The 132,780-nt window shown below is 52.9% G+C and overlaps 2 protein-coding genes across 11 annotated transcripts; both read right to left on the reverse strand.

Moving 5' to 3' along the window:
* Positions 1–978: 978 nt before the first annotated feature.
* ADGRB2 (adhesion G protein-coupled receptor B2) lies at positions 979–36,906 on the reverse strand. 10 transcript variants are annotated; one of them, XM_045859802.1, is made up of 31 exons: positions 36,485–36,906; positions 29,051–29,864; positions 18,484–18,567; positions 18,066–18,230; positions 16,781–16,945; positions 16,030–16,194; positions 15,782–15,949; positions 15,606–15,707; positions 15,347–15,453; positions 14,355–14,549; positions 14,104–14,172; positions 13,916–14,024; positions 13,225–13,555; positions 12,746–12,851; positions 12,522–12,565; positions 12,164–12,290; positions 11,634–11,737; positions 11,431–11,533; positions 10,544–10,694; positions 10,297–10,366; positions 9,822–9,888; positions 9,593–9,678; positions 9,204–9,302; positions 7,028–7,199; positions 6,404–6,499; positions 5,995–6,034; positions 4,759–5,378; positions 2,379–2,414; positions 1,977–2,072; positions 1,823–1,879; positions 979–1,440 (listed from the first exon to the last, which is right to left on the reverse strand). In XM_045859802.1, the coding sequence occupies exons 2-31, from the start codon at positions 29,847–29,849 to the stop codon at positions 1,255–1,257; spliced, it is 4,719 nt and encodes a 1,572-aa protein (XP_045715758.1). In that variant the 5' UTR covers positions 29,850–29,864; positions 36,485–36,906; the 3' UTR covers positions 979–1,254. The 10 variants fall into 10 exon arrangements, with proteins under 10 accessions (XP_045715758.1, XP_045715757.1, XP_045715763.1 ...); XM_045859801.1 differs by having other exon boundaries at positions 1,977–2,075; XM_045859807.1 differs by lacking the exon at positions 18,066–18,230 and having other exon boundaries at positions 1,977–2,075.
* A 23,951-nt stretch (positions 36,907–60,857) lies between these two features.
* Positions 60,858–87,689, reverse strand: SPOCD1 (SPOC domain containing 1). The gene is made up of 17 exons (XM_045859478.1): positions 87,627–87,689; positions 80,621–82,003; positions 71,829–71,870; positions 70,640–70,816; positions 70,197–70,238; positions 69,980–70,040; positions 69,575–69,665; positions 68,659–68,818; positions 68,421–68,537; positions 66,721–66,846; positions 64,300–64,359; positions 64,122–64,173; positions 63,789–63,940; positions 63,366–63,515; positions 62,722–62,811; positions 62,252–62,438; positions 60,858–61,495 (listed from the first exon to the last, which is right to left on the reverse strand). Exons 2-17 carry the CDS (start codon positions 81,962–81,964, stop codon positions 60,858–60,860), a joined length of 3,489 nt encoding a protein of 1,162 aa, XP_045715434.1. The 5' UTR covers positions 81,965–82,003; positions 87,627–87,689.
* Between the last annotated feature and the right edge of the window lie 45,091 nt (positions 87,690–132,780).

Here is a 132,780-nt window from a genome sequence, read left to right on the forward strand (position 1 = left end):
CTTGACCATGGCTGTGGTGAGTCTCAAAGCCTAGAGGAGCCTCTGCTGCAGCTGTGGTTGCTATTTCAGCAGTATCAACATGGTACATGCCAAACTTCCTTCTCAAACCAGATGCAAAGCAAGAAAGTACAGGAGGAGAGGGGAATACACTTTGCAGCTAAACTCCACAGAGATCCTAACTGTGGCCAGTGGAGCCCAGGGTTGGGAAGGAAGGGGACAGGAACACAGATACCCAGAAGGCTCTAGGTGGTGGCCCAGATAGAGGCCTAGCCCAGGATGTGGGGTGGGGTCTGCTGTCAGAAGGTCAGAGACAGGGGCTTTGTTCCTGTGAGTCTATCACCCACTTCTTGGAACCTACAACCTCTCCTCCCCTGAGGTTCCCAAAGGCCAATCCCAGTGCCCCACCCCTGTCCGGAGCCAATCAGAGCCCTTCCTGGGGGGGGGGGGCGGTTGCTGAGTGGAATCCAAGAGAAGGTCTCCTTCCCTCTGGGGGCAAAGGTACGTGATGAGAGCTGGGAGATGGGAGCCTGGTGGGCTGAGGGGAGTAAGGAAGCTTGCCTAAAAGAACGGAGCTGCCAGAAAGCATCTGGGATTGAACATCTGCCGGCAGAGTGACCCTGGGTCCCATCGTCCGAGGCCCACCACGCCCACCTGGCGAAAGGCAGCTCCGACCATCGCAGCCGCCGAGGAAGGCCAGCTGCACGGAAGGCCGCCCCACATCCCAGTCTGTTTACCCGAGGCATCCACCGGGAAAGAGGTGTGTCCAATACCACCCAGGGACTCAAGGGCAAAGATGGGGTCAGAGCCTAGGTGCCCCCTCCCAGCCAGGGCTGGCCTGACCCCATCACACGCAGTGTAATGAGACCAAATGAGGGGAACCAAGGAGGTGAACAAGGCTGGGGCCCCAGGGCTAGGCCTTCACCCGGGAGAAGCGAACAGCTCAGCAGCAAAGTCCACAGAGTGAAGTTTATTCCCAACAAAGGTCCCCTCCCCCCTCCCCGGCCCAGGACAGGAACAGACAGGCTGGGGCGAAGACAGGCTCCAGTGGCTGAGGGGCCTCTCAGAAACAGGAAAGGTCCCTGGCCCCCCCAGCCGCGCTGTGTCCGGCTCCTGCAGCCCCGCGGAGTCCACTGCGCCTCCCTGCCCAGCCCTCGGGAGAGGGGAGGGGGCGCTGGCTCCTGGGTGGTTCCAAAGTGGAGTGTGAAAATAGAGAGATATATATATTTATACGCAGTGGGCAGTCCAGCGTGGCACTCACACCTCTGTCTGGAAGTCACCATCTGGAGGTTCTGTGGGCTCCCAGGCGGCTGCCCGGTGCAGGGCCAGCCGTTCTCGGGGCTTGGGGGGCAGTGAGCCCAGTGTCATGGACTTGAAGGTGCTCCAACTCTGATGTCGCCGCTGTTGGGACAAGCTAGGGCGTTCCCCCGGACTGGGCTTCTCCTGTGGAGGGAGCAGGAAGGGCCATGGGGACCGGGACACCAGCCTCTCACCCACGGTACAGAGAGCACACCGAAGCCGCCCAGGGAGAGCCAGTGACGCTCCAAATCACCAAGCAACCAGGTGCCAAAGTCAGGTTCAGATCCAGATGTGCCTGGTTTCAGACTTGGGGTCCTGACCCCTGGGACCACAGCCCCTGAGTCTGCCTATACTCCTCAAGACCCTGATGGACGCCCCCTCCTCAACACTCCCCATCCCCACAACCCCAGAAGTGCTGCTTGTGCCGCGGGTACAAGGCAGGCCATTGGCCAAGGCAAGAAAGTGGACAGGGAGGGAATGAGTCCCTCAAAGCCCCCTCACCCCCACCCAGTCCAGGGACACTTACGCCGGACAGGTTCCGCTCAGTCGCCCCACCCGAGGACACACTCCACCGCTTCTCCCTCTGTAACGGGGGCCACGGGTCAGGGTCTGACCCAGAGGCCACTGCGCCAGGCTGGGCCCTGAGCTTCGGGCCGAGCGGCCACGGGAGGGACCCTCACCTTGGCTGTGGACTGGCTTCGGTAGCGGTCGAAAGTGTGGAACTTCTGGTTAAGCTCGTGGTAGAGTTCCGAGTGCCGTTTCCGGGTGTGCATCACCTTCTGGGAGCCAAGGGCGTCAGAGGAGGGGCTCCCCCGTGGGGCAGCGCCGAGAGCCAGCCCCCCACTCAGGGCACTCCGCATCCCAGTCCCCACATTCCTGCCTGTCGCTGGGCCCTCTAGGACAAGGCCTGGCGCTCTCTCCACCCCAGAGCTACAGGAGTGGGCGGGGGGTGTTGGGAAGATCCCACAGAAACCACAGACTTGCGGGATTGGGCTCTGCAGCGGGGCTTAGACTAGTATTAGGAGTGGAGCCGCCAGGGACAATCCCCGCCCCTTCAACACATACATACGCACAGCACCTACCTCAAAGTCCAGGTCTGAATACCGTAACTTCTTTCTCTGGGAAGGAGCAGCAAGGAGGCAGTGAAGAAGAGCTTTTTTACCACATTCAGGGACTGTAGAGCCCAGAAACCTGGTGCCCCAGAGCCTGACCCCTGCCCAGGCCCAGGAGTTCAGAATCCTTAAAGGGCAGACCCTCGGGTTGTGGGAAGGGGGACTGGGCCTGGGGGATGAGTAGCGAGAAACCACCCCGCCATGGGCTGCAGCGCAGACCCCGGGCCCACACTCACTGCCACCCCTGCAATGCACACATACAGGCGGGTGCTCACAGGAGGGACACACACTGGCACATGTGCAGACACACAACTGCACATGATCCAAACATCCCAGTGCAGACTCACGACGTGGCAGGGACATGGATTCGCACACGGGATCACAGAGCAGACGCTCCTTCATCTGTGGCCTGAATTCTACCCCTTTGCCCCCTCGTGCCTCTTTCTCATTGCCAGCCACGGGCTCCCCTGTCCCTAGAACCTTCCACTTGTCCTGCAAACACAAGGACTCAAGCTTTTGACCCCCTCTTGCTCCTTTTCCTAAAAAGCCAGGCCCTGCCTCCCTGGCCTCCCCAGCCCCTCCCTGGCCTCTCTGGCCCTCACTTGCCTGAGGTCACCTCTGAGGTCCTAACAACGTACTCAGTGTCCCGTGCCACTCAGGGAGGATACCTTCCAGCCTTAGAATGCTGGCATGAAACCAGGGCCAACGATCCCAGGTTACACTGGGGAAACTGAGGTCCAGGAACGGAAAGGGACTTGCCCCAAGGTCCTCAAGGATGATGCTGAAACCACCATCTAGATCTCCCAAGTCCCAGGCCCGGGAGACATGCTCACCACCACTGGCCTTCACGATGCCACTCCCCGGTCCTCCTCCCACTACCCTGCCTGCTCTCTCTCCACCAGCCCCCCACCCCCGCCAGCTTCCCCAACACCAGGCTCTGCAAGCTCTGCCCCGGGCCTGCTCCTGCCCTTCTCCTGCTCCTGCTCCGGGGGACACACACCGTGCACATGTGTGTCCCCCGTTCACAGCCACACCTCTGTGTCTGGGGGCAGCACACCTCTCCTGGTCTCTATACCCGTGGCTGTGCCCAAATGAATAAACTCAGAGCCCCCCCACCCTCCGCCTCACTCCCACTCCACCACCTCCGCACCACCAGTTTTCCACACCAGAATTCAGGATGTCACCCTTGATCCCTACAGATGCTGCCACATTTATGGCCGCCTCCCACACAAGGAGCCCAGCACTGGCTCCTCCTCTGTGGTCCGAGAACAGCAGGTGTCCACAGACCGAAACCATGATGCTGAGTGCCCCCTACCCCCAACCGATGCTGGTGTCAAGTTTTGTCTTTGTTACGCCTTCCTGTTTTTGCCATCTGCAACAGGAGCAGGCACCAAATGTTCAAAAGCATTTTGGGAGGAAAAATCTCAACTTGCGAACCTCCTAGATGCTAACTTAATTTCCTTCGTGCGGAGGATGGGGAGCAGGATTCCGAGGCTGAACACGAGTGGCCAACAGTGTCTGAGCTCTGACTCTTGCGCTCTTCCCTATCCACATCCTCCTCACCCTTCCAACTACAGTTCTAGAATGTTCCAGAGTTCTAGAGTGGGTCACTACCCCCTGCCTGTTCCCAGGGATTCTGTGCAAGGAGCAGGTATGAGGGACGCCAGAGGGAGAGCGGGGCAGAGAAAGGGGCTTGCATTTTCTCAGAAAGGGGAGGGTGCGTCACCACTGGCCTGTGGGCGGTGCTGATGCTGATTTGGGGATGGTAACAGCAGCAATTCCCAATCATCTAGCACCTTCTAGATGCCCCCACAGAGATAAGTGTTTTGTGTGACTCAGTTAGTGCTCGCAACAACCCTACAAGGAAGCTGCTCTGTTAGCTCCACTTCACAAATGAGGAAACTGAGAGAGACAAACTGAGGCCTGGAGAGAGATTCTGTTCCAGAGCTCACCGCCGACCAGCAGCGGCCTGATCAGAACCCAGGTAGGTCTGTGTGACCAGGGGGCCCAGGCTCTCAGCACCTGGCCTGAGCCAGAGGCCCCTCAAAGGAAGATCCATCCTAACCATTCACCCCAAGTATAAACGCATCAAGCAGGGCACCCTCAGTGCGTGAAGTCCAAGCCCCCTAAGGAGTTCAGAGGAGCCAGGATATCCTTGGACTTGCTGTGGGCACTAAGAGAAGGAGGGGTGCACAGCGCATGCACCCCCAGCGACTGGGTACGAAGATGCTGCCGCTCGGGGGTGGTTGCTGGCTGTCCCTTCCTGGCTGCTGCCTGGGACTCAGACCCAGTCTCAGGCATATATGGGGGCCGGCCTCCCACACCCACTTCGTGCCCTGGAGCCCCTCACCTCCAGGGAGCCCAGCTTCATGGTGGAGCCAGGCACAGTGCGGGGCATGGTCCGGCTGCGCTCCCCCGGCTCGGGCACTTGGCGGGCGCTGGGTGTCGGTGGTGGCGGTTGGAAGGTCATCCCGTAGGGGTTCTGGAGAGACCCATAGGCAGGGCCCAGCCCCAGCCCCGAATGGTCCACAGACAAGAAGCTAGGGTAGCCTTCAGCATGGGCCAGTGCCTTGGCAGCCCGACGGGGAGTGCCCTCCGGCCGGGTCCTTGGGGGATCCTCACCACCTCCACCCCCACCGCCAGGCTGCAGGCTAAGAGTCCTTCGCGGCAGCACCATGTAGTCCCCCTCAGAGCTGGGCTCGGCCGGCCGTAGCCATGTGAGATCCAGCGGCCGCAGGCTGCCCTCCCCACACATGTACACGGGGTTGGCCTCCTGGGGGGGCGGCGGCTCCCCCAGCCCTGGCGAGGCTGCCATGGGCATCAGGATATTCCCAGGCAGCGGGGAGAAGCTCAGGCCCCCCTCAGGACCCACGAGGCAGGACTTGGGCTCCTCGTCCTCATCCAGGGACAGGCGGGACAGGGTGCCTGTGATGGTGGACGGGTTGCAAGTGTTGACCTCCTTGAACAGAACTGGGGGTGGGAGTGGGAGGGAGGTAAGTTCTGGGGAGGAGGACCCCCCACGTGCCCTTGTGCAAGCTGGGCAGGTACCAACCCCCAGGCTCAGACGGGAGGAAACTGAGCCCTAGAAAGACGGCGGGGTGACTGGCACTCTCCCCCACACCAGAGGGGTTAGGAAGACAACTGGCCCACGGACCCGAAGAAGGCAGGGCAAGGAACAGAGGCCCAGCTCCTATAGGTCAGCTCCTGACCTCTGACCCCACAGCCCCCAGACTATCGAAAGGGCCTTGCTCCTCCCCCTCCCTGGGCAACTCGCCAGGGGACTGAACTGGGAAGAGATTCTGGTAAGAATCATGGAAATGATACAATACTGTGACAGCCGCCATGTTTCAAGCACCTTGCTAGGCACCTGATGTCCCCTAACTCATTTACAGCTCAGAGAAGTAGGCTGTTTGCCCAAAGTCACACAGTAGGTGTGTTCACAGCCTTGAATCCACTAAGGGCTATCTGACCCCAAAGCTAAACTCCACAGTCAGACCCCAGTCAGGGCCCCCCCACAGAGGGGCTGGGGATCTCCCCGCCTGACCTCCCCTGGGGACCGTTCCCAGCTCTGCACCAGCAGACTCACCTGTCTGACACGCCAGATCCACATCCTTTTCAAAGTCTGACTATAGGCAGAGAGGGACAGAGGAGGTGGGCGGAGAGAGGATCAATGTATCAGGGGGAGGGGGGCTCAGTCCCCTCCCTGCCCGCCCAGAGGTGCCACCCACAGCACACTGCCCAACAGAACCTACCGCCTGGGGCCCCAGACATGGCTCCTCCCAGCCCCCACCCCGTTCAGTCCTGACAGGCGGGAAAACTGAATGAGGGAAAGACTTGCCCAACGGCACCCAGTGACCAGTGGCTGAGGCTGAATCAAACCTGATCTCTGTTCCCCACCCCCACGGATGGGGGAAATGGAGAGGCACGGGGCAAGGTGATGGGGGTGGGGGGATGCCCAGAACCCACCGGCATCCCGCCCAGGCCTCCTCACTCACCAGGATCTGCAGCTGCCCGTTCTTACAGGAGTCCGGGGAGTCTTCGCTCTCGTCCGCCCGGCACACGCCCATCTGACACTTCACCACGTCCTGGACCTGGGGACGGCGGGTGCCTGCTGGCCTGAGGCCGCCCAAGGGCCTCTGGCCACAGCTGGCTGAGCCTCCCACCCCTGGCCCCCAGGAGGGCTTGGGAGGACAGAAGCACACTGGGCACTGGTGGGAAACACAAGGCCCACAGGCCGAATCCGGCCCTCCACCTTGTTTTATCCCGCCCGGCACCTTGTCTCTACCCGGCGGCAGTGCCGAGCTCTCGCTTAACTGTTAAAGGGTAGTTACATTTATACAGTCCTAAAGTTACATTTGGCCCTCTGAAGGCAACCGAGAGGCTGATGTGGCCCCTGGTGAAAATGAGTTTGACACCCCTGCCATAGGGCCTAGGGGGAGGCTGAGGGCAGCAGGAGCCCCAGCAGCCCAGGAGGCCAGGCCCTTAGCTCCCACGCCCAGGGCTGCCTGGCTGGGGGCCTGGCCGGGGCCTCAATCCTCCCCGTCTCCCCTTGGGGCGGGGAGAGGTGAGAGGACCGCCCGGAGAGGTGGGTGCGGAGGGACAGCAGAGGCCAGCCCCACCTCTCGGCGCAGGAAACAGTGCACGGCCGTGATGACGAAGCCTTGCGCAGAGTTGAAGACAGCGAAGAGGGCCTGGAAGAGGACGGAGCGGCGGTCCGTCATGGCCAGGACGGCGGACATCCAGGTGAGCGCCAGCAGGGGCAGCACCACGCAGGAGCTCCAGAGGGAGGCCCTGAAGACACAGCGGGGGGCTCATCAGGCTGGCACCCCAGGGGGCAGGGCGGGCTAGGCCCAGGGCCTGAGCTGAGCCTGGGGCCCTTAAGCTGACCAAGGCTGGCGGGGCCCCAAGCCCCAAGACCTCGGTGACGTCCCAAAGCAGAGACAGCTCGAGAAGCCAGAGTCAGAGAAACAGAGAACAGAGACCGAAATGGAGAACTACGGAGCCAGAGCAGGGGCCACAGAGGTGGAAGGGACGGACACAGGACCCAAGGGGGCTGGGCCACAGCCAGAGGCAGCATCAGGGGACAGAGGTGGAGAGGGCAGAACAAGACACTGAGGGAGAAGAGGAGAAGGGAGACACATCCAGGTGCTGTGACTTTCAGCTCCAATTTGCACAAAATCACAGGCCTGGGCCACCCCGCCAGAGACTCTGGGAGAAGAGGGACAGTGAGAGAGGGTGCAGTGAGAGAATGAGACAGGCACAGACGCAGAGACAGGAAGACTGAACAGGCAGAGCCCACAGAGGATGTCACAGGGCACAGGTCTTTGGGGGACAGATGGGGCCAGGGCCACTGCAGCAGCGGCTCATCCCCTTCCATTCCCCAAGGAGGGGCGCCAGGCCCCCAGAGGCTGCTCAGAGCCCTGGGCAAAAGGATCATGGTTGGGGCTGGGGGTGAAAGCCCGGATCAGGGCCAAACCCATGCATACCCCACCTCCTTCACAGGAGGGCAGGGAAAAAGGTGGGCAGGCCCTGCACCCAGCCACCAGTGCCAGCCCACCATCACTGGCTGCAGCCCACGTGGGCACAGGAGGGCAGCCTTACACTACTGGGCTAGGCGCCACACCCCGCCCACGCCACCTCATGAACACCCCAGGTAGCAGAGTCAGGCAGGGGTGGGCACCGCTCCCAACAAGGCAGAGAGATGGGCAGGGGGTCAAGACCTGTCCTACGAGGAGGGGTTGAGGCCTGCTCCACGTGGCAGGGGCAGGCACAGTGGTCCCCCCAGGCCCTGGGGGGCAAAGCCAACACGAAGAGAGGGCCTAATCACAGTCATAAGAGCTACCCTTGATTAACCGCTAATTTTCTGCCAGCCCCTACACTGAACACTTTACATACATTAGTTCACATTGTGATCAAAACAACTTCAATAAACAGGCATGGTGGGGGTTATTATCCCAATTTACAGATGAAGAAACTGGAGTGCGCCCAGCTGGGCAGAGAGAGCCCAAGCTGGGATGCAAATCCAGTTTGGCTGCCTCCAAAGCCCAAGCTTTTAACTGCTCATTCTGACAGACTGGGTCAGAGAGGCAGCTGGCAGCCCAGGGACAGTGAGCTTTCTACTCCACAGAGACGGTGCCAGCCACCCCGGAGACAAGGCGCAGCCTGGCCCTAGAGGTGCGCAGGATAAAGCCAGACTCCACTGCGCAGGGAGGCGGAGATGCGTTTCTGGCCCTGGTGGAGGCGGGGCCTGAGGCCCCTGAAGTTTTAAAATTCTCAGCTGCCAGGGACAGGGGTGTCTCAATGACATGATTTTCTACCTCCGAGATTCTCTGTCTCCCAACTGGTTGAGATCCAACGCCTCTAAAATTCTAACTTCCAGATTCCTTGACAGATTCCTTGACTTTATGATTCACATTCTAACACTCTCAGCTTCCGATTGTCTTATTCTAAGATTCTACCATTCTAATTCTGAGGTTCTATAGACTCAAAACTTCTAAGGACCTGAGCTTCTATGAACTCCTGTAAGTCGAGGTGTAAGGAGGGGTCTTTAGCTGTGCCTAAACGTAAGCGGGCAGTGAGGGCAGGGGCAGGAACAAAGGGGCGGGCACAGAACCCGGAATTTTCCGGGAAGCACAGACATTCACTCCCGATGCCCCCTGTCACCTTGACACCAGGCCCTTGGCAGGATGAGCTTTCCAGGGCACTGGGCTGATATCCCTCCCCCCACCCACCACGGATACTGCCCCCCATTCTTTTGTCCCCCCCTACCCCCCACCCCCCGGGGGCACAACTAACATGGCGTTCCTGGCCGAGGCTGAGCTGAGCAGGGGGCTGGGGACCGCTCCACACGCTGAGCAGGGGAGGAGCAGCCTGGCCCAGGGGCACCGCTCCGACCTCGGGGGCGGCACAGACACGGGAGAAGGGGGGAAACACATGGGAAGCAGGAGGAGAGGGGCAGCATGAGCCCCGAGCAGGGTGGGAGGGGGAGGGCAGGTGAGAGAGAGAGAGGTGGGTTAGGGTGGGCGCGGGGCCGCAGCTGAGCACTCCGAGTGCCCGCCTGCCTGCACCCTTGAGGCACCAGGGTCAGGGAGCCCCAGGCAGAGCCCTGCCTCCGGGAACAGCCACAGCCCTCCCTCCCTACACCACTGCCCACACGGCCAAGTCACAGAGATCCCCACCCTTACCCGGCCCTCTGTTTCTTGGACTTGTCCGAGATGCCGTCCCGAGCCATGAGCTTGTTGAAGACGATGATCCCGATGAGCATGTTCACCTAGGGGCCCGGGGGAGCAGGGTGAGGGAGACAGGGTCACTGGGCGCCCTCCTGGCAGGGGGAGCCCCAGCGGAGAGCTGGAGTGCAGGGAGGGCTAGACCCCCTGGGCCACACCCCTCCCAGGACACTGAAGGGACACGTACCAGGACAATGACGGCCGCAGGGCCCACAAAGGCATAGAGCAGGCCACCCTCAAGAGAGAGCCAGCAGCTGGGGGGTGGGGGAGAGGGAGCATTAGACACTCAGGCAGGCTCTGCCCCACCCTCGAATACCATCCCTCAGAGCCCCCTGGGCTGCCAGGCCCACACCAGCGATGAGGCCGAGCCCCCAGCAGGCTCAGAGGGAGCCACTGGCTCCTGGTGAGCCTCGGTCTCCCCTCTAACAGAAGTGCAGACCCTCAGGCCCAGCCCCATGGGAGTCAAACAAGGCTGACCCCTGAGATAAATGGTTCTTACAGATTACCCAATCCCAGAACAGTCAGGGAAACTGAGGCTCTGAGATAGGGAAGGGTCTGCCCAAAGCCCCGCAGCAGGCGTGGGCCAGAGGCACAGCCCATAAAGGCCCGAGGCCCAGGCTGGGGCCCTGCCAGGTTCGGTAACCCCACGGGAGGCCACGTACTAGCTGGATGTGCCGTATCCTTTGGTGCGGGTAAAGCCAACAGACACGGCCACCACCAGGGCAGGCAGACCTGGGGGAGTGGGGGAGCCAGAATGAGATGGCTAGTCCTCGGGGTCCTCTCATCCTCCCAGACCCCAGCCCAGGTGACCCCGGTGCCCACGAAGGGGGGCCAGGGCCGAACCTGAACCTGTCTTGCTGCCCCTGCCCCCAAAGCCCCTTGGCAGAGTCCGGCACGGGCCCTGCTCACCCCAGCCCAGGCAGAGGAAGCGCTTGCGAACGAGGCGGGTGCGCATCCGTCCGATGACAGCCAGGTAGGACTGCCAAGCCTCGGTGAGCACCCAGCAAAAGGAGGAAAGGAAAAAGAAGTGCAGGAAGGCGGCTGTCATGGTGCATACGCCCTGTAAGGAGAGGAGAAGGAGGGAGTGGCCCTCAGCAGCCGCTGGGGCAGGAGGCGCCAGGCTTCCCACACCCGCTGCTGGGTGCTGCCACAGCCACCCACCCAAGCTCCGCCCCCCACAGAGCCCTGCCAGGCACCCCCGTCTTCCTGCACCCACACACAGCACGACACAGGCCGGGTGACATGCACACAGCATTCAGCATCCGAGAGGCAGGCGGGCAGGCTGCCCACACACGGACTAGGATGGCGGGGGGCGGGGTGGGGCAGACAGGAGCACCTGCCATGTCATGGCCGGGCAGGCCCCACATCTGGCACTCACAGTGCTGGCGCTGTGCAGAAAAGGCTGAGGGGGCACAAGGAACAGCCAGCACAGGTCATCCACAGGCAGATGGCACGAGCGGCCTCGCTGAGGCGCCTGCACATCCACAGACATGAGAAGGCCCCGGCTCCACACACGCCGCCTGCCCTCACATGTGCATGCAGGCGCTCAGCTCACGTGGACTCTCACAGATGTGCACACTTACCGCTCAAGCACACACACCCCTCCTCTCTGATGCCTTCACATATATTCACACACAATTATGCACACCCTCGCCTACCACACGGCCGGAGCATGTGCAAATACCCGTCACTTAGGTACAAACATACACACACAGGCACCGCCACCTGCGAGCACCCTCCACCTTCACCCCTCCACGCCACTCTCACTCCCTGGCACCCCGGGAGCCTGCACCTGCCTTGCTCAGCACCCGAGACTGGCCCACGAGGATCAGGATGTTAGACGCCAGGATGGACAGGCAGAAATTGAGCAAGATGATGGAGCGTTCAGATTTTATAAACCTGAGAGGGCACAGTGGGCAGAGACAGGGGAGCTGGCTGCCCAGGCCCAGCCTGGGATGACTGGTCAGCTCCCACCCAGCCTTCCCAGTGTCCCACCTACCTCCAGAAGGCGGCGTAGATGGCGAGCAGGGTGAGCAGCGCCATGCAGGAAACAGCACAGCCAATCACAAGGGGCACCGAGGGAGAGCCCGCCAGCTCCAGAGTCTGGGGGAGATGAGCAGACGTTCAGACGGGTCGCTAGGGGAGGGCAGGTGAAGGGGTGCCCTCAGCCTCCCTGCTTCCTGTTTAGTAAAGACTGGCACCTGCACCTCTGTCACAGCCACACACACAGAGGGCTCAGCACTATCCGCACAGGTGCACAGAGCCGACCACGTGGAGGCATGTTTATGCTCATCACCCACACTCTTGCACATATAACCAGAGAGGTGCATGAGTGTACACACACAAATGCCCACTGCCACCCCACCCCCCAGGCACGTCTCCAGGGGACAGGCTTCCATGTGCAATCCCGGAAGTGCTGCTGCTCACACACACACGTGGGATCACCAGCTTCCTGCTGCCACTGGCAGAGATGGCCGCTGGCAGCCCAGGTGCCTCCTTCCAGCCCAGCCTGGGCACCTTCCCACTCACCAGGTCCTTGGGCGGCTGGGCCAGCACGGCAAAGGTGGATGGGCGCTGGCACTGGCAGCGGGTGTGGGCCGCCTGGGTCTCCAGGGTCTGGCAGCTCTCAGTGTCCCAGTCCCCTGAGCTGGCGTCCCTTGGGTGGGGGAAGAGGTGGAGTAAGACCCAGCCCAGCGCCACGGCCCCACCCTCAGCGCTGGCCACTGCCCAAGAACAGGTGAATCCAAGGCGAGGCCACAGCCAAGAGGCAGGCAGTTGGGACCCCCCGGATTTGCCCTTCGTCCTGGCCTTCCAGGCAGGAGATCCCCCTGAGGAGAGGGGTCCTAGGGCTGCACTGTTCCCCACACAGAGCCCCCACCCCACTCACGCTCTGGAGTAGTCCCAGCTGGCACAGTGGGGATCTGTGGTGCCCTGGGGAGCAGAAGACATGAGCGCAGTGTGGGCTGGGGACCCTACCTTCCAACCCACCATGCAGGACCCACACAGGTCAGAGGGTCAGCCCGCCATTGGGCACACCACCTCCCCATCAGACAGGCCTGTGGCCGTCCACATCGGGATATTCCCAAGGTCCCTGCCTGGGCCCCCACTCACATTAATGATGTAGGAGAGCTCCACTGTGATGAGGGGCTCAGCTGGTGGCTGGGTAGGGGGCCGCACGGTCACTGTCATCACTCGGGATGTGACGGCCAGTGGGGGCCTGTGGACAGGTTCTGAGGTCAGCTCCTGCCAGCAGGTGCCCAGACCCAGTCAGGAACCCTGAAGGTGCTCCAGAGGGGGTTAGGGGGCTACCAGGGGTCAAGTTCTGGGAGAGGCCTAGAGCTCAGTGGGGCGCAGAACTTCAGGTGAGGTCTAGAACTCAGTTCAACGCTCCCTGGACCTGGGCGAAGCCTCCTGGACATCTTTGGGATGCGCCTGTACACAGAGCCAGGCGAGGGGTCCCCGATGCTGCAGGAGGATGCAGCTGGATCTCTTGGTGGCCAGCACGGGCTCAGTCCTCCTCCTCTCACCTGGAACTCCCCAGACCCTCTGAAGCCCACCTGGCCCCCCCCCCCCCGCCGCCAAGCACTCACCTGGGGGGTGGCAGGATCAGGCCCAGGGTGCGGTAGAGCACAGCACCAATCACAAAGTAGGAGGAGGAATCCTCAGGGTCCGCTGGGAGGAGGCGCTGATGGGAGTAGCCTGGACCGGGAGGAACCGTTCCTGGGCCCTTCCCCCTGCCAGAACTGCCTGACGCCTCAGAGGCAGCCCCCTTCCCTGGGGTGGAGAGGCTGAGCACCTCCTTGGGCAGGAAGAGGCGGTCCTCCGAGTGCCGCACCCAGTCCTTCATGCCCCGGCGGCCCCGCATGGGGAACGTGATGTCGCTGGACACGGCGGAGACTGGCTCTCGCTGAATGCTGATCACTGCAGGGGGACCGGGGGTGGCGGGCCACACCGGAGACAGACAGACGCACACAGAGGACACACACAAGGGAAGAGAGAAATGTGGGGGGACAGACAGCAGGAAGGCAGATGCAGACACACCGAGGGTGGTGCCAGCCCAGAGGCACATACAGAGACACACGACACACGGTGGGAGAGGGGGAGGAACACGGAGAGAAAGATAAAAAATAAGGAGTTAAACAGGAAAATGCAGGGCCCCAAGAAAGAGAGAGAGAAGTAGAAACAGCCTCGGAAAGCATCCCTCTCCAGTGAGGGCCTGGGCTCCACATGCTGCTCTACCCCGCACCCCCCACCCCGCCCACCGTCGGCCTCCTCCTGTACCCAAGTTGTCCGTGACAATCAAAGAGCTCTGAAAGGCCTTGAGGGCATCGCCCACCAGGTGAATGAAGTCCTCCACGACCCGGAGCAGGTGCACAGAGCCAGGGGACACCTGGGGACAGAGGATGCGTTTAGGAGTCCAATACGGAGGCGGGTCATAGGGGAGGAAACCTAGAAGCCTAGCCCCTCACCTGCTGAGCATCATCCCACTTGTCCTTGTTTTCTGCGTCCACCATGAAGCTCACCACCTGGAAGAAGCGCTGGGGAGAGAGTGCTGCCTATCAGGAAGTCTCAGCCCCAGGGACGAAAGCTTCCCCAACTCAGCCACACTTGCCACCCCCTGCAGACTCTGCCACAGGGACCCAGAGGCCAACCCCACCCCACTCAGTCTGGAGCTTCTGCACCCTCAGCCCTCCCTCCCCTCAGCAGGGCAGGGAAGTACCTGCACGTCATCAGCTGAGGGCACATAGGTGGCCCTCTTGAAGGTGTCGGTCACGTTCCTCAGAATGTCCACAGAGAAGAGCAGGTCTCCGCTGTAGTAGGTGCGCCGGGCCAGCAGCTCCTGCAGGCTGCGCACCACTTGTGACATGCCCTCGCCCGCCAGCATGCGCTGCCCCTTGGCCAGGTGCTCCCGGAGCTGCCGTCAACAAGGAGGCTGCTGTCATCACAGTGTCAGGAGCTGGCACCAGCCCCTGGCCCACCCCACTCCAGTCCACCCACTGCTGGCGTCGGGAGAAAGAGGGGGAAAGGCAGAGATGCTCAAAGGGACTCATGGGGAGACAGAGTTCAAGAAAGAGACCCATAGAGAGAAACTCTAAAGATATTTTTAAAAACCTGAAACAGAAATAGCTGGAGAAGGAAGGTGCTCAGATGCACGTACAAAGATGGTAAGCACGGTGCAGGGACGGGGCACTCGCCTGTCCTGCAAGGGCCATGCACACTCTGGAGTGTAACTCACCCATTTTCATATTCTGTCTCTCAAACACAAGCTCCAAAGGCAAACACACAACTAATGCCAATTACAGTCAGACAAACAAGTACACACAGGCCACATTAGCTCATAACATTCTAAGCTGGGTGAGGGGGACACAAAAATTAATTCAACTTTGTTTCTGGGCATCGGGGAGCGCCCAGTCGGACAGGCAGGACACAGACATTTTGAAGAGCACTCATTATACTTAATGACTGAAAAGCTCAGGGGGCCATAGGAATACAGAGGTAGGCACTACGGATAAGGAAATGCCCTTCAAAGTCAGGCCTTGTGGTATGATTAGGAGTTTGACAGACAAGGAGAGAGAGGCACAGCCAGGCAGGAGTGGGCACATATGTATACACCAAGGCACACGGGCCTGAGTGAGAATCGAGCTCCCTTCACCCCCTACCGGCGCCTGGAGCGGACCTTGTGTTGCCCCAGCCCCCACAGGGCACACTCACTGACAGATACAGGTAGCGGTACTCGTGGGAGATGCAGCGGGCGAAGCTGGGCAGCCCCCAGTACGCCACGCCCTGGGCACTGAGGAGACAGCGGCGGCTGGCAGACCCTGCAGGGGACAGAACAGGGGGTTGGGTGTGGGGGCTAAGCTCTCACCCACTTCATTGCACACCTCGAGCTGGGAGATTGAAGAGCCTGGAAACCAAGGGAACAGCGAGAGTGACAGGGGTGGGGGCCTGGGGAGAGAGTCCCGCCCCTCACCTGAGGCATTGGGAGGACACTTGTTGTAGATGATCTCGCCAGCCGCCGCCTTCTTCCACGTCATCAACATCACGTACTCATCCCTGCACATCTCATGGAAAGCTGTGGGTACAACGAAGGGACTCAGCCAGGCCCATGTGCTTGTCCCCTCACCCCCAGGGGCCTTTGAGCAATACCTGGACACCTCTTCTCACTGCAGGGCTTCACCTCCTCCCCGGTGCCCTCACAGGGGTAGCCCTGTGTGCCTGTGGCCTGGCACATGCGGAAGCGACGCTGCCAGCCTGTGTCACACGTCTTGGAGCACAGGCTCCATGAGTTCCACGGTCCCCACTTGCCATCTGGGGCTACAGGAGAGGGTGGGCATGAGTGACCCCAGGTACCCCCAGGGCCAGGACGGTCACCTGCCACCCTTGTAAGCACTCACCCGGGCACTCAAGGTTGCCGCACTCTCGGGTGTCAGTGAGGGCACCCACACATGTGGCCCAGGCTGGACCCGCCACGCTGCACTTCCGGCTGCGCTGCTGGGTCCCATTGGCACAGGAGGTGGAGCACGGGCCCCAGGGACCCCACTCTAGCCACTGGCCTTCCACTGCATGGGGAGACACAAGCAGGGGTGGCTGTTGAGCAAGGGGTGTGGGAACTGGCAGGGGCAGAGCCTGCTAAGCATTGAGACTTGAGCCAGGCCAGGCTCACTAGAGAGGGATTGATGGAGAGGAAGGGGACTGGAGTGAGCAGGTGGTGCCTGGGCTGGGTCCTGCCTGCTTGTCACCAGCTCCAGAAACACAGGGCACCTCTCCACTCAGCATGGAGGCACACATTCTTTTTTGGCTAGGGAAATGGGTCACCGTCTGATTAATCTTGGTCTACACGTATGCCTAGATTTGTGTGCCCTCACAACCCGGCTGGCCATGAGCACCAAAGTGCTATGAACAGAAAGGGTAGCCCAGGGCTTAGGGAAAGGGGCACTGGCGAGCAGCACCCACTGGATGGGGTCACAATGTGGCAATTCCAACTCCGCTGGGCCAGGTCACCTCCCACACTGACAGTCTCCCCATGCTTGGTCAAAGTTTAGGGGCCCCCAGGGGCAGGGCACTGGACCTGACGGTCTCCTCTACATCTCCCGACCCCCACCCGGCTGGGCAGCGCCCGCCTGGAAGCCCACGGGCGCTACTGACCCGGGCAAGCAGCCATACTGCAGAGCTTAGTCTGCAGCTCGGGACCCTCGCAGGCCTTGCCGCCGTGCTGGGGGGGCACGCAGGTCCGCATCCGGCTCCGAGACCCCCGCCCGCAGCTGCGGGAGCACAGGCTCCAGGAGCCCCACTCCTCCCACACGCCGTGCACTGCAAGGAAGCACGTGGCCTGTGGCTGGGCCGCACCTTGGCCCCGCCCACTGCCCATCCACCCGCCAATCAGGAGCTCCGGCAGTTCTGCGACCACTCCTCATTGGCTCGGTCCTGGGCCCCAGGACTCCACCCTTTGGGGGAACGTGGATAACACGGGTTCACAGTACAAACTCACACAGGACACCCGGACAGGGAGACTAGAGTCAACCCAGAAGGGGAGCCACCAGCCCTCCTCTCCTGGGAGCACAGAAAAGCCCAGGAAAGAACTCAAGATCTACCCCCACCCTACCCAACCTTTTCCCTCCCCACCCCTCCCCACCCCCAGACGCAGAGCAGGAAGCCAACACAGCAGGCCTGGAGCAAGAGAGGTTCCCCTCTGCCCCCAAGTGCACAGACACACAGTGAACAAGAACCTCTACATGGACACTGACACAGAGCTCACACTCCAGAACACAGCTTTGCCCTGGCACTGCGCAAGCTCCTGCCACGCCCCCTCACTGCCAAGGCCCCTTCCCAGGTAGCCCTACTTTAATTCCACAGCCAGGAGCTAGCCAGCCCCAGGCACCACTGCACTCCCTCAGGGCATGAGGAGCAAGACTGGCAGAAGCTGCCCCCCGTCAGACCCGGGTCCCAGGCAAGCACATGCACATTCTCAACTCCATGCTGCACTGAGGAAGGCCTCAGGGTCCACGGGAGGCTTCCTGGGGAATGGGATGGCGAGTCAGAGGAGGCCGGGGATTGGTCAGGGGAGGTTTCATTTTTAAAAAAGCATCATTGTCTTAGATCCTGAAGGTCAGGCTGAATTTTGATAGCCCAGGTGTAGGGGGTCGGGGGGTAGGACTAGAATGAGGAAATGCAGGGGGTGGGAAAATGCAAGGGGTGCTGATGTAGCCAGAGCACAGGGAACACGGAGGGCAAGAAGGGTAAAAAGATGAGCCTGACTACCAGGCCCAAGAAATCTGTGTCCCAGGGCCCTGGGTGGGGCTGGGCACAGTAGTATGGGGGGCAGTCGAGTTTGCTGAACGACAGAGGGCAACCATCTCTGGCGGATTAACTTGCCCAAGTCCCAGGCAGGACGCAACCTGGCAGGCAGACCAGTCGGGGAGGACGGGCATACCTGGGCAAGTGGCTGAATTGTTGCAGGGTCGGGTCTCCCGCAGGGGCCCGCTGCACAGGGTCCCATAGGGGGAGGACACGCAGGAGCGGGTCCGCACCTGCAGACCCTGCCCACACGTCAGGGAACACACGCTCCACGGGGACCACTCCTCAGCCGCCGGGTCACCTACAAGAGAGGGACAGTGTCGGCGGCAGGGGGCACCTTGCAAGCACTCGGTTTCGTGGGGATCCTCCTACCCTGACCCCAAGTGACAGGCCCTTCAGGAGGCAACCCAGCCCTGCTCACAGGCCTCACAGAGCAGAGCGATGCGACTGAGCTCCAGGACGCAGACACAGACGGGCACACGCCAAGCACACATGCCACCAGACGCCACACAGTCGGGCTCCCGCCACAGAGGAGGGAGGCGGGCCCGAGTTACCTGTCTGTGCCAGGTATACCCCAGGCTCATCTGCAGACCTTGGCCACTGGGTTTTCACCTTTGGTTCCTCTTCCGGCTCCTCACCTGGAACACGGAGGTGGCAGCAGGCGCTTAGCCAAGGCCAGCTCTGTCCTGCCGGAGTGGCGCAGAGGAGGCGGCCCTGCTGGACCTCAGCCTGAGGGTCTAGAACCAACTGCAGACGATGCCGAGAGCGCATCGAGTCCTGCCCCCTGCCCCACCACCATTTCACAGAGAAGGAAACTGAGGCACAGAAGGCCACACAGGACTGGCCCAGAGCCTTGCAGCTATCTTCTCCTCCTCTTGCCTCAGGTGTTCAGATTGGGGAGGAGTGGCCACGGACATTCGTGAGCTGTGGCAGACTTCTGTGCCAAGTGCTGTCCACACTATCCCCTTTAATCCTCCCCTGGGAAGCAGGGACCCCACCTCTATGTGAAGGGGACTAGCGAGGGAAAGTGACTTGGCTGAGACCACACAGCTCGTCCAGTTCTCTCCCTTCAGAGGGCTCATTCCTAGGGCTGACAAACACCCAGGCTGGGCAGCTGTGACACCCCGCCCCCGGCCCCGCCCAGCCTGCCTCTAGGACATGATTCATGCCAAGCCAGGGGCTGGGTCTTGGGCCTAGAACTGGCTCCCCAAGCAGCACCAGACTGTGACCTGCAGGCACAGGTCAGAAGGCTGTTCCTCTGAGACCCAAGGGCTTAGAGGGTCTACACCCAGCAGACCCTTCTTCCCACTGCCCCTTTGCCCAGGAGAGTGGCAGTCCTCCAGGAGGCTGACGCTGCCTCAGGCCCAGCCTCACAGGGCCCTGGGCTCCCCTGATTTATGTGTCTGGTCCAGGCCTTGGAAGCACCACCAGTGCTGGAGGAGGGGCTGGGAGCTCCCATTCTCCAAAGCCAGGCCCTGCTGCTGTTCAGATATGAACTCATCCAGGCCCGACCCCCACAGGCTGGGTAGTAGGAATGGGGGCGGACAAGAATGCAGAGGGGAGAGACCCAGCCCACATAGAGGCTTCTGGGCAGGTGGGACTGGAACAGCATTTGGGGACCGGGCTCAGCCCATGCTATGCCCAGACTGGAAGGTACTCCTCTCCCCAACCCCCAGGCCCTCTCCTATTTCTAAAAGCCACATCGGCACATAACAGGCACTCTGTGTTTGAAAGAACCCAAGAGGGCTACACTCTTCCCCGCCCCTGCTGCGAGGCCCAGGCTCTGAATCAGAGAAAAAGCTCTGAGGGAACCTGCTGTGCAGGGGGCCTCCAGCTGCCACTCAGCCCAGCTCTGGTCTCCGTGCTGCGGCCCCTCCTGCCACTTCAGCCACCAGCCTTAAGGCCCGCTCTACATCATCCCCAGCACTTCTCCACTGCCTCCGAAACCTGGGCCTCTGGGACATCTCTGGAGTCAGGCAACCCTGGGTCCCAGCTGGGGCGTGGACACTGACCAGCTGTGTGACCTTGGGCAAATGTCGCTGCCTCTCTGCCGCTATGTTTACCCCTGAAACAACACTCGAACACTCCCTGACAGTGGGCCTCAAAGCCCCTAGCGCGCTGCTTGGCCTGTGGCAGATGTTCAGGAGCAGGAACTGTCTGGCTCAAGGTGGCCATCTCCCCTCCCCTCCCAACCTCCACCCCTTCTGCACCCTCACGGGCCACCCTTCTGCCTGCCCCAGAGCCCGTGACAAGCCACCTTCTCCACGACCACCCCCAGGCTGCCGAGGAAATCCACAGCTGTGCCAACTGGCACCACGACAGATTCAGGGCTGCACATCCGCTGGGCGTCCAGGCAGCTCAGCAGCCCCTCTCGGCTCCCTCATGCCCCAGCTTGCCAGCTGCACCAGACCTTGACCTCTCTCCTCCAGCCCATCTCCACCTGCCCCCTCAGCAACCAGCTCTGTTACAGAGAAAGCAGAAGCCATGACACAGGAGCCTCCCCCCAGTCTTATCCCACCCCTCATGAAGGCCCCTCAGCCTGGGCCTGCACCCCACCCCTCCTGCCTTCTCAGGGGGCTCCATCCATTACCCACTCTCTCATCGCCATCCCATCAGCATTTTCTCCTCATTGAAGCCCACGAACGTGTCCGGGCCGCCTCCATTCCAGGGGAACCCTTCAATGACCCTCCTTCTCCCTCCTGCTACTGCCCTCTGGCTTCCCTTGGCCATCCATGAGTGGTTCACAGCTGGCACTCCAGTTTCTCACCTGCCACTCATGTCCTTGCTCAAATGTCACCTCGCCTGGTAATCCACTGCAGTCTAGCCTCTGACCACATCTTTGCACAGAAACCGTTCTTGACAAAGTCCTCACCGCCCTCCTGGCTGCAGTGCCCTGCGGACACTGTGGCGGCCTCATCCCACTTGAGCCCTCGGCGCACTGGACCCTGGTGCCTCTCCCTACCTTGAAACACTCCCTTCCCTGACTTCCTGCCTCCCTGGCTCCTCCGTCCCGGTCTCCCTACTGGTCTATCTTCCTGTTGCTTCGAGCACTCCCACTGCACACCCCGCATCCTTCTCCAGGCTTAATGAACCCCTCTGCGTGGCTGTGCCGAGTCATTATCCCCAGAGCCCCCGCGCCCCGACTCCTGTCTAGTCTCCTGCCTCCTGAACAGGTCTCCCGATGGGGGACCCTCAAACTCAGCAGGTCCAAAGTAGGATCATCATCTCCTCTCAAACTTCTACCTGCTTGTTCCCTACCCTCTTTGCCTGAAAAACTCCTATTCAACCCTCAAAACCCACCTCAAATGACCTCTCGTCTGAGAAGTCTTCCTTATCCCCACTCCCCAGGTGGAACTGGCTGCCCCCTCTTCTCTGTGTTCTCTCATCACAGATAATTCCACCTTCTGATGGTCCAAACTTCCCCCCACCCATGAGCCTTTGAAGAAAGGCTGCCTGTGAGCCACCTCCCCGACTGCAGTGACCGTCCACACAGAACCCCACAGAATCCGGCCCAGGGCAGTATCAGCAAACAGACTCCTCCCCATTTCCTCTCCCCACCCCCACCTCAGGGCGGGGGACAGGTCACTGGAAACAGTCATTTATAATCTTCAGTATCAGCTCTGCCCAGCAGCCCTCCACCCATTTATGAATAAACATTCTGGAGATGCCTTCGACCTATTGCAAACCCAGCCGAGAGTCCCCTTATCCAGCTCTTGTTTTGGTGTCTTGACCATCGTTGTGTTCGTAACAAGCTCCCCACCAGCCTGGCATCCAGGAAAACCGCCAAGCAGGAACATGTGACCGGCCAGGCTGACCTGCTTGTCGTGAATTCATGCTACTCCAGTCCTTTACCCACTGCTTGCCAGCTGCCGCAGGCCAGCCCCACGACATAACCAGAGGTGATGTTGGTGGCTGCTGGAATCCACCCTAACTGAAAATCGGAACATGCCCTAGGTGCAACTTGAGTCCCCCCCCTAGCCTCCTGGGCCGGGCCAGACAGGGGAAGGAACAAGTCCAAGGCCACATGGCTGGGGCCCGCATTGACTGCACTCCCCTCCACCCCTGTCGCCCTCCCTCGGAGGGGCGGCAGGCAATTTACTTCCCCACACATACAAGCCAGCTCTCCCTGAAGGCGGAAGGGGACAGAGGTCAAAGGTGTCGGAATAAACAAACGTTTATTCATCATCTACCATGCACAGGTCCCAGTCACCCAGGGTGCAGAATAGGGGGCACCTGGGAGGCAGCTGAGCCAAGAGGATAAGGAGGGGTCCAGGGAGGGGTGTGAGCGCCCCTAGAACTCCCCAGTGTCCCGCCCAGTGAGCTCAAGGCCTTGCTGGACCAGGGACTCTGAAGCTCGCGGGCCTGCAATCTATCGTTTTCCCACCTGGCTGCCTGACGTGAGCACAGAGACCTGCTGCCCAGGACAGGCTCCCCGGGGCGACCCCTGAATGGTTCTGTTTTGTTTCTAACAAGGTGACATTTGCTGCACCACTGCTACGTGCCAGTCACCACGCACCCTACATCACGTCGCTTCATCCTCATTAGGACACGTTCCCCTATCTGCTAGTAAGGAACAAGGCTCCCGCACACTGGAGAGAGGCTGACGGGGATTCGAACCCAGGCCTGTCTGGCTCTGGAGGCCGGGCTCACTCCACTGAACTGCACTGGCTCTGACAAAGCGCAGCTCGACTCGGACCCCCTCAGAGATGCCATCCCTCATTCCCATGGGCCCCCGAGCCACTCCCTTGCCCCACCAAAGCCCCTCAGATGTGCCTCTATTACCCTGTTTTCACACCACTTTCCAGCTGTTCCTTTGCACACCTACCCCCACCCCTGAGGTGAGCCTGCTTGTCCTCTGTGGCCTCCGAAGTGACTGTCTAGGAGTCTGGCCCCAGACACACTCCCTGCTGAGGAGCCTTCAGTGGCTCCCCACGGCTACCACCACCGAGTCGACCTCTGAGCCTGGCGTGCTCCAGCCCCCACTGGCCTCCCAGTCCTCCCCTCCCCTCCCCTCCCCACCAGGCAGCCAAGCACACGGGGGACCATGGAAAGAGTGGGAAGAACACAGATTCAGGAGCCCGATTCCCGACTCTGCCACAGTCTCGCTGTGTGCCCTTGGGCAAGCTGTCTCGCCTCTCTGAACTTAAAGATCTTCAACTGAAAGTAAAGATGATGCTTCCCACCACAGGTTCATTGAGAGAATTAATGAAAGCAAGAGACGTGGACCGCCTGGAGCATGAGAACCTCCCGATGCCAAGGAGAGGCCACCCCCTCTTGTTTTCCCTTGAATATACAAATGTTCCCCCCGCCCCGTACCTGCATCTGCTAATGGTGTTTCCTTCCCCTTGGAATTCCCTTCTTCCACATCAATATGCCAACATCTTCTACATGTCAAATGTCACCCCTTCCAGGAAGCCTTCCTAGGCTGACCGCATAGGGGTTTGGGTAAGCTGGTCCCTTCTCCTGTGGCTTAGACTCCAGGCTGCCTCCTGCTGCAACTCTCATGGGCCCTGAGGGAGGGTCTCAATCTGCCTCTCCCCTCTTGCACAGAGGGCCTAGCTCAGGGCAGCCAGACACACAAGAGAGGCATTCAGCAAACATGGGCCAGATATCCCTGAGAGCTCCTCCACCCGACCACACAGGGGCCATTCTTGTCTCACCCCTGGCACTGGCAGGCAGAGGGGGCACAGGCTCTGCCATTTGAGCAAGACTGCAGACCCCGTCTCCCCCCAAACTCCACACAGTCCAACCCCCTCGGCCCCTTTTGTGGGGAACTTGTTAAAAATAATCATGATAATCATCACTTTCACAGAGTGAGCCGTGCGACTTACAAAACAGTCCCCAGCCTCTCTGCTTCCTCCCTGAGGCTGGCCCCAGAGCCCTAGGCACCAACTGATCCCCTTGGCACGTGGCTCCCCGGCCCCAGCAATGCCTCTTGTTCCCCATAGTGCACCAGAGTCCCAGGGGTGCAGGGACAGAGGGAGGTCGCCTCTGCTTGGAACTTCCGGGCCCCACCTCTGCAGTTCAGTACAACAGTGTGTCGCTGTGAGACCCGAAACCCAGCCAGGATGCCAGTGCCCCTCCGTGACTTCCTCCCCAAGCTGCTGGCCTGTCTGCCCAGCCTCCCACTGAAGCTGGCTGGGTCCCTGTCGCCACCCCCACAAAGCCAGAGCTCCTCGAGAGCAGGGACCAAGTCTGACTCACCCTGTCTCCCCCATCTCCCTCACAACATCCATCTTCTTGCTGCTCTACTTAAAGCCCGTGGCCACACGGGTAAGGTAAGGTCCCAGTGTTTTCGAATGCCAGTCAGAGCTCTGACCCCATCTCCCTCCCCTGGGGGGTACCGCCACCCAGTAGTGCCATTCTGTGTACCTCCCTGTACCTGGCTCGTCCCCACCTCTCCACCCTTGCGCAGGCTGCTCCCTCCACCTCGGAAGCCCTTTCTCCTACGGGGTTTCCCGAAGCATGCAAAAGGCGATGATGACTGGGGGTGGCTCACAGAGGCACCATTAAACAACCGCGGATCACGGATGGGGAAACTTATCCCCTTTCCAAGTCTCTTTTAATTAGGGTGACGACTTGCCAATCTGCCTGGGATAGTCCAGGCTGCACTGTCGCCCTGGTGTAATTAACAGTACCCCCTACTCCCTTTATAACCTCATAAAAGTCCCAGTTTGGATGATGAATTACACGGCACCTAACTTTTCATCCTTCCAAATGCATGAAAGATGAAGTCCCTGGGCCTCCCAGACGTTAACACCTCCCTGGGCACATGCTGGTTTCTCTAACGAACTGGAGAACAGGCGCTAGAATTTGCTAATATCGCTTTGTTTTCACTGTGGTTGTTTTCTTGGTTATCTTCTGTTTCAGATAAGTGTTACAGGTGTTCCATTTATGATACTGAATTTCTTTTCAGTAAAACGAATTTAAAAAGCAAAGTCAATTTGAGGGAAAATTTCAGAGGCTAGCGAATTCCTATTCACCCCTCAAAACCCAACTCAGATTCAGCTTCCCTAGGTTGCCTTCTCCCCTCTTCGGTCTGACCCCCCCGACTCGCCCTCCTCCCTGGACAGTGAGGCCTGCACTGCGTCACGCCTGTTACACTAAACTATGATGGCAGGCAACTATTCATTACAGATTAACCATGCGCCAGGCACTGTGCTAAGCACTTACCCACTTTCTCTTGCTTAGTCCTCACTATTATTCTGTGAATAGCTCTCCCATCCCCATTCTGTGGGTAAGAAATGGGGGCAAAGAGACTTACCCACGGTCACACAGTTCATCAGTGGTGGGGTCGGGCACTGAAGCTGGGGCTGGGCGACTTCAGCCCGTGGCCTTGACCACTGTACACTAGTGGCCACTCTCCCCCACCAAAGGGCAGAGGGGGCGCCTGGTCCACCTCGGATCCCACTCACTCTGAGGTGGCCCGAGGCCTAGCACAAACTCCACTCCAATAGAGACACGAAGGTGCGTGTGATGGATGAGCTGGGCGCAGCGCCTGCCGAGACGTCTGGGGGAGCCTGTGGTCCACTCTCTGTCCCATGAGAGAGCATGGAGCTCCAGCAGACAGCTCTGGGCTGGAAGGATGGATCTCCCAGGAAACACGCTGCGCATGCTAGGTCTTCCTCCACCCCACCCAGAGAGAGGCCCCGCCTCCCTGGTGTCTGAGCCCTACCTACACAAGCAGGTAAAGCCCCACTCCCTGCCACCGGACCAGGCTGGCCAAAGGCAGGGCCTGCGTGCTAAGAGGAGAAAGGGCAATCTAGGACCAGGCTGGACAGGTGAGAGGCAGCTTCCTGGAGGAGACAGGGCTTGAGCTGGCTTAGAAGGATGCAGAAGTTCTGGATAACCAAGGACAAAGGGCATTCCAGGTGAGGGAAACAGCCCAAGAAAAGGCAGGGAGGCTAGAAAGCAAGTTCAGGGGCCAGTGAGGAGCCCTGGCTGAAAAGGGGTAGGGGAGAATTAGAGGGAGGGCTAGAAAGCACGTGGGACTAGAATGCCAGGCTGAGGAGTTTGGGCCGCAATGAGGAGTCACTTCGGGCTGTATCAGGGAAGTGACGCGTAGAGAAACGGGGGCCCTGAGGTCCCGATGGGCAGCATCTTGTCCAAGTCACACAGCAGCAATGGCAGAATGGGGATTTGAACCAGCTCTTGCCTCCCAGGCCCAACACTCACGGGACCCCAGGCTCACCTGATGGCCATGACTCAGGAATAGAACCCAGATGGTAGGATGGGCTAGCAGCAACCAGCCGAGGGTGGGACAGGTCCCCAGGGGGGCAGCAAGGAGCATGGCAGAGGAGGAAGAGGGACTGCAAGAGTGAAAGATGCTTCCTCCCAAGTGTCACTTTGCGCAGCCATCCCCATTGGCTGATGCGCCCTCAGGACGGGAGGGTCAGTGGGCAGGAACTGCAGGTCTGCAGCACCAACCCCCAGGAGCTGGGCTGTGCAGCTGGCACCACCTCTAGAACCCGCCTTCCCGCCCCGGCCTCCGTACCCGGCCTCCACTGGGCTCCTTCCTGCCTGCCGTCTTCCCTTTCTTCCTCTTCCCCACTTAACAGATTGCGGCAGCAAGATGGCACAAATTTATGGCTCAACTCACCAAAAATAACAAGAGATCTATCAAACGCAGTTTGCGTGAAATTAACAGGCGCCTGTACACTCTTGTCAAATGCGTTCAGCTCTGAGGCGAGCCCAGCCACTCTGCTGGCCACTACCCACCAGTTCCCAGGCTCAGCGCTCGCTCTTCCACTGCCCACCAGCCCCGCCCCACCTGACCTTGCCATTGGTCCGACTTGGGGTGTCCTAGAGGAGGTGAGCACAGCTCCCTGCCTCAGTACCTGGCAAAGGAGCCAGGAAGGTCCTGGTCTTCCCGTTCACCACTGTCCCTACCAATCTTGTTCTCAATCTGGCAGCTCTGTGTGCCAGCCAGTTCTCCTACAGTCTGTACATGTGTCCAGCTGGCCCAATGGAGAGAGGGCGAAGAGAAGCGTGGAGACGAGGCCAAGGGCTTGGCAAAGGTGGCACTGCCACCCGGCACAGAGCGCCCTGGGCCCTGACGATGCCACTGGCCCTCAGACAATCCCTGCCACATGGAACAAACGAAGTCTTGCCCCAAAGAGATTGGGCAAAAGGGAGGAGGTGGCAGAGAGGAAGAAGAGTCTCTTGCTTACCAGGAGAGAGGAAGAGGCTGTGCCAGCCCAGCTGTGAACCCCAATGTGAGCCCACTTATGATGGCTGATGCCCCATCGCACCCTGCAGCTGCCCACAGGACCCTCCTGTAGGCACACCCATGGAGCAGCCTGGAAACGTGCCCAGCAGGACAAGGGGCATGAACAGAGGTCAGGCCCAGGAATAGCTGGGAAGTGCAGGGGCACATCACCCCTGCAACTCCCCCCAGGGCTCCCTGCTCAGAAATGATACCGGGCCTCCTGCCCAGGGACATTCACCGTCTAACTTCACCCATCCTCAGTCACAGAGGCTGGCACAAAGTCCTGGATGACCATAGGGACAATGGTGCCCTTCCCATAACCAGTTCTCTCTGATCCCCAAAGACACCCAAGCTACCAACCAACCTGTTTCCGGCTTCAACCAAGCCCAGCTGGCAGCTTCTGGCTCTGTGCTTCGCGTGGCAGCCTGCCCAGATGGAGCCTGCCCAGGAGGGCAGAGCCCTGCTCCGTCCACTACGGACTGCTGGGCTGACAGACTACGGGGAAAGCCAGCAGAAGAACCCACCCTCTGCTGAACAGGACGGAAGCCCCGCAGAGTGACAGGCAGTGGCAGCCAGGCCGGAAGAGCCATAAAGCTCCTGAATTATGCCTGACACTCTCCTCAGATGTTCGACAAAGAGGCGAAATTCAATTTCTTCCTGCAGGCACTAAATCCCAGGCCAGCCTCCAGGGCCTGTAACCTGCCCGTGGCCTCATTGTCGCTGGGACGGCTTCATTGACAACTGATGAGAGGCCAACCTGGCCTAGGACAGAGGCCAGAGCAAGGTCACTGGGCACTCGTCATGGCTGCGCATGATGCCAGATGTCTCACAGAGGCTGAGAAGCCCCTCCCCCAAATCACTGACGCCTCACCCGAGACCCTCTGCCTCCTTGTAATACTCTCAGTCATCATCCAGATGCCCCTCTGACTTCCATCCCTGCATGACATCCTCATAAGAGCCGGCCAGCACCTGTCACCCCAAATGGGAAAACTGAGGCCCACAGAGGGGAGGGGACCTTCTGTTAGTACCAGGGCTGAGAACCAGATCCCAGATCTGCCTCCCTCCCACCCCACTGCCTGCCAGGCCCCCCGACCAGTCCCTGGCCAGTGGTGTTCAGCAGGCACACAGCTGAGGAGCTTGGGGCCTCGAAGCAGCAGGGAGGAGGGCTGGCAGGAGGGAGCTGGGGTGGGAGCAGGAGCAGGCAGGACTCAAGGGCTCAGGGAGCTTTTGCCCAGTCAGCAGGAAGCTCTAGCAGCTGGCGGCCTCAGTCCCAGAAGACATGGGCCCAGAGCGGGGGGACAGTGGATGCTGGGAGCTGAGCCAGCCCAGCCCTCCAAGGCAGGCTCGGAGCTCAGGCCCCTTCACCCAGGCACATTCTTCTGCGCCTCCTTGTGCCCTGACCCTGGGGCCACTGCCAAAACTGAGTGACCCATGTGGCAGGAACACAGTCCCGCTCCCTGCCTACTCCAGCCTCTAGGCAAACTTGTCAACGTGCAGTACCAGGGCCTCCCACAGCCACTACCAGTTTGGGCCTCTGCACACTCGGCTCGCTCTGCCTAGAAGGCCCTCACCACCCCTTTGGCTTGGCTCACTTCCACCTGCCCTTCAGATTCTTGCTCCTGGAGTTCCACTTCCTTCAGGAAGCCTTCCCTGACTACCTGATTAGGCAGTCCCCTCCCTGGGTTGATCACAATGTGCTGTCTAATCTGTGCCCCATTCATCCACCTAGACTGCAAACTCTTCAAGAGGGAGGTGTGACCTTAATCCATTTTGGTGACCCCAACATCTAGACAAGGCTGGACACAGAGAGAAGGGACACGGGTGGAGGGCCCCAGAACATGCCCAGATGAGCACCAGCAGGCACCATCAGCCCCTGGACACAGATAACCCACCCAGGCCCGGCTTAGACTCACCATATCTCATCTCAGTTGTAAACAGGTCATTGCTGCTCCCTGAGTGCAAATCAGCCTCAGCAGATGGGGCTGGGCCCCCGGGCACCAGGGCATTGGACAGGGTGTGGGCAGCAGGGGGACCTGGAGGTGTGGTAGTGGCAGGGCTGGCCCCCACCTCACCAGGGCAGCTGCAGCCCGGCTGGGCAAAGCCACAGGCCCTGCCGGCAGCACGGCCACACTCCTCACTCCAGCGGCAGAGCACGCCACAGGTGAACTGGCTGGAGTTGTTGTTGTTGATGAGCAAGACCTCGACGAAGCGGAAGGCCAGGGCCGTGGGCGCCAGTAGGCGCCGAGCCTCCGAGGGCTCCGCCGACAGGCACAGCTGCACGAAGTTCTTGTCGAAGTGCAGGAAGGTGAAAGGGCCCGAGCCACCGCACAGCTCTAACCCGGCTGCTGCTGCCTCCTCCTCCTCCAGCCGCCCCGCCTCCGGCCCCACGCGGGCTGCCACCTCCTCCAGGCCAGGCCGCAGGCAGGTGAAGTTGACCAGGTAGTGGTCCAGGGGCAGCAGGCGGGGCGCAAAGTGGGCGCACACCTCCTCCTGGCGGTTGAAGCGCAGGTACAGGGAGTACTTGGTGGGGTCGGGGTTCTCCAGAGTCCAGGAGCAGCCTGAGGCAATGGTGGGAAAGAGGTCCTGCAGCGAGAAGGCCCCGTAGAGCACACCAGAGGCCAGGGCGGAGCAGGCGCTGGGGTCGGGGTCGAAGGCGGCGGCCAGGCGCAGGGACAGAATCACAGATAGTAAGAGGGGACAGGCTGGGGTCATCCTATGTCCCTTGCCCTGTGGAGAGAGACAGCGTCAGTGGCCCCAGGCACAGCCAGCATGGGCTCTGTATCTCTTGTGGCCAGCTCTAGGGAGTGGGCCTCGTGCTTAAGACCACCTGTATGATCTTAGGCAAGGGAGCCTCGGTTTCCTTACCTGTCAACGGAGACACCTGGGAGAGTACCTGGAATCTTGCAAACACTTCAGAAACAAACATTTGTCGTCATTCTCACTGTTATCCCGTGGCCCTTGGTCAGTCCTATCAACCACGAGCATCTCCGCCTGACAGTCAGCCCCGCCACCAGCCCACCAGCCCACCTGGGCTCCCCAGAGCCTCGCTCACAGTCACAGTGTGTCGTGATCAGCTGTGGGGCGTGCCACGCGTAACCTAGCAGTAATTGTCAAAGCAGCAGTGTTTGACAACGACTTGCTTTTTTATAAATCAGAGCGATTCAAGGTTATTCCCGGAACAATGTCATTCTCACTCACTTGCTCTACTGAGTGGGAGAGAAAGGGGAGGCGTTATCACCAGTGTGCCGGGGACTGCGCACAACCCGAGCCATGCGCGAGGGAGGGCAGCGCGAGCACGCACGTCAGGGGTGCTGCCGCGATGGATTTCCTGGGGGACACACCCAGGAGAGGCACCTGCAAAATGGGTGCAGTGATCACTCTCGAACCCTTCTTCCCCTCCAGCCATGGGTTACCTTCCAAGACCTGGCTCAGGGCCTGCTACTCCCGGTGAGGCCACCGGGCCGTCTCCCTGCTCTTAGTTCCCACAGCTTTGGCCTGAAAGTCTGCACCATCCATTCATGACCTCTGACCCTTGCTGTTTCCCCAGAGCCGCCTCACACATCCCATGAGTCTTCAGGCTCCTAAGAGTGGAAACCAGAGTTCACTGATTTCCACCTTCCCCCCTCCCCAAAAGTGATGCCCTAAACTGAGCTCCCGGCAGGTGTGAATGTCCTCCAGGTGTGGGAGGGCAGTAGGGCCCCAGCCCAACGGTGACAGGCATACCAGGCAGTCAGGCCACCAGCCAGGACACAGCCACTACCCCCAGCCTGCTCAGCCCCACTTGCAGCCCTGCCCCCGAAGCGATCTGCACTGCCTCCTCCTCCATGTCCAGAGCATAGCTTACAGCACTGGATGGGCCCCTAGGGCCTGCTTGTTCCACATTAGAGGGAAAAAGATGAGGCTCAGAGAGAGGAGGCAACCTCCTCAAGATCACACACGAGTAGCCGAGTAGCCGAGCTGGGACTGGAGTCCAGGACCTGCGGCCCCAGCGTGGGTTTCTCTCTCATCCACCAATAGCCTCTTGCTTCGCCCGCTTCCTGCCTCAGGCCTCAGGCCCCACGGACCAGCCATTATCAGCTCTGGGAACTAAATCACAAACGTGGGAAAATGCACAGGTGTGGCTAGAGTTTTCCAAGACAAAGCTGCTCCCCAGGGACACATATCCTCTCAGCTGTTCAGGAGTCTACATAGTGGCCAGAGGTGGGGGGGGGGCAGGAATAAGAACCCCAGAATGCCCCTCCCTGTGCAGCACCCACAGAGCTCCTCACTGCCCCAGACCCCACATGCTACAATTCTGAGCCAGGCCCAAGGCCTAGCCACAAAGAAGCACTCGCCCCTCCCCAGCCAAACACTAGTCAGTCCCACTTACCGGGGAGGAGCCACCCCACCCTCCTCCAAAGACCCGGCTGGAGTTTTTCAGCAAAAGCCAGAGAGGCTATGTCCCCACTGTCACCCCAGTGCTGAAAAATGAACCAGACCCTGGTCTTCCTCACCCCACATCATGCCTGTCCTAAACTGTTCAGCCTGCCCAGCCTGCTGTGGCACCAGCAAAGCCAGCGGCCGATGATGAGTGACATCCAAGCCCCCCACTGCCCCCAATTATTTTTAAGCAGGCTGCAAAATTCAGGCCATGGCTGGGGCTCAGCAGACGATAGGTGGGAGCTCATTATAACTGGCCTCGCCTCCCCCACTTGAAGCAGGTAGGGAATCTCCACGCACAGATATCAACACCACACACGAGCCTGGACACCCCTGTGCCCTGCAGCGTGCAAAGAAGAGCACGTCTGCATAGATGCACCCTTGAACAGGCGATTACAGGCATTCTGCATGTGAAGAGATGTACACACACATAGGTGAGGGCGGACCACCGATACGTGAGTTCACATGCACACAGGGCTGCGCACACTCACATGTAGGAGGGTGTAAAGAGCCAAATGCTTGTTCACATGTGCAGAGATGCAAAGGTGCTCTCTGGTGTGCACACACACAGGTGCTTGGCTCTCTGAGGCTCAGCAGAGGACAGCTAAACGTCAGGCAGGACCTGACCTGCCTGCTCCTGTCCCTTTGTGCTCCTGGACCCTCTCGGGCCTCTGCGGCTCCCTGTTCATAGCCCTGACCCACTGAGAAGCACTGGGGCCGCAATCGCAGTGCCACAGCCTGGCTTCTCTAGCACCGAGCCCCTCCTAACCCCGCCTGAGCCCCTCCTCCCCTCGTCTCCTTCAGACACCCCCTTCACATCAATTCTAGAATTTCTAGAATTGCACCCTGAGTAGGTATAACCTTCACTGTTCCTGCTGTGACAGAAGACTTTTTAGGGGCCCTTCTCTATATCACTCCCCGCCCACAAAATAAGGCAAGGAGCCCAAGGCCAAGCTCAATCAGCGAGACCCTCCCCTGGGAGGGGACCTAGAAGAATCCTTGCCTCACAGGCAGCCCGAGTAGGTTATTAGCCATGACTAACCCCTCTGAGCCTCAGTTTCCCGCCCTGTGGAAGGGATTCCTGCCCTCAGGATTGCATGCACCCTCTCATTCGGCCTCACTGGGGCGAGCCCGGAGAGGGCTTCCTTCCCCTCTTCTCGGAAATACACAAACTCCCCTTTCCTGCTGAGGTCAACTGCCGCCTCTGGGAAGGCTCTTTGGGTTGAACCACAGGAGTGGCTTTGCCACCTACAAGCCACAAACCCCTCCTTGCACAAGAGCTAAACAGGAGAGACCTGAAGGTCAGCCCTGAGGAAGCACTTCCTGGGTCAGGAGGTTAAGGAGAGAATAATGAAAAGACCCCCTCCCTCAGGCCCTCACAGGGCGGAGATGGGGGAGTTGCTGGATGGAGTAATCTCAGTCTCCTCAGGCTACCTTCACCTCGCGTCTGCCCAGCAAACCTGGGAGTCCCACCCCTGCCCAAGCACACTCAGACCCCCTTGTTCCCAGGTCCACAGGCTTGCTCAGACTCTGGCTTCCCTCCCTTCTGCGCCAATGAGGGAATCAGAGGCTTTTGAAGCAGCTGGAAGGGCCAAGACAAGACTGCTGCTGGGGGACGAGGGGAGGTAGCAGAGCGGCGGGGTGGGGCACTGCAAGCCAAGGGCTGGGTCTCCGGGGTTCCCGGAACCGACCCCGATCCGCCCACCGGGCTAGGAGCAGGGAAGCTGGGCTGTAGGGAGCAGAAGCCCGGCTTCGGTCAGGGGATAAGCGGCAAATGGGGGAGGGGGCGCGGCGGTTTATCCACCTGGCAGCTTCAATTTGCCAGCCTGTCACTCACCCTCCACCTCCCTGGAGCTTGCTGCGGGCTGGACCCAGGGAGACGCGGGCAGAGACCCCGGGTCAGAGCCTCTGAGTCTCCTGCCCACGCACCTGCGGGGATGGGGGTGGGAGCGAGGTCCTCAAGGACTCATCTCCCGGAGCTCTATCATCCAGGAAGGGGCACACCCTCCACCCAGCCTCTGAGCTGCTGGACAGGATCAAAGGGAGGGGGCGACCCCCACCCAGGGCGGCCCCTCCCTGCAGACTGGCCTAGAAAATCGCTCCACCTCTTTCACTCGAGGGTCTCTGTGTCCCGGGAGGGGGGCTCAGGGAGCCTCCCGCACACCATAAGGAGGGGGATGAGGGGTGGCCCCCGGCCCCCGGCCCCCCGGGGCGGGTGCCGTGTGGGCGGCGGGGGAGGGGGCGGTGACTCAGCCGCCCTCCGCCCGCCTCCCCGGAACTTTGCAGCAGCTGGAGCCCGCCGTTGCTACAGGAACGGAAAGCTTTTGTTCCCCAATGTCTGGGCTGCCAGGGCAAGAGGGAGGCTGCCACTCCCAGGTGAGATACAGGCCTGGCCACATTGCCCACAGACTTCCAGCCCAACAGAACGTCACGGATTCGAGCCCCCTGACCCCGCCCTTCACTCATGCCAAAGCCAGGCTTCTTCAGACCCCTGGGGCCCTGAGGGCAGGCCCTCCCCTCACTCTGATATGGAGCACTAACTCCCGGGGAAAGTTCCTGATGGCATCTGATCTCCTGAGTGGGGGAGGTGCAGATGTCTGTGCCCTATGTGCTCCTCTGTGACCGATTTCCCACGTGGGCCCTCCCTAACAGGTGGCCTACCTTGGAGGGCCTGGGCTTGGGTTTCTTCTCTGGACTTGTCTCACCTGCAGCCTCTGCACCTGAACAAGGACCTCAGGGACCCTGAGCAGAGCTGACCCCACGGTGGTGCAGTGGGACGCTAAAGGATGGGGGGGGGGGGGACCAGCAGTCACGGGCTCCCTCTCCCCACTACGTGAGGTGAGGTATTTACTGGCTTTATGATCCTGGGAGTTGTAGTGAAGCCACTAGAACCTGTTCTGCATTTCTCTTCTGAAATTAGGTGCAGTAGAGAGAGGCCTGACCTTGGTCTTGAAGCAAAACAACCCAACACACCTACTATTGTTGAGCATTATTAGGTGCCACACACTCTATACAATCTAATGTCATTCTTCCAGCAACTATGAGGCAGCTACCATTGACCCATTTTACAGAGGACCGACTGAGACTCAGAAAGGTGATGTAGCTTGCCCAAGTCACACGCCTTTTGAACCCAGATCATCTGACTAAAAGCTGAGTACCGAACAACTACTTACTCACTTCCACTCCCAGGGGGTTGGGAGGGAGGAGAGGGTGCAGAGACAAGCTAGGACGTCACTTTGGTGCTTACCTACATCTATTCCTTTCTAAAGAATTGGGGGGTGGGGAGAGGGCAGAAAAGCGGAAGAGAAGAGGGGGAAATCTCTGCCAATTTGGTCCAGGGAAGGCCTTCTCCCATGCCTACACCATCACCAGGCATACCCTGCACTGAGTCCGCACTGACCCTCTCGCCACCACGGTGGCAGCATGGTGGACACTCCCCAGGTGCCTGCTCGGTTCCGGAGCCAGGTGGATTCCCCCACTGCCTACTCCACGCCCAAGCCAGGCAGAGCCCACCTCCGCCCCCACCTCCCACCTCATGGGGTGCTCTGGGGTAGACAGACAGAAGCTCCCTAGAGACACCTGCCCGAGCCCAGACAAGCCCAACCAGACCATCTCAAATCTAGTGGTCTGTGCTTGCTGGTCTGTGCCTGACGGATCAAAGGGCTCCGGAACTGCTGCTAGGATGCGCCCCCCACCCCCCACCCCCCACCCCCCACCCCCAAAGTGTACGGCCTGACGACCAGTGCTGTTCCGGCAGGGCTGGCAGGGCTAGCGCAAGAGGGCACCCTGCTTCGCCCACCAACCTCTCCGCAGGGACTTCCCAGCGCTAGTCCCGCAGCCACCAATGCTACTCGGGCTGCGGAAACCTGGGGCTGTCCGCTGAAGAAAAAGGGGCAGCGGGTCCAGGGCGGGCGGGCAGGGGGCGCCAGAGGACACTGAGGGGCCCGGCCAGCAGCTGGCAAGGCGCGGAGGTAGGCAGCTCTCACGGCTCGGGAGCCCCTCCCCCCTGACGGCACTAGACCCTCCGCCCGCTCGGCACCCTCCGCGGCGCGGAGGACTTCCCTCGGACCCAGCCGACCTCCCAAGTGGCCGCCAACTCCACACCCTACAACTCCCTCCCCCGCCTATCATGCCAGCCCCCAGGGCTGCGGGAGGGCGGGTTCCGTGCCTGGCTCTATGCCCTAGGGTGGGAGGAGAGGGATGAGGGTGGGCAGATAGACTCTGGCAAAAGATGGACACGGGAGCCAGGGATGCAGGACCAGTGGAGATGCCGGCTGGAGAGGAGGGGGCTCCGAGCAGACGTGAGGGACACGGCTCCAAATCCAGGCTGAGGGGGAGGGGACTTGCAGGAGAGATTGGCGAGAGATAGCGAGACTCCGGACAGATATGGGGGAGGGGGCAAGTCGGGCAGAAATAAGAGGGGAAGCGTGGTCGGGATACCCGCGCTGGGAAAGGCAGTAACTACGGGCAGAGATGAAGTGGTGGAGAGGAACAGGGTCCCCGCATCCAGACGAGGAGGAGGGATTAAAGGGAGCTACATGATCGAGCTGTAGGTTGAAGAGAGGTTCTAATGAAGGTGGGGGGCGCGCTGCCCGGATCCCAGCTAAAATAGGGAGAGACTGGAGACTGCGATGGGGGTAAGGGTTGGATCAGGAGTGGGCAGGACTCGTGGGGGCGCTTTAGCAAAAATGGGTAAGGGGAGGGGACAGAAAAGGGACTCACCAGAGATAAAGAGGACCTCGGCCCCAGGCTTGCAAGTTCCCAAAGACATGAGAGTGGGTAGGCGCCGAACGAAGTCAGTTCGGGCAGGGGAGAATTCAGCAGAGATAGATAGGGGAGCACCCGAGTGCGGGCTGGTGCGGAAACTCCGGACCGCGCGGTGAGGGCTCGGTTCGGGGCCGGATCAGGGTCTGGGGCCGAGCACTCACCTGGGCGCCGTCAGCAGCAGGAGCGGGGGCCGGCGCTGGCGGAGGCGACCAAAGGGCGCAAGTTTGCCATCCCTAAGGAGGGGGCCTGGCCGAGCGCGGGGTAGCTCGTAGCAGCCACGCGGAGGGCCAAGGCTCCCGATCCACAGAGCGGCGGGTGCAGAAAAGGCGCCGCGGAGCAGCGCGGGGCGGGCGGGCGCCGGGCCAGGCGCGGGCTCCTGCCGCCGCCCCCCACCCCGCTCCCCCGCCCGGATCACCGTCCGCGTCTCGCACCGCCTCCTATTCGTGGGCGGCGGCCGCAGCCCCGGACTCCAGGAGCCCGCGCCGCATCCTCCTCGGTCTCTAAGCGTCGCCGCCGCTGTCGCTGCCACCGCCTCCTTCGTCGCCGAACCGGATTCCTCGGGCCGCTCGGGCCGCTGACCGCAGCGCGCGCGGAGCCGAGTGACGGCCGAGGCTGGACGCGGCGCCTGCGCGGGCCGGGCCCGAGAGGGGGCGCGCGCCGGGCTCGGCGAGAGGAGCTGCCGGAGAAGGGGCGGGGGGGCGGGGGCGACGCGCGCAGCCTCCTGTTAAAGGGGGAGCAGCGCCAGCCGAGCCAAGCGCGCCCTCCCCTCCCCGCCCTGGGCCCCAGGCGCCGGCGCGGGAGAAGCCCCGGGTAAGCCCCCTCCCAGTCCGCGGCCTCCGGGACCGCAGAATGAGGCGATCCACGACGCTCCTCCAACGACACCCTAGGCGCGAGGCATCTCATTCAGCCAGGGTCTCAGGGGCCCTGGGGACTGAAGCATCTGCCCACACCCCTTCCCCCATGCACATTGCAAATTGCATATCCCTGTGCATGCAGGTGCTACTTTTGTGCGGTGAACTTTGCTTATGCTTATGCATACAAGTGCCTCATGTGTGCACTGCAATGTTGACTGGCTCTATGCATGCAACTGCTACACACATGCACAGTATGTTCACACGTGCTCAGGTCCTGAATGCATGTTGCTCGTTCCTGTAGATAGGGGTGCTATTTGTGTGCAGGCTTACAAGTGCCACGTATGTGCTGAGTGCTGTGAATCACTTGTATGTAGGAGCCACATATGTACACTGCAGTGTAGTATGCTTGGTGCAGACTCTGGTGTAAACTCTGCAATGTTGCATGTCCCTAGGCACGGGGATGCTGCACGTGTGCAGTGTGTTACATGTGTTCCTGAGTGCCTGTCTAATCCCACAAGTGCCTTTCCCTGTGCCAGGGGCGCCCCCGTATTGCATCTGCTTGTGTAGAAGCAGCAGACCTGCCCCCTCCCCATCCTGGCATGGTGCCCAGGGACACTGGGGTTGGGCCAGAGACCACATGGTGAAGGCAGTGCCCAGGGAGACGCCCATGGCTCCGGGCCCTGGTTGGGTGGTTTGTGGCCTGGGCATGTTGCCACCAGGAAGATGGGCAGACCAGGGACACACCACTTTGGCCAAAGACAAGTAGGTTAATCAGACGGCCCTGGTCAGAGGACAGGCCAGCATGGGGGCAGCCTTGCAGTGAGGGTGAGATGGTTTCAGGAACCCTGCTTTTTGAAGGTTCTCTGGCCAGGGAAGGGCCAGACAGGGGAGGAAGGAAGTCCCTGACCCACCCAACCCTGACCCCAGTTCTCCATTGAAGCCCCTGGTGGTGCGTCACCCCAGATACGGGGACAAGATGAGAGGACTTCTCTTCCTAGGGCAGGGCCAGGAGGCAGAAAGAAAAGCCCCTGTCCCCTCCCTCTGTCCCTTCCCCCTCCAGTAGTCTCAGTGACATTTGTTGTGAGTGATTGTGAGAGATTATCGACTTTAATGGAAGGAGGTAATAAGGGGCGATGAAGGAATCTCGCCCGTCATCTTAAGGAAATTTATGAGGCTGTACCAGGCAAGGAGGAGGGTTGGCACCTTTCCTTTCCCAGCAGGAGCCCAAGGGGGCCTGTGCCTTGGGTCTAGCACTGGCAGGCAGGGCTCCTGGGGTCTTCCAGGCACTTTCAAACACACCCTCTGGTCTCTGGGTTTGGAGGCTCAGCCCATACTACAAAAGCCAAACCAGACAGCCTGCCATCTGCATGGTGTATTGAGAGCCACCCCAAGGGCAGTGGGAGGAGATCCCAGGCCTCCTTTCTTGGGCATTGTGAGGAGCACTGGGGTTGCTGGGGTTGAGGCCTTAAGGAGGTGGACAGAGGTGGGGAGAGTGAACAGGACATGGGGTACCCAGGAGGAGGTAAGGGCAGGCCCTCTGAAGCCTCCAGGAGGACCTTGTCCTACAGAGCTCCAGCCCCTTCCACTCCCACAGAGAGCTGCCTCCCTCTTTATGAATATTCATGACATTAGCATACTAGAGACCCAGAGCCCAGAGAAACTCCCAGCAGGTCTCTTACAGATGTGATGCAGCTGCATCCCTGAGGCCTTCCCCTCCCCTGAAGAATCCAGCTGGGTGCTGGGCAATGGCAGGGGCTGGCTCCAGAGAGAGAGCAGCATTCTGTCTGTTTCTCAGTCCCTCGTTAGCCCTCTGACTCCTTGACCCTATTCTTTCAGCCACAAAAATGCATGCCCTCAGAAAGACAGGTGGTCAGACAGAGTGAGGGACTGACAGATACAGTACCCCATACCAGGGGCTCATGGTGGCAGAGTGAGGAGATGGGCAAGACAGGATGGCTATGGGAACTGGGTGGACAGAGCAGGACCTCCTAAGGGTCGTGCAGAAGCAGGCTCCATGAGGGCAGATCTCTGGAAGCCTCTCCTAAAGGTGCCCCCTGCATCGGGGCTTCCCCACCTCCTTTCCCGGAAGCCTCTGCCCTTCCAGACTCACCCTGGTGATAATGCTGCCCGGGAGGACTCGGAGCAATTACAAATCATTTCCATAGTCAAATCCAGCTGGTGGAAGAGAAATTACTTCTCCCACAGCCTAGGAGGGGCTGAGAAGAGCAAGTCTTAGCCCCAGGAGGGGCTTCCAGGGAGCCGGGAGCAGGGACTGGACGGGGGAAGAGGCACCAGTCAGAGGCTGAGCACAAAGGGCTTGGGCAGTGTGGAGGGACACCCCCAGCCCTTCCTCCACAGACTGAGCAAAGCACTCCAGCCCTGTCGCCCCACCGTGGCCCCTCCAGGAACCTCTGATGGGATGGAGGGGTCTGATCCCTCAAGGGCAAGTAGAAGCCAGGCTCCTAGCTCTCACACCGCCATGCCAGCCAACCTTGAGAAAGTCCCTTCAGCCTCTGTTTCCTTACCTGTGAAATGGCACAAAGGATCTCACCTGGGTGTAAACAATGGCTCCAGGAAGAGAAAAGATGTGGATTAGTAGGAGTTATTGCTCGGAAAGAGACCTTTTAAAATCATTTTTTGTTACTAATTAATTTGTATTTTTGTTAGTAGTAACAGCCACCAGTGGCCCAGTGTGGGGGCAGCACAGACTTCCTGCGGCAGCTCAGGGGCGGAGCGCGGGTCACGACACAGAGTGACACTGGCCTCGGCCCTGCTTCCTGCTGCGCTGGCCACCGCCATGCTTCGTTGCCCTTTAAACGAATGAGAACATGTTCTTCCTCCCTTCTCAGTGATTTACTTGGCCCAAAGCCTGAGCAAGTTTCCTTCTAGCTGGTGGGACCCAGGAGCGCCCCTCCTCAGGCCCCGCCCTCTACTACCCCTCAGCCAGACACCCATAGCCACCCAAAGTTCTGGGTACAAAGGTCTCCTTTCAGTCCTCCGCCGCCACCCCAGGCACCTCTCAGGAGCTTCTAACATGTCCCCAAAGTCACCCAAATCCATGCAATGGTCTTCTACCATGGTCTGCCCCAGAGCTCATGCGGCGAACCCCCACTGCTCTGGATGTCGTGGATTCTAGAGGGGCGTCCTGGAAAGGGCAACTGTCCTTCTCTGCCTGGGGAAGTTCTCCGTATCCAGCTTCCATCCTTCCTGCTGCAGAAGCCAAATGGGTAAGCAGCCTGGGGCAACCCAGGCTGGGTGTTTGCCATTTTCTTGGTGATGTAGATTAGGGACAGAAGGGAGGGCTACTTGCTCCCTTGCGGAATCTTCCTGGGAGGCCAGCACCTGCCTTCTCTGGCTCCTGGCTGTGAGGGCGGAGGGAGGAAAAGACCTTTAAGGTCCTGGGCGATCTTCATACACATGTCTCATCCTGGAGGGTAGGCGCGGGAGCCTGGCACTAAAAAGGTGCTTTCAGTCCCTCACACGTGCTCTCAAAGCCTTGGTTTTCTCTTCCGCAAAACAGAAATAATGACCCTGACCCAGCAGAGCTGACTGAGTCACACGAGATGGTAACAATTCAGTTCCTTTCACAGTGCCAGGCCCAGGGAGGTGTCACCTGCATGCATGTGGGCCCCCTTTCAGACTTACTCAGGGCTGAAGGCTGCTCCAGATGCTAGAGTGATGCAGATGACTCACAATGGACCCCGACCTTAAGGCCTTCCCGGGGCGCCCACCCGCCCGGCACCCTCCCCCAGAGAGACACAGCGGCAGGAGCTATCCGCTGAGATCATTGCAGCGAAGGCAGCAGCGGGAGCCACTGTGTAACCTGGACGGAGTGTGCGTGTGATCCCTGCAGAGAAACTGAATCTGGACCCACTTCTCTGCAGTGCCTCCTCCCCTATCTGGGAGCCGTCTTCCCCTCTGCCTTCCTGGCCTGTGCAAACACACATGTGCACTTGCATGGGTGCATGTACACACAAACCCGTACCGCACACTTATACAGTGGCTGGCCCACAGATGTGCACACCTGACCAGGGTGCACGGGTTTACTAATAACCACACGCACACACAGCCCCAGGACTCAGCCGCCCTCCGTGTTTCCGCTCCAATGAAACAGAGGCCAGGCTCCCTCCCTCAGCCGTAGAGTAGAGAGCTCATGCTGGGGGAGGGGGCCGGGCCTCCACCCCGCTGCCAAGCCTGTCTGGCTTCTCTATCAGCCCTGTCCCCTCCTGCTGCAGGCTGAGGTCAGACACAGCCCCTCCATGTCGACAGGAGTCAGCCCAGGCATCCCCCCCTCCCCCCAGTTAATCCTCCTTGAGATTCAGCCCCACACTCCCCCGCTGCAGGCTTTAAGGGCGAGGAGCCCTGGCCGCCAGCACTCCTGACACCCAGAAATGAAAGCACCGTGCCGTGCCCGGCATCCACATCCCAGGCCGGTGGACATGTCAGGGGTGCCTGGGAAGAGCTGCTCCCAGCTTCCTGCCCGGTCGAGGAGGAACAGGAGTCCCTCAGAGAGGGCCCGGGACATTTGGCAGGCTGGGGCGCACTGGCAGTGGTGGGCCTGTGTGTCCCCACCATTTGGGATGCCTCAGGTTCTCTCCCCTGGGTTCTGTGCCACCTGGATTCTGCTGGACTGGGCTTGTGCCCAGCGGGACACAAGGAACAGAAAAGGCAGGGGTAGGGGTGACCCTGAGGTCTAGAGGGACCAGCTCATCCTCTTGAGCCTCCCCGTGGGCCTGACACTGTGCCAGCTGCTTTTAACTTATTGTCACAATTAGCCCTCGGAACAACCACTTAAAGTGATCTGGTCACCCTCCCCGCCCCTCCGCCCCCATTTCACAGATGAGAAAACTGTGGCTTAGAGAGAAACAGAGCCAGAAGCCATGTCTCTCTGCCTTAGTCCTGACTCTTCCTTGTCCTCTTTGCCACCCCTGGAGGACAGACCAAGCACCAACCATGGAAAAGACATTACTTCAGAACTAGAGCTGATCTTCCGCAGACCGGCTCCCTCGGAGTGAGAGATTTGAGAGGGTCTGACTCCCAGGCCCTGGCTCCTGACAGGAGAGGCTGGGGCTGGACGCCCAGATTTGGGGGCGGCAACCAGAATTGCTGAGAGTGCTGGGAAGGAATCACACTAGGATCGCTGACACCCACACGCGTCCCTGGCAGGCACAGCCACTTGCTGACACCACTGCATGCTGACACACCCCGGGAGGTCATCCCTCTCACCTGAACACCCTCTGCCTCGTGCTGGGTGAGGGGCAGGGCCTCCGTCTCCCCACCAACCCTGGCACACCCCGACCTCTGGGGGTCCTGGCTTGGGGGCAAGGCCTGTGGGTGGGGCAGGGGTTGGGGGGAGAAGGCTCCTGAGTGTGGTGGTTGGAAGGGAGAAGCCCCGGGTGCATCACCAAGTCCACGCTCCGCGTGTCAGCGTGGGAGTGAGCAGGGCTGAGCTCGGGGACGGGTGTGGGTGGCTGTGTGCGTCAGTGTGTGGGGGAAGAGTCTGTGTGGGGTGTATGGCATGCCTGCGCACAGGTTTTGCGTGTGTCTGCCCAGGCCTTGCACGTCAGAAGCTTGGGCCTGGCTCTGGGGAATCTCTGCCCTGCATGTGTGTGAATGTGTCTTTTTACGCAGGGTGTCTGCCTTTTTCACACATGTGTTCTTCTGGGTGTGTCTGTGTACGGTGCAGAGAGCAGAAGTGCGTGTGACGCCGGGTGTGTACATCCACTCAGTGTCTGGGCGCATATGGGGCCGTATTCGCCTGCTGTGGGAATTTGTGTGCGACCAGAGTGCGTGGTGTTTCCTTGTGTTGAGTGTGTGCTTGAGCCTGTATGTGACATGTGTATCTGTGTGTGTAGGGGGAGTGTTTTCAGGCCTGCGTGTGTCTGTGCCTTGGTGGGGGTGTGAATCGGGGTGTATGGCATTCGCAGGGTATGTGTGACCGTGTCCCTGTGTGTCAGTGTTTGGTGTGTATCTGTGCCAGCCTGTGGTGCGTGTCCCTGTGTGTGCTCAGGGATGCTCGCAGGCCCTCAGGTTCAGGATGTGTGTGTGTGTGTGTGTGTGTGTGTGTGTGTGTGTGTGTGTGAGAGAGAGAGAGAGAGATACTATTTGGGGTATGTCTGTGGATAGTCGTGAGCCTGGGTGTCATACACACACACACACACACACACACACATGCTTACACAAGGAGTGTGGATTAGTGTGCTGGGTTTATCTGCAGATCTGTCCATGTGGCATTGTGATTCTTGTTTATGGGGACTTTTTCAACTGTTTTCCAGGTCACACCGCACCCCTTCCCCAGGTTGAGACCTTGGACATGATCTCTACTCCCAACCAGCTTGGTCAGCTCTGCACCTGCCTTGACCTGGAAGGGCAAGGAACTGCTGGCCACCAGGTCAAGGTCACATAGCAGAAGGCACAGAGGCTCCTTCTCCTGCAGTGCCCCGCATGGCCCCCATCTCACACAGGGCCCTACCACTGAGGCTGCTATGCGCCCTGTGTCCTGCCCAGGTCTCCCCTGAAATGCATTTTAATTTCCGTTAGGGGAGGTGGCCATAATGCATCCCCGGAGCCAGAAGTGGCTGGACAGAGGGGCTGGGGCCCACAGGCTACAGGGGGAGGCAGAGCAGCAGGAGGGATTGTGGATTTGAATTTCAAAGCGCGCTGTCTGTGCCGTGTGACGGTGTGCGTGCAGTTCTCGGTGTCTGCTCCTGTGCACCTGCGGGTGTGGCGTGTGTCTGGGTGACCATATCTTGCGACTGTGCCTCTGCGAGGCTCTGGTGCAGGCTGTGCGTGTGAGTGTCAGTGAACAGGCGTTCAGGGTCTGTCGCTGTGACGGTCCATGAGCATGTGGGCGTGTCTGTGCGTGCTCGTTTGCATCTGCGAGTGTGTATTTTTAGGACGAGTCTGTATGAGCTTGTCTGTGTCTGAGTTGTGTTCAGGCCCTGCCTGTGTCTGTGAGTGTCAGTGTGTTTGGGTGCCCACTGTCCGTGTCACTGAGTGGACGTGTGCAGGGGTGTGTCACTGTGTCTGTGCACACATGTGGACAGGCGTTCGTGCCCGTGCATCTGTGTGACCATATGTTTGCAGGAATGAGCTGTCTCTGTGTGTCTGGTTCACGGCCCCTGCGTAGGTCTTAAAGGGGGTCAGTGCACCTGTGGGCTCGAGTGTCTGTGTTATTGTGTTTCTGCGTGTTTGGGTGTGTTTGTGTGAGTGTGCACCTGTGGGATGGGTGTGAGTGAGAAAGCGGTGGGGGCACAGAGCACAGGAGTGCGAGGTGTGGTCAGGCTAAGCACTCTGGCACCCCAGCTGCCCACCCCCCACCCCCATCCTCCACTGTATGTCAACATGGCTGCCACTGTCCTCTCTGGGCTCCTGTATGGAGACGATTGAATTGCCTCTCCTCACAGGGACCCCAAGTTGCAGCCAACCCTGGGCACACCCCACTCCTCCCCCGGCAGCCGGGCTTGCCACCCACAGACACTCAATGGGCTCTCAGGCAATGGCCCGAGAGGATGGGCTGTTGGCCAGTGGGGTGGAGCCGCGCCGGTTCACATTCCGCTGTCCCGAGGGTGTGGGGGCAGTTCGTGCGGCATGGGCGGCGGGTCTGCGTGGCTGTGAGACCGTCCTAGTCCAGTGGCTGTGAGGGAGGCTCAAGTTAGAGCACAGGAAGGACCGCCGGGTCCCTCGCAGTACCGTCTCCTAACAGGCACTTACACACACCAGCCCTAACTTAGACACACCTGGGCACGTTCCCAAACTCCTGTAACGCACACAGGAGTGTGGGACAGGCTCCTGACTCGAGGCTGGCTCTGGGGACAGGCCCACTGGTGCCTACCCAGGAATGCACATGCATGAACACACGCTAATCCAGAAATACAGGCAAGTTCATGTGCACATGTCACACTGGAACAACCTCACCCTTCCCTGAACTGTGGGTCCTTTGGTGTGAAGTGGGCTGAGGCTCAGAAGTCTCAGTGAAAAGGGGCGGTCTGAGTCACTCGATGTCCCTTCTATTCTGCCAGGCCCCGGGATGGACCCTGGAGACCTAGAAGAGGCTTTCTCTGTCCCAGAAGCTCTAGGGTAGTGGGTGGGAGGAGCGAGCCTCCAAACCCAGTTGTTCCCAGTCACTCCCATAATGTGCCATTGCACAGCCAGAGGCAGGCAAGAGCCAGGTGCTGCCTCCTCCCGGGGGTCCCGGAGGCCTGGCTGGGCACAGGGAGGTGATGCCAGAATAAAAGAGGAACTAGGGATGGAGTAGTGGTTTAAGGCCCTCTTTCCCCGCCAGATTGGGAGCGTTTTGAGAAGGGATGGGGGCCGACTCTTCCCAGTAAGGCTTGGCCAAGTGCCCGGCATCAAGGGGCTGCTCCAAAAACACTCACTGACTGCACGAGGGAAGGAAACAAATGAGTCAGCGGAGGCAGAGGACCACCTGAGGGCTGCGGGCGTGCCACGCAGAGATGGGAAGAGCACATCCCGGCTCCTTGCAGGCCCCTGTGTTTGGGGGGGGGGTGACATTTGGGGGAGGAGATGTGAAGCCAGAGGTTAGACTGGAACTACACCGTTGAGTGTTTAGTAAACTAAACCAGAGGTGGATTTTATTCTGAAAGCAACGGAGATCTGTAAGGGTTTGGGGTGGGAAAGAATCATGGTCAAGTTTGTTTAAGGAAAACACAGCTGGGGCAACCGGAGGGTGGGTGTGAGGAGTCAGGACTGGAGAAGGCGGCTGGTTAGAAGCTCGTTCATTCATTCATTCAACAAATGTTTACTAAGGGCTTAGTGTCTGGCACTCAGGGAGTAAAACAGATACAATCCGGGACCCTGAGGAACTTCTAGAATTTGACCGTGTAACTGCTGTGCTTATGTGGAGTTCACCTTCTTCTTGGGGACAGGAGGTGCACACAAACACATAAATACATAAAGTGTTAGCATTAATAAGTACAAAGAAGGAGATAGCATGAGGTAAGGGGGCAGGAGAGAGAGAGGGGAGCAGGGGCTATTTTAGGTCGGATGAGCGGGGGAGATGGCTCTGAGAAGGTGACATTTGAGCAGGGACCGGAAGGGGGTGAGGGCTGTTTAGAGGAAGAGCTGTCCAAACAGGGGAAGCTGCCAGTGCAAAGGCCCTGAGGGGAATCGTACCATTTGCTCAGATGGGGAAAGACTTGCGGGAAGTCAATGATTTCTATTTTGGACGTGCTGCATTGAGGTGCCTTCAGGACAGCCAGGGATGGGGACCAGAAAACAAGATCGATCTGGGCAAAGATAGGGATTAGAGAGAATGGAACCCTGGGAACAGGCGCCGGAGGATGGAGAGGAGGGGTTGGGGACCACATGACTGTAATGGCACCCCCAGAATGGCCCCGGGTCTAGCTGCCCCTCCTCCAGACCCTGCCTGGGCCCACAGCCTCTCCCCACTTGCCAAACTACCCTGCTGCCTGCGAGAGAGTCCGGGAAACAGGCTAGGTTTCTCCATGAGCCCCTGTAGTCCCCGGGGCTCCCCCTGCCCCCCTCCTGGTCATCAGAGCCGACTTGTCCACCTTGAGTGCTTCCTTCCTCTGGCTTGAGGCCAAATCCCCAAGAAACTCTATGGTCCCCTCTGCTAGTACCAGTCCTGGGGAGTGGGGGAGCCTGGACTGAGGGCCTGGAGGGCCACAAACTTCCTAGGTGGCTTCTGAGCCACAGTCTCCCCCTTGTGCTGGGATTTGGGCATCTCCGAAGGACGTTCCGGCCCTAACACGAGCAGAGTCTCTGGGGCCCTCTCATCGGGTGGTTCCGGTGCGCGCGGAGAGCTGTTCAACAACCGGCTCCAGTAGGGAGTGGGGAGCGGTAGCCTTGATTTGTGGCATCTGCCAATCTCCAGGGTGTAAATCCTCCCCTGATGGCCAATCTAAACTTCCAAGGTGAAGTCAACCGGCTGGCAGAAACCCTAAACATTTAACAAGCAGCTCTCGCAAGCGGGCGTGAGCCGACTCTAGCACCTGTGCCAGAGAGATGGAGAGGCACAGAGCCTGGGATGGGGCAGGGGGGTACAAGGAGGGACAAAAGCTGGACTTTGTAGCCTCTCCACCTTTTTCCTCTCAGCACCCCAGTCCTTCCCCAGGGAGGGGCACCTCTGACCTGAACAACTCGTCATCCTTCCCGGGCCCTCTACCCACTGTACTTCCTACTCAAAGGCGCGCTGGTCCCCACAGCCACCCCCGCTTTTCCTGCCTACCCCCAAAGGGGCTCCTTTACTTGGAAACAGAGGGCAGACAGCCACGGGCCACAGCGTCCTGACCCACAGCGAGACCACAGTTGTGGTCCCCGTAGACCAGGGCCCTGGGTGTCGGGCCTACCTCTGCCACCAGCTCCCAGGAGCTCCCTTCCTCTCCTGTCCTCCACTTCCCCCTCTCTACGACAGAAGGCACAGGCTAGTCTCTCCAAAGGCCCCTTCATCCGTGAGTGTCTGCCGTTTCTGTCACTCCTTGCTTCAGCTCCGACGACAGCTCAGAGCCTCCTCTCTCAGACGCGGTTCCTCCCCGGCCACCTAAGACCCTCCCTGCTCCAGCGGCCCCCTACCACCTCTGACTCCCCGGACTCCCTGATAAGGGGCCCAACTAATTACATTAGGATTTCAGGCCAATTAGCAAACAATTACACGGGCAAATTGGTGCCTAATTTGGAGCACTAACAACAGCTCCTTTGGCCGAGGTGAGGTAACTGCAGAGACCGCGGCTCACCAGACCTGGTGGTCCTGTGTGTGCCCTTGCAGGGTGGGGCCCTGCTGCCACCCTGGCCTGGGCCGGTCCACAGTCCTCCTGTAAGGGTCTTTAAGCCACTGTTTGTGCTGACAACCTGGTGTGCCCGGGGCTTTGCTAAGTGCAGGGTAGAGAGGAAGGGAGAGGACATGGCTTCACTGAGGAGGTGAGAGGATCCTGGGAGGCAGGGAAGAGGGAAGACATAGGGGACAGTAATGAAGAGAACAAAAGCTCAGATGCTGGGATGAGTCGTGTGAGCTCGCCACTAACGGAGAAGCCCACTGGGCCAGAGCGCAGGATGGTGGGGGGTGCTGAGGCAGCAGAGGCAGGGAGGTGGGGCCAGACTGGGAGTGCCGCTCTGTCTAGGGAATTGAAACTTTCTCCTGGAGGCCTCAGGAGTGCGAGGCGCTCAGGGTGAGCGGAAGACACTCGCTGAAACTCATCTTGGACTCCTGACCTTGAATCACCAGCAACCCCCTACCCTACCTACGGCTGCCCTGGGGTCCCATCTGGTCTCCCCTCCTAACATCTCTGGAACCCACTGCCCTGTCCAGGACCACGGAGACCACAGCGGTAGCTGCCAGTCCTGCCCCCGACCCTGTCCACATCTCCCCCAAGTGGTCACCCTGAGAAAAACACGCAACTACAGACCTACTTTGTGTAAACCCTCCTTGGCTCCCCATTACTCTCAGGAGGAAGTTAAACTCCCTACCTCAGCATTCACTGTCTTTTACCCTCTGGCCCCTGAAGACCTCCCAGCTCTCCCTGTCTTCCCACCTCCACACCCACCCCGTGCCCAGGGAAGCAGACCCCGGTGCCTAATCGTGCTGGGCTCTGTCTCACACCACCTCTGACTATGCTGTTTCCTCTACCTAGGTTGCTCTTCCAACACCCCTTCCTTGTTAGTAAGTGCCTCCTGCCCGGCCTCTTCCTCTGCTTGCACCTTCAGGAAACTTGGACTGTCTCCCTTCCACTCACTCTTACCCAGGTGTTTCACCTCTCCCGTCAACAAATGAGATAAAACCCCTACTAAGCTAAGGATACCACCTAAAGTAAAGGCAGCTCTGGTGAGGGCAATGGCACAGCAAATTGAACTACAACATGACAGACTGTGGGTAGACTCAAGGAGGAACCTCCTGACCATCAGGGCTCAGCCCCCAAAGTAATCCCCAAAGGAATGACAGGTGGAGAAGGGCGGTGGACTTGGCCTATCGAGGGGAGTCCAAGCAGAGGCCAGAGATGGAACACACACCTTCCCAAAGGCAAGGGGGTGACCTGGCTGACTTTCCTGGGAGCTTGGTTCTCACTTAGGCAGCTGCCACTCCATCTTAAGGCCCATCACTCACATTAATTACCAAGAAAGAGCCGATTTCCCCTCGTTTCCAGACTCCAAATGACAATATCATTAGGCTGGTAATGTGCAGAGAAATTACGCGTGTCTGTCTTGGAGCATGCCCTGAGCCAGGATGAGAGAGGGCACCCCCAGCCAGGGTTCGTCTCCAAGATGTCTCCATGGCAGAGGGCCAACCTAGGAAGAGACGCTGTGCCGCCAGGGCAAAGGTGCCCTCCCTCTCTGTTCAGTGGGCAGCACCAAGGGTAATAAAACCATCGCGGGCAAGGGCGTGGGGGACAGCCCACAGCACGCAAACCCTAGCAGGTGTAAGCAAAGCTGGCAGTTCCCCTCTCAGACTTGCACAAGGACACAAACACCCTGGTCTCAGCTGAACTTGAACTCAGGCCTGTCCGCTGCTACAGCCCTTGCCCATACCCTCTACTCTGAGCTCCCCGCCCACCCCTAGACCAGGAGGCGGCTGGGCACCATGTCGTCTCTGGGAGGGGAGTTGACCATTCCCGCACATTCCTTCCCGCATCAGTAAAACCAGCTCCTCAACTGGGAGCAGACCGCAAACAATAGCCACTGCGCACAGGCCTTCACACACCTCTCTACACTCTTCATGGTGTATAATCCTCACCCGAACCCACTTAACATACGAGGAAACCGAGACCCAAAGAGGCAAAGTAATTTTCATGAGTTCAAGTCTCAGAGCTTGGCTTGACCCCAGGTCTGTCCAACGTCAAAGCTGAGTCTGAAAACAGAGTCTTCAGTCCCATCCGTGCCATCCTCTGGGAACACAGCATCTGTCTCTGCTCTGGACACAAGAATGGAACCCAGACAGGCTCTGCCCTGCAGCGTTGAGGTCGGTGAGAGGGGCAGGGTGTAAGAATATAATTATAGCCCAGTGTGACCCGTGCACGAAATGGGAGAAGAGACACAGAAGTTTACCCTCACCAGCAATCAAGGACGTGCAAATTAAACAACAACATGATGTGGTTTTGCCTACTGAAATTAATACAGTTGCTTTCTTTTTTTTTTAAAGACAGCACCCATGACCGTGAGAACTGAAATTCTGGGGCGCTCTCGGATCCACTGACGGATGGGTAAATTAAGACAATTTTGCTGGAAGGCCACTGGGCCATGATGTCAAGAGCTTTAAAAATACACTGACCCCTTGGTCCTGTTAATCTACTGTTAGGAGTTCAGTCCAAGAAATAACCAAAGATGTTGAAAAAGAACCACACATAAGGATGTTTATTGCCTTTATTTATTAATGTGGAAAATCACAACCAACATAAATGTCCAGCGATAGAGGGTTAGTTAAATAAATTATGACATATCCATATATAATAATATTACACAGCCATTGGAAGTCATGCCCCTGAAGAATTTTTAATAACCTGGGAAAACGCTCACTGTATAATGATAAATGAAACAAAACTATACATGTAGGATGTTCTTAATTATATGAAAAAATATTTAAGTAATTCATTTAAAGAAAGTCTAGAAGGAAATAAACTTAAAGTTAATCTGAGGGCATTGTGAGTGATTCCTTTTGTTTTAATTAATACTTTTATGTTTCTTCTAAATTTTCTGCAAATTTTTTGGAGGAAAGGTCATTAGAAATACATGGAGTGTGTGTGTGTTTCTGTGTGTGTTAGCAGAGGGAGGGGCGTATATCCCAACATGTCTTGAGAACACAGAGGCTCCTAATCCAGCCTGGAGGCAGTCAAGAAAGGCTTCCTGGTGGAGGCGACACCTGTGCTGAGACTCAGAATGAATAAGCTTGACCCAAAGGAGGACTGGTTCTAGTCTAGGAAACAGTATGTGTGACAGGCACAGAGGCAAGAGAGACCCTGACCTCTTCTGGAAACTCGTGGTAGCTTGCGTGGCTGGGCAAAAGGGCAACAGGGAAACCCGGATGGCGAGCGGAGCGGAGCGGAGTGGCCTGGAAGGCCAGGCTGAGGAGCCCATGCTTGGCCCTGAGAACGAAGTGGAGCCTTAACGGTCCTAAGCAGGAGATGTACCAAGTTCCAAGTTATGTTCCAGAAAGGTCATTCTGGCCACAGAACGGAGAGGGGATGGGGCACAGGAGATGACGGGAGGCAAGAAGATGAACCCAGGAACCAGGGGAGAGCGTGCAGAGACTGCTGTGTCTTCTGGTGAGACGGGGTTGGCCTGGGCTGGACAGTGGTGACGGGGAGAGGAGGGGCCAGCTGGAGCAGTGATTAGGAGGAGATTTGACAGGACTTGGTGATTAATTGGAGAGGGGAGGCCGGGTGGGGGAGGGGAGGCTCCAGCTGTGTTGTGGCGACTAGAGCATATGCATACACATGCACAAACTGAGAGATTCAGACTGCAGTTTCCGGAGTGCCAGCACCCCCATCCCACCCCCCCCAAAGGCAGATGTGGGCTTACCTGACACTTGGCTGCAGACTCCAGAAGAAGCTGACCTTGGCCCAGTCACCACCCCTGACCTCTGGCTCCCCCTGGACACCACTGTCCTCTACACTCCCAGCATGCAGCTCCGGAAAATGGGAGCGGGCAGGGTTAGGGCAAAGCCTGCTGGGAGTGGGGAGAGGGAGCAGCGCAGGGGCGGGCAGAGAAAGGCCAGAGCTAGGTCCTCCCTCAGGACACAGATGCACGCTCACACATGGACCTGGACCCATCGAGAGTGAGCACAGTGACCTATGGGGATTCTGAGAGCGTGTCACAGGCAAAGATGTGCACAGAGACACAGCCTGACGAGGGCTGCCAGACACAGGCCTCCACACGCAGCCGGACAGCCCCTAGCACAGTGGGTCCCACACCGGTCTCCCACTCCGGCCACTGTGCTCAGCTGGATCCCCCCAAGGTCCTCCTGGCTGCTCGGCCCCTAGCCCCACACCCACTTCTGCTTCCCCAGGAGGACAGGACCCAGGGCTGGCAGAGGGGCCAGCCGAGGGGACTGGCGGGACTGGCACGGGGACCCGCAGCCAAACTGGGCAGCCGGCAGCCAAGAGGGAGGCCTCTGAGAAGGGGTTGCCAAGGCAACAGGCTTCTGCAGAACCAACCAGGGGCTTAGATTCTCTACTTTTATTTTTAGAAGTTGGGCCTGGGCTGGCTGGGCCAGCCAGTGGGCCAGACTCCCCCAGGCAGTACTTGAGGGCACAGACAACAGCTTCAAGCCCCGCCCCCGGGGCGTTCCGGTGGGCACTGCCTATGTCCAGGCTTCTTCCACGGGCTCCAGCCTTCCTCCCCAGTCATGTCCCGGGTAGGATCTTCCACACCCTCTGTCTCCACACAGACCCAGAGTCCTTCCACCAGCAGTACCCTCTACCCTCCAGGCCCCTGGATTGAGGACCCAGCCAGCCCTCCCTCTGCAGCCTGTTGATGTCCATGGCTTAATTGATGACCTACTAGGGGAAGGGGGGCTATGCCCGATCTGTGTGGTGGTATGTGCGAGGCTTGTGTCTCAATGAGTGTATATGTGTGTGCATCTTAGGGGAGACTCTCACCCTCACAATTCTTGTGCCTGTGACAGCGTGTTTGTGTGAATCCCCTTTCTACAGGGATACAACAGAGCTCTCCCTCTTTCCCAGCCCCACTCACCACCCCCACTGTAACCTCCACCCTTGTCTTGATCTCTTAAAAGTGGGGCGAGGGCAGAGACCTTAAGCCAGAAGTTTGGTGGAGGCCTGGGCCTTGGTGTCCCCCCTGGTCCGGACCCTTCCTGTGTCCGAGCAGCTGGCTCCTGGGAGGGGGAGGTGGCGGAACAGTGGCGGTAAGGACAGAGGAGGACTGCCAGGGGTGTCCAACCTTCTGGCGTCTCTGGGCCACACTGGGAGAAGAGCTGTCTTGGCCACACATTAACTACACTGCGACATGTAATCATAAAAATATTTCACAATGTTTTAAGTAAATTTACAGTTTTGTGTTGGGCTGCATTCGTAGCCATGCTGAGCCACATGGGGCCCGAGGGCCACAGGTGGGACACCCCTGGTAGACAGACCAGGCAGACAGAGACTGGATGGGGCGGGCTCCGGGAAGCTCCTGAGCGAGCAGACTTCATGGTGACTCCTCCAGCTGCTGGGGATTTCTCTGTTAATCTGGGACTGCTCTGTTTGCATCTCATTTGCCTATATTTGCATAACAAGGGCCTGGCTGGCACCAGAGATCAAAATTCCTAGCTTGGGTGATTGTAGGAAAAAGCCTCTGAAGACCGCAGCAGGGATCCTGCGGGAAGGGAAACAGAGGCAGGGAGCTGGATGTGTTGACAGTTGTGGTCCCTGCTAAACCCAGGGAGCCTCCCCTTCTCCCCATCCCTGGCGCAGCAGGGGCGAGCATGTCAGGGGGAATCGGGCAGCAGGGATGCCAAGACTTCGCCCTGGCACCCAGATGGAGCTGGAGAAGAGCGCTGCCATGGGTGGAAGGGGCCTGAAAGTGGTGAGGGCAGAGCTGGGAGTGGGGGTGGGGAAGTAAAGCTCAGCAGCTGCTGCCCCCGTCAAGCCCCTGACCCCTCAGCACCCCCTAGCCCCCTAGCCTGGCTATGCACCGACTCCAGCCGAGTGCGTGGGATCATGTCCTGGACCTGCCACTCACTAGTCCTAACGGTCTCAGACCCAGGCGACCCAGGAGCCTGACCTGGGCCGCCTGCTTCGGAGGACACCACTTTGGGCCTCTTCCGCACGGAGTTCACAGAGCTGCGCCCACCTGCGGCTCCAGCCTCTTTCTGGACCATCCCCCGGCCCAGGACCCTGGAATTCCCTGCACAACCGCCGGGGCCAGCTGCCAGGGACTGGGTGGCCTCTTTCCCATGTCCTTTCTCCTTAAGCTTTAAGTGTGGCAGAAGGGTGGCTGTTTGCCAGGAGTGTGGACCAAGCAGAAACTCAAGTGTTGGGGCATCCACACGCTTGCCTACAATAACCCCTGGAGCCCAGGGATGAAAGGATAGAAGGGGTGGGAGAAGGAGGGGTGCAGTGTGGGTAGAGGGCTAGGGGCTCCTTTTATATTCTTGCCCCAGGCTCTTTAAATACTTGGGTTGGCTCTGATGAGCTATGACCTCGGGCAAGTTATTTAACCCCGCTGTGTGCCCAAGTACTGGTAGGAGTAGCTGCCTCACAGAGTGGTGATGAGGATGAGCCGAGTGCATGCTAAACACCGAGAACAGCATCCGGCACAGAGAAAGAGGTGCCGTTATTACTTATTATTTTGGGATTTGGCCTTCTTCCTCCCTGCTGCACAAGAAGCACCTTATCTTTGGCTTTGAGAGACTGAGGAAAAGGCAGGGAGTGGGGACACACCCTCCACTCCCTCCCACTCCTCCCTCAGAGCCCCCACTCCCCTTTTCTCCTTCCCCAGCTATTGCACCCCCTGGCCAGAGAGCAGCCAGGTTGTTGAACTGAATATACTGATTTGTTTAATGTCCTTGTTGCTGTTGGAATGAATGAATGTATGAATGAATGAATGAAGAATGTCTAACAAAGACTGAATGAATACAAGTCAAACAGAAGGGTGACCAGCAGATGTTTTGGTTTTGGGGCCCCTCTGATCTACCTCCCTGAACCACATCAGCATTTTCTGTTTGCTCTCATTAGAGAGCGGGAGGCAGAGAGGGGTGAGGGCCCCCACTAGGCTGTCTGAAAAGTCAGCCCTGGCGTTGGTGGGAGAGCTCATGCCTGGTGGGGAGATGCTGGTACGTGTGTCAGAGAGGGAGGACCTGCCAGAATCAGGTCCTTTGGTGCCCTGTGGAAGTCTGAGTGTGCATGGGTGTCTCCACGTGAGTCTGAGTGTCCCTGTCTGTGTGTCCCCACTCAGAAGCTTCTTCCTGCCCAATAAGGAGAGGCCCGGGGCATGCTGCTGCATCAGGATCTGGGGTGGGGGATGTTAGTGAGCCTCATCACCCCTCTATTGACACCCCTGCCCCCCTCTGACAGAGCCAGGCCTCCATGTGCGCTCCTGTAAGCTGGAGGGTTAGCTGGTGACCACCTGTCAGCTGGAGGGTTAGCTGGTGACCAAGAGCTCTCACGGGGCCTGGCCGCCTCGGCCACCCGGCCAGGCTAGTGCTGGGGAGGGGGAGAGGCCCTGTCGCAGGATACCCCACTGGGCCCCCAGGCTTGGCACTAGGCTCCTCTCAAGAGTCATGGGTGTACGGACACATGGGAATGCAGGTGTGTGTGTGTCTCACAGCAAGTGTGCTAGGGTGTGTGTGTGTGAGAGAGAGAGAGAGAGAAAGAGAGAGAGATTTTGTGTGTGGGTGGCTAGGTCTGGGGACAGCTGTGGGTAGGGTTTGATGCATTTGTATTCATGACCAACTGTGTTTGTGTGTCTGCATGGCTGTCTCCTGGTGGTCTGGGGTTGCTGTGTAGGACAGTGTATGTCTCAGACTGCGGCGTGAGTGCGTGGGTCTGGGGGTTTTCCGTGGGAGCTCGCAGGGGCGGGGAGGGCTCGGGCCCTGTGGACTGGCGCTGTGGCCTTGAGAGGAAAGTGCCCATTCTCAGTGAATTTCCGCCTCAGCTTTCCACTGGGACAAATTATCCCCAGGTGCATTTCTTTAGAAACGGTTCTCCTCTCTGTCCTGGGGTGAGGCCCCATAGTGCTGAATCCCACTAGAGGGACTGGAAATCCCAGGGAGGGAAACCAAGGCAGCCCAAGGAGTCCTGGAGGATCCCTGACTGTCCTTGAGCCCTGTCTCCTGGAGGTACCCTGTCTCCTGGGTAATTACCCAGATGTGGGCACCGGCACAGCATTGCACATGGACCAGAAGCCCATGTGTGTAGTCACAGATCTTCTGGACACAGGCACATGCACACAAGCCCACATACATACCATGACACACATTCATTCAGAGACACAAATGTACAGGCACATGCCTCTTTACACGCAGGAACATGCTTATACACTGGTAAACACACTCTTGCAAGGACACACATGCTTGAGTGACATGCCTGCAGGTATGCCGTCATGTGTGTTCGCACATGTCCTGTCCCTCCCACCCTCACTCCAGTTCTCAGTCTGACACGCTGCTGCCGTGCTCACCCACTGCAGGTGGCCCTTTGTAAGGTGGCATCAGAGAGGCCAGATGCCGTATGCAGAGGGGGTCCTACGAGTAGGTGACTCTGTGTGTCTGCTTGTCCAAATTTGTTTATGTGGCTGCCACTGTGAGTCTGGCAGCCGGTGCGGCTCTAACTCCGTGTAAAACAGAGCAGTGTCTCTTTGCGACATGGTGGGCATTTTTCTGTACACATTTGTGTGTATTTCTGGCAGGACCTACACGTAGCTGTGTGCACCCGTTTGCACGGATGTGAGAGTGGAAGATAGCACAGAATTTATTTATCAGTACGACTGCATTTTGTGGACTATCCGAGCATGTCAGTGTACGTATGGCCATGTGCACATTTGCATATGTGTGCATTGCTCATGTGTCTATGGCTCTGTGTCTGCAAGTCACCCAGCTGGCTGGCTCCTGCCCGGCAGAGGCTGTGGCCTGGGGTGGGGCCAGGTGGGGCTGCACGGGATCCCTCAACCACTGTCAGTCGTATTTACAGAGCTCAGAGTAGAACGTAATTGCTTCTATTAATCTTTCTCTGGTTGTTAATTGCTCACTTATCGGGTTGTGTATTATGCTGACTGTTGCTCTTAATTCGCCTTCATAGCTGCAGGTGCTCACTGCCTTATTAACTGTTAATCAGCGCCGCTAGGGATAGAGACATAATTGGCCCCCAGAGTGGGACACAAGCAGGCCAGCAGGACACTGCCATGCTCTCAGCTGTCCCTGGAATCCTAAACTATGGAGCACAGGTGGCTAACAGGGAAGGAGCTGGCCCATCGCCACTCACTAGCACACAGTGAGTAGTCCAGCACACAGAAGCAAGAGTCACGACTACGAGGTATGGTCCCCTCCTCCCAGAAGCCAACCAACCAATTAGAATCCAGCTCCTACACTCCCTCTCATCTTCAACAACCTTCCTCTACCCAGGATAGGAGCCAACCTCATTTATTTTAATTATTTGAACCTAACTGAGACCTAAGAGACCAACACTTCCTCCACCTCCCCTCTGATTCTGGCTGTCAAGGCTGTTAAGGTAACAGAGACACCGGAAGAAAGGAGGGCAAGACGGAGATTCTGGCAGAGCAGGAAGGTGAACTCAGACCCTGGAAGGACTTCCTAGCTTTTGAAGAGGCCATCTGGAACAAGGAGAGTCCACATAAGACTAAGAACTTCCAGGAGGAGATCTACTGCTCCATCCCAGCCACCCTCGAGGGGTCTCCTCTCGGCCTCTGCTTTCATAGCCCCCCCCGCCGTGGCACTGCTACATGGCTGCAGAAAGGTAGGCTCTCTGTACTGAGCTGACTTCTGCATTCCCCTGCCCCAAGTCACAGCAGGAGAGTCCCAATTGTCCACAATGTGGCCCTGAGGCCCAGAAAGGGAATGACTCCAGGGTCCCACAGTCCTCTCTGGTAAGGGCTCAGATATGCAGGTCTCCAAGCAAAGTTTCTGCCCTCCTCCTGCCCCCAGACCCTGCTCCAGCCCAGACATCTCAGACCTGGTGGGGACTTTCTCCATCACCACCTTCTTGGCTCTGGTCTTTAAGCCTCTCAACCTCAGCTGCCACAGCTGCAGCTGCCTCAAGCTGCAGACAGGAATGCAAAGTTTCTGGAAAGAGCTGGCCCCAGAGACAGACAAGTGTGTTAAGTGTGTGCACGTGTGGTGGCGGTGGTGAAGAGGTCGGGATGCAGGGGTGAGTAGGGGGGTGGGCCCATGCTTCACCAACCTGGTCTGCAACCTCCAAGAAGGACAAACAAGCAAACCAATAGTCCACATCCTGTGCCTCAACTCCAGTCTGCCCTGACATCTGGAAGTTCATGCTGATGTTTGCTGTCATGTCTTCACCTGCAAAGGTGAAGTTCATTTGCTTCGGTTGGGTCCTGAGAGGAGCTGGGCTCTATGGAGAGAGGGAGGGAGCTACCATCAAAGGCCTACTGTGTGCCAGAGCAGCCATAAGTGTATGCAAAAGTTACATCTCACTGAATGCTCATATAACCTGATGAGTTAGGGATTAGTAACCCTTTTACAGAGAAGGAAATTGAGCCACAAAGAGGGAAACTAAACTTGTCCAAGGTCACACAGCCAGGCCAGGGGCAGAACTGGGATTCCAACCATTGTCTGGGGGGCTGGTTGTCTTTGGTCAGGGGTACCTGGATGGATTCATGCTAATGGTTCAATAAGGCGACCAGGGCCAGGAAGCGGTGATCGCTATTACATTTTGCCCATCCAACCCAAGTCTGGGAACATTAATAAGAAAAACGCTCACGCATGTGCAGCCCACGTGCCCATCAAGCAGGAGGGAAAAAAAAGCAAAGGGATAGTTGCCCAAACTAGTTCCGGGCCCGCCTCTATGTTAATGACATGCAGATATATGTAAATTTGCACAAGCAACAGCTCAAACCTTTGGAAGGAATGGGATGACCTGGAAGTTGCTATGGAAACCCAAAAGCGACACCCCCTCCCACCTCACGGCACAAGCAATTGCAAAGACATGTGTGAAAAGACCCAGGGTTCCGCGCTCAGAGCCCAGAGGATCCCGGAGTCGCAGAGGGTGTGAACCGGAAGGTCCGGCCGAGCCGGCGTACAGCCCATGAGGCTGATGCCTGGAGAAAGTCGCAGGCAGAGCAGCGTCGTGGGGCACCTTCCACTAAAACCGAGGGGAGCTTCGTAGCCCTTCTAGAACCTGGCGACTCCTACTCCGGCCTAGCAACGTGAGCCCCGCCCAGCGTTGCCTAGCAACATCCGTCGAGCCTAGCAACCGCCGGCCTCGCCCCCTAGCAACAGCTTGCCTAATCCACTGTCCCGGCCTCCTCTGCCCAAAGAAAAACGAAGGGCTTGTGGACTAAGTCCAAATGGTAGGGTGGGCGTCATATTGACCAGCCCCCAGCCTCGAGGCAAGACTGACAGATTTCGGGGCCCATCTATAGCCCTCTCCTCACGGAGGGGAAAACTGAAAGGAAGTCCCAGCCCAGAGTACAGAGCCTGTTCTTTCCTGAGTGCCCCGGGGAGGCAGCAAATGCTCTCGGCTCCCTGGAAAAGAGCCCTGCACCTCGAGGGAGGCGGTGCACAGGCGTCTCCTGCTCCAACTGCTCCAGCTTCAACTGCGTTAGGAAAGTGACCCAAATTGCCGACTCGGAATAGAGCCGTAGGTTGCATAGTAATTTGTGTCATTTACATACAGCACAGAGGCTGTGGCGCTCACAAGCTGCTCCGCAGGAAAAGTTCCCGAAGGAGCTCCGAGCCCTCTGCTGGTTCACCTGTCTTTTCCCTTCTCTCAGTCCCACCCCGCACCCCACCCGGCTTGCAATCCCTTTGGCTAAAATCCCACACCTCGCCCCACCCCCAGCTCGGCCTCAAGCCTAGCCAGCCCCGACCTACATCCCAAGGCCGAGGGCCCCCTCTGCTGTCATCCGCGGGTAGGACAGTAGTAGAGCTCATGGGGCCGGAGAAGAGGGACTCCCCCAAACACACACCCAATCCTCCCCAGTCCAGCATGGTCCAGGGTGAGGCTGGTACAAAGGTAGACTTTGAGAAGGGATGCATATGGGTACCCCCCTTTAGGCCCGGATGAACGGTGTAGTCCTGTCAGAAGTTCTCCAAGAGCCAGGCCCTGCTTAAGCATATGGGTTAGGCAGCCAAGGGCAGCTAGTTTGCAGGTCAGTCCCCAGACTCAGTTCACCGGAGGTACAGCCCACACTGATACACTTTACAGTTGTAGCTGCTGTTAGTAACTCACTCCAGACCCCAGGCAAAGCAGCACCATCCAACCCTAACACCTGTCTGAGTGTCCCACTGCCAGACCAAGGACTGGAGACTTGGCTTTCTCCAGTCCCAGTGTCCGGGAGCTGGCAAGAGATACAGAGAGGAGTCATCCTTTACGGCTCTCCCAACTTCCTCAACAGACCCACACACAGATACACACACACGCTCAGACCGATGCCCACAGACACAGAGACACATAGGGACTACGGTGGTGGCCCCCGCCCCCGCCCCAACTATCCAAAGGAAAAAAGCTTGGTAACTGAACATTTTGACCAGCATTGCAACTTGCTCTCCCATTTCTCCCTAACAATCTGTACGTGCTTTTGCCCCTTCAAAAGCCTAATTCTCTCTCCGCCCCCCACCCTAGTCCTGCCTTCTCTCCCATTACCTCTTCTTCCTCCTAGTTCAGAACACTTACAAAATGCTTCCAGAACCCACTGTGGCAACAGCTGTGACAAAGTGATCACAAAGTGATGGTTAGGAACCTCAGACAAGCAACTGGCAAGGCTGCCCGCTCCATCCCAGCACCTTGGCTTTGCTGCCACACCTGTGCACAAAAACTCCCAGATACACCCACCCCAACCCACACCTGGCCAGGCCCAAGGCTCTCCTGCCCAGCCAGCAGATGTGTGCAGTCTCAACTTTGTCAAAATCTTTATTGAACCAACGATCAACACTAGACAGCTTGCAGAACAGGAAACTCAAAAGGGGCAGGTGGGCTGAGCTGGCCCTCCCTTCCTCTGCCCCTGCCTCTCCCTGGAAGAGCTCAGGGTTCAGCACCGGTGAGGGAATCAAAACCCCTCTTCTGGTGGGTAACGAGGGTCACATTTCTTCAGGGAGGGGACATTCAGAGCCAGCTCCATCTGTAGGTCCCAAAGAGGAGTCAGAGGCTGGGCCAGGGGGCTGGCCAAAGAGGCCAAGAATCCCACAGGCTGCGTGGGGCTGAGGAAGAAGCTCCTGGCCCGAGGATCTCAGGGAGGCTTGGAGCTGGTGGCTCATAGTCACCAGGCATTCAAGATGCTGGAGCAGGGCTTGTTGGGGACAGGAAGCCCTGTGGAGGTGCTGGCCGTGACCAGCTGGTGCTGCTGAATAGGGGTGCCAGGACTGGCACCAGCCTGGTCTCATGGGCCCCTGCCCTCGCCCAGGACTCTGCCAGGTGTCAGGCTCTTCCCACAGTCTCCCCCTGCCTCCAGGGGGCCTCTGCCAAGCACAGATTCCCCTTGGAGCCAGGCTGCCTCTGCCGCAGCTTTGCTGAAGGGCACCCCCTGGGGGAGGGGACCCCTTCTGAGCCACATCTGGCCTCTTGGCCTTCCGCTGGTGGCATCTCATCTCCACTTTTTTGTTGAAGGAGACCGTCTTGCGAACCTTCCCCAGCAAGGGGCTGAACTCTGCTGTGTCTGGAAGCCCTGCCTTGGGGAACAGCACAGCCAGCAGCAGGCTCGAGTGAGTGGTTTCCAGGCCTGGGGAAAGAGGAGAGGAGAAACCGAAGGCCTGGTGGGAAAGGACGCACAGCCCCGCAGAAGCTGCATTCTGGCTGTGGCAGGCGGTCTGGAGGTTAAACCCCAAGAAGAGCTTTCCAGCAGTGAGACGGAGGCCCGTGAGATGCTGGGAAACATAAGTGGAAGGGTGAACCTGTCTCGGAAGATTTGCTCTCAGTGTGGGAAAGGGTTCACCTGGCTGAAGGTAAGCATGGACAGGTTGACCCTACCCCAGTTTCTTCCTCTGTGAAATGAAGAAACTAATAGCACCATTCTGCTAGGGTTATTCTGAGGACTGAATGAATTACTATAAATAAGCTTTTGAAAAGATTTTATGTATTCATTTTTAGAGAGGAGAAGGGAGGGAGAAAGAGAGAGAGAGAAACATCGATGTGTGGTTGCCTCTTGTGCACCCCCCTACTGAGGACCTGGCCCTCAACCCAGGCATGTGCTCTGACTGGGAATTGAACTGGTGACCCTTTGATTCGCAGGCCAGAACTCAACCACTGAGCCACATCAGTCAGGGCTATAAATATGCTTTTAGAACACTGTAGGCCATGTGGTAAGCAATATACAACTGTGGGCTACTGTTGTTATTGTTATCACATTTTCCTATCTCAACAGTTCTCTTCTGAGACACGCCTGCCTTCAGAGAGACATGGGCAACTGTGTCAACAGTGCCTCATCTGGTCACCAAGTAAGGGGAGGCAGAGTCCGGATGGGCATGGAGGCACCCACCTGGGCCTCCAAGAGAGCGCAGTCTGGTGGGCAGGGGCTGGAAGGCGGGCAGGGGCAGCAGGACCACCATCACGTGTTCCACGGCTGCCAGGCCGTGGCACTGCTTATTGTTGAGGTAGGAATAGAGCAGGCGGCAGTTCTGGGTGTCCCGAGCCCCCTGCGGGCACAGCCTGACCGCGCAGAAGTCCTGGAGTTACAGGAGAGAGCGCAGCTGTAGGAGCAGTCATCCTTCGCTCCTGCGAACACCCCGCTTTTACCCAACCCCCTGTGAGGGCGTGTGTCTCCATTTTCCAGAGAAGAAAACAGAGGGGCTTGCCCAGGGCCCCACAGTGAGCCTGCAGTCCCAGGGAGAACTCGACCGGAACATCCCGCACCAAGCCCCTGCTCCAGAGGAGGGGAGAGAGGGAGCACGCACAGAACTGGGGCTATGGTGCTAGCAGAAGAGGGGATGCCCAAGGGTGGGCGGTCACCTTGGCCTTGGCTGGGCAGGTGCTGGCCAGAAGGTCCCAGATGGTGTTCGGAGGGATGCAGCCTGCTGAGCAGATCACCTGGGGCAGGGCCTGAGGGCAGGGAGCACGGCCAGTCAGGCCCTCCAGATTCTCATCGAGGTAGGGCAGACTAAATATCAGCTACTTGAAGGCCACAGGCTGTGGCAAAGACGATGGGCAGGCGATCTATCAGGACCCCAAGTGGCTGCCCCGGAAGCCCTAATCACCCCTGGAGTCCTGTTGTCACAGCCAGTCTCCTGCGACTTCTCAGAAGCCCCTCACTCCCTCCTCTGACCTGCTGTCATCCTGCCTTTCAGCTGATCATTAGTCACTTCACAGGCACTCCTAAAGTCCCCTCTGGGCCAGGGAGGCATAGACCCCTCTCCTGGGTCCCTCTTGCTTTATGCCTTGGCTCCTCCGCCCATGTGTGACTCTGCAGGAGTGGGGCTGGAATCTCAGTTGTCCCCATGTGTAGTGCAGAGCCAGGCACAGAGAATCTTAGAATGAGTAAAAGAATGAATGAATGAATGAATGAATGAATGAATGAATCGAGTGAATGAGGGTGTGAGGAGCTGACTGGGCTGGTCAGTGTGTGAGGGACTCCCTGACGAACAGGGCAGTAGTACCGTGATGAGCCAAGAGCTGAGTCCTGAGACCAGCTGGGCCTTGACCCGGAACTGCTTAATGGAGAACATGTGCAGAGCCCCCTCCCAAGGCGGCAGGCTGGACAGGGCCTTCGTAGGTCCAGCAGACATCTGGAGCCTGGAGGGAGGGACAGAGAGACAGGGCCAGGAGGAGCAGGTCATCAGGGCTTCCCCAAGCATCTCCTTCCTTTTCAAAGGAGATTCTGCGTCTTCACTGTGGGTCCGAGCATGGCCTCACGCAGGGGGAAACCAGCAGGCCAGAAGGATTAGATCCACTGCACAGACACGGAAACTGATACCCACAGAAGAGGTAAGATTCGTCCAAGGCCCCACAGAAAGAAAAGCTCATGTTGTGTCTGCTGCCCCGGCAATAGCCCCCTCCACTGTGCTGCCCCCAGCTCCACACCTGTCCTGGGGCTCCATGGGAGGTTTCTCCCCGAGCTGGGGCATCTCTGAAGAGGACACAGAGGCTGGGCTTGGGGCTGTCTGAAAGACACTGTCCTCCACCCTTCTGTTGGCCTTGGAGAAGCCTGGTAGCTCACATAAGGACTTCCAGTCTGCAAACGGGAGAGGCAGAGCTGAAACAGGGGCAGGCAGCTAGGCTGAAGCCAGCCCAGGGCTCTCCCCACCCTGCCACCTTCTTCCCAGGCCACGCATCCCTGTTACTACAAACCCCACACTCGGCTCCAGCCTGCCCTCCCTGCCCCCATCCCGGGCCCTCCCCGTGTCTCCTACAACCCTTGCAGAGGTGGCCGCCGAGGTCTAAGTAGCAGCGCTCATGCTGCTCTGTGTGGTTTTCCTGCTGCTCCGTGGGGCCCTCCTGCTGCTCCGTGGGGCCCTCCTGCTGCTCCGTGGGGTTCTCCTGCCACTCTGAGGGGCCTTCCTGCTTCTCCGTGGGGCCTTCCTGCCACTCCATGGGGTCCTTTGACGTGGCAGGCAGGGCCAGTGGGCTGCAGTGGATGGGCACCACGGGTTCCTGGGAGGCACAGGAGGAGAGGGGTGCACTGGGAAGGCAGCACGGGAGTCAGGAGCCCTCCATGAGCAGAAAGCCTCAGGGACACAGTTTTATTTTTCCAAACAGCATGTTCTTTTCTTACAAAAGTACTGTGAACTTGTTAAAGAATATTTGGAAGACACAGAAAATTCAAAAATTAAAAAGAAAAAAAATCACCCACCCCTTGTCCTCAGAGACAACCGTTGCTGTTCTGGGTATTCCGTCAGAACAGTTTTTCGATACACAGGTTCTAGGGATCCTTTTACTAAAACAGCTAGGATCAAATACTCAGCCTAACAGGCGTATACCTCAGAGGCATTGTGGGTTCGGTTCCAGACCTCCCCCAATAAAGCAAATATTGCAATTCACGGAGTCAGAGCCACTTTTTGGGTCCCAGTGGGTAACAAAAGTTATGTTTACACTGCTCTACAGTCTATTAAGTGTTCAATGGCTTCATGTATTAGCGAATGTATCTATCTTAATTAAGAAGACTTTATTGTGGTTAACACACAATACAATATACAGATGATGTGTTATAGAATCCTACACCTGAAACCTATATAATTTCATTAGCCAATGTCACCCCAATACATTCGATACATTTAAAAAAAAATAGAGCAAAGTATGAAATACGGGAAGACAATATGCTCATGTATCATAGTGTACCCAGAATAAATTTTAGGTTCCCCCAAATAAAACAAGAAGAATACTTTTGTTTTAAAAATCCTAGCCATCATCTGAGCCCACTGGAAAAATTGTGGCAACAAACTCACTCGACACAGGGTGCCCACAAACCTTCCATTTGCAAATAAGTAAGTAAGTAAATAAATAAATAAATAAAGCAAGTGATGCCTGCAGAGCACGGTAAAGCAAAGCACAACAGAGGAGGTGAGCCTGCACTCTCACCCTGCCCGTGAATTACAGCGGAGGCATCTGCCACGTGCCATGGGCCCTGAAGCTATCACACAGACGGGGCGGGTGGCAGTGCACTCGTGTCACCTTGGTTGCTAGATGACCGGCTCATTCCCAGGTTTTCACTGTTACAAATGGTCCCAAGGACATTCTCGCACAGCAAGGATTTTCCTAAACTCTCAATGATTTCCTAAGGACAAGTTCTCAGAAGCAGATGACAGAATCGAGGAGAATGCATATTTATTTGTAAGACTCCTGATGCCCATTGCCAAGTCACCTTTCTCCTCATAAGAGAAACAGCTTCAAACACAAGCACTGCTTTAGGAAGATTCAAGGAGATCTTTTAAACTCTCCTCTTGCCCCTGTAAACCACCCCCAGAGTGGAGCCAAGGCTCAGGCTCTGGAGTCAGACCTCGGGCTTCAAACCTCAGCTGCCCCTCTGCCAACCAGCTGACCCCCAGGACAAACGGCTCCAGGTTCCTCACCCAGGAAACTGGCACCACTCGCCTCATGGGTCATTGTGAGATTTGAATGAAGGAGGCATTCTTTGTAAAGGGCACACACAGCAGGTGTTCCAATAAGGAGTAAAGATTGTTGTGTGTTATCTTCCTTCTCCTACTCTGCCAGCCCCTTGCTCTTCCTCTCTCTCCTCTCCAGGTCTCCGAGCTCCTCCCCCTCCCCCTACACTCATCTCCACCCCTGAGGGCTCCTCTCTGCACAGGCAGCAGCTCGGGTTGTTGGCCTGGCTATGGGTTGGAAGGAGCAGGGATTTTTGTCTGTCGTGTTCACTGCCATTTCCCAAGTGAGCATGGCTCAAGGGGACTTCCCTGCACTCCCCGTCCCAGGCACACTGCTGCGACTGGGGTGGACGTCTGACCCACGGAACACCCCACAAAAGCCAGAGCCGCCTTCTGAGAGCGACTGAAGGGAGCCACAGGCGAGTTCTGACAGCTGCAGGGCATAAGCTGATGGGTTCATTGACTGGAGGGCCAATGGGCCACCCTGTGAGGCCACGTTCAAGACGGAGGGGCCAAGGAGGAGGAAGGAGCAGGGTGGACACGCGGATAGAGCAGATCCCAGCGATAAGAGGATACTCCGCACAAAAATGCCACCTCAAACAACACGGCCTTCCTGCAAACTGAAGATCTGCGATCTGGGGGGACTGCGGTTCTAGGACCACTTACGTGGGTCCCTTGGGGTTAGGCCTAAAGGAGGGGGACCGGCATTGAGAAGGAGCTGCCAGGCCCCGTCCAGCAGCTGTCCTGCCCCAGGCTCATCTAGACCCGCGTGTTAGGTCACTACCCAGATTCTCAGTGAAGACCGTGGACTGCAGAGGAGTCAGCTGAGTTGCCCGAGACAACACAGCTGGTGAAGTAAGGACTGGGCTCCCGGACATGGACCCTGCCGGCACCAGGTCAGGCCCCCACTCACCACCAGATCTTCCAGGGTCAGCATTTGGTCCGTGTCCCGCAGAATCTCGACTTCACCCTTGTGGGTCAGCTTGGAGGTCGGGAGGCTGCAGGACTCCTTCTGTTGCTGCTCAATGATCTCCAGGCCCTGGTAGGAGGAGCAGCCCAGACTCAGCCGGTTTCAGGGGTCTCTGGCCACCAAGAACCCACGGGCCCACTGTCCTCCATTGAGGCCTGTCTCCTGTGGTCCTCTTCCGTAACAGCCCTTCCTTCCGCCACACTTTTGCTTCTCCCATTCCCTTCACCTGGAAAGCCCTCTACCCTCTGCCCTACCTGTCCACAGTCCACTCATTCACCCTCCAACATATGCTCTGCCTCCTCCAGGAAGCCTCCTTGAACTTCGCTTTTACGCACAAGTCAATTCTGCTTCTGACTGCACCCCACCCTCCATCCTGGGAAGAGTGCAGGCTCTGGAGTGCCGGCTGGATCATTAATAAGACCCACGAGGTAGAGCAGCCTTGGGGAGGCGCTTCACTGCTCTACGCCTCAGAGGATCTGTTCTCTAGGAATTAAGTCGAGAGCACTGTATTAAACAGCAAATGTAGAGCGCTTAGCCTGGAGCCCGGCTCATAGTAAAGGCTACTTGTGACCCTTATCCTTGATCGATGCCATCCTCTCTGAAATGTTTCCCGAAAGCCCGTCTCTCCCTGTGTGACCACCCCGGGAGGACAGAGGTCCTACCCTCCCCGGCAGTGCTGGCTTCACGGGCACGGGCTCTGGCGCGGCCGCACGGGGCTCTGTTTAGAAGGGCCCCATGCTCCGTGCTGCCATCACCTTGAAATTCTTAATAGTTGTCGGACAGAGTACCCCGCATTTTCATTCAGCACGGACCCCACAAACCATGCAGCGGCTCCCGCTCCCTGGTCCCCCACAGTGCCTGGATAAAAGTTCAACCTCCAGTGGACGGACTCACCTAATGGATTCTAGTAATTAATTCTAATCAGAATCTACCAGTGTCCACCAGAACAGGAGCCTTAGCACCCGCTCCATCCTACTGCCCCCGCCCCCAGGTCAGCCCCTCCCTCTCTCACTGGGCCACAGAAACCACCACGCAAACACCCAGAAACCAACTCGGTGCCCACGCCGCCCCTGCCTCTGAACAGTTCCCAGGTAGGGGCGGGGGCATGGACACGGTACATGAGGGGGCAACTGTGAAATGTGGGGGTGGTGGGGTCCCTCACCCAGCCTGGGGCACCAGGAAGACTTCCAGCCTTTCTGGGGCTTCTGAGGCCGGAACGGGAACAGGCACCCGGGGGTCTATCCCCCACAGATGATGGATGTCGGTCATGGACTCCAGGGTCTGGACCATCACCCCCAGGCCCGCTCCCAGCCCAGCTCCACAGGAAAGCCAGTGGAAGACAACTCCCCCTGGGAGCTTCGCTTCTTCGCCAGGCTCCCCATCCCTGCTCCCTCTCACTTTGGCCTCTTTCCCTAATTTGTTTGGTGGAGTCCCTCTGACTCTCCTGCCACCTGCCTGCTCTTTCTTTTCATCTCCTTGTTTCTCCATTTCTCTCCGCCCATGCTCCCACATCTCCCACCTTCCTCCTCGCTCTGGCTCATGCCTCCCATCCTGCTCCATACTCGGGTCACCCCTCCCCACGCGCTCCCCCCATGTCCTGCCACCTATCCTGACCTGACCCACGGACCCAACAAAGAGCTCACCCTTTTCTCCTCCTGGTCCCGCCAGCGAGCCAGCTCTTGGGGGGCCAGCTGAAATGAGTTCATCCGCACCAGGCCGTGGGGGGTGACCTCTCCATGGACCACTTTGAGAAACAGGTCCTGCAGGGGCAGGGGCAGGGGCAGGGGCTGCACCACACCACTCTGAGAGCCCCCACCCCAACATCCCGCCAGGGCTCCGTGCCTCTGAGAGGGGCCTGGCCCAGACGCAAGTCCTGCTCACGTGGTTCCTGGGGTCACGCAGGTTGAACAGCAGGCTGCGGTACTTGTTCTTGTAGTGGCAGTTGGTGGCTCGTGTCAGTTCAAAGAGGGCTGCCTCGATGCCAGCAGCGATGCCCTCCACCACCTCCTCACTCAGCGCCAGGTGTGGGAGCTGCCGGAGGCTGCAGGCGACAAGGACAGGGCCATGGCACTGCACCGCGAGGCCGGCCGGGCACTCAGGCCAGGAGGGACAGAGATGGGCGGGAAGCAGGGTCTGGGCGTGCTCCTGCATGAACCCATTCATTCTCACCCCAAGTCCGTGAAGGGTAAGTGTTAGCGTTCTCCATTTACGAAGGGGTAACGGAGACTCAGAGAAGGCTACTGGCTCGCTCGAGGCCACATGGTTAGTGGCAAAGCAAGATCTGACTGCTCAGCCCTGGCCCATGGAAGTAAGAAATGTACAAGGCGGGGAGCCTGGAGGAGGGTAAGGCATGAGCCAAGGCGGAGGTCGGGGCCTTTGCCCTGGATGTAGCCTTGTGTCTGCCGTTGACTTGCTGGGCAGCTTTTGCAACGTCCTGCCCTCTCCAGACCGTGGTCTCGCCATGGGTGAAGGACAGCCCTGGGCTCCGATCTCTGAGGTGCTCCCACCACAGAGTCTCATTGTGTCTGAACACATTTGCTGAGGGTGACATCCGTGAGGACCTGAGCAGATGCCGAGAGCTGTGGCGGCTTAATGGGAAAGCATGACCTTGAAGCCAGAGAGGCCCAGGGTCAAATTTCAGCTCTCTTCTCACTCTTGGTGCGGGCAAGTGACCTCACGGCTACACAGTGAGTTAGTCACGCACACAGAAGCCCTTACAATGCGGCCCGGGCCAGGGAGGGAACAGTAGCCTGTCGGGATGTTGGGGATGTCAGGGAAATGGGGAGCAAGGCCTTACCGACTCCACAGCACGTTCTGCATGACACGGACCACAGTGTCCCTTGTCCCAATATCCAGGAGAAGCTTCTCCTTTTGGAGTGGGAGCTGAACTGTGGGGAAAAGGGTTACAGGTCCAGGGGATGCTCAGGGGTAAAGGGAGGGAGTGACTCCGTGCTGAGGGGCTTAGGCAGGCAGAGGAGGGGGCCCACTCTCAGAGACCTGGCCCCCTATCTGTCTGAGAGCTGAGCCCAGGCAGCCCGCAGCCCGCGTCTCTCTGGGGAAGGACTACAAGCTGATTGGAGGGGGGCGCGGAGGGGAGGAAACATATCTTGTCCTCCAGGGCCTACTGGGCATGAGCCCCCTTCGGTTCCACCAGTCCCCGGAAGACAGGCGAATGCTGAAGGCACCACCCACGGCCCCTCACCTGAGTCTTCTCCCCAGTCCTGTTCACCCTGCTCCTCCTCTTCAGCCTCCACTGGGCTGCACTGTGGGGAGGGGGGCAAGGAACTGAGGCCGTGTCTTTGTGTCCAGCCTGCCGGCCCCCAGGGACACTGTTTCCCCCAGCCACACCCCGATTCCCACATTCTCCCTGACCCATGACCCAGAGAAGGCAGCCACGTGACAGGGACAGAAGCACTCACCCCTGGATCCTCAGCACAGGCCTCCTGAAGAGGAAGCCCCTCCTGCAAGGGAAAGAGTACCTGAAGGAGCAGCTGAGGTCCCTGTGGATCAGGGAGCCACTCCCAGACAGTGGGAGGGGTCAGAGAGGACACCAGAGCCCCACACCGTCCCTCCTGAGGGAGGCCACTGGAGGAACCTGGGATCACCAGGAACAAAAGTGGTCAACCACTCCCTCTCCAAATGCACTGGAGGCCCAGCCCCTCCCTCCCAGGAGAAAGAGCACACAGACCCCCCAGGCTGGCCAGCCAGGTGGCGGTCTAACCCTCTGGCTGCTGCATTCTGTGTGACTGTGAGCAAGTGACAGCCTCTCTCTGGGCTGCAATGGCATCTCTGCGAGTCGGGTGTGGAGGCGTCTCTCCACGGGACTCAGGGACATCACCTATGTAAACACCCTGTTCTGTACCTGGCACCCCGTGGGGCCCTGGGCCCTGGGCCTCTCCTTCCTTCTGGGCCTTTGGGCAGGTGAGGCAGAGCTGACCTCCATCATGCTGTCCAGAGGCCCCAGCTTTGGAGGCTGCAGCCCCCTTGCCTGGCCAAGGCTGATGGCCCCCAGGAGGTAGATCACTGCTCCAGAATCAAACTGCAGGGGGAGAACAGCACTTCAAAACCGAGCAGTGAGCGCTGAGGCTCTTCCCTGCTGAGGGCTCGCCTTACTGGTGACGGCTCACCCTCCCCCACCCCCGGACTGTCAGCTCCATGAGGACAGGGAATGCGTCTCAGTCCCCGATACATTTCCAATGCCTACAAAAGCCTGGCATGTAGTAGGGCTCAGTACATGCTTGCCATCTGGCCCGTGTCCCAAGAAGGGAGCCTGTCTTCATTCCCACCTCTCCTCTTCCCCACTCACTCTGATACATTCAGAGTTAACCAGACCCTTCTCAGCCTCCTGACCAGAGACGCATCTCATCAGCTGCTGAGTGGGCGTTTGGTCTTCTTTTTAAAAAATATTTCTTAATTGATTTTTGGGGCGGTGGGGGGAGAGAGACACACACATTGATTTGCTGTTCCACTGATCTATGCATTCATTGGTTGATTCTTGTACGTGGCCTGACCAGGGATCAGATCCATAACCTTGGCATATCTGTATGATGCTCTAACCAGATGAGCTACTTGGCCAGGTGGTCCTGATTTTTAATGAGCTGCAGAATCTATCCTGCTCTCCTTTGTGCCCTGGTTGCCAGGAAGCTCAGTGTAAACTTTGAGCCTTGCAGTTGTACCTTTCCAAGATGAGTAGAGGGGGAGGGGTTACTGTAACAAGATTTCCCTTTCTCCTTCCCTTTTTCTTGCTTTCTTTAGGCTTGTATCCCATTTAAAGTATGTTTTGATCCATTTAATTTATTACAAACTATGGGGACTTGTTTTGAAAGCAAACGGGGCTGGAAAGGGATGGTCAGGTTCCACAGTCTGGGGAAGACTGGAAGTCGGAGATTGGGCATCATGGGGAGTGGGGAGTATGAGGGTGATGCGGGAGCATAAGGGAGCAGAGAAAGGCAGGGGCTGGGATTGCCTCTGATGTGGAGAGCCCCATCCCCCACCCCACCAGACCTGGGAGAGGGAGGAAGAAGGGTAGTAATAAAAAGTAAAAAACCTACGTAACACACATGCTTCACCCCATGGGGCATTTTCATTTCCTCCTTGGAGAGAAAGAGGATGCAGAGGTTAGAATACAGAGGACCCAGCGACCCACTGCAGGGAGTTAATAAGAAGACACTCACACAGAGGTGGGAGATATATGTTCGGTGTTCACTGAGTTGTCATTTACAACCAAAATGAAATGAGTGAGATCAAATGTCACCCAAGGGGGATGGTTCGTAAACAGTGGTACACCGTACTATGGATTCCGTGTGGCCATTAAAAAGAGTGAGTCATAAAAACTACAATTCATCAGGGGCTTAGCAGGTGACTGGCCTTGGAGGGAACACATCACATGTGATCTTACAAAGATCTCAGAACACTATGAGGTATGTGCTATTTCTAACCCCATTTTACAGAGGAGGAAACTGAGGTTCAGAGAGGGTCCGAAAAGTCCTGCCGCTACTAAGCAGCAGAGCTGGGAGTAGAACCTAGTTCTGTCTGACTCCAAAGCACTTAACTGCTGAGCTCTGCAGAAGCACTGGCTGGTGTGGAAACATGTCATGCTGTACTATTAGGACAAAGAGAGAAAGAATAGCAGACAGAATCTATTGCATAAGCCCATTTATGTAAATATATATTTATAGATGCATAATAGAGGTTACCTCTGGGGAATGAAATTCCAGGGGGGGACTTTTGCTTTCCTCTTGTAGACACTCGGGTACTTGTGCTATTCAAAACGAGCACGTCTTTCGCTTATAATAGAAAGCATTTTTTTTAACTAAAAAACAAGTCCAGAACAATGTGTGTCGTGTGCTACCACTTGCATTAAAAAGAGAGAAAAAAGAATTTTTAAATTTGTATTTGCTTGAATCTGCATAAAATATCTCTGGAAGTATCCAGCAGAACCTAATCACCGAGGCTGCCGACAGGAAGGGGACTGGGAGCTGGGAAGGAGCCTTCTCACCTTTTTTTCTTTTTAAAAACCATGGGAATGAATCAGTCTTCCAAAAAAAAAATAAATTGAGAAAGAGTGGGGGGCGGGGGGAAGTAAATGGGACATCTGGGAAGGAAAGCAGGGAAGGTATTAAGAATAGCCCTTCACGATTGAAGACCCTGTGGCCGGCCTCTGTCTCGGGGGTCCGCAGAGTGGCATCATCAGCCCCCAAACGACCAGCAGCAATCAGACCAGCAAAGACATTCAGGAGTGCCAACCTTTTGGCATCTCTGGGCCACACTGGAAGAAGAGTTGTCTCGGGCCACACATTGAGTAAGTGAACACTAACAAAAACAGTCAACTCTCATAATGTTTTAAGTAAATTTATGGTTTTGTGCTGGGCCTTATTCATAGCCATCCTGGGCTACGTGCGGCCCATGGGCCGTGGGTTGGACGCCCCTGCTAGATACTGGACTTCTCAGACCAGAATACAAAATACACATGTGTCACCTGCTTAACGAAATGAAAGGAGTCAAACATCTGAGCAAAAGACAAAAAATACATATTTTAAAAATGATCAAGCAGATTTCACTGAGAACCAAACACAACTTCTGGGAATAAAAAATACAATAACAATAATTAAAATTAAACATTCAATATATAGACTTAATAGCATATTAAACACAGCTGAAATAAGGTAGCAAACTAGAGTAAAAAGGACTAATTAATCTAAAATTCCGAGAGAGAGGGGAGAGAATGGGGCAGAGGTAATATTTGAAGATACATGGCTAAGCATTTTCCTTAATTGATAAAAGACAACAATTCACAGATTCGAAAAGCTCAGTGGATTTCAAACACGACAAGTTAAAGTAAATCCACACCTACACGAATGATAGTGAAACCACTCAACACCAGTGATAAGCAGATCCTAAAAGCATCGAGAGAAAAAATGATAGCTAACACTTGAATCACACTGAAAATGTGCTACCACTGTTTTGCATGCTTTACATGTTGGTTCATGTTATCCTCACCACAACCCTCTGAGTTAGGTACTGGTATTATTACTGACCCCATTTTACAGAAGAGGAAACTGAAGCACAGAGAGGTTAATCAGCTTGCCCAGCATCACACAGCTAGTAAACCAAAGCACTAGGATTGAAATCCAGGCAGTCTGATTCCAGAGGTCACACCTTTAACCACTACTCTATAATGCCCTTCCCCAGAAGACATTTCACCTACAATTAGAATAACAGCTCACTTCTTAACAGTAATATGGAAGGCATAACAGAATGATATTTTTAATGTGCTTAAAGAAAATAACTATCAAGGACTTCCGGCCAAGATGGAAGCATAAGTAGATACACTTTGCCTCATTGCACAACCAAAAGAAGGACAACAATAAATTTAAAAACAAAAAAAATGCCCTGGCTGGCATAGCTCAGTGGATTGAGCACGGGCTGCGAACCAAAGCATCACAGTTCGATTCCCAGTCAAGGCACATGCCTGGGTTGCAGGCCACGGTCCCTAGCAACTGCAAATTGATGTTTCTCTCTCTCTCTCTTTCTCCCTCCTTTCCCTCTCTAAAAATAAATAAATAAAATCTTTAAAAAACAAAACAAAACAAACTCACAACTGCCAGAAAATCGAACTGTATAGAAGTCCAACAACCAAGGAGTTAAAGAAGAAATATTCATCCAGACTGGTAGGTGGGGCAGAGATGGGCAGCTGGGACGGAGAGGACACGTGGCAAGGTGGCAGCTGGAGGACCAGGTGGGTGAGGTGATAGCTGGCGGATGGGATGGTCCCACATTCACATGAGAATAAACCAGGAGGAACAACTGGGGAGCGAGACAAACCATGCAACCCAGGGTTCCAGCAAAGAGAAATAAAGCCTCAAATCTCTGGCTGTAAAAATCTGTGGGAATTGCAGTTGCGGGAGAAACTCCCAGCATCACAGGAGAGTTCGCTGGAGAGATCCACAGGGTCCTAGAACATACACAAACCCACCCACCCAGAAATCAGCACCAGGAGGGCCCAGTTTGCTTGTGGGTAGTAGGGGAGGTAAGTGAAGACCTGCCAAGAGCTGAGCAAGCAACATTGTGGGGTTCCCTCTCAGACCCCTCCCCCACATACAGCACTGCAACACAACAACATGAATTGTCCCGCTCTGGCAAATACCTAAGGCTCCACCCCTTAGAAGTAACAGATATGCTGAGAAAAAAAATATGGCCCAAATGAAAAAACAGATCAAAGCTCCAAAACAGAACTAAGCAATGAAGAGACAGCCAACCTATCAAATGCAGGGTTCGAAACATTGGTAATCAGGATGCTCACAGAAATGGTTGAGTATGGTCACAAAATAGAGGAAGAAGTGAAGACTATGCAAAGTGAAATAAAGCAAAATATAGAGGGCACCAACAGTGAAAGGAAGGAAACTGGGACTCAAATCAGCAATTTGGAGCAGCAGGAAGAGATAAACATTCAACGAGAACAGAATGAAGAAACAAGAACTCAGAAAAATAAGGAGAGGCTTAGGAACCTCCAGGACAACTTTAAACACTCCAACATCCAAACCAGAGGGGTGCCATAAGGAGAAGAGGAAGAGCAAGAAATTGAAAATTTATTTGAAAAAAGAATTGGAGAACTTCCCCAATCTGGCAAAGAAAATAGACTTCCAGGAAGTCCAGGAAGCTCAGAGTCCCAAAGAAGTTGGACCCAAGGAAGCATACACCAAGGTACATCATAATTACAGTACCCAAGATTAAAGATAAGGAGAGGATCTTAAAAGCAGCAAGAGAAAAGGACACAGTTACCTACAAAGGAGTTCCCATAAGACTGTCAGCTGATTTCTCAAAAGAAACCTTACAGGCAAGAAGGGGCTGGAAAGAAGTATACCAAGTCATGAAAGGCAAGGACCTACATCCAAGATTACTCTATTCAGCAAAGCTATCATTTAGAATGGAAGGGCAGGTAAAGTGCTTCCCAGACAAGGTCAAATTAATGGAGTTCATCATCACCAAGCCCTTATTATATGAAATGTTAAAGGGACTTATCTAATAAAAAGAAGATGATTAAAAATGAACAATAAGCCCTGGCAGGCGTAGCTCAGTGGATTGAGCGTGGGCTGCAAACCAAAGTGTCACAGGTTCGATTCCCAGCCAGGGTACATTCCTGGGTTGCAGGCCATAACCCCCGGCAACCACACATTGATGTTTCTCTCTTTCTCTCTATCCCCCTCCCTTCCCTCTCTAAAAATAAATAAATAAAATCTTTTTAAAAAATGAACAATAAGATGACAACAAACACAGAACTATCAACAACAACAATAACAAAAAAATAAACTAAGGATACAACTAGAAAGGAACAGAATCACAGAAATGGAGATCACATGGAGGGTTGTCAGTGGGGAGAGGGGAGACTGAAGGAAAAGGTACAGGGAATAAGAAGCATAAATGGTAGGTACAAAGTAGACAGGGGGAGGTTAATAGTATAGGAAATGGAGAATCCAAAGAACTTATACGTATGACCCCTGGACATGAACTAAGGGGGAAGGGAATGCTGGTGGGAGGGGGGAATAAAGGGGAGGGAAAAAATGGGACAACTGTAATAGCATAATCAATAAAATATATTTTTTAAAGAAGAAGAAAATAACTATCAATTGTGGACCCAAGCAAAATCTTTTCTGAGAATGAGGATAAAATAAAAGTATCATAGAGAAAATTGAGTTATTATTTTTCGTGATAATTTAATTTTTATCAGTAAACAAAATGTTAAAGGACAAACTGGAGGCAGAAGAAAGGAAACATGATCCCGGATAGAAAAGCTGAGAGGCAAGGAGGAATTCTGAGCAAAAAAGTGATAAATATGTTGTTAAATCTGAAAAGCATTGATTTATGACACTATAACAACCATGTGTAATTTGTGGGATTAAAAAAACAATGACTTAGGACCAACTAGTGGATAACAACAGCACTTCGACAGGGAAGGTTCATGCTTGGAATTAAAGTATTCCAAGATCCTTACATCATTTCAGAGGAAGGTAGAGATAGTAACTACCTTTATACTTTAATAAGTTAGGTATTTGTGTTAAAATTTCTAAAATAACCACCAAAAGAATATAAGTGGGGCATAGAAAACTTCTACCCTACTAGTGGGATAAAGAAGAATAAGGAAAAAATCAATCTAAAAGGAGGGAAAGTATAGAAAGTGCAAAGCACAGAATAAGACAGTAGGATTAGCGTGAAAGAAATCAGCAATTAGAACAAATGGAAGCAGACTAATCCTGGAGATAAATAAAACTAATTATCAGAGCTTTAATAAAGGAAATCCAGTTACAAGATATTCAAAAGACCAGTTCCTAAAATACAACAATGCAAAAAGATAGAGAGGAAAAAATGGAATCATATGTGAACAGGGAACTACCAGCCAAAATACAGGTTTGTAGCTATATTAATATCAGATGAAACAGATCTGAAGGCAAAAAATAACTGGAAGCAAAGCCCATACTGCATAAGGCTCCAACCCGCCTTCTGCCTCTAGACTTTTGCACACGCTCCGCCCTCCTCTTGGCAGACCCTTCCCACCTTGTTAAACACCTGCTTCCTCTGCCCAGACCCAGCTCGGACAGCCCCCTCCTCTGCTCTACCGTGCCATAACACCCTCCCACCCACCCCTCCCCGGGAAAGACTCAGTTGCCCTCCGGGTATCCCGGGCCTGCTGGCCTCCAGTCTGTGCATCGACTCTCTGGTGGCTGGCCTCCCACGTCCTGCTTGTTGAACAAATTAGAACAAAGTCCCGATAAAAACACAACCCCCTCAGCCAAGCCTTTGGCAGCTTGCTCAGAGTGTGGACTCTTGAACCTTACAAGCCCGGATTCAAATCCTGGCCGCACCACTCACTTGCTGTGAGACCCTGAGTGAATCACTTACCTTCTCTAAATCCCTGTTTTCTTAATTGGCAAAGCAAGGGTATTAACACTGGCTTTTAATGCTATGGTGAGGATTAAGTAAGAGATGGTGACATATGTGAAGCTCCTTGTATACAATAAGAACTCAATAAAAAGCGCTATTCTTAGGTCACCCATCTGTTGGAAAGACACAGTCCTCCCTCACATACCTCCTGACACTCTGCAGCTACACACAGGACACCTGAGGCTGGGGCCTGGGTGGGGACAGAGGGGCTCTGTGCCTCCCTGGTTGTAAGGGACAGAGCAGGGGGCTCTGGCAGAGCTGCCCTCCCCACGTCCCCTGCCATCCAAAGAACAGCTCCAGACCTTGCTGGCCACTGCAGGGCTCAGGACAGAGAAGAAAATGGCGTTCCAACCCACCTCCCCACACCCCTTCAAGAGTCTCCACTTCAAGCCAGAGAAACACAACACAACCAACCTCACATACCAGATCCTAGCAGTTCTGGGACCCAGCTGACTCCCCCATGTCATAGTGGAGGAAACTAAGAGTCAGAGAAGAGACATCTTTCATCTCAGGTTGCCCTGTAGTAAGAAACAGAGCCTGACCTTGAACACCCCTGTCTGCCCCTGGCACAGGCCAGGCTGCCTCCAGAAGGTGCTAGGGCCCTCAAGGGGACTCCGGACCTGCTGGACACTATCCCCACACCCCGTCCTTAACCACCCACCCATCCCCGTCTTGCCCAGCCTCAATTCTCCTGCAGCTGGCACCAGTTGCCATGGCAACGGGTTATTTGGGATGCTGTGGGATGATGGGCTGTGCCGCAGAGTCAAGGATGGGGCCTGAAGGCGAGAACAGCCGTGGGCCGCTTCCAGCCAAGGCAGCCGGGCCCCTGGCTCCTCTGCCCGGCTCAAGCTAGCCTCTCAAACACTGTGGACCCAGGAACCCCAATTCTAGGCAGCTGGCCCAAACAACTAACGAGAGATGGGGAGAAGCCAGATGTGCAGCAATGTCCATCCCAGCATTACTTAGGGCAGGCAACACTGTGTGTCAATTGCAGGCAACATTCTTGAATATTTTTCTTGCACTGGCACCTTGCTACACGCCAAGCACATGTCAGCTCATGCTCCTCACCACCACCCTGTGAGACTGGCCAGAAAGGTGAGGTCACTTGCCTGGGTCACTCGGGTAGCGGCGAAGCCAGGACCCAGTGACAGTCTGCCGGCCCCCAGGCCTCGTGCTCTGAACCACACTGCAGAGGCAGGAGAGGAGAAGAGGGAGTCCCAGCCCGTCCTCTAGTCCTGGCAGGGCCTATGACAAATCCGTCTGTAACTGCTACGGTGTAGGACGCAGGGATTCACCCGAACAATACGTACCAACTTGGAAAAAGCTTCAAACACAGCGGTGCATGTGAACTAAACAAAGCACAAGCCCCAGAACAATGAGGTTTGTGTGAGCCTATTTATAGAGAAGAGGGCGCGCTATGTAGGTGTTCACACATGGGCAGAAGTTCACAGGAAGAAGACTGCTGACAGTGGTTCTCTGCAGGTGGAAGGCAACGGGGCTGCGAGGCAGTCAAAGGGATTTCTTCATTCTGCACTAACAATTAATTGTGAAAAAATTGAAATACCAAAAAATTCCAAGTTATAAAATTTGGCACACATGATCCCACTTCTAGGCAAAGATACATGCATAGAAAAAAAGGTGGCAAAAAGGACATATACCAAAATGTCAGCAGGAAGTAGCTCTGAAAGTTGACATGATGGGGATTTTTATTTCTTCCTTATTTTCTGTGATGAACACACCTTAGTTTTCTTATTAAAAATTAACAGCTTCGAGGAACGCTTACAAAGACAGTGGAAACACATTCTAACGTCGTCATGGCACCGAATGGCGGTCAATCACACGGGCAGCTCACTGGTTCCCACGCCAGTTCTACAGGCTCGCCGCTTGGCCTTGAACTAGTCATCTCACCTCTCTGAGCTCTGGTGTCCACGTCAGTAAAAGGGGTACATGTCAATGGTGTCTACTTCACGGGGCTGTTAGCTAAGTTGAAGACAAAGTGCTTGGAACGGTGCTCAGCACGTGGAGGGCAGGCTAGACAGGATCGCTGACAGCAACCGCAGCAACCCTCCCCAGCAGGGAAGGTGCAGAGGCAGGCCGTGCAGGCTGCCATGTCACGTCCTGGCTCCGTCATTCACCAGATATGTGACCTGGGGCCTGTCACCCTACCTCTCCAGGCTTCACGAGAAGATTCAGTGAAAAGGGCTCAGCACGCAAATATGATAAAAATTCAACTATGTGAGAAGTATACACCAAAAAACAGGTAGTGCCATCATTTGCCTTTGGTGTATAAACATGTGAGCTATAATTATTAATAAAAGACAATTATAATGTGTAAAAGAGCAACACCGGGAACTGACTCCCTCTCTGTGTATGAGCTTGGAGAAGTGTGTGAACTTCCCTGAGCCTCAGTTTCCCCATCTGGAAAGACGGAGCCAATGCCCACCTTAGAGGGCTACTGTGGACGCTAAAGCAAAAGCCAACTTCACGTAAATTCAGTCTTCTACCTTGTGCCATATGCTGTGCTAGGCACATTATTTTACACCGTCATCTCCTTTGGTCCTCAGGGCAACCCCATTAGATTAGAACTAGTATTTCCTTTTTTACAGATGAGGAAACAGAGAGGTTAAAAAATGTTCCAAGTATACTCAGCGAGGAAGTGGGCAGAGGCAAGATTTGAACCCAGGACTTACCCATTCCAAAAGATACTGACCCTTCACAAGATGGCAGCAAATGTAGTTTCTTTTCTGTTTCCTGACTTGGTGGGCTTCAGTTTAGTCGTGTACGAAATGGGCATGAAGGATAACAGTCACTAAAAGTCTACCCAGCTTAGCTCTATTAAATTCCACTGCCAAGCATGGCGTTGAGAGACCGGTCTTCCTATCCCAACCTCTCAGACTCAACTTACCAGTCTGGGGAAGCCTCCTGGGCAGGATGCTGCCGGCTGGTCCTGGCTGGAGTTGTCTGGGCTTCTGTCTGTGCCCTGGTCCTCAGCAGGGGGCACTGGGCCCGTGCCCAGCATAGCACACTTGGATATTCTCTGCCCTTTGAATGAGTCTGAGCGAGCCTCGCTGGCTGCAGACTCTGGGGAGCCGGCAGAGGTGTCCGTGGGAGCAGCGAGCCCTTGCCCCAGCCTCCCCCTGGATACTGGCTGAACCTTGACCTCCGGCTCCTCCCGGCTGGGTGAGGTGGCAGGGCCACCATCACCGCCAGCCCCCACAACGACCCGCTCAGCTTCTTGCCACTCTGTGGAAGCCTTTCCAGACTCTCCCAGGCACAGTGCAGGGCTCTGCGCAGGGTCCTGGGCAGCTGGCCTGAGGCTCTCCCCTCCACTGGGCAGTGGGAGCAGGACAGGGTCGTAGGGGCTGCCTGGTCGGGCCCCGCCCCCTGCAGCAGGCAAACACCTGAACTTCTCAGTCCCTGAGGCAGATCCCACACAACATCCGCCTGAATCTCCTGGCCCAGGCCCCGTGTCCTTGGGAGAAAGAGGCCAGCAAAGGCCTCCCAACGACACCAAGTCAGCACCTTGTGGGGGATCTCCCACACATTGGGGGTCGTCCCCACCAGGCCTCTGACCAGGCCACAAGAAGCCACCAAGCCCCTCCCCACCTTCTGAGCAGGCCTTACGCTTTCTGCTTTTCTTTCTTGCCCACACAGGGGCTGCGCCTAGTGAGGATGGCAGTTCCCCTTTGGGGGGTTCCTCTTTACTGAGGGTGGGGCTTCTTCCATCACACCCTGGAGAGCCCCTCCCTCCTTGTCTGACCTCTCTGGGCCTGGGGCAGCTCGTCTCCACACCTGCAGGCCTCTCCCTGCCAGCCAAAGCTCTCTCTGGGAGCCCCACGGACATGCCACAAAGATTGCTGGCCCAGTTTTCATCCAAGACTTTGTGTAGAGAAATCTGGAGTTTCTTGGTGGCCAGAGCCCTCCCCTGAGCAGGCACAGGGGGCAGCTGGATGTGGAGCTTAGGGCCAGGCACCAGATCCTGCCTCCGTCCAACAGCCTGCAGACCAAGGACCAGCAAGTGGGCACCGCCAGCCTGGGAGCTGGCACCCTGATGGATCTCTTCCCTGGGCACCCCCTCTCTGCTGCCAGCCCCAGCTGAGGCCCCAGAGCTTTCCCCAGGCAGGTCTGGGGCCAGGCCTGACACGGAGCTCGCTTCTTCCATGTCCTCCCGGGAAAGCCCACAGCTTCGTCGGGGTCTGAGATCAGGGTCCTCTGTGCCGGAGCCCTCTGCAGCCCCTTCCTGAGACATGTCTGTCCACCCACAGGGGCCAGAAGCAGAGCGTGGGCCCTGTGAGGAGACAGAGAAGAGGCTTCGTCACGGAGGGTCTGACTCACCAGCCCATTCAGCACAGCAGGCCGTGGGGAACGAGGGAAACAGCCTCCCTCCCAGGTGCCACCACCCCCGGGGCCCTGCCCACTCTGGAGGCCTGGAGGCCACAGGGACTGGGGATAGCACCCACGGATGTAAGCACCCCAGCAGGGCCTGCCCCCCACCAAATAGGGTTGAACTGCAGCAACCTTGCGGCCTTCCCATCTCTGAGAGTTCACACTTTTGCTCAAGTGGGATGTGATATTAACAGTTACCAGTTATTAACTACTTACTCTTATGCATTATTTCCTTTCACACTGGTGGCGAGGAAACACATAAAGACCTTAAGACACTCGCCAAAGAACACGCGGATGGGAGTGGAAGGGCCCATATCCTCTCTGCAGCTGAAAGCCCAGCTCTAAACCACTGCTTACGGAGCAGACTCCGGAGGGCGTTCATTCCTATCACCTTCCGGTCCCCCGCGCATCGTTCTGGTTCTGCTAGATACCACAGCCAGGCTCCCAAGCCTGAGAAGGACAGACCCCTACCGCTCCAGGAATCCGACTCCCAACCGTCCAGTAGCTCTCAACTGGAGTCCCCCGGCTCCCCCTTCCAGGGGTCCACCCCCAGCTGGGAAGAGGCTGAATCACGTGAGGCGAGGAGCACTGGGTGAGGGGATGGGGGCGTAGTCTCCGGGGATACGCAAAGGGCTTCCCCCGAGACGAGCTGATGTCTCAGCACCAGCAGAGGGCGCACTCCCTCCAGAGGACTTCCCGGAGGAGGTGCCTCTCCCCCACGCTTCTGAGCCGAGGTGGGTGGGTGCCTGAAGCCAGAGGTCCGACGTGATGTCGAAGGGCCTGGAATCTGAGAGTTTAAACTGGATCTTAAGGTGATGGAGAGTTCCTGGAAGTGCCTGAGCCCCTAGGGGAATATCAGAATCAGATCTACATGGTTTCCTAATTATGATTTTAATTATCTCAAATATAAAAATAGAATTCAGATAGATAAAAATGCACATCCAAGCCCCCCAAAAAGTTGGAAATAATTTTAAAATATCCTCTCACTTCCGAGCCCGGGAGCAACCATGCTCTTTTTCTTTTGTTTCTTTTTCTTTTCTTTTCTTTCTTTTCTTACTATGTATTTTAGTTTTTTCTTTATGTTACTTTCATAACTGGGAATAATGTACTCACAGCCCATCACCTGATTTACTAGTGTTAACAGTGTCTATGATTCCCTGCGGTGATGGTTTCATCAGCCATCCTTTTCCCTTTGCTCCTCCCCAATTTTTTTATATTCATGCTTTTATATTGCTACTGGTTACAATTATGACTTTGAATAATAGGCTTACATGTTGATTTCTTCTTTAGACTGTATCTTTTGATTCTCCTCCGTGTGAGAGGAATAATTTCCCCTCCCCAGGTTTGCCCTCCTCCATCGACTCGGTTGTTGCTTTTGCTTTGTCGAGGTTTGTAGTGGGCACGTTCTGTTCTGGGAAGGTAATTCAGTTTGCCGTGCTTTGCCTGGAGAATGATTCTGCACTCTGAAAACCAGATGACGTTTATAACATTGCTACTATGTGAGTGTTTTCACTGCAGAATTCAGGATTTTATAGACCTCGCTAAGAGGAAGATGGGATTTCCGGCACTAAAGCCTGTGCCACGTGAGGTGATGAGGCACTTCCAAGCGATTGGAATACGATGCTGCGGTCAGAATGAGTAAGTTAGATCTCTATATCAGGGTGCATGCATCTCCAAGACATGATGTTGGATTTAAAAGGCAAGATAATGTTAATAACCAGGGAAATGGAATGCCAAGTATTTGGGGATATCTTTGTACTAGTCTTCCATTTATTTTTCTGTATATTTGTCTTATAAATAAGGTGTACTACAAAAAAAAAAAAAGGAAGCTGTTATGTAATCCACATTGAAAGCTGTCATGATCTGGCTGTCAGTGTCACAAATGAGTTAAGAGCTGAGAGTGGATGTCACCAGCAGCATCCAGCTGCTACTCTAAAGAAATGAAAGACCTCCCCCCACGGAATGTCCTGCTCATCATGGCAGAGACCTGACCAGGGTCCCTGAGGCTAAGTGGACTGTTATGCTGGTCCATTTGCATCATGGAAGCCTCCCACCATTGGGGAAAGAAAGGGGGTGCCGAGGTGCTCCCCCACCCCATGGTGCTGGGGGTAAATGGACAGTGACAGCCAGCACATGTGGTGCTATTTTGAGCCAGCGACTGGTGTAAATGCTTTACCTAGCTTAATCCTCTATTTACCTTTTTGAATTACGTTTATTAATCCTTCCACCAAGTCTATGAGGAAAGTACTTTGATTGTCCCCATTTTACAGATGAGGAAATAGGCACAGAGAGATTCAGTAACTGGCCCAAGGTTCATAGGCGGTAGAGTTGATTGAGGAGCCCAGTCCCTCTGTCTCCTGATATTCTGAAATGTCTCATTGTCATAAAAAGTAATCAGAGGTAGGTTTTGCCCAGGTTTTGGCCCAGTGCCTTTGACCAGACTGTTTGCCAATTCCTCGCTGACTCACGACAGCACCTCTTTTCCACAGCCTTCCTTATTCACCACCGGGGTTTCCCGCTTTGCTGTTATTGGGCCTGGCTGCCCCTTGCGTTGAAGCTCCTTCCTCAGAAGTGAAACTAGACCTAGAGTAAACTCATGGGAGGCTGCAGGCGAGATCCAGAGGTCAGGGGGTTTCTTTCATAAATGTTTATTGAGCATTTACCATGGGCTAGGATTTTTGTATATCTTCTCATTGAATCTTCATATCAATACTATGAAGTATACATACATCATTATAAACTGTCAACAGAGGAGGAAAACTGAGATTTTGGTAGATGAAGTGACTTACCTAAGATCGTGAAATATGGGAGAAGCAGAGCTGGAGGTTCAACGTCAAGTGCGACTCAATCCAAAGTTCCTTCTCTAAACTATATGCTCTTGAGGGCAGGAACCAGACCAGGTCTGCCTTGTTGGCCACTATATTTATTCACAGTACCCAATGTGGTAGCTGTCATTTAGTAAATGAGAACACACACGTAGGAAGAATGTAATGGCACAGTATATGGGAGCCAAGGAGAGCGTCTGGTTTTTGTGGGCTTTTTTTTCCTTTGATAAATGGTTTCTCTAAATAAGTTTAGGCTCCCAGAAAAGCTGGAAATGTAATACAGGGAGTTCTATATGCCCCTCACCCATTTCCTTCCACTGTTAGCATCTCACATTATCGTGGTCCATTTGTCACAGCTAAGAAACCAACATTAATAATGTCACTATTCACTAAGCTACAAACTTTATTTGGATCTCACCAGTTTTCCCACTGATGTCTTTGTTTTCTGTGTCAGGGTCCGGAGCAGCACCCTGAAACCGTTGGCAGGTACCTGTCACGTGGCACCCCGGGACACTGCATATACCTGTCACATGGCGCCCTGGTGCAATCAGCCATCATGTCTCACAGTCTCCTCTGGTCGGTGACAGTGCCTCAGTCTTTTCTCGTTTCTCATGAACTTGACAGTTTTGAGGAGTGATGCTCAGGGGTTCTGTGAAATGTTCCTCATGTTGGGTTTTTATGATGTTTTTCTCCTGATTAAACTGGTTTTAAGGGTTTGGGGCAAGAATGACCCAGAGGGCAAGAGTGTCACACCGTGTCGGGGACATGTGATAGCCACATGACATCACAGGGGCAGGGGCCTCCATCACGTGGTAAGACGTTGTTTTCTAGACTTCACAGGAAAGTTATTGCTTTAAGAATTTTAAGGTGGAAGGAGATAATATTTTCAGAGAACACGTAATGACGCAAAGTGACGCATGTGATGCTAAGCACAGGCTTAACGCTGGAGCCAGCATGGCTTCAGCTGGGGGGATCTCCCTGCCTTGCCTCCCTGAGGTGGGCTGACTTTTGTCACTGGGCCTCTCCCGCGGCTGGGGAGGGGGAAGGAGGACACGAGTTCATTTTCTGTGGGCGTTTCTGTGCACGGCCTTCATCCTCGGCCACTGCTGTGGAGTCAAAGGGAAGAGGGGCCGATCCGGACCACACCGAGCCGCCAGCGAACAACACCTGGGGGGAGCACAGGAAGTCCCTGCGAACCCCGCTCCCCCAGAAGCACCCCCTGCACTGCTGGTCAGCAGCAGGCTGCTCGGCCAGAGGTCGCTCGGGCCGTCCACAGCTCCGGCGAGACAAGCCCGGACCTGCCTCTGACATGAATTCTCTGATTTGCCGAAGAGCATGTTCAATCAAGGTTGTGGACTTCGTGAGCTGGAAAACCAGAAGCAGACCTTCTGGGCCCAAGGCAAGAGGTTTCCAAGAACAGTGAGCAGCTCTGTGTCCCGAGGCTGGGCTCCTACTTAAGATGGACACACTGCCCCTCAGGGCCACCGGCAGGACTCTGCTCGTGCTTCCAGGCACCGGTGTCCCCCTGACCCCAGCTGGTGGGACCTCCTCTAGACACTGTTGCTCCTCTTCACTAGGGTCATGGCCACTGCCATGGGACAATGCGAACTCTGTTACAGCTAGTGATCCTGGTCAAGCTCAGTGGCCACCACTGGGCCTCTGACAGAGCCCTCCTGAGATGCCACCAAATGTGGCTGTCTATATCTCTAAGTCCTGGGCCACAGCGGAAGTGATTCGATCTCCTGTGCCTCTGGGCTTCTCCCAACCCTTCAAGGTCATGGACAGACACAGCCAGGAGTGAACCGAAAGCTGTGGTGGCCTCAGTTGAATATGTTTGTGTTTATGAAAAGCAGGCCTTTCCCCAGGCTGCCAGGGGCTGCTGGCGCACTGAGCAGGGCTGCTGGTGGGCACGGATCATCGCAGACTGACTTACGGTGTTGATGGCGACCTGCTCTCCCCCTGGGCAGGTCCCTCTGCCCCACCCTTCCACTCGGCGCTCTAAGAAGGAAGTCACTTGGTGCAGCCTGTGCTGCAGCGATGGACAGCACGTGCCACCTCCCTGAGCACAGAATATGGACGGAACTAATCTGGAGTTTTTCCTGAGAGATTGGATTCTTCCCAATCATTTATTTATACCATGTATTTAATCATTTATTTGTGGCAGAATGGACTCATGGATTACTTGTTTTATACTTTGGGTTGTAATGCAATGCCACTTTACTTATTTTGTAGCTCAAGCTCTTCCAGCTTTGGCTCCTGGGAGCTCTTTTCCTCGGCTCCTGTGTTTCTTTGACATTTTGACATTTCTGTTTGGGAGGGTACGCTTCCTACCTCCTTGGAGACTTTTGACTCCGCTGATGTCAGATGTCAGATACGGGCGAGACTCGGACTGAGTCCCTCTTCATTCACCCGGGCAGCTGGCTCCTGGGCCTTTGAACCCCAGGCCGTGGCTTTGCCTCTGATCGGGGGGACCTCGGAGCTGCCACACACGCTGAACCTTAGACCTTGCCCTTTCCTTCCTCCTGCAGCCACTGCCCCGTAGAAACAGGGCCCTTCCCCAGCTGAGTGTGCCCAGTTCTGGCCCCAGAGAAGCTCGGTAACCTTAGCAATATAACTATATCCCCCATGTGTGTGAATAAACTTCTTTAAAGGACGAAACAAAACAGAAAAATCTGCCTCTTGATTATCTTTGAAACTGACCTTATCTGCTGCATTCCTGGACTTCAGATCAATGTCCTTTTGCCTGAAGCTGTTTTTGTTACACGGGGCCCATCTGGCCAATGGAGCATCAAGGTCTTCGGAGTCACCCAGACTCAGATTCCAATCCCAGCGGCTCTGGGCAATCATTTGATCTCTCAAAGCCTGTGTTTCCTCACCTGGAGAAGAGGGATAATAACAACCTCTGAGTGGCCACCACTGATTGAGCACCCGCTGTGTGGATTAGGGGATAACTTAGGCAAAGCACCTCACACACCTAGTACGGGCTCAACAAACGGAAGCTATTACTACTGCTAGCAGTCGTGTTGGGTAGGATAGACAGCAGACAAAGGCGGGGATGAGGAGGAAGACAAGTCCCACGCATGGACTTGAAATTCTATGTATGTATCTTCCATTATCTGGGAAAGAAAGCCTTTGAAACTGTGCTTTTATCCCAAGGCCTGAAAGGCTGGAAAAGGTTCATGGTGCCTAAAGGAAGAAGTCCCTTAATACCTTTGGGTATTCACGCCCCCATCCTGGAAAGCTAGCAGCACCTTTTCCTGTCAACATGTAACTTCTCCACTCTCCCCCATCCCACCGACAGCAGCTCTTCAGAACAAAGGATCTCTCTCTTGCTCTTGCCACCCCTGCCCTTGCTGCCCTTGCCCTTGCCCTTCTCCCCCACCACAGCCAGGCCCATTCTCTTCCACGAGAACAGATCGCCAATATACACTTCTTTCACAATAATAGACTCTCGATCTATAATTCTTCACTGCGCTGGCGAGAAGAACCAAGTTTCTAGGAGTTTCTCCCGAAACAGTAAGAATACAGTAGTGACACAGCCACGTCACTCTTCTACTCCCTGTCCCTCGAGAATCCAGAATCCAGAACCCGCCCCCCACCACACCCCCCCCCCGGAATCCAGGAGCTTGTGGAATTCCTGCTCCCTATGCCTGGCCTCCTCTCCCTTCCCTCCCCAAACCCCACCACGCCAGTCACTGCTCCTGAACAGGCCTCACTCAGCACCTCCTTGCCTTTGCCTGCACTGTCCCCCCTGCCCACGATGATCTTCCAGCCTTTCTCATCTGGGGACTTCCAGTTCCAGGCCTCTGTTCACAGTGACAGAAACAAACCAACCAACCATCTGGAGCTTACAGCCGCTCCCCGCCCTGCAGCACCTCCCTGATGCAGTAATTATGTGATAACGTGTCCATCTCGCCCCAACCCCCTCACCGACCGGGCTTCCCAATGGTCAGGGTCATCTCTGGTTAGACCGAGTGGTAAGGAGGAAAGGCCATGGACTTGGACTCCCACAGACTGGGTGTGATCTGCATCTGGAGCTTATCAGCCGTGTGGCCTAAAGCAAGTTCCTAACTGACAAGAATAAGAATGGTTATTTCATAGGAATGTTGTAAAGATTTAAGCAGATGATCCATGTGGAGCTCTTCGCATAATGCCCAGCACACAGAAAGCACTTAACAAATGGTCACTTTCTCTCTTTTTATTAATATCAGGCAGCCAGGAGTTGCCTGCTCTGCCAGGCTCCGTTTATTGATGGATTCGAGGCTAAAAATAGAGCTGCTGCAGCCGTGAGGAGTAGGTCCTTCCAGAGCCGGAATTGATGCCCTTGATACTGTGGGTGGGGAAGGAGCCCGCTTCTCTCCCCAGGGGCCTCTCAGAGAAACACAAATCTTCGTGCCTCCAGCCTTTCTCCCGTTGGCATCGGGGTGGGCATGCAGAGCCAGCCCCGGCCAGGCCGATGAGCAATCCTAGCAGAGGGCTTTGGAAGCTGACAAGCTCGCTTTTAACTCCAGCCCTGCCATTCACCAGCTCTGTGACCTTGAGCAAGCGATGCTCGTTCCCTCTCTGAGGATCATTATTATTCTCTAGCCTGGGAAGCTAACAATGGTAATACCGTAGTTTGGAATAACAAGCAGCGTACATGTGCAGAGGCCTTGAGGACAATGACAAGCTCTGGGACTGTGGATAATGACATTCCCCCTCTGAGCCTCAGTTTTCACGTTTCTGAAACAGGCACAGTAGCCCTGACCTTCCCAGGCTGTTGCGAGGACCTAGCGAGGTCATGGACAGTGGTCACTGACAGCAGCGTCACCTGATGGGAACCTGAGTTGTCAGATGGCCCGTCTGAGGGGGAGCAGAGACAGAAATTTATTTTAGCTGCTTTTAGCTATTGATCCACCAGCCCTGGAAAATGCAAAGAAATGCATCCAACAAGAAAAAAAACCTCTCATCTTCAGCTGCTAACAGGCTGGCCCTTTAAGTGGACAAACCACTTCTGTGTGATTGACTTCCCCCTGCTCTTGGAGACTTATTTCATCTCCCAGGACAAGAGGTTGATTTAATTAGAGCAGATCCTACATCGTGGACAGGAGCCCCCACTTTCCTTGCTACAGGAAGTCTTAACTGAGCCCTCAAAGGTCCTAAATCTGGTGTCCAGGGGCACGGACGCAGCCTCCTCTATGGAGACACGCGGAGCTCAGGCTCACAGCCTGGAGGCCGTACACGCCAGTTGGTTTCTCCCCTTCTCCCTTCCTGGGACAGGTCCGGTCAGGCTCCAGCCCCTTGCTCATTTCTGACCATGAGATGGATTCAGAATTGCGCGACAATAACATTGATAAAAACATATCGATACAACCCCATCACCCTGTAGTCCTCCGGGGGGAGGACAGCACAGCGGTCCCTGTAAGAGATCAAGAGCCGTGGGCCAGGGCATCCTGTGCAAAGGCTCTCTGCCCAACCACCGGCAACCCGTGCACCTGACCGGGGGGAGGGAGGTCCATGTTCTTCTGACCAGGCTGAGCGTGAAAGAAGGAAGATTGTGTGGTCATCTCAGGGTGCCCACAAGCCTTCGGTGGGGGAGTCCACCCAGCAGCATCTAGAATGAGAGTTTGGGTTCTGGATTCTCACTCTCCTGGGTCTGGATCTCAGCTCTACCCTGGGAGACCCTGGGCCAGTCTCTTAACCTCTCACCCCTGAGTTTCCTCAGAATATATTTACTCATTGGTTTGCATATTCCTCAGTATTCTTGCTTGCAGACTAGAGGCCACTCTGGCCAGTTTGAGGAGGATAGAAATTCCTCTAAGGATGTTAGACTCACTGGGTGATGGAGAGACAGCCTCTAGATGCAGCTTTCAGAAGCATCTCCAAGAAGCACGCTGCAGAATCAGACTGGCGGGGGAACTGCTGCCGCTGGCCCTGACCCCAGAGTCATAGCGCACTGGCCTCCACGCAGGCCAGCGAAAGGGATGCCCACATGCAGCCAACACCACACAGAGCTCATCTTCTGCTTGGTGTGTCGGGCGGTGAGTGTGATCCGAGGAAACTGGGTCACACGCCTGCACACTGGCTGCAAGGGAGGCTGCCTTCTGCTTCCAGAAGGAGGAACTCAAGATATAAGGCCTGATCACAATGGAGACAGGGATGTTTTAAGTTGTTGGACAGTGAAGAATGACAAGCATTCAGTCCATCTTCTTTCTTGTCTATTTCCCTCACCTTGAACGAAAGTTCCATGGGACAGGTATCTGAAGTGTCTTGTTCACCTCTGTAGCCCCCGCACCTAACATGGAGCCCGTGATGAATACACAGATAAGATCAAATGTGAGCAATCAAAGAGCCACCTGCACTTGGAGGCTACCGGCCTACTTGCAGTCTCAGGGGGTTGTAGCTCCGTGAGTCTGGAAACACTGCTCCTTTAAGAAGTGTGTTCCTTCACAACCCCCTGCCTGATGGGGACGTTGTCTTGGTCTTCCAGCTCTCAGCCTTGACTCCCCTCCTCCTGGAGGCTTTCCTTGGTGTACAGCTCTATCCCTTTCGGCACCATAGTCGCTGCTGCAAGTACCCTGCCCTCATGAGCTAGTTAGCAGGGTGGTTAAAAACCACGTCTACTGTCTAACTGGCAGATCTCAAACACTGGCCTCAGCTCTTACTCGCTGTTGGAGCTTGGGTAAGTCCTGTCATTACTCTGGGGCCCATTGTCCTCATCTATAAGATGGGGACACTATAGTATCTAAGGTATAGAGTTACTGCGAGGTTTGAGTGAGAGAGTGTGTGCAAGCTCTTAGGACGGGGGCTGAGAGAGAGAGAGAGAACGGGCGCAGAGAGATAACTCCACTGCTGCTGTTGCTAGCCTTGCCCTTCCGGTGCTTATCTGGGCGATATTACGATTGTTCGAATGTCTGTATCCCCGACTTAACTGACGCCTCCGGAAATTAGGAACGACAGTGTCCTAAAGGCCCCGCCCCATACCTCTCCATGTATCTGTCACACAGATCGGGTGCTCACACACTTTGTGGGATAAACGATTAACTCAATCAGAGAAATCATAAGTGCAAAGACTGATAGCTAAAACATTTAAAGTTTGTATATTAGAAAAATAACTAAAATTAAAATGCCACCCGGAAGTGGGGAGAATGGCAAATGGCTAATGTAAATATTTCACGCACACCAGCATAAAATATCTGAGTTGCTAAGATCTGGACAAAGGTCACAAGCAGGCAATTCAGGGGAGGAAATAGAAGTAGTAAGTAAACATGAGAGAATATTCACCCTTCAACAGAAGAAATAGAAATGCGATACAAACAAAGGCAACAATAAACAGAACTCAATATCAAACTGTTTATAACACTAAAAAAGGTCCAGTAGCAGAAGACTGGTTACATAAGGAATGATACTTTGATTCAATGGCATGGTGTTCCGCCATTAAATAATTATGAAAATGTTAAAAGCAAGTGCTTATGATATAGTAAGTTTATAAGCAGACTGCAAAATTTAATTTAAAGCATGATCACAAGTGTGCAAAATGTTCATCTGGATTTAATGAAAACTTGGCACAAAATACAGGAAAATGCAGGCAGTTGCCTTGATAAAGGAGAGAAAATTCATGGAGTGCCCTCCATATGCCAGCCATCACGCCAAGGGCTTCCACAGATATGATCTCACTTAACTTCCCAATGCCCCCCAAATCTTGAGAGGTAGGAGCGGTCCCCCCGCTAGGGAAGGCAGTGAAGGCATAGAAAGGGACAATCACCTGCTGAGGTGGCACAGCCAGGAACTGGCAGAGGAGAGTGCCAACCCTGGTGTGCTGGGTTCCAAGTCCAGTCATCTTTCCAACGCGTCAGATGTGTGAGATGGATGGAGTCCAGTGGTTTTTCTTTCTTTTTAAACATTGCCTTTAGTGCTGTTTAAATGTCATTTGTGCAATCAAAACACAATTAAAAGAACAGCCTGAGCTGTCTCAGGAAGGCGGTTCAGCTCCTGTCCCTCCACCAAATCTGTGGACCAGCGCCCCACCCTGCTGTTGGCCGACGCCCGTGGTTTTGCCCAAATAACACCAGGAAACAACCCTGCCGAATCCTCTGTCCCTCTTCACTGGATTATGAACCTTTGGGGAGGTACCTGGCATTTCCCCCGCCTTCCTCTCTAAGAAGACTCTTCTTTCACCCCCGGGTACCCCAGGGGCTCTGGGTGCCTCTGCAGGGGAGATCCCAGGACCTTTGCACATGCCATCCCCTTGCCTGGGACGCTCTTCTCCACTCTTCACGTGTCTGGCTCCTCCTCCTCCCCCCCTCCAAGCCGCCCCAGTTACTCTTCGTCTACACTCATCTCTGCTTCCCTGGATTGCTCAAGATTTTATTACCAAGTCAGGCTCCCTAGGACCCGTGCAGATCAGCCCTAAGGTGTCCATTCCACCAGGTCATCAGACTGACCCATCCCTGTAGGGGTCGCAGCCTGGGTGCCAGTGGACACCACCCCCATCCCCTTCAGAAAGACAGGAACTAAAGCACTGGGGAAACTCCCAGTTGTTCTGTACCTGGAAGCAGAGGGCATCTTTTTAAGCCCAAGTGAGAACCCCTCAGGGGCTCCCAGAAATACCTCCCTCACCTACTCTTCTCTAAACCCCCCGCATCGAATCATCTATTTATTTGATTAATTTCTTAAGCATCTCCCATGTGCCACACCTGTCCTAAAGACTGCGTGTGCCCACCAGGGCAGGTCTCTCACTGCACAAGAGCACCTCATTGAGGGACAGGTGGGGACCGAAATCTAGCCCACGGACCAACCACAAGCTGTGGGCTCACAGAACTGTGTCTGCTCAAAAGAACGTCTTTTTCTAGTTTCCCCTCAAAAGCACCGTATGGGCTGGAAGCAGCCCCGCACTTGCATGAATTAAACCCGTATGGTCCCTGCCCATATGGAGTCATAGTCTAGTGAAAGACAAATAATTAAACAACTGAATATTTAATTGGAATTTACCCTTCTTTTACCGGTGAGGACACTGGGCTTCTAAGAAGCTAAGTAGTTGGCCCAAGGCCACATGGTTAGTGAGTGAGGGTCAGGGTTCAAGTTCAGGTGTCCTGGCTTCAAAGCCACCATCTGCTCTGCAGAATGAAAGAGGCATTTTTTGTTTTTTGGTTTTTTTAAGATTTTATTTATTTACTTTTAGAGAGGGAAGAGAGAGAGAAAGAGAGAGAGAGAGAAACATCAATGTGCGGTTGCTGGGGGCCATGGCCTGCATGTGCCTAGGCATGTGCCTTGACTGGGAATCGAACCTGCAATGCCTGATTCGCAGCCCACGCTCAATCCACTGAGCTACACCAGCCAGGGTGAAAGAGGCATTTTAGCCACATCAGTATTCCTGCTGAGCTCCAGTCCTGCCCTCCAGCATCTTGGTTTCTCCCTCTTCCTGCCCGCTTTGATGATCAACTCTGGCTTCCCTGATTCCCGAGGTCCCTCCTCTTGCCCCGCCAGCCCCTTCAGCTCAGCTCAGCTCAGGTCAGCTCGTGTGGATCCACCCGCTGCCTAATTCAGACGCTTTACATGAAAGGATTCGTGCGGCTTTTACCTCCTGCCTTGTGTCTTTGGGCCCAGACAGTCATCCCAGGGGCTCGGCTGGGGCCAGGCCCGAGTCACGGTGCCGGCTCGCTGCTCACCACTCCGCTCACAGCGGCAGAGGAAGCCGTCATACATCTAGAAATGAGCTGATGTGAATAAAATTATAAAACTTTACTGAAGGGCATAAAAGGAGATCTGAATAAATGGAGAGACACACCATGTCCTGGAGAGAAAGACTCAGTATTATAAAGATGTCAGTTCTCCCCAGAGGAGCCAATAAATTTAATGTAATTTCAATCAAAACAGCGAAGACATCTTTATGGAATTTGACAAGCTGATCCCCAAATTAAACTGGAAGTGAAAATACATTAAAATACAAAAGAACAGAGTATAAAAAAACTTTTTTAGAATTCTAAGTACATTCACATCATTGTGCCACCATCACCGCCGTCCGCCCCCAGAACGTTTTCGTTACCCCAAACTTAAGCCCCGTACCCATCAAACAATAGCTCCCCATTTCCCCCTCTCCCACAATAACAAAAAAATTAAATTTTATTTGTTTATTTTTAGACAAAAGGGAAGAGAGGGAGAAAGAGAGGGAGAGAACAGCATTGTGTGGTTGCCTCTCGCGTGGCCCCTACTGGGGATCTGGCCTGCAACCCAGGCATGTGCCCTGACTGGGAATTGAACCGGCGACCTTTTGGTTCACTGGCCGGTGCTTGATCTACTGAGCCACACCAGTCAGGGCTCAAGAAAAAAAAATGTTAATGAATAAAAAGTAAGAAGGAACTATCAAGCCAGAAATAAAAATACTTATAAAACAAGAGAAATTCTATACACAGGCGGTGGGGCGAAAGTAGGCTTACAGTTGTGAGCCCATGAAACACAGAGTTTATTCCTGTATTATTATTTATGAATTACGGTATTATTTTCCATGTGAACAACCATAACCTACTTTTTGCTGCACCCTCTGTATACATGTCTCTCCGTCTGTCTGTCTGTCTAGCTGTCTATCTATCATCATGAGTGTAGCGTTTTGCATCCATGAGGAAAATACACACTATTCAACAATGGCATTGGGACAACTGGCTCCCAGTGTGAAAAACATGAAACTTGAACTCAGCCTCACACCAGACACACACAAAAAGTGCCTTTGACTTAACGAAATGTAAGAAACAAAACGCCATAAAAGCATCAGAGAAAGAGTAGGAAAGGCGGTTAGATTTGACGACATAAGAACATTCAACTTCTGAACAACAGAAGACGATATGGGCGAAGCTAAAAACAAGTGCCTCCCCGGGAGAGCCGATCTGCCCCCGACGCACAGGGACGCAACAAGAACACATCTCAAAATAAAACTTCTGCTTTTCTGTTCCCCACTTCCTCACGTCAGTCAGAGGTTCTGTTTTACCTCCAGGAGAATTCGTGCTTTTGCAGCAGGAATATAAAGCAAGAGAAACAGCCAACGCTCAGATGTCATTGTTTTTAACTTCCCAGATAGTCTGCTGAAGCCCACATCAGAAGCCACACTTTTGAAAAGCAGAGCCTTTGATTTGCAAGAGGCTGCTTTCCCTGAGAGAAGAAAATGCTCTTGAGAATTAAAAGGATCAGTCTTGAAGAGAGCTGGAGAGAGAGTTTATGCCTTAATTATAGATTGAAAAGAGAACAGAGACAGCCCACACCATGTGCCACCTGGGGAGGAAAATGGGGTCCCTGGGCTGGGAGGAAAGGGGCGTGGGATGAGGCATGACCTTGGAAGAGGTCAAGGGGGTCGGGGATGAAGGACCTGAACAGGCAGGACCACAAGGAGCAGGAGGGAGTCAGTGCCCAGAGACTGCTGAACCCCCATCATCACCCCTACCACGGAGCTTCCCGGGGACAGGGTTGTCACCAGCGGATCCTCTCGACCTTTTCCATGGGCACCAGAGGCCAACTTGGCTGAAGAGCCACATCAGCCATTCAGGCTTCCCGGGGCCTGCCAAAGCCCTCGTTGACAGGTGCCTGGAGCGCACAGCAGGAGAGATACCCACCCACGTCTGAGGCTTCGCTGAAGAGCCCCATCCGCACTTACTCCTGTTAATGCGGCTCCTTTTCAAATGGCTCAGAACATTCATCAACCTCCCAAACCAAAGGGGGGCGGATCTTTGACACCCGAAGAGGAGATGAAGAACCCCTGCAACCTGTGTGTGGCTAGAACTAGAGAATGGTAAGACCTACCCTGCCTTAACAGATCCACAATATATAAAGAGCTCCTATAAGTCAGTAAAAATGAACCAACGCTCCAGTAGAAATATGGACAAAGGATATGAAAAATAAAATTCACAGAAGAAATACAAACATCTAGTAAGTATATGATGTTCAGCATCAGTTCTAATTAGGAAAAAGCAAATTAAAATAATATGGTACATTTTGCCTAGCACATTGGCAGAAGCAAAATTAGAAAGGCAGATGAGTGTCGTGAAGCACTGTCACTTGCCACTGGCGAAGCCTTAGTAAAGGGCGATTTGGCAACTCCATAGAAATTTTAAATGTACACCTTTAATGCACACATTGAAACCCAGCAATTCCACTCAAAATGTCCCACCAGGGTATGGTTGAGAAAATCATGCGTGTCTGCAACACCGTTATTGTGAAAAATTGGGTAACAGAGTGGGAGTGCAGTTGGGGGGTGCTGCTATTCAGGTGGGGCGGTTGCTGCTTGCTTCACTGAGAGTAACCCTTCAGTGCACCCTTACAGGGGTTGAGGAGTAAGCCATGCCAAGTTTGGGGACAAGACATCCCAGGCAGTGGGAACAGCCAATGGGAAGGCCCTAGGGAGGGAGCGTGCCCAGCACGTTCAGGGAAGCCAGGAGGCCCCTGCACTGGGGCAGAGCGACGGGGACCAGGGAGAGGGGCCTGGGAGGCAACACACCAGGGTGCTGGGTGGGAAGGGGAGCAGTTCGTGTAGAACCTGGAGGCCGTTGTACAGGCGCTGTCGTTTTTGCTCTAGCTTAGATTGGAAATCACTGGAGGGGGCTAGTGTTAAGATTAAAAAGCAGAATATAAAATCAAATTAAAGGATGATATGTCTAAAAACTCATTTAAAAAATATTGAAAGTAAATAACCAAAATGGACCACAGCTGGGTTGGAGTGAGGAGATTATTAATTTTTTCTTCCACCCAACTTTTAATGTCTCTTTATAGTGTGTTTGTGATTAAAATCTTTTTATATGATTTTTTTAACTGGCTCCTTATGAGAAGTCAGAAAACTCTTCTGAAGGAGGAGGAGGGATACAGAGAACACCAGAGAGCTAGAGGTGGAGGTCAGAGGCCATGAGAGAGGCAGCAATGGGCCCACGCTAGGGAAACCAGAGCTGGGGCGGGAGGGAGACGGGGATGGGCGGGAGACAGGGAGAGATGCGGAGAGGGAGAGGTGAGAGGTGGTGACCATAGCAGGCGCAAGGGCCTGACAGGACCCAGGACAGAGATCAGGCCCCTGCCTGAGCGTGTGGAAGGGCCCGGCCCCACCATACCCCCCTCAATACCTCCATCTACCCCACAGGCCCAGGGGCCTGACCCAGGCAGCTGAGTAGCAGCCCCTCCTCCACCCCATTCCAGCATCTCAGGAACCCTCTGAGGCTGCTTGGATGATCTTCAGCAAGGAAGTGACATGATTGAACCTGAGTGCCATTACAGAGCCCCGGTCTGTGAGGGGGGAATGGGCTGGCCCCTCTCGACCACTGTGAGATGCACCTGGTGCTTCTGTGTGCAAGGCTGGGCCTACAGGTCACTTCCACCCCACACGCACATCTGCCGCAGCCCGCAGAGAGAGGTTCTGGCATACGGTGGATGCAGGGCTATCTGCTGGAGGCACCCAGTAGGGTAGTGGCAGCACTTGGCAGCGGGAACTTGTTTTTGAGCTCATATGAAGATCTGCCAAGACATTTACAGATGCTGGTGCGTGCCCCTCCCGACGGCCCCTTGGCCCAACAATTGGTGGCAGCTGGAAAGCTAGTTTTAAGCAGCTTGCCTCCAACCCATTCCAAATGTGCCCTCTGGCTTCCCTTGGTTCTTCTGCCTCAGGGAGTTTTCTCTAGTGGGGGAAGTCCACTCGGCCCTGGAGGGGACACAGTTTGGAAAGGCAGGAAGCCAATGACCCCAGGGCAGCCCCAACAGTGGGAGACTGGAGTCCTGGATAAAAGCCTCCCCTCTCTGCCCGAGATGAAACACTCCTGGGGTCCATTCCTCTGGTTCCATAGGCAGGCCCCAGCGGGGTTGACCAGCTGGGAGAACACTTGTATACAGCAAAGCATTTGTCCTGTGGAATGTCCCCATTCTAGGTTCACCTACTTGTGTCTCTGTGGTATCATCTACTCTGTTTCCTCCACCCCCCGGATTTCCTGTAAATAGAAGTCAGCCCCAAGTTCAACTCTTCTGGCAAGGCTCCAGAGCAGGTGGTGTGGTGCCTGGCTAATGCTCTTAGCCAGTCCCGGAGGCCGCTTGCAGACGTGCTGGACCAATGTTCTTCTGAGTCTTGCAACCCAAGGGCATCCTCTGGTGCTGACAGGAGCTGGGAAATTAACGCCCCTGGAGCGGCCTTGGATCCCTGCAAGGGAGGGGTTGGCTCCAGAGCCCATCTTCCTTACCTGTCAGAGGAGGTTTCTGTCATATGTTCTTCACAGTCTCCAAAGGTCCCCGAGGAACTGGCCCCAGTTACCTGAGTGGCGATCCTCCTCCCTTAATTCACTTTTTATCGACTTTCTTCCTTCGCTGACTTACCTCCTCACTCCCATAAAGGCACTCCATGAAATCATCTCCCAAATAAACTTACTTGCACCCAAGTCCTTTCCTTAGGGTCTGTTTTTTGGGGGGAATCCAAACGAAGGCAGACACTTCACAGGAAGTGCAGTGCCCCTCCTGCAGCATCGCGTCAGCCGTGCGGCCCCAGCAGCGGGGCTGAGACTGGCCAGTGGGCTCGGGCAGTGTGACACATGGTCCCTCCGTTATAAAGTTCCCCGTCGGCCTTCCACAGAATCCTCTCCTCCACTGGCGATTATTGCTCGGCTCCATTATTGTACACTATTAAGTGTTGTTTTTAAAAAATCACCAATTCTTTTATATTTATTAGCTAGAATTTTTTTGTAAGGAACTTTCCCTCGAACTAGGACTTTTAGGTTGAGATGAAAGAGTAGAAGAGTGACAGGAGAAAGCCTTAATTCTTTCCTTTTCACTGCCACGTCTCGGGATGAGGGATTGTGCCCTAGTTTCCTCTAATGGTATTTAATTTGTTTAATTTGAGGCTGGGTTTCTCTCTCTCTCCCTCTCTCCCTCTTTCTCTCAACATGAACAAATGGGCACTTCTGTATTCAGTGTGTTTCCATCATTATCAGTTATTATCCTTTCTGATGCTCAGATGGTCCCACCCCTAACCAGTGGGCACCTCCTCTCGTCAGCTCCTAAATGTCCTCTGGCCGTGATCTCATTACCCTTTGACAGTGTCCTTGTTTGCGGGCCCAACCAGACATCCCAGGCTCCTGTTGTCCATTTCCCGCCCCAGACCAGGGATCAGCCATTCCTCCAGCGAGCGCTGGTTCTTGGTAGTTAGAAGACAGAACCCCGACACCAGGTGTGCTCCTTGATGGCAGGTTGTTATTGATTCTAACATTTTCTGTGGACAGAGCTGGAAAACACAGACTTTTGAGCAGAAAAACAAAAGTATTATGAGTTCCTTTAATATTTCAAATTCAAATATAAGATTTTAGGATTTTTACTTAACTTTTTTGGTCTTATCCTTATATCACTGTTCTCATACAGAATCCAAGAAGATCTTGGATTCTAGCATTTGCATAATTACTTATTTGCATTATCCTGAGATTTATATAAAGTGGTTTCCAAAATAGTGCCAATATTTGCACTAACAATATGACTTCCAGATGCATTTTTAAGATTTTCTTCACAGCTCTTTTGCCTTGAGAAAATATTTCTTTAAAAAAAAACAAGACAATATTTATTTAAGCGTGCATGGACAGTCAATCTGTTGTAAAGCCACTGGAGATCATCTTTACCGAGTGGTTATATCACTGACTTGGTATACATTTAAGGTCCTTCATTTCAGATTTTTTAATTTTAGAGATGCTTTTTTTTCTCCTTTCCTTTTGATTTAATGTTATTTTGGAATGTAAACTAGTTATCTGATTCTAAAGTCAAAACCACCTAACAATATGTACTTAGAAAATGTTGCCTCCATCCCTGATCCTCCACTCTCTTCTTTCCCCTCATAAATAGTCATTTTTTATTATTAGTTTGCTTTTGTAGGAGTTTTTTTGTTGTTTATTCTTCCAGCATTTCTTTTTGCAAATATAAACAATTCATATACATTTATACCACCATAAACAGTTTATACCACTTCTTGCCCCACTGTTAGGCAGATAGCATGCCTGTCTTTCTCTGGACAAGGTACCCTGAAGCTCATTCCACTGCAGCGGGCCATCCGAGTTTCTCTTTCCGGCCAGAACGGAGTGGCCGCTGCGTCAGCGGGCCACGGGTTCTACACCCAATCTCCTGCTGCTGACCACTTGCTCGCTTCCAACCTTTCCTTATCTCACATAAAACCACAATGAACAACCTTGTGCATAAATCATTTAACATTTTTTCCAGGACATCTTTTAAGTCAGAATCCTGGAAATGGCATCACTGGGCCAAAGATAAATATGTAAGGAATCATGAATTCTTTCAAAAAGTATTGCCAAGTCCCCCCACCAAAAAGAGTTGTCCTACTTTTCACATTCTCTGTAGTAACCAGTTTTCAGTCACTAATTTAATAAACACATATTGAAAAGGTGAAAAAGATAAACACAGTCCCTGCACTCAGGAACTTACAGCCCGGGAGGGGAGGGAGGGTGAACAGATGATCGATCACACAAACAACCACTCATGATGTGTGTTAAGGAGCGGGATCAATTTTACAAGAAGAAGCCCTCACCTGATTTGGGGGGTCAGGGAGATTTCCCTGAGGAATGATGTCTAAGCCGACATCTGATGAACAAGTAAAAATTAGCCAGGAAAAGTGGGTAGAGGGAAATACCTGGGTAAAGAGGAAATAAAAAACAGATTGTAATTGTAAAATAAATTACAATAATCAAAATAAGAAAAAGAGCAACTTTTCATATCAAAACCTATGAGGTACAGTGATTTTTACTTAGAAAGTAATTTATAACCTCAGATTGTTTTATTTGTTGAAAAAATGCTGAAAACAAATGAACTAAATATGCAACCCTAGACCTCGAAAGAGAAAAAATACAGTAGAGGAAAATCAAAACAATAAAATAAGAAATTAATGAAGTAGAAAGGAAAGAAATAAAAAACAGTTAAAAGTCTAAATTAAAACAGGTTCCTTGAAAACATTTTTAAAGTACAAAACCACAAACAAGCCTATATAGAGAGAGTCGGGGGGAGAGGGGAGGGGACCTCTTGCTTGGACGCAGAAGTGGCTAAAAGAATTTAAAGATAGAATTATGGCAACAAACATGTAAGTCCACAGGATGATGACAATCTATCAAAATACAAATCACCGAAATTGTCTCAAGAAGCAGCAGAAAAGCTGAACAGACCAGTAATCAAACAAAAGATTTGAAAGACTGTTCAAGAACCACGTCAAACACAGCTCAGCTCTCCCTCCCTCTCTCTCTCCCCGCCTCCTTCTCTCTCCCTTTATTTGCACGCCGGTTCAGTTCCCTCATGTTGCACAGTCTCTGTGTGACCTCAGAGGCAACCCCACTGACAACCTACACCTCATTCCCCTGAAAAACGTAAGAGTGTACCCGTCCAGTTCACTATAATGGTAATAATAATAATAATAATAATAATAATAATAAAAAACAAAGCCTCCTGACCTATTGCCTGGCTCGTGTCGCAGCGTGAGCCAACGCCAGGACAGGCCCCACTGGGCCACGTCCCTCCTGTCCATGGCTGCAGTGGTTGGGGACTGTGATTGATACCCACTGCCCAGATCGCAGGGCGTTAGGAGGAAACCCCAGAGAGAGTGGCATCCTGGAAGCCATGTCTCCGGGAAGAAAGAGTGATTAGCTGTGTCAAACGCTGCTGATGGGTCAGGCAAGATGAATGAAGGCAATTTAGGTGTGAGCTGGGACAGACGAACTCCTCGGAGTGGGCTGAGATGGGACTGGGGGTGGGGACGGCGGGGGGCGTGGGACCCGCGAGCAAGGACACCGCCACTTTCGAGGACTTGTGCTACAAAGGCGTTCTTAAAAAATGGGGTGGTTGCTGACAGGGGAAACCTGGTTTAAAATGTTGATTTTGTTGTATCTTATTATAAGATGGAAAAAATCACAACACGTGTGTTGGTTGATGGAAATAATCCAGTGAGTTGTGCAGCAGGTCAGTGCTGTGAATGAGACACGCGCGGGGGAGGTGTCGGGAGGTCGAGGAGAGAGCAGAACGGATGAAACAACCACTTCCACGTGTGTGCGAGGGACCCGCCCGTCCGCACGCAGTGTGACTGCAGCAGCCTCCGGGGCCACTTGAAGTCTGTGACTGAAAACTGGGAGGCTGACACGAGCTAATGTATAGTACCTGAAAAGCACTGAGAATCTGGCACATAGGAAATACCACATAAGTTTTAGCTACTATTATTTAAAACGAACTGTAGAAAGCTATACAACCATAGCATGAACAATCTTCTGACAAGAAGAAATCTACTCATGTTTGCTGTTTTCTCATATTTGGTCTATTAGAACGACCATGTAACTCCAATTTAAATGTGCTGCTGAGTAATTGACTAAGACGTATGATTAAAGTCAAAATCCTACTCAAGATTGAAACACCTAATTGAGTTTTAGGCTCACCACATTTATAGTTTAATTTTCTAGATTGATAAAAATTATTTTGTGCTGAGGGAGGTTTCGTTTGTTAAGTGAAAAAACTGAAAGACTTAAAAAGAAATCAAATATATTTAAATTTATCAGTGCAGTTTTACAATGGTGAAGGTATTTAATTAACTGAGTTCATAAATGGGACCAAACATTATTCAAGTACAAGAATAATTAAAAATTATTCTTAACATGTATTAAGCTTCTAAATAGAATAATAAGACTTGTGAGCTGAATATAAAAGCCTGAAGAAGAACCAGCATTTTTGAATTCGTAATTTTAATAAACTGACTCCATTTTTAAGACCCAAAATAAACCTTCTCGCTAGTCTTTTCGGCAGACAAAAATCATCCTTCAGGGCACCAAAGCCCAACAACCACGAACCCTGGGGAGAGGCGATCAGGGCCCAAGACAAACTACCTTGCTGGGGGCGGGGGGGTCATGCTGAGGGCCGAGCCGAGGGTGGGCACAGTGTGTAGAAGAAAAGGAATGCAGGTGGGAGACTGGAAGGAGAAGGATGGTCACCCGGCTGGGGTGGGAGCTGAGCACAAACGGCAAGTCTTCAAGGCAATTGGAAGGTCTGTGAGTCAGACAAATTCAGAGGGAAGGTACGGACCATGTCAGGCCCTGGTTGAGGAGAATCTGGGGTCTCCAGGAAGAAGGCTGATTGTTGAGCCAGAAACCAAACACAGGGCCGGCTGCCTGCCTCTCCACAAGCCAGTACTCGAGAGGCAGGTGCTGATGGAAAGAAAAGTGGTTTGTTCAGATGCCAGCCGTGTGGAAGCAGGGGGACTCACGTCACAAAGCCCGTGTCCCTGGGAAGATGGGGGACTCACGTCACAAAGCCCGTGTCCCTGGGAAGATGGGGGACTCACGTCACAAAACCCACCTCCACCTCTCAATGCAGGCAGAGGTTTTTCTAAGAAGGGAAAGGGCACCAGAACAAGGAGATCAAGGGAAGGGGCTGAAAAGTCCTCTATGTGCCAACAAGTACATTCCACTTTGATAAGGAGACTGATGGCCCGCTGTGCGTCATCCTGGTTTAGTCATCCTGGCGCCACGGCTGAAGGTCAATGAATCTCCCAGAGCTGGGAGGCCTGAAGGCCGGAGTCTGTACCTGCTGAAGTTAGTTCCTAGGATTCTTAAATAAACATGCTGTTAGTCAGAGTCGGCCTTTAACTGAAACAATGTCAAAATAATGGTGGGGTGAGCTACAATTCCCCAATGTTCCAAGAACATCCCTGCATCTCTGTCCTGGCACAGGGGTGTTGAATCCGGAAGGCACCTGGGAAGTGGGTCCTAAGAGGGAGTGCTCTGTGGGCAGAGGTACTTTGAGGCTTTTCCTCATCCGGCAGAAGACACCCTCAGGACTGCCCTTCTCCCTTGGCCTCACTCTTGGTTTGCCCAATAACCTTGTAGATTTTGTCTTGTCCTGTTCTGTTTTCCAGCCGCTGTCTATTTAGTGTTTGCTGTGTGCCAGGCACTGTTACCAGCTCTGTACACAATCACCTTGTAAAATTCTCGTAAGAACTCTGGGGGTGCGGGCTCTGCCCAAGGTCCCTGGCTCGTTAGCCTAGACCTAGAGCCCAAACTCTTAACCACCGTGCTACACCACCTTTCTTCACGAAGTCTGCTTCCCAGGGGCCTTGATATCAGGCTTCATGCTGACAGACCTAAACCTCAGTTTCCTCAGGTATAACATGAAAATAACACATCCTACATATTGGATGTGTTATATTGGATGGCAGTTTACACCAATTAACAGGGGCAATGGGTACAGAGAAAAAAGAAAATAGTCCTGGTTTTCTTCAGGAAGACCCTGTCCCCCAAACTCAAGGACAGTGCAGAAAAGGCAAAGGATAGACCAACCTCACACACTCATATTGATGCAAAACTTCTGAATAAAATTGTGACAGACTGAGAAATGGGATATTTTTTGTGTAACTGAATTTGTACCCTTTAAAAAAATATAACAGAGAGACCTAATAGTGTATTGGGAGATGAGTATACCAAGATCAGGTGGCATTTATTATAAAAATGTTAAGATAGTTTAATATTAATGAATCTGTTAATATAACTTATTCTAGAAGCAGACTATAATAATGGTTTAAAATAAAAATGTGCCACCACCAAGTGGTATTCTTTATAGGAATAAAAAAACTAGATTAATGTTAGAAAATCCATTAATGTAATTTATCTTATTAATAAGTAGAAAAAGAATATTATTAAGAGACAATAAAAATGCATTTGATGAACTTAATATCCATGACTAAGTTTTTAAAATCTTAGTAAAATAGAAATAAGATGCTTTCTTATGATTATTTTTTTAAATGTCTGAAACCTACCTGAAACATTATGCTTCAAAATGGAACTCTAGAAATTGTCCAACTGGGTAAAGAACAACAAAAGCTCCCAACCACAACTCCTAGTTACCATAGTTCTGAAGCTCGCTTTGATTTGATTATGGAAACACATAAAAAGAAGTATAAGTACTAGGGGGGAAAAAGAGGCAAAATAATTTTTATTTAAAGTTAATACGATTATATATCTGGAGATCCACCCAAAATGTATAAAAAATATTAAGTGAGTCCAGGAACACAGCCAATTACAAAATAATATACAGAAATCAATAACACTCCCATCGAACAATAAAAAGCAGTTAAAAAATGCAGTGAGGAAGAGTTTTACTCATGAAATCAGTAAAGACAGGAAATAACTAGAAATAAACTTACAGACAGTGTTTGCATTGAGAGACACAGAAGATTCATGTCTTATCTTTGGAGATACATATCTTGTCTTGAATAGAAACACTCAATGCTTAAAATCCACCTCTTCTCCCCAAATTAATTTTAAAATTTACATATTTCAACTCAAAATCCCCAGAGGCCTTATCTTAAAACCTAACAAAGCAGTGCTAAAGTTAATTTGAAGAAGAAAACCATAAGACTGAACAAGTAAGTGTGAGGATGGACTTGCCCATCCATTACCACATTACGGAGCTTTAGAAATTAAAATATAGTACCAGCACAGCTGTTTTACAATGTACCTGGGATCTTGTTGTAAGCATGTCAGGTAAGGTGACAGACACAAACATGAGTGCTTTTGAAAGAAGACTTTATTATTTGTGGTTCCCAAGAAGAGAGGGTATGCCACCCCCTGTGGGGCCACATGGGGGTCACACCAGGGTCCGGAGGCAGGAGTGAGGGGACACAGTGGCCCGGGCCTTTATGGTGGTTTCCACAGGAAGGAGTGGATGAAGCAGAGCAAGCAGCTAAGCAGGTTTAGCATTGGTGGCTCTGGGCCGTCGGCATTGTCTAGTAGCTGGCCCTGGGGTGGTTTAGGGCAGGAGGAATAGTGGCGTGGTATGTGAGTGTTAGGTTTTTTTAAAGAGTGATTGTGGTTATGGGGTGTGGATTGGTTGCTTTGTACGTGAAAGGTGTGGTCATAGGGAAACCGTTTACTAACTCTGGGAATTAACCAGTCCGGGGAGGGGCAGTCTTTCCAGGGTTAGTAAGGCCCCAAGATGTCAACTGCATCATAAAATACAGAAAATTTTTAAATGATTAATGCAGAGATCATTGGTCTACAACAGAGTAGGCAAATGATCAATGAAACAGAATAGAAAGATAAAACCAAAGTGCCTAAAAGAATTTGACATGTGATATAGATTGTTTTCCAAATCAGTGAGAAACCAAAAGGAAACGATCAGGCGCAGCCCGCGGACCCTAACATCCACCACAGTGCTGCGTGTGAGAGCTGGTACTCGCGGAGCCCTGACTCCGGGCACTTTCTCATTGACTCCTCACAGCAACCAACCCTTTGACATCAAGAGTGCTGAAAATTAAACCAGTAACTTTCCCCAGGATGCTTGTAAGTGTCAGGGTGAAAACTACAAGCCTGAAAGCCTTGACCTAGGGAGGGCAGGTTCAGAAGAAATGTCTACTGGGTACCTCCTGCTTGGGTGGGGGGTCAGTGGGGAGGGATAACGCACATGTGCCACAAGGGACCTGCAGGGAACCACAAGGGCAGCTCCAGCCTATTGGGGGGGCCTGGGAGCAGTGATCCTGCTGTGGGGAGGATGCTTTGGAGTCTTGTTTGGAAGTTGTACTTGCATAGAAAATATTTGGCTTTGCTTAATGGGCTTGGGGAGCTGGTGGATGTTACAGAGAAGTGTTTCAGTTAGGAATTGCTTCCAGCAGCAGGTAAGCCAGCCAACAGTGGCGTAAGTAAGTAAGAGATTTTATTTTGTCTCCAGTGCCCTCGCGGTGGCTTCTTCTATCTCCTGCTCTGCCACTCTGCAGCTCCGGCGTCTCAGCCACCGTGAAGAAGGAGAGGGGGTGGACATGGAACCACAACAGGCCGTGATCGTATAGTACAGTGGTTAGCTTGCCAAGCCACACCTGGGCGCCACCACTATGGAGCTTTGATTTAAAAGAAAAGAAAAGTCTGAGAACTTTGAAAGTCTGCTGGTGAAAGAAGTTGAAGGTTTCAGAGAAACCCGGTGTCTTCAAAGCCCCACTGCCTCTCTGTATCTACTGGGTGGGTAGCCCTTCGCTTCTCCCTGGGCTGCCTCGGAGTACATGATATCGCACCGTTGGCAGAGACACTGGCCTTCTCAGGACGGGCCTGAGTGACAGGGGGCAGGGCTCTCCAAAGGCTATCCCAGTGGGGCCTCAGTTCGAAGAGAGCTTATTGCCACATTGGGGACAGTAGTTTACTAATTAGTTTGGGGAGTCTTGTGCCAGTAAACTGGCTCCAAAAAAAAAAAGGTTTTTTTAATTTAAAAAACCACCCCGATTTGTAGCACTTGCTGATTTCCATCATATAAATACTCCCACTGTGGCCAATTTCAAGTTACCACAGTATAACAGCCAACTCACAGAATTCTTAAATGTTTAACAACCAGCTCTCGGGAGCCTGTGCAGGCCAACTCGAGCACACCGCCCCCGGGAGCCCTCTTTCAGAGACTCTCAGAAACAACTGGGGTGGGGGGGCAGCTCTCAGGAAAGGCCCAAGACTTGTCATCACATGAATGGAGGGTTAAGTCATTATAAGTTGAGTATGAAAAGGTAATCAGACAATTAAACCCAACTTCATAGTAGCAAGCTGATGAGGTTAGATACTTGGGCTATATTTGCATTAAAAAAATAATATGCACTCACATTATAAAATAGACAGCTATGCAAATCCATTCATGCAACAGGCATTTATTGAGAACCACCTCTGTGCTGGGGACTGTTTGAGACACGAGGTCGGAACAGAGTGACTAAAGTATAGTCCTTGTCCTCACGGAGCTTACAGTCTAGTACCTACAAAATAATGCAGGTAGTTCTGATTATTATGAAGAAAGTTAAGGCAGAGAAGAGGATAGAGACTGAGAGGACTTTATGTTAGAAGAGGGGCTCGGGGAAACCCTTGCTGATACATTAACATTTGAGCAGAGATTGGAATGAAGTGAGGGAGGGAGGCAGGCTCAGTCTGAGGGGAGTCAGGGGAGCCCTCCAGGCAGGAGCAGGAACACCCGGAAAGGCTCTGAGATGGAAACGAACTGGACGTGAGTGAGGAAGAGCAGGGTTCCGGTGTGGCTGGAGCTCAGTGAACAAGAGAGGGCGTGGTGTGAAGTGAAGTCACAGAGGTAGAAGCCACATCGTGCACACACACTACACATGGAGTTGGCATTTTGCTCTAAATGTGATGGAACACATCAGAGGGTTCTGAGCAGGCAAATAACAGTATCTCCTTTGCATTATAAAAGGATATTGGGTCACCATCATGTGGTGGTAAGAGAGGAAGCAGAGAGGCTGATTAGGAAGCTATTGCTACAGTTTGGGTGAGAGATGGCAGTGTTTTGAGCTAAGACAATAGAAGTGTGGAGGAGGAAGTAAGAAGTGGTTAGAGTGAACAGAGTTTACAAGATTTAACAAAGAACTGAATATGAGATGAAGGGAAAAGAAGATGGATCTCAGAATTTTTTGTGTTTCCCACCCAAATTCTTGGGATTGCTGCAGAAGAGCAGGTGTGGGGTGGAAAGAACGAAGAGTTCATTGAGATGATACATCTTTACATTGTCTTCATTCTTGAAGGATGTTTGTGCTGGGTGTAGAATTGTGAGTTGACCTTTCTGGGCATTTTAGACAGCTAAAAGTAAAACAACCATAAAAGTGGTATTTTCAGGCCAAAAAAACCTGAAACAGATTGCTACAAGCAGATCCAATACCCTGAAGACATTCTAAACCTTTTATTATAGGCAGACAAAATATGATCCCAAGTAGAAGGTCTAAATGAATATTGTCTGTAAATAATAATAATAAGAAGAAGAATATCTTGAGGCTTAAAAAAGTAATTATTACAGTTAAAAAACAAAGACTGCCAGAATGGATAATAAAAATCCAACTATAAGCAATCCATCAAAAACATAAATATACCAAGAAAAGGCTGAAAGTAGAAAGGTAGAAAAAGCGTGTTATGCAAATACTAAACCAAGGAACGTTGACATAGCTAAATTACTGATAGTTACAGAATAAAATAGACTTTAAAGCCAAAAAAAATTCATAATGGGGGAAAGCCATTTCAAAAATCCAATTTTCCAGGGAGGCATAACAAGTCTAAATTTGTGTGTACCTAATAACATGCTTTTTAAAAGATGTAAAGCAAAAAAAAAGATGGAACAACAAGGAGAAACAAACTGTCCACAGTCATAGCAGGAGTTTTTAACATATTTCTTTCAGTAATTGCCAGAACAAGTAGACCAAAACAGTAAGAACATAAAAGCTTTAAATGATTAACACGCTTCACCTAGTGGAAACACAGAACATTAACAGAAGCCAACCATACCCTAGGCCATTAAGCAGATCTGGACAAATTTCAAAGTATTAGAACCATACAGAATATGTTTTTAGGTCACAGTGCATCTAAGCTATCAGTTAATATGAAAAAGTTAACCAGAAAATCCATGTATATTTGGAAATTAAGAATTCTACTTCTAGTCCTGGCTGCTGTGGCTCAGTGTATTGAGTACCGGCCTGTGAACCAAAGGGTCTCTGGTTCAATTCCTGGTCAGGGCACGTGCCTGGGTTGTGGGCCAGGTCCCTGTTTGGGGGCGTGCAAGAGGCAACCAATCGATGTATCTCTCTCAGATATTGCTGTTTCTCTCCTCTTTCTCCCGTCCCCTCTCTCTAAAAGTAAATAAATAAAATCTTTTTTAAAAAAGAGTTATATTTCGCCCTGGCTCGTGTAGCTCAGTAGATTGAGCATGGGCTGCGAACCAAAGCATCGCAGGTTCGATTCCCAGTCAGGGCACATGACTGAGTTGCAGGCCACAGCCCCCAGCAACCGCACATTGATGTTTCTCTCTCTCTCTTTCTCTCTCCCTTCCCTCTCTAAAAATAAATAAATAAAATCTTTAACATTTTTTTCCTAAAAAAAGTTATACTTCTAAATAATCCATGTTAATCACTAACTACATAAAACCATGATGATAATGTTTTCTGGGGTTAGAAAGAAACATAAGAAAGAAAAAGAAGATCAAAACTATGAACAGGAAAATGAAACAAACATTAGCAACCGAACCTGAAAAAACAAAAACAAAAGCAAACAACTGGAACAGGAACAGAATCACAGAAATAGAGATCACATGGAAGGTTATCAGCAGGGAGAGGGAGGAGGGAAAAGAAGGAAAAAGATACAGGGAATAAGGAGCATAATTGGTAGGTAGAAAATAGACAGGGGGAGGTTACGAATAGTATAGCAAATGGAGAAGCCAAAGAACTTATATGTACGACCCACGGACATGAACTACGGGGAGGGAAGGGGGTGCAGGGTGGAGGGGGAGAAAAGAGAGAAAAAACGGGACAACTATAATAGCATAATCAAAGAAAAAAGAAAGAAACATAAGACAAAGTTAAAATAGGCAACAACAGTAGTAAAAAAATTGGAGGCTGGTTAATGGAGTTAAAAATGTTTTAAGGTTGTTGCACACTTTGGGGGGCAAGACACTGACTAATTTTAGACTTTGATAAGTCAGGTTGCAAGTTGAAATTACTAGAGTAACTACTATAAGAATAGAAATGGAAAGTGCTTTCTACAAACTGATGGAGGGGGAGAAAGGACACGGCTAAATCACAAACCTCTCTCATAACTGATGAAATAAGCACACAAAACTATAAATAAGAACACGTAGGATTTGAATACATGCGGACTTCCGTGTGGGCGATAAAAATGTATCGGGGGACTGGGAGGGATGGTGGCTTGGTGTGGGAAGGCTTAGCTCCCAGTGAGATCCTGACCCCAGGAGTAACGGTACCAGCGTGTAACAGAGACTGTTGGTTCTCCACCCCACCCACAGCCCCCTCAGCACACATCACTTCAGTCTGTTCCCATCAATTTCTGTCTCCCAGTTTCTGCATCTCATTCCCTGCAGGCTTTTGCTAAAGCTACACTAGACCTCTCTGCCCGGAGCCGGACTGACCGGATCGGTGTAAACATAGCCCAGCTCCCTCGCCCTTCCAGCAAGATCACACTGACACATTCCACAGTTTCTCATGGACTTCAGCTCCAGAGTGGTAGCCTGCATGATAACACGCCCTCCATCGGCAGCCTTCCCTTCCCTGTACCATATCCCCACACCCTGCTGGTGGTCCCTGTACCATATCCCCGCACCCTGCTGGTGGTCCCCACACTGCCTGAAGAACCGCTGCACTTACATCTGTGTCTTGGAGTTGGCTTCGAGAGGAAGCAGGCTCTGTGTTAGCAGAGGCTGCTGCCCAAGTGGCTACTGGACAAAAACCTCCTCTTAGTGGCTGCTGCTCCCAGGTGTGTACTCTCAAGGAAGCCACAGACCTAGCTAGACTCACGGGACCACCTTCTCTCTGTGACAGGGAGGCACAGTGCTCGGGGTTGGGGTGGCCAGCTTCTCATGTGCCCCCAACCAGGAGTCAAACCAGTGACCTTTTGGTTTGCAGGCTGATACTCAATCCACTGAGCCACACCAGCCAGGGCTTATCCATTTTTTTTAATGGAAGGTCTCCACACATCATTCTGTGTCTGGCCTCTCCCCAGTTGCCGATTATGTTGAAACTCAACTAACAGTTTTTAAGCAGCTACCGAGCTCCAGGAACTAGGCTAAGTGCCCTTAACCTATTGTTTTATGTAAATCTTCAGAACAACCCTGTCAGTGAAGTCAGCACCATTGTCACCATTTTACAGATGAGAATACTGAGGCTCAAACAGGTCAAGTACCATGTCCAAGGTCACTTATCAGAGAGGCAGGACAGGCTGGGTGGTTCTGTAATTACAAATGACTCCAAAATCTCAGGCAATTTTTTCTCTAAAAAATACGTATTTCTCACTTTTATCACATGCTGTCATAGGTCAGTTTTTCTCTACTCCACATTGTCTTCATTCCAGGCCGAAAGAACGGCCCCTCTCGGGGACATTGCTGTACTCACAGGAAAGAAAAAGAAAAGAACAGACCACAAGCTAGCTCCTAACACATCTGCTTAGACGTGTGGTATGGCCATTTGCACCCACATTTCATTGACCAAATCAAGCCCCATGGACACTCCTCTTCCACGGGGCAGAGATGTATAACCCTGTCCTGGGACAGACAGCGAACAGTTTGAACAGAAAGTTACCCACTGCAGCCCCACACCTGGGGGAGCTCCAGGAGCTGAGCCAGAGGACCACAAGGCTACCAGGGGAGCCCACAGGTGTCCAGGCTGGGTCCACTTTGCAGAAATAAAAACCAAAGCCTGTGAGAGCCGCAGAAGTGTTCCATCTCCAGAAAACTGACCCACATTAACCTAACTCAGAGAAGACTGGAGACGAGCAGCAGGTCAAAATGTTTGTTTACAGGAAGCATTAGAAACGCCGCGGGGATCAGACGTGTGGGTCCTTTGGGGACACAGCGTCTCTCCTGGAGAGAGGCCCCCTGGACGGAGTCCTGCTGTAGCCTGGAGGCCACTTGGTGACTCTGCAGACCCAGCAGCGGCAGGTGGGTCCTGCGGCCTGGGTCCTCGCTAACTCCCTGCAACGCTACCATCTCCTTGCTGCCAGGCAGGAAAAACAAGCCAGTGTGTGCGTGGCACTGTGCTGGCCAAATCCCTTGGGAGCCTCCTTGGAGCCCTTGAGTAGAGACTACTCAGCCTGGCTCACAGAGGGAAAATGGGAGGGATAAACACACACACACACACACACACACACACACACATTATACACAGACACACGTAATATAAGTTGTGTATACATAAGGACTTTGCCTGCCTGTTTTATACGTGTATTACATATGATATACGTTATACATGATACATATATAATATGTACTAATTATGTCTATACTATATATGTGTATTTATATAAAATATAAGCAGCAAAGATCAGACAAAGGTCAAGAGGTTTTTTCTGGTGATTATGGATACTTAGATTTTTTTTAAAAAAATGAATTTCTGATCTGCATTGAGCATATATATCAGTCTATATTAGAAAATATTTATTAACAATCAAAACATTCTAAGAAAATTAGCAGGCTGAGGAGCTGCAGTGCAAACGGAGTTAGCCTGGATTTTCTACCCAGATCCCCTTGCAGGGGTTTGCTGGCTCCCACTGCCCACCCAGACAGCGAGGCGGCGCGGCCACAGGGGAGAACAGGAGGCAGACAGGTCCTCACAGAGCCCAAAGGCAGACAAGAAAGACAATGAATAAGCAGTTTCCATAAAGTGTTTAGAGGCCCAAGAATCTGAGAGTGGTTAAGAGCTTGTCCCAAAATTGCCCAGTCACTAAGTGGCGAGTACTTCCAACCTTCCAACAGCACTTAAGAACAATGGCTTTAGACCTGAATTCAAAATCCTGTTCCATCCCCGGAGCTGTCTGGTTCACCTCCCATAGGCAAATCACTAACCACCCCCAGCCTTGGTTTTGCTCTCTGTAAAATGGGTCATTATGAGGTTAGCTGAGGTAACTATGTCAATCCTGAGCTCAGGTGTCTGGCACACAGTGAGTGCGCCACTGAGATTTAAGAAGGTGTTGGCCTAGCTGGCGTAGCTCAGTGGATTGAGCACGGGCTGCAAACCAAAGTATCGCAGGTTCGATTCCCAGTCAGGGTACATGCCTGGTTTGCAGGCCATGACCCCCAGCCACTGTACATTGATGTTTCTCTCTCTCTCTCTCCCTTCCCTCTCTAAAAATAAATAAATAAAGTCTTAAAAAAAAGAAAAAGAAGGCGTTGGACGCCCACATCCAAGTGCATTCCTGTCCCCAGGCCTTTACACTGCCTCTAACTCAGGACAAGCCCTCTTCCTTGGGCACAGTGGTGTTTCTGCAGTGTGATAGGAGCCTATGTCTCTTTAAAGATAATAAATGACAGGAAACTCATTTCTCTAGAGAGAGAATGGGAAGGAGGGGGGGAGGGTGCATATCCTTCTGAGCTGTTTGAAAAAAAAATTGCTTCTTTATTCACGAATTCTGTGCAGGCTTAAAAATATGAGAATGCAATTATTTTAATAATTGGGATTAATGAACTATTCAGGTACTCGTTCAGTGCAAAGCTCTTCCCTCTGCAGAGCACGGTTTCCCTCACAGCTGAGTCTGTGAACTGCCTTTATTAGGATTCCGTGCTCTCCCCTCTGCCAGCTCCAATGAATCAGAATTTCTGGGACAGTGGAGGAAGGGGGAGCCTGCTAAGCCTTCCTTTAATTAGCTCCCCTGGTAATTCTTCAAGACACCAGACTTTAAGAAACACCTCTGTATGAATCCACTGGCATACGAAGTGCTTAGAAATGTTACCTTCCCTTTCAAGTTGCCTTCGCCCAGATTATATTACCGTGCATTGGCCAAGAGAATCCACCTGTAACTCTGTCATTATTTGCTGTACAAACTAAAATTATTCACTCCGTCATCCCATTGTCCTGTGAATGCCAGTGGTCAAATGCGGCCTTGACAGGTTGCATAAGCATAATGGAATACTACATAAACACAAAACACGAGTGAGCAGGCTCTTCCCGCTGAGCTGTCGACCAAGCTCTAAGATACATAAAGTGAAAAAAATGAAAATGTACAACAATGTGTTTAGCCTGCTAGCACTTGTATAAAAAGTGTTACACACACACACACACTGTACACACACACAATATGTACTTGTATATGCAAATCATCTCTGGAAGAACAGGCAGGGAAGGGGGGTGGCGGCGGGCGACAGGGAGGGAGGTGAGTGGTGGGTCTCTGGGGAGAAGAACTCAGTGACTGGGGACATGGGTAAGACAAAGACTTTTCACAGTACTGGATACCCACTCTAGCTCTTGAATTCTGAACCATCAAAATGCATGCCTTTTTCAGAATTAAATTAAACTCAAATGTAAAAGCATCTGCCCAGGTAACGCTGTCTTTAAGCCTCATTCTCAGCTCATCCCTGTGGCTCCGTGATCCTCAGACTGCCTTCTCATCTAAGTCTGTCCTTCCGCACAGTCAACAACTGACCTTGTCCATCCACAGACATAGTTTGATAAGACTGTTAAGCCAGACAACTCTGAGGGCACTTAACATTCCAGTCCAGAGGCAGCAAGCACATGCTTGCAAAAGATTCCATGATTCTAGACTCTGGCAAGAAGCAAGAGGTCAGGGAGCTTATGTAAGCCAGCGCAGCTCCTTGAACACGATGTGCTCGGGAAGGTAAGGTGTGCCCTCAGCCTTCCACAGCAGCGAGATCGCACGGGAATGAAGAGGGGTAGCTCGGAGGGGGTCAAGGGGGTCAAGGGGGCAGGGACTGAGTCCCAGTCCTGCTGAGGGACCCTAAGCAATCCTAAATTGACTAGCTGAAGCAAAAAAGAAAAATACGCTATTAAGAATAAAGTAAAGGTCACATATGATCCAGCCATCCCATGCCTAGGTATGTATTTGCCCAAGAGCAAAAGAAGTATTATGCCCACACAAAGACTTGGACATGGATGTTCATGGCAACTTTATTTGTAACAATCCCACACCGAGAACAACCCAACTGCCCTTCCACAGGCGACCAGGTGAACGAACAGCGGCACATCCACCCACTAGAACATGATGAGCAATCAAAAAGAATGGACAATTGATACTTGCCAACAACATGGATGAATCTAAAAATAATTATGCTGAGTGAAAAAAAGCTGGATGAAAAGAGCACATGCTGTATGATCCCATTGATGTAAATCTCTAGAACATGTAGGCTAATAGGTAGTGACAGAAAGCAGATTCCTGGTTGCTTGGGGAAGGCGTTAGAGAAACAGGAGGAAACTTTAGGGGTGAGGGAGATATTCACAATCTCTGTTATGGGGATGGTTTCACAGATATACACAAATGTCAAAACTTACCAAATTACACACTTTTTATATGTGTGGTTTATTGTATCTCAACAAAGCTGGGTTTTTTTACAAAAGAATCATGGGGTATCTCAAGAAATAGGTTTTGCTTTGGGGTTGAAGGAAAAGTTCTTTTTTAAAAAAGATTTTATTTATTTCTAGACAGAGGGGAAGGGAGGGAGAAAGGGAAGGAGAGAAACATCATAGTATGGCTGCCTCTCATGCATCCCCCACTGGGGACCCAGCCCACAACCCAGGCATAAGCCCCAAGCAGGAATTGAACCGGCAACCCCCTAGCTCGCAGGCCAGTGCTCAATCCACTGAGCCACACCAGCCAGGGCAGGAAATGTTCTACATCTTGACTGTGGTGGCAGTTACACAACTGTATACTGTCATTAATGCTCATCAAATTGCACACTTAAAATCAGTGGGTTTTGTTTCATGTAATATACCTCAAGGAAATTGATCTTTAATGAGCAGGACATATACACGGGCACATACACACACACACAAAGAGAAGAGGTTAGCAAGTGGGCCCTAGGAACACCTGGTGCCCACCAACCACTGCTGCAAAGATGCTCTCTCTTCATCTTTCTCTCGGTCTCAGGTTCTCCATAGGCTTACATCATTCTACTCTCTCTCTCTAACCTTCTCATCGATTGATTCTCTTCCTATTCTCATTCAGCTGCAAATACTTTCTGATCTCTAAGGACCATGCATTAAAAGAAAAACAAAAGAACTCCTGATCAAAATGGCAGCATAGGCAAACACAGGTTACCTCCTTGCACAACCACATCAATATTACAACTAAAATATAGAAAAAGTAACACTCACTCAGAACCATCAGAAATCAAGTTGGATGGAAGTCCAATGGCTACAGAATTAAAGAAACCACATTCATCCAGACTGGTAAGAGGGGCAGAGATGTGGAACAACTGGTCCCACATCCACATGTGGTAGATAGAAAATCAGGAGGGATATCTCATGAAAAAGTAGTCCCAGCCCTCCACCAGACCCTCCACCCAGTGTTCCAGTGCCAGAAAGATAAGTCCCCACAACTTCTGGCTGCAAAAATCAGTGGGGATTGAGTTGGTGGAAGAAATTTCTAGAGTACTAAACAGTTCCTCTTAAAGAATCCACACATGGACTTCCTCAGATTCACCCCCTCTGAGCTCCAACATTGGGGTAGCAGCTTGAAAGGCACTAGTGGCATACGGGAAGAAACTGAAGTGTCTGGCATCAAGGTGGGAGCTGAGGAATAGCTTTCTCCCAGACAGAAGGGTGAACAGATGCCATCGTCCCTTTTCTGTGTCCTCCCCCGCACAGAGCCACAGAGCCAAGAGGCAGGTGCCATATCTGAGACTCCATCAACCTGGCTAACACTGTTTGCCCCTGGAGATCCCTTGAGACTCTGTCTCACCCAAACTGTTAAGCATGACTTTTCCATATGAATGGCTGGTCTTGGCTCATTCTTTACAACTTCCTAAATCCTACCAAACAAGCAACAGCTGGCTTCAGTAAGTCCCCTGCCCCCATACCTCTTGCTAAAGTAGCCTCAGGCCCAGCAATAGCAGCAGCCAGCCTAGATTCATGGCTTGGCTCACCTGGGAATCTCCAAGCCCAGCACAAATGGCAGCCATCTCAGATTGCTTCATAGCTCATGCAGGGCAGCCTCAGGCAGAACACAGGTTGAGCTGACCTTGGCCTGCACCACTCAGGAAACCCAGAGCCTAAACATCCAGTGGACAGCTACAGACCACATTGAAGCACCACCAACCTGCCCCTGCACAGCTGATCCTCCACAGAGGGCAGAGGTTGGTGGTTGGGAGTCACAGCCAGTCTTTGCAGTTGACTGGCCTGGGTAAATCCCTCCCATTGACCTGTGAACAGCAATCAAGTCTCAACTACAAGAGAAGGGTGTACTCAGCCCACACAAATGGTGCACCTTAACTATCCATCTCGGGTGATAGGGGAGGCTGTGCCACTGGACCCTAAGACACCTACTACTTTAGGCCATGCTACCAAGACACAGAGTCAAAGAAGCTCTACTTAACACATAGAACAAACACAAGGAGGCTGCCAAAGTGAGGAGACAAAGAAACATGGCCCAAATGAAAGAACAGATAAAAACTCCAGAAAAAGAACTTTAGTTCTTTTTCCAAAATGGAAATAAATAATCAGATGCAAAATTCAAAACTCTGGTTATCAGGATGCTCAAGGAACTTAGTAAGGACCTCAGCAGCATAAAAAAGGTCCAGTCAGAAATGAATGATACACTAATTGAAATAAACAACAATTTATAGGAAATAACAGTAGAGTAGATGAAGCCAAGAATTAAATCAATAATTTGGAACATAAGGAAAGAAAAAAAACAACTAATCAGAACAAGAAGAAGAAAAAGAATCCAAAAACTGAGGATAGTGTAAGCAGCCTCTGGGACAACTTCAAGTGTTCCAATAGTCACATGATAGGGGAGCCAGAGGAGAAGACAAAGAGCAAGAAATTGCAAATCTATTTGAAAAGAAAAAAAGTGAAAGAAAACTTCCTAATTTGGTGAAGGAAATAGACATGCAAGTCCAGGAAGCACAGAGAGTCTCAAACAAGATGGATGCAAAGGAACCCATTCCAAGACACATCATAATGAAAATACCAAAGGTTAAAGATTAGAGAATCTTAAAAGCAGCAAGAGAAAAGCAATTAATTACCTACAGGTTAGTTCCCAAAAGATTGTCAGCTGATTTCTCACAAGAAACTTTGCAGACTAGGAGGGATTGGCAAGATATATTCAAAGTCATGAAAAGTAGGGTCCTACAGCCAAGATTGCTCTACCCATCAAACAAGCAACAGCAGGTCTCAGTAAGCCTCCAACCCCCATACCTCTTGCTAAATTGGCCCCAGGCCCAGCTCTAGCAGCATCCAGCTTAGATTCACAGCTTGGCTTCACCTGGGAATCTCCAAGGCCAGCACGAGTAGCAGCCACCTCAGATTGCTTTATAGCTCAGGCAGGGTAGCCCCAGGCAGAACACAAAAGCTATCATTTAGAATTAAAGGGCAGATAAAGAGCTTCCTGGACAAGAACAAACTACAGGAGTTCATCATCACCAAACCATTATTATATGAAATGTTAAAGGGATTTACTGGAAAAAGATTGAAACTATGAACAATAAAATGGCAATAAATACATACCTAGCAACAATTGACTCTAAAAACCACACTAAGAAAACAGAAGAACAGAGACAGAATTAGGAATACAGAGAGTATTTTGATGGTTGTGAGATGGGAGGGGGGTCCGGGAGAATTTGTGAAAAGGTAAGGGGATTAAGAAGTACAAATAGGTAGTTACAGAAAAACCACAGGGATGTAAAGCACAGCATAGGAGATGGAGTAGCGACAGAACTTATACACACGACCCAGGGACATGAACAATGGTGTGGGGATTGCCTGAGGGAGTGGAGGGTGCTGGGTGGAGAGGGGAAGGAGGTAAAATTGGAACAACTGTAATAGCATAGTCAATAAAGTATAATTAAAAGAAAAAAAGGTGGTGAAAACTTCTGAGTGAGTGAGCCTATTTGCAAACGTTGTGAGGATTCTCATTGGTCCATTTGGAGTTGTGTGTTAGGCCTTAATTCACTGGAATGAATCCAACATGGAGCAGCGCTTGTAGGCATTGTGCTAGGCCCTGGATCCCATGGAGAGTGACACTAACGACGTGGCTCCACCCCAGTGTCCCTTACAGCCTCCTGAAGAGACAGACAAGGAAGAAGCAAGCAAATCAACATGCCCACTCCACACCATGGTAAGTGCTTTAAAGAACGAACAAGAGTAAAGCAAAGAGTGATGGGTCATTGGATTATTTTAGATCAGGTGGCTGGGGATGGTCTTGAAGGAGGTGACTTTTGAATAGACACAAAGGATAAGAAGTTAGCTCTCCAAAGATCTAGCTGAAGAGAAGTTAGTCCAGATAGAAGGAACAGCAGGGAGAAAGACCGTGAGGCAGCTGTGTGGGCCCGTGTGGGGAACCTAGTGAGGATAATGCAAGGTGTGGCCAGATCAGATAGGCCGTGGAAGGCAGAGAGAGGAGTGTGCATTTTAGTCCAGTGTCTTGTAAAGCCTCCTGAGCAGTTGAAACAAAGACCTGCCTCGATGTGATTAAAAAAAAATTCCCCTGGCAGCTATGAGAAAAATAGGTTTCAGTGGGGCAAGAGTAGGGGGCAGAGAACAAGTAGAGGGAACTTACTGAAGGTACAGCCAACCAGGACTGGCTAATGGGTTGGGTGTTGGGGAATGAAGGAGGAAGAGGAAGGAAGGATGGTGGGTAAGAAAAGGGAGGAATGAAGTGGATAAAAGTGGCAGGGCTGGAGTTCTGCTCACTAACAAGGCATCTCCCACCACGATCACATAGCTGGAGGTGGGGATGGGGTAAATATTCACAGCAACACGTGTGGATTTGCAGTCCTCTGGGAGCCTCAGTGACCTGGTCTGGAAAAGGAGATGGTTGGAATAGCTGCGGTGGCTCTCCGTGGGGGTGGAAACACCCACTGCAGAACACTGACATTTAGAGGAGGGGACCAGGGATTCCAGACATCCGGAAATATGTGGCATGTCCCACACAATAAAGAATGGTGCTGTGTCCCACTTTTAAATGCCCCACAGTCCATTTACAAAGATGAAAAAGCTGTAAAATTATCTGACCTGGAATTTAACTCCGTTTTACATAGAAGCATGATTTCTAGAAATCATGCCCAGCAATGTAACTCCCGTGAAAATCAAGAGATTTAATCTGTTTAGAAGTAATTTGCCCAAGGATTGATTTTGGAAGAACATGTCACCCAGAGCAATGCTCATAGTTGTTGAAGTGCAACACACCTGTATCCGTCCACGTGTGTGGCTATGGCATCCGGTGCGATTCTACATGCAGGCGTAGACTTCCGTTTCAGTGTCTTCTAGGATAATCATGCATAGGTATTTACAACTTTAAAATGCATTGTGTCATACATTACTTTCCTTATATTTCTTCCCGTGTTTACAGTTGAGATTGGAATCCTACACTAATTTAATCCTCAGAACAACCCTGTGAGGAGACACTGCCATTGGCCCCATTTTATAGATGAAGAAACTGAGGCACAGATGAGTACCCCACTTCACACAGCTAATGAACAGCAGAGCAGGAATCTGAACCCAGGAAGTTTACTTCAAAATCCATACTGTCCGAAGTACTACATCATATAGACTTTAGATAGGTTACTATGACTTTTATTTCAGGATCATTAGGTTGTTAGTAAATATTGGTCTGATAAGGATGTGGTCCAATGGCCTAGATGTTCTCTGGGTCTGTCCCAGCTCTGACATCCATCTGCTCTGGCTCTGTCCCCAAATAGTTCGTTTGATTTAACCCTGTGCTCGGAAGCACAGGGAGCTTTCCGAAGAGAAACAGCGTTATGGCAAATAGTGAAGTGGTTTTTTAAACCCAAGTCTGGCCCAATGCAGAGAGACACAATGCAGCCTCTCTGAAACGTTGCTGGTGGGAGGGCAGTGAGATGACCCTTTCTCCGCAAAACTTCAGTGATACATTACATCCTTTGACTCTGGCTTCACTTTAGAAAATCTTTGCCAAGGAAATATTTCCTTGTGTGTGGTAAAACACATGTGACGTAAAATTTAGCATTTTGAAATGTGTGATTCAGTAGCATTCAGTACATTCACGGTGACGTGCAACCAGCACCACCACCTAGTTCCAGAACATTCCATCACCTGGAAGGAAATGTCAATTCCACTGGTCACTCCCCAGCCCGCCTTCTGCCCCAGCCTCTGGCAACCACTAATCTGCTTTTCGTCTCTATGAATCTATCTATTCTGGATATTTCATGTAAATGGAATCCTGCAATATGGGACCTTCTGTGTCTGCCTTCTTGCATTCAGAAGAACGTCTTCAAGGTTCATCCACATTGTAGCAACTATCAGCACTTCACTCCTTTTATGTTTGAGGTCAAATTCATGTGACATAAAATTAAACATTTTTAAGTATATAATTCAGTGCCATTTATCACATTCATAACATTGTGCAATTACCATTCTATCTAGTTCTAAAACATTTTCATCACCGCAACATAAAACCTGCACCCAAGAAGCAGTTAATTCCCATTCTACTCCCCTCCACCCCGTCCCCAGTCCCTGGCAACCATCAATTTGCTTTTTGTCTCCATGGATTTCTGTATTCTGGGTATTCATACAAATGGAATCATTATCATCTGACCATTTTGTCTGGCCTCTTTCACTTAGCATGGTTTTTTCAAGCCTCACTACATTGTAGTATGTATCAGTCAGTACTTCCTACCTTTCTGCGGTTGAGTAATGTTTCGTTGTCCATCCATTCCTCCATGCGTGGACATTTGGGTCATTTCCACCTTCTGACTGAAGTGAACGGTGCTGCCATGGACACTTGTGTACAAATATGTGTTTGAACACCTATTTTCAATTTGTTTGAGTCTATACCTAAGGGTTGTGCTGTGTCCTAGGAAAGTCCATGTACACGTATACACATAGGGAACAACCAAACTGCTTTTCCATGGCGGCTGCACCCGTTACCATTGTTCATTCCCCGCAGGGATGCTCCGGTTTTTCTCTCTCCACATCCTCTCGACACTTGTCTGGGTTTGTAAACAACATTTCGTTTGTTTATTTTTCATGGCCATCCTAGTGGCTAGGAAGTGGTATCTCATTGGGATTGGGATTTGCATTCTCCTAATGACTGATGACAATGAGCATCTCTTCATGTGCTTGTTGGCTATTGGTCTATCTTCTTTGGAGAAATGTCTATTCATTCTTTTGTCCATTTTTAAAAATTGGGTTGTTCGTCTTTTTTTGTTGAGTTGTGCCTAAGGAAATCATTTTAAATTTTAAAAAAAATATTTAAACATAAAAGTACTCATCACATATTATTTATAATAGTGAAAAGATAAAAAATGACACTAATGTCAAACAATAGGGGATACAAAGACAGTCCCTGCCTCACAGGGCACTCTGTCATGTCAGCGAGGCACAAGAAAAACAATTAATTCAGTAAGTCCCATGTTCAGGGTGCACACAGGGCACCGAGCAGCTCGGAAGGAGGGTGCGGAGGGTGTCAGGGGACTCTTTCCCAGACAGGTGAAGAAGTGTGAAGGTGTGTGTGTGCAGGACAGGAAGAATGGCCTTGACAGAGTCGTGAAGGAGATCGACACACTTGGGGCCAACGATCAGTTTAGGGCCGTGGTGAAGGTTCAGTGTAGAGCAGCAGGAAGTAACTGGGGCACAAAGGCTCTTTGGTGCTAACCCTTCACCTGAAAGCTCAGGGAGCTTCGGAAGCAGGTTGCATGATCAAGTCCACATTTTGGGAAGATCCCTCTGACAGCCACACGGTGGGTGGGTGATGGTACGGCCAGACTAGGGTCTTGTCAGGAGGTGTAACAAAGGACAGAAGGAACTAAGACAGTGGCCATGGAGAGAAAGGAGGCGAGAAGGTCAAGGGTCAGACATAATCCCTATACCATAGCTCCTGCCTGTTATGGGTTGGACTGTGATCCCCCCCGCCTCACCCTCAAGAAAAAAACCCAACATGTTGAAGTCCAAACCCCCAGCACCTTAGAATGTGACCTCATTTGGAAGTAGGGCCAGTGCAGATATAATTAGTTAAGATGAGGTCATTCTAGAGCAGGGTGGGCCCCTAATCCAATATGACCGGTGTCCTCACAAGGAAATAGACATGTGAAGATAGGGGTGCACGGGGAGAATGCCACGCGGTGAGGAAGGTGGAAATCGGAGGGATGCAGCTGAAAGCCAAGGGATGCCATGGGCTGCAGCCAACCACCCAAAGACAGGAAGAGGCCAGGGAAGATTCTCCTAAAGTTTCAAAGGGTGCAAGGCCCTGCCGACACTTTGATTTTCGACTTGCAACCTCCGGAACGGCGAGGCAATTTTTTTTTCCTTAAGCCACCTCGTCTGCAGTACTTTGTTATGGCAGCCCTGGAAAACTAACACACTCCCACTTACTTAGGATGCCCTCCTGGCAGAATAATTATGGTATTTATGCATATAAATACCAACAGCTAACATTTCTTTGTTCACTCTGTGTCAAGCTGTGTTTTGTGTGTGTGTGTGTTGTGTGTGTGTGTATGTGTGAGTTTGCAATATTGCAATAAAATTTTATTTATAAAACCAGGTGGCTGGCCAGACTTGGCCCATAGCCAAGCTGTGTTTTAAGAGTTTTACTCAGAAGAACCCACTTCAAACACACTCGGTTCCCTGTGAGACAGATTCTGTTATCAACCCCACTCTACATGTATTTAAGAAAACTAAAACACAGTGGTCAAGCAAATTTTTTAAACTAATCCTCACCCGAGGATATGTTTATCGATTTTAGAGAGAGAAGAAGGAGGAGAGAGAGAGGGAGAGTGTGTGTGGGAGAGAGGGAGAGAAACATCGATGTAAGAAGCATCTATTGGTTGCCTCCCATATGTGCCCTGACCAGGGATCAAACACAAACCTAGGTATGTGCCCTGACTGAGGATCGAACCCACAACCTTTTGGTCTATGAGACAATACTCCAACCGAGCCACACTGGCCAGGGAGTAAATTTCTCAAAGTTACAAAACCGTGTAAATGGTAGAGCCAGGGTTTGATGCTTGGCAGGCTGACTCCAAGCTCTAGTGTTCTTGCTCAACGTATTCTGCAGCCATGCTAATAAATGTTTGCTGAAAGTTTCGATAGATGAGTGAATGGATGGATAAATGAGTGAATGAATGAATGAGTAAATCTGTTTTTGGTACCAGGGTGAAAGATGAAGGTGATGAAGAAAAGAGAGGAACCAAGGATGACTCCCAGGTGTCTCACATGGAAGACTTAGCAAAAAAGGTATCTTCATTTAATGAGGGAGGAAAAAGGGGGGCAAAATCAGATCTGGGGGTGGAGGTTGAAGTTGGGGGAAATGATACATTCTTGAAATGCTGAGTTTGAACTGCCGTGAAACAAGCAAGCGGGATGTCCAGTAGACTGCCGGACAAATGGACCTGGGGCTCCAGAGAGAAATGCCGGTGGAGACGACAGACCTGGGAGCCACCAGTGTCCTGAATGTCAGGGATTTGGATGAGGTCACCAGAGCAAAGGGCGTCCAAAGGGAAAAGCAAAACCACCCAAGACAGAGCCCTGGGAAAAACTGCAATTCTGGGGCCAGTAAAGGAAAAAGGAAGTTTTACTTGCTAGCACAGGGTCTATCACAGGAAAGACAAAAGTCAGGTTGAGGAGTGAATAGAAAACAAATCAAAAGGTAAGCGTGTGTGTCCAGGTGAGAAAGCAAGGGAGAGGGACCCATGGGCGGTGGTCGGAGAGCAGGTGCAGAGTCGACTACGTGCGCACAGTGCTGGGCGGGGCTGGCGCATACCCAGGGATTGTTACATTTCAGGAATTTTGCAGCTGTTTTTAAATAGTCATTATTTGAAACTTACAATTAAATAAATTACATTTAGAGACAAAGGACATAAGTTCTTAAAACTCATCACTTCCTAATTATTTTACTACATTTTACTATTTTATATCTACGCTATTATTTTTTCTCATTAATGCTCTTTCTTTATTTTTATTTTTAATTGAATTTATTGGGATGACATTGGCTAATAAAATTATATAGGTTTCAGGTGTACAATTCTATAACACATCATCTGTATAGTGTAGTGTGTGTTCACCACCCCAAGTCAAGTCTCCTTCCATCACTGTTTTCCTCCCTACACCTGCTTCTCCCTCCCCCCACCCCACCCCTGTCTATGCTGTTACTCACTGCCTTTGTGCAGTGGAAATACTGTAACGATGTGCCCCCTGCACATCTCTTCTTAACTCTGCATTCAGTGATGTCAGCTGATAGCATGAAATTAGCCATGGCAGGAGTATGCACACCATGGAAATTAGCAAACGCTACAGACCAGACCTTGACTCGCTGTTCTGCTGATTGTCCACACTTGAGAAAGTAATGGAGAAAATGTTAGTGATGCATATTAAACTTTAGAGTGCATAGTGTCTGTAGCCATTACATTGTAAACAGCACCGAGTAACTGAGGAAATAGTTTTCCAGTATTCAAACACTTTTATCCACTTCTGCAAAGAGGTCACTCATTGATAAACAAATGAAGTTCTATCAGGGGTATCAAACTCATTTTCACCTGCGGTCACATCAGCCTCGCTATTGCCTTCAAAGGGCCAATGTCATTTTAGGACCGTAAAAATGTAAGTACTCCTTAACAGTTAAGCAAGAGCTTGGCACCACTGCCAGGTAGAAATAAGGTGCTGGGCCAGATAAAACCAGGTGGAGGGCCAGATTCGGCCCACGGGCCTTGTGTTTGCCCCCTGTACTAACCCAAGTCTTCATTGTTTTCCTTTTGAGTCTTTAGCATAAAGGAAAATGTCAACCAACATTTATGGGTTGTCAGTTGCAACCCAAGGTTAGCTAGTACATAAGAATTTGGCAAAAACCCACAAAAGCATTCTGTGAGAATCAATTGGCTATATGGAATTTACAATAAAGAGTAATGTGTATTTTATTCTTTTTAAACTGTATGTCACTCACTCTTTACATCAGTAAAACTTACAGGAAACTAGTACGTGGGTATGTCTGCATGTATATGCGCACAAACACGCACACGACTGCTCCCCAGCCTCCGGCAGAGGCAGACCAGGCTCACTTCCACGGGTGCGGGTCATCGGTGTTAGGGCAGCAAAGGCCTTCAGTGCTGAGGGGCTGGCAGAGGCATGGAACCCGCCCAGGCGGGAAGAATGGCTGGGGTGGGCCATGAAGGAGCTGCATGCCGTGAGCGACGGGGCAGGTGACAGGGGACAGCAGCAATGAAGGGCAGTGGTTGCAACAGCCTGGTGATAACTGTCTCAAGGACAGAAGGGCAATGGTCTGGCCGTGGCCATGGAGAGCTGTCCTCTCATCTCCCACTGGCCCTTGTGCTACATGGGTCATGGGACAATGAGTAGCCCCCATTTCTGAGGCCACAGACAAAGCAGTGTCCTCAGGGGACAGCTTCCGCTTGGTGAGTGCAAGGGGAGTGCAGAGCAGTGATGTGATCTGGGTTCCTGAGTCAGACACTCCAGCTTAGAATTCTGGCCATGCCACTCACCAGATGTGCGGTGCTGGGAGGGCTGCCTTCCCCTTTCTGACCTTTCCCGTCCCGATCTGTAAAATGGAGACAATGCCACCCACCCCTCAGAAGATAATATACTTAAAACACTAAGTACAGTGCCTGGCACATGATACACTTTCAATAAATCATAAACATTTTGTAGCTATGTAAGTGAAAAAGCAAGATACATAATTATATAATTACAAGTATACCTGGGGGTGGGGAAGGGAAGTCAAAGGAATACATAATAATGTTAATAATGGCACACCAGTGAGGGTCTTTTCGTCCCTTCCCCTGTATTTCCCAAAACTTCTTCAATAACCCTATTTTTTATTTCATTCTGAAAAAAAAAGTATTTTTTTAAAGCAAGGAGTACACATAGGAAGGAAAATCTTCATTAAAAATAAAGGACCAGCGCTGTCTCAAGGCAAGGCACGTGGCCTCTCCTGTGGGCCAGTCATTGCAAACGGCAGAAGAAGCATTTGCAGAGTTTAGCATTTCCAAGTCACCCTTTTTCACTACTGAAAAAAACTGGTCTGTTCGAAGGCTGCCTTCTCTACTTTGTCGCATCCTGTGATTAGTTTAGGTTTCAAGAGGACCGGTAAGTAATGAATAAAAAGTACTATAAATTCACCTAAACACCTAAAACTCAAATCTTTTATTTATGTAATTCTTTAAAAATGTTACCCGTTATCAAAAAAAATTTTTGTTTTACCTGTTATCAATCTTAGGGTTCCAGGTGTTAATGACAACTCAAAATGAAAGTCAAATATATCATTTGCATAAAAGCATCAAAAGATGATTAATTGGTATTTTCATGCAGCAGCGATCTATCCTGCACTCCCAGAGCTGAAAAAAAGTCCTTTCACTGAAAAACATTTACCTCCACTAATCCTTGTGAAACCACAGAACGTTCTCCAGCATTTCATGCACACAGCTGCGTCGATAACATTCTCATCTGGGGGTCACGTTTCATAGTTCCTGATTTTAAAAGACATTACAATTGGCCACCCTAGAACATAAGGCTGATTTCCACGCCATTCCTTGCATATGTATGTGTTCTGTTCCAGCAGAACAATAGAGATGAAATCCACTTGGGTTAACAAATTCTCATTCGTCTGTTTTAGCACGATATGGAAAATAGGCTCCAATTTCAAGGGGGTATACACTTGAGGAGCCCTAAAAAAAAAAATAAGTCACAGGACTTAGGTAGAAAAGTCTGTTCAGAAAAGTGATTTATCTGTGCTGGATACAAGCTGTAGCTCTGCCAGCCCAGACCCAGTTATGATTGCTAAAGCATGTCTAGACAGGTTACCAAATGCCTCTGGAGGAATTTAGGCCACACATTAATGCACTAAAGATAAAATCAATTTGAAAATTTCTTAAATCAAATACCAATCCTGGAATCATACTCTATGTGCAGGAGAACCAGCCAACAGTAATAGGGAGCCAATTATAAACTACTGGGTTGGCCAAAAAGTCTGTTTAGTTTTTTTTCTGTAACGGACACAGTTTTCATTTTCTCCCATAACTTCATTGATTTAGACATTTTGAGTAATATTGGCTATCTTCCGCTATTGGCTTCTAGTTGATAGAGGCCAGGGGTGCTGCTAAACATCTTCCAATGCACAAGACAGCCCCACAACAAAGAATTATTTGGCCAAAATGTCAATAGTACCAAGAAACTTCGCAAACCACTTTTGACACAATCAGTCACACAGCACCTTCTCCTCACACTGCACAAATCTTTTTTATGTCTCAGTTGCATTTTTACCTTTCTTGAAATAACAAAGCATCAGATGCTGAAAATGTTGTGTATACATCTTCTTCCATCTTCAATATTAAATGGCTGCACAAAATTTCACCAATTTTGATTCTTTTTAAAAAATGTATGCTGATATGACAGCTGTCAAAATACAACCTAACAAAATTGTTTCACATGAAGTTAAAGAAAACTAAGCACTACTAGAGCCATCCATCATACAGAAAAAACTAAACTTTTTGGCCAAGCCAATATAAACCACATTGCTTCAATGTCCTGCTTTGTTACTGGTAGGGTCCATCACATGGAGTTTGCACAAGTTAAATCCACTGACTGTTATACACACTGTTATACACATGCAGACATACGCTCCACGCACACCCTTAACAAAGATGCAGCTCAAGTGACAGGGACTCCTATTGTGCGCAAAAACCCACAGCAACAGCCCACACATGACATCTTCCCATTCTACCAAACCCATACAGCCAACCAGATTAAGTACCGATTTTGGAGTCAGACGAACCGATTCAAACTCTAGCCTAGCCTCCTGTTTGTTATTTCTCTTGTCAGTTTCCTCCTCTACAAAATGGGGTTAGCAATGAGTAGAAGCCCATGAAGATTGAATGAGATGATCATGCGGTAATAAAATTGTGAGCACAGCCTTACTCGGCAGATGTTGGCTAGTGTTGACTGCTTATTCCTCCATCTTCCTATCTGCCCCGACCCCCAAACAGCAAAGGAGACAGAGGCATCACACAGTCACACTTGCCAGTTAACTCTCCCAGGGCAGTCGGCAAGGTTGAAAGCAGTGAGGTATTCTAATTGCTGCCATTTGCACTGTGTAATCTGTGGGTGGACCTGAGGTGGGGGTGGTTCTACAAATCTTCTCCCTGCCACCGGCCAGATATCCCAGTGGAGGCAAATTAATCCCTTGAAATGTGAATGCAGATATACTGGTATCTTTTCATATAATCTGGGCTCTCAGGACTCTAGTGGCTAAAAGGAAAGATAGTCTTCTACCCTATTCCTCTGTCATTCTCTTAGTTGAGGCCCCAGCTCCCCAGTGCTGGCCTACTGCAAGCCTTCAGCAACCCGCCACCCATAATGGCCTCTCAGCTTCTCGCTCCAGTCCACTCTCATTTATGCCACTGATACTTACTGCGTGTCTAGCACAGACCAGGCACTGAGTTTGCATAACAGGCATGGCATCTCATTGAAGGAGCTTCTCGGATAACTTTTTTGAACACAGATCTGACCATGTAGCTCCTGTGTTTACCAACCTTCACAGTTTCCTCATCGCCCCAAGCAGAGATCCCCAACTCGAGACTCTGATTCAGAATGGCCTTGGTAGTGGCTGGACATGGACATTTTGAGTAAACCGCATGGGTAACTCTGATGTTTCCTCTTGATTGAGAAACCCTAAATAAGCTCTTAAATTTCTTGCTATGATACATAATACTTTCTGCAATATGACCCCAGCCTTCCCAGCCATACCAAATCAATTTGGCCTCTGCCAAAATTTCACCTTCACTGCTCACCACACTCCAGCCATACTACCCACACGGCTGTTCGCTGAACATACCAAGCTCAATCTTCCAAATTTACATACTGTTATGCATAGTGATTGGAAAGGGCTTCCACCATCTTCACAAAGCATTTGCACACAGTAGGCTCCTTCCCCTTCCTCAGAGACCTTCCCTCACCTTTCCACTCAGCTCCACACATAACTCCAATCACTGGCCTCTTACAGGCTTTACTTCCTATCTTCCGAGCACTGATCACTCTCTGAAATGGTTGCCTATTCCTGTACTTGTTTATTCATTCCCACTTTCATTTGTCTTTTCCACTAGAATTTAAGCCCTACATGGACAAAGTTGATCTTACTTGCCACTATGTCCTCAGTGCCTAGAATAGTGCATAGTATGTGGCAGGTGCCCAAATCAAGTTTTAGTTGGCTATTAGGAAAATGACTCAAACTACTTTAATTAAGGGGCGAGGGAAGGGGCAGAAACCACTGAAAGTGCTCTAGAAGAAGCATCCACCTGGACCTCACGGGAAAGTGGAACTCAGAATCGGCTGGAGCCAAGGTATTTCTCCCTGCTCCTAGGCCACGGTCTCTCCAGTCTGCTTTCCCTCGGCTGCTGCTCCATCCTCCTTCCCCCGTCCTGTTACTCATGTCACATGTGACTGAACACACGGACTGGCCCCACTGGCTCCTCATATCCAAGAGTCTCCCTGAGTTGAAACCGAGAATCTTGCCACTGCTTAGCTTTGGGCCAACTGTCTACCTCTGACCCAGCTAGTCGTGGTCTTGGGGGTGGAGAGGGAAGCACAGTGGAGGAGTGTGCAGAGCACTGCCTCGTCTGGTGACAACCAGCCCTGCCTGGCCCACGTCATGCCACTTCTCCCACATGTACCTCGCTCTTTCATACTCCTCTCTCTCACTTCTGCTGCCTGAAGTTTGCTTCCCCCACATCAGCCTTATTTTAAGTGTACAATTCAGTGACATTTAGCACATTCACAGTCCTGTAACCATCACCACTAATTCCAGAACATTTTTATCTCCCTCAAAAGAACCCCACATCCATTAGCGGTCACTCCCTCTTCCCACCCCTACCCCAGGCAACCACTAACATTTTCAGTTCTCTAAGGTATACATCTAGAATCGGGTATTGGATATACTGGGATTCTGGGTCATCTGACAATCTACATTTAACTTTTTGAGAAACAGCTTTCAAAAGCAGCTCCACCCCTCTGACATGGCCATCAGCAATGTGTAACGATTCCAATTTCCCCACACCCTTGCCAAGACATGTTATCGTCCATCTTTTTTATTATAGCCAGCTCATGCATCAACCTTTTCTACCTCTATTAAGAATGGGAGAGAAATGTCAATGTGTGGTTGCCCCTCACATGTCCCCAACTGAGGACCTGGCCCACAACCCAAGCATGTGCCCTGACTGGGAATTGAACCAATGACCCTTTGGTTCATAAGCCCACACTCAATCCACTGAGCTATACCAGCCAGAACCCATTCATTCAATATTTATGGAGCATTTAGTACATGTCAAGCACCATTCTTGATGAAAACACAGTGAACAACGAAAAATCTGTGCCCCTTATTCTGGTGGGGAGAGACAATAAAGTCTGTGAGAAAGACAAGTACCATTTGATTTAACTTATATGTGGAATCTAATGAACAAAATA

Source organism: Phyllostomus hastatus, unplaced genomic scaffold (assembly GCF_019186645.2).
Source record: "Phyllostomus hastatus isolate PE091 unplaced genomic scaffold, TTU_PhHast_1.1 phas_scaffold_182, whole genome shotgun sequence".
Lineage (NCBI taxonomy): Eukaryota > Metazoa > Chordata > Mammalia > Chiroptera > Phyllostomidae > Phyllostomus > Phyllostomus hastatus.

Excerpts from the sequence above, each read along its gene's own strand:
- ADGRB2 (XM_045859801.1), bottom strand. The coding sequence starts at position 29,849 with ATGACCCCAGCCTGTCCCCTCTTACTATCTGTGATTCTGTCCCTGCGC. Across the intron at positions 16,195-16,780 it reads CAGTATGGCTGCTTGCCCGG|TGGAAGGCCAGTGGCTAGAG; the intron begins GTCAGTAGCGCC and ends CTCCCCATGCAG. Across the intron at positions 9,889-10,296 it reads GGATACGGCACATCCAGCTA|CTGCTGGCTCTCTCTTGAGG; the intron begins GTACGTGGCCTC and ends CCCACCCCCCAG.
- SPOCD1 (XM_045859478.1), bottom strand. The coding sequence starts at position 81,964 with ATGTCTCAGGAAGGGGCTGCAGAGGGCTCCGGCACAGAGGACCCTGAT. Across the intron at positions 70,817-71,828 it reads GGGTGAAGCATGTGTGTTAC|TTTGATTCTGGAGCAGTGAT; the intron begins GTAGGTTTTTTA and ends CTCCCCCTGCAG. Across the intron at positions 62,439-62,721 it reads CCTGCCCAGCCAAGGCCAAG|GACTTCTGCGCGGTCAGGCT; the intron begins GTGACCGCCCAC and ends CTGTAACTCCAG.